The following is a 127593-nucleotide window of genomic DNA, read 5'->3' on the forward strand; positions in this document are numbered from 1 at the left end:
TCGCAATTCTTTGACCAACAGAACGACGGGCACCTGTCTGCACTCTCCGTGCACACCAAAGGTTATGTTAATGCAGAGAAAGGGGGAAAAGATATTTCCGGGAGTATGATTCACCATCTGACATTTCATATTAGGAAGAAAAGTTGTTTATTTAGTTTCGGCTTTGGTACGGGGAAAAATTTGCACTTTCATTTAAAAAAAAGCACTAAAAGCAAAAAATAAGCACAAAAAAAAAAAAAAAAAAAAAAAAAGGCTTTAAAGAAAAAGCACCTATAAAGGCCTTTATATTTTATTTTCAAATATAAGGACTTATAAGGACCGCTACGAACCCTGTTTGTGCTTCACGAGCTTGACATAATTATAGTTATCTTGGCGCAAATCTAAAATCACCAAATATGGTTCAGGGGCGGTATAACAAAGAAGTACTGTAAATCATTAATGATAATACATCCTATTAAAATCCAGCATAGAATGAACTCACTTAGAATATAAGGTTTTGATACAATAATATTGTTCATTTGGGAAATCTTGACACTGAGTTAATTTCATGCTCGAAAAAAGGAAGGTGCCTTGTTATTATTCGGAAAACAATTTCTTGATATATTGCAATTTCCCATTTCAATTCACTACATCATCTATGCCAGTAGACATATTTATTTACAAATACCACTATTCTGTACTTTAACTTTATCGTTTGGCAGATGGAGCATTTTCCTATCACATTTTTGTTATTGTGAATTTATTAAGTTAATCTAGCAATATGAAAATAATGTAACAGTTTAATGTTGGATAACTGGCAATAATTAAGCATAAGTAATTAAACGCATCTCTCAGTTCTTATTACATTATGTACACACAACCACATAAAAAAAAAAAAAAAAAGCTTGTGTTTCACATGATTTTAATCACATGCGGACAGCTGCGTTCATATGACAGACCATGCATATAAGAACGTGTCAACTTATTCGCTACTGAGCAGAAAATGTAAAATTTCCTACTTATCACAAACATAAGAAAAAGAAGCATCACATAAATATTTTATTATAATTTATTAATTTGCTTGTAATTATTTATAATTAATGCCATACGTATAATATACTTTGCTTTGAAAGATTAATAATTGTTAATAGGTAGGATAATAATAGTAGTTTATTAAAAGCACTTGTTGATAAAGTTAAAAATACATTTGAGGATTCTGTGAATGAATTCCCAATATTTCAAGGACTTTGGAACCTCCACAGGGTTTAATTTGGCACTGATCTAATCCAACAGGATGCCATGCTGAAAGAGAAAGTATATCACAATTAAGCATGAACTGTCATGCAACAGCAAAAAAGGATTTAGCTGAAAACTGAAGTTGACTCCTGATACACTGATGGATACAGTCCAGAACATGAACAGGAATGTACAAACATGGCAATACTGTGAATGATGATCCTTTTTAAAACTTAAAGAGAGAATCATAATACTTTTTATACCTTAGAGCAGTGGTCTCAAATTGGTGACCCCTGAAGCAATTTTATATGGCCCATGAATAAAATTGAATTATATACTTGTTACAGATACAGGGTAGCAAAGATTTTAATTGAAGTCCAAGTTTACTTTCATTATTCTTAAAAATGAATGTGAATAAGACACAAGAAAATATATAAACTGAGCACGACACTGTTTACAATGTGCTATAAACTGTATTCAAGGATTTGATGAATTTAGACTTGTACGTTCAAAAAACAAATACTATCAGTTACGAATTTTTGCACTTAGAATAATTGCTTTGTTTGGAAATACATTTATATGTGATCAGCCTTTTTTCACATTTGGAAATCCATACTGGAAATAAATTTTAGTAATTTTTTTCAGTGCATGGACATTAAACAAATTCTGTGCTTGCATAAAAAACAGTTTAATTATTTACAAACATATGTGTTTTAATTTAGGTGAAGAAAAATTTAATAAATAAGAGAAAGAAGCTTTACTGCTATTATTTAATCTCAAGTTTTGTTTCACTTGAAAAGTTTTCTCTGAAATCTTTAGTTTTCATAAGGTGATTATTTTTAATTTAAATCAAAGCAAGCTATTAATGATTAATTAAACATACAGTACAAAGTCCGTAATCCAAACGTCCATTATCCGGAATGATCTATAATCCGGACTTCAAGGCCACAAACTTATGCATGCACGTTTAATGCGCACGTCCGCGTTTACTCGTGCGCGCTTCTGACAGAAAGTGACAGAGTGGTTATTGAAAACGAAAAAATTTTGATTGACGAGTTAGTCGGCATTTTCGACACAGCAATTACAGGACTTGAACTGTGGAACTTTGTAACTGAACAAGAAATTATGTCTGTTTATAGAATTAAAGAGAAAGTATTAGCACAAAAAAACAAAGCAACTTAAACAACTTACATTGAAAGAAATGTTTAATAAGGTAAACAAATAAATATTAAGCTTTTTTTTTGTGTGTAAATTTTGATACCCTTTAGATCATAATTGCTCTTTATTTCATAAATTATGGTTTCATATTTTTAATTGTATAATTTCTGCATGCCATCTTACCAGATTTAAATCAATGATCTATAATCCGGAAAAAACCCTAATCCGGAATCGCCAAAGTCCTGATGAGTCCGGATTATGGACTTTGTACTGTATTAGAATGATATGCAATAAATGTTAGTCTGAAATATTAATATTTAGCTCAGTATGTTTGAATTACACAGTATAACCAAGAAAAATGTTCTGCAGCTACCAAACTTCAGATTTCAATTAGAAAATAAAAATAAATTTGAATTTTGTCTTTTGTGTTACTGTTATTATTTTTTATGCATGTTTTGATAAATATCTAGTAAGTAAAATTTATAATTTAGTTAAAATATTTTTTATTTTATAGATAAAAATTTTTCATTTTGTTAAAAATAAATATATAAAATCGGGCCCATCAACTATTTTCAGATCATGTATTCGGCCCATAGGCAATTGATATCACTGCCTTAGAGGATGTTTGCATCACAGTTTACAGATGTGCATTTGCTAGTATGAAAGTTAATCATCAAAAGTGAGCAGAACAATCTATATATGCACAGACATTGGACTCTTACCATATCTTTATGAAAATAAACTGATGAGATGAATAAAATGAAATGTCATGTTGTATGAGAGTCTCCTGAAAAAGATATACAAAAAAGAAATTTAGTCATGAAAATAAGATATTTAAACACAGTGCATACAATGAAACACAAGATTTTTTAATACTCTATGATTCATAAAATAATTGCAGAAGTTAATTATCAATGGAAAAATAGTGAACATTTTTTCTAATATACTCTAAAGAAAGATATAATACAACATTTTAATAAATAGCAAAATTCAACCTTTACTTTCAATAAAATACTAGCTTTTTTGAACCATATAATTATATCACAAGTAACATTTTTTAACTTCAAGTTAAATAACAACTAGAAATACTACAGTTATTTACGTCTTTGTGTATATCATTTACATATATTACAATAAAATATTTCGGACATGTTTTACAAGTAGTTTAAAGTCACACACAAGACAAGCCATTTAACTTACAAATGAAACATGTTAACTTATATGTTACGTTTGAGCTAAAATAACATGCCAAATAATAATTATTGCAGGAGTTAAGGCAACAAGAATGTGCATAACAGTCATAAATTCACATGCTCTATTTTCAAAGGTTTAAATATACAGAAAGGAGGGAGAAAATACCTTATATATTCCCCCTTTTAAAGGGCGACTGGGGATTAGAGGACCCAGTCCCAAATTCTGGTGGTGAAGAATCATCATCTACCACCTTTTTCGTTCGGGCAACACTGTAGAGTGAATAGGATTTTTTGAAGCAGGGGAAATGAAAAACGTGCAATGCCCTCACCCAGACCTCTCGAATATGCAACGAATGTGCTACCGTTACACTATAAGGGCATGCAGAAAGGAGGGGGAAAATACCTTATAAATCTACTTCTTCAACTGCAGAAGTGCAAAGAACAAAAGATAAGCCTGCACTCGGGTGGATAACAAACAGAAGAAGGAAATCAAGCTATGGGCACTATCTATTGATGAAAATGACGTATCTACTATTTTTCGTCTATAGACAGCATCTGTACCTTGACTTCTATCCTCTCATTGTTATCACCTAGGCAGAGGCTTCTCTTTTATTATTTGCACTTCTGCAGCTGTAAAGCAGGTTCTATAACCAAACTTTTGAAACTAGTCTTGCAAAATTATGAATATTAAGTTGGTTCTTTTTGCCCTAACTGTCCTAATTGTTATACATTACATATTGTTGCAAATATTTTTAAATCCTTTTTGATTTTTTTTTTTTTTTTTTTCCTGTGCTGTGGTGGTGCTGAACTGTTCTACTTATTTATTTATTTATTGCTTTTAGGACAATTTTAGGGTTTATTTGGCATTTCATCAAATTTTTGGCCACATTTTCTATTTAAGGTCTTGTTTCTTATTTAGAAATCTTCCAATTCTGATTGCAAGTACTTTTGAATAGCTCAGTTCTTAATCGGCTATGAAATTTAGTAGTTACCTGAAAAGCAACTTAAAGCGTGTTCTGCAAATGATTTTGAAAACTAACAATATTTTTCACGAGAGAAATTCAATAAGATTTGGAAGCTCTATAAGCTACTTATTGTTCTTGTGTGGTGAAGTTTAAAAATAAATTGTGAATTTCTTCCTGCTTCTTTGAAATGATTATTTAAAAAGATACCAATGAAACTGTAGCCCATATCCAATATGTAATATATGAAACTTTAAAAAAAAAACATATGTAGATACCAAACTAGTATGTTACCAGTTACTACTATAAAATTAACACTGTACAAAGTTAAAATTTGCCGATGTGTAAGTAGATACATCTGCAGACTTCATGAATACCACTGGCAGTATAGAAAAAGTTTTGGAAAAAAAAAAGAGGGGGTGCAGAGCTAAATCACATACATACAATTAATCAGACTATTAGAGTAACACTGAAAATTTTCAGATCTGGCAACATAGAATAAATCAGAGCAACACCATTCTGCTGCTTGTGGCAGCAAAATATGAGTGTTTATATACTTAACTTATGTCTAAAATAAGGTAAATTGTGTTGATATAGCAGCACAAAAGAGCTAAAGCCAGAGCATTTCTCAATAATGATTTCATAAAAATTTCTGAAAACTTTAAAATGACTCATGGTTTACATTTCAGACAGAAGCCCCATGCCGTACTATTGTTTTTAATTCATTCAGTGAGTTCCATAATGGAAGGCAAAATTAGGTAACGAACAATATTACAGATGTCCTGTTATTGCATCAGAGAAAAACACAGATAGAAGGCATTCTATGAATGAACAGGAAAAGAAAGTGATGTACACAACATCTTTAGGCATTGGTATATGTGTAATTCAAATGATCTTGCATAATGTCTTTGATATTTTGATAGTATCCAAACAGTTAAAAGAGTTAAACAAGCATATATCAATTGGTGCAAAAAATTTTTTTCAAAATTTTCATGAAGGTCAGTCCAATGCCAATTATGACACTAAGAGATAATGAAAGTTTTGTGTATTCCTATGAGCTCTACAGCAAATAGCACTTAGCACAATAAGTCCATCCAGATGAATCTGTTCCCCCAACAATAGTCAAAAAGAGAAGCAGAGCTAAAAAAAAAAGTTTGCCCCTCCCATTTGACAGGCAAGATAGTATCACTCCAGAGTGGTATATAACTGTTTATCAGCAGTCATACAAAACATTCCGTGAAAATGGCTACAAAATCATGTTCTTCACCATGACAATGCTTCACTTTACAAAGCAACAGATACAGTGGAGATTTTTTGCACTTCATCAAAGAAATGACAGTTTATAGTTCACACCTTGCCCCTTGAAACATTTTTTTCTCTAAAAGAAAAGGAAAATGATCCAGAACATTTTTCTCTCCTTTTGATGCAAAACATTGCTGCCTTTCTCGATTGTAATAAGAATTTGTTCTTTTAGATAATTATTTTCAAGAATGATTTGAGTAAATGCCAAAGAGTATCAAAACATCAGGTATTCCAGATTTCACTTTTATCTGCTTGAAAACTTACAATGTTACCAATATATAGATACCATGATAGTAATAATTTTTCAGACACCTTCTACTGATAATATTATATTGAGAATTGGTACTTTATCTGCTGAAAATTTTTACATAATGCTTGGTAATCTGAATTGAAAATTCATTAATCTAGTACACCTAATAATGTGAACCATGATTACATGAGTTTCTCAGTTTAGTTTTCATTGTATTTACTATAATACTGAAAATCTCAAATAAAGTAATATGCATCATGTAAAATACCAGCACTTCTGCTAGGACTGCTTTCAATAGCAGTCCTAGTAGAATTTCTGCTATGAATAAAGAGTTAAATTGTTTAAAATTTATTGCACTTTTTAACACAACAGGATTTTTCAGGATTGTTATCTTGAACAGATTTGCCATTAAAATTTTAACATAAACTATAACCACATATATTCATAGAGGTTAGATTACATGAAACATTAGTATTGATTAAATAATTAATTAGTAGATAAATCTTGCGACTATAATTATAACTATAGTGATACAATTCTTATTACTGCTATACTATTAATGTCTGCATTTTTGCCTCTGTAAATATAAGACAATACTGCATCCTATAAGACAATACTGACATACATAATGGCTGATAAATGATTAATCTTGCAAACAGACAAACTATTAAGAAATCACGGAAATATTTTTCATTCCTTGCTATTTTCTCTCTTCTGAAAAGTTCTTTCTCTGACTTACTCTGTTATAAAAATAAAATTTACAAAACATACAATCTGCAAAATTAGCCATATCCTTTTTGTTCTTATGTAAAGGTATACACATTAGATTTCTCTTTTTTTATTAGTTTTAAATAAATTTTAACCCAGTTTCCAATTATGAAATTAAAGATATGATTTCAGAATGCATTTTATACAGATGTACATACTTTTTGTTTAATTATAACACACCATATTAAACTGGCATTTCTGATTTTAATCACACAGTTTCTGCACTGATTCAAGTCAGAATATTAACTTAACATTAAAAAACAAAGAAACATCAAACTCACATTGCTATTTAAAACTAATGTAGGTAATTTACTTTTAGACAGGTGTAAATTATAAATCACTAAATGCTGTTCAATAGGTATCACTGACACTGCAACCATTTTCCACCATTCTCTGCAAGGATTTGACATTTATATTACAAGGATTTCAATACATTTAGATGGGGAGAAATTATAAAAGAACCAGAATGCCATGTTGTATGACAGCCAAGAGGGGGAGGGAACCTATTGTTGATAATACTCGCACCCAACTAAGGTAGCATTTCTTAATCCATGGGCCTTGAAATCTTTGTTGTCCTTCTAGATTCCCCCTCCTTCCACAAATAAATAAATAAATAAATAAAATAAAATGCAAATTAACTGCATATACCCACCTACAGCTAAAAAATCCAATTTGGAAATCACACACGGGAATTATTTATTATGCTTTCTCCCAGTCATATAATTATTTTTATGCAACCGTTCAAGGATAATTTTATAATAAAGGTTAAATTATCCAATGACTAAAATTTTAATTCAGTTCACATACTACATGTTTACAGTTAAGATGTCTGGGGAGGGAAATAAAAACAGTACATACCTGTCATTAATAAATATTTTGCATAAGAACCAGATTCATATAATGATTTCATGCGCATTAGGAATTTGTACAACTTGTAGTCTTTTACCTGAAACATTTAAGAAAATAATTATAATTTCAATACTTAAATAATTATTTCATATGATAACTTTAATCAGCATAATAAATAACAAGCATTATTTCATGCAATATTCTTAAAGATTGAGATTTTACAAAATTCCAATATTTGGCAAGAAATCCTTATTAACAGACTAACAAATAATGATGAATAAGATAATTTTACAAAAGAGTTCTCCGAGATTCTTTAAGAGGAAAATGGCTGTTCCTGAGATTCTTCAAAAGGAATGGAAATTCAGAAGAAAAATTACTAGGAAATGTTGATTTAATAATTCTGAATAAAAATGTACCTTAAAGATGTAAAGAACAGGTCAATATAGTACAATACAACATATGCAAAGTGAAAAGGTGGCTAAAAGCTTTGTTTCTTTAAATTTTGAAGTTAAACACTTACACTTAAAGATTCTCAACATAAGGAGGGAATTTATTAAAAATTATTTCAATATTTAGAGGGTAGATTTTTGAAAATACAATATTAACATAATATATAGATTCTCAGAGAGCAAAAATTTCTGTTAGCAAAATACTAAACATGTTTTTTAATAAGTTGAATATGAAATATTCCATATTTTTACATAACAAATTCATGCACAAATTGAGAATAAATCTTCAGACACTAACAGAACAAATTTAAAAACTTTTAAACAAATTTAGGGAGTAACTAAATTAAGAAGAAACAAAAGTTACTTAGATTATCATTTTTGGTTCCATATTGGGCAAAGCAGTAGATTATTTATTAAATGTAAAACTGTCCCACAAAAATATTAATTGTGTCTTTTTGTTCTAATTTTGCATGTAGAGATATGAACTTCAATATCTAACTACTTAAAGGATAACAGATATTTTATTATTGCACTTTTCTCTTAAGGGATAATCTTTTTCTCTCTCATTCCTCTTGTGCTTTTCAAATTACAGATACTATTCCATCGCCTTTATCGCTTCAATCATAATATGATAAAAAAAAAAAAAATGGATGTTGCTGTTGGAAACTTTTAAAGTTTCCTCATCATAGCTGTAGCTGTGAAAATTTGATTGTTATTTGCATTATTCTCAACTCTTTATTTTGCAATCATCTTGAGTTTCATTCCAATTTATTTAACTGTGTTGAAAGTAGGAGCTTGTACAGATACAAAGGGTGATCAAATGAAAAGCTATGAAACGACATAAAAACGCAACAGTTAAATATTTGCATATTCCGCCATGGGAGAACATAGTGCGACATCTCGGGATGCGATTGGAGTCTCAGACTGGGATTGGAGCATGCGCGGGTACCCGCATGCACAGGCTCTTATCAAAAGCGGCATCCAAATGATGCAGCAGTCCGTATGAGGACAGGACGGCGTTTGTGTTGCAAAATTCGACGACTGAGGAGCAGCGAGGTGTTATCCGATTTCTGACAGCGGAAGGTAAGAAACTGGAAGCTATTCATCATTGAATGGTGACAGTTTACGGGGAGAAATGTGTCTCTGACAAGTCTGTCAGAAAATGGAGTGCCGTTTTCATGCAGGTCGTGAGAGTTTGGGTGATAACCCAAGACCAGGCCAGGCAAACACTGTCATCACGAGCAACCTCATCGGCAAGGTGGACGACCTAGTGAGAAGTGATCAATGTGTCACATTGCGAATGTTGGCGTTGAAGGTGGATGTCAGCTATGGAACCATGTGGACAATTGTTCACGACAGGTTGCAATATCGAAAGGTGTGTGCCGCTTAGGTTCCGAAGCAGCTCACTGACCAGCAAAAGGAACTGCAACATCTGTTTTGGTATCAGGAAGACCCGACTTTCATGGAGCAGATCGTCACAGGTGATGAGACCTGGTGCCATCACTACGAGCCAGAGACAAAGCGGGACAGCATGCAGTAGAAGCATGCGTCGTCACCTCCCCCTACAAAATTCAAAGCCGTGTCATCAGCAGGCAAGGTGTTGCTCACCATCTTTTTTGACGTTTAAGGTCCACTACTTGTGGAATTCCTCGAGCACAGAAAAACCATTAACTCCGATGTGTGCTGTGAGACACTCCGACACCTACGCAGGTCCATCAAGAACAAAAGACCGGGGCTGCTCACGGAGGGTGTGGTTCTGCTCCATGATAACACATGTCCACACATCTCCAGAGTCACACAATGTTACTGGCCAAGTTCAAATGGGTGACGTTGGACCATCTGCCCTACAGTCCGGACATGTCGCCCTGCGATTTCCATGTGTTTGGTCCACTGAAGAAACACCTGAAAGGGAAGCGCTTCAACTCGGACGACGTACTCAAAGATGCTGTGAAGGACCGGGTCTCACAGCCACAGGAATTCTGAGAACAAGGAATCCTGTGGATTGTTCATCAGTGGGATCGTTGTGCTCAGGCCTATGACGTATATTTTAAATAAAGTCTACATTTGTACCCACTGTGTCATTTCGTACCTTTTCATTTAATCACCCCTTGCAATAAGTTATTTTATGGCCATTCTGAACCTATCAGTAAATATAAATATTTATACATATAATGCCTGTGCAAACTGCAGCCTCCAAAAATTACAATAGGAGGTATGATTATAAATACTGTTAAAGAAATGAAATATTTAGGACTCATTTTAGAGGAAAAACTTTCATGGTTTCCACATATTCATTATATAAAAACAGAAATTGGAAAAATAGTGAATAAGTTGAATTTAATGAAATGTCTATTAAAACTGGTAGTAAAGAATTATATAAAAGAGCTTTATTAAGAATTGCTACTTATGCCTTCCAAACATGGTGGAGTAAATCAACTGCGAGAATGAGGGATAAAATCCCCAAAATCCAGCGTCCAATTCTTCTGGCGCTAACAACTAAACCACCTTGACTCCCTACTTGCAAGTACTCTCAGGAATAATTCCAATTGATTTACAAATGGAAATGGAAGCTTCATACTTACAATTAAGACATGAAGCAAAAGATATCAACTTTTATAATGTATCTATATCACATCAAGAAACTGAAACATAATTCTCAAAATGGACAATTCATCTACCCCATATCCAACTTGTTAAGTGGATTCCAGATCCACCTTATGACAAAGGATATGAAATTTTTACATATGGATCGAAGACGAATTCTGGACTTTATTACTGTATAGTAAGTATTCCAAGCAGAAATAAATGCAATATACTTAGCATTAAAATGGGTTCAACAAAACCTTCATAAAAGACATTGTCACTTTTTATCAGATTGCCAAATAGCTTTAAAAGCTATTGCAAAATGCAAGTCAACATTAATAGTCGTACAAGATATTCGAAGAATAATGGCTCAAACTAAAGTTAATCTGCACTGGATAAAAGACCATGCAGGATATCAAGGCAATAAATTGGCGGATGAGAATGCTAAAATAGGCACAACTCAAGGCATACAACTATACATTAAGATGCCAATTAGCTATGTAAAAAGAAACTTAAAATAAGAAGTAATAATGGAATGGTAAAGATGATGGAATGACACAGATATATATATAAAGATGATGGAATGACAGAAGTAAGTCACCATACATACAACTTACTTCCTAAAATCAAGGTGACAAGATTATGTTCAGACTTCTTTCTGACACAGATCTACACAGGACACGGAGCATATCCTTCCTACTTAAACATGTACAAACAAATGAATGCATGCTCAATGCTTATGTGGTCTTAAAACAGCAGACACCATGCATGTCTTGGTGGAATGGAAAGCCTAATCTTCAATTTGACAGACGTTCCAAAAGAGAGATATATCCATGAATGCTTTTCATTCTCTATTACGGAACGACAAAGGACACTTACTCCTTATAGACCTTATGAAGCATATTTATGACAGCAAGTCTCAATTGTTTTCTTCTTATTAATATGTGAAAAACTAAAACTTATGACTTATTATACGTTAAATTGTTTTTCGATTCTTCCCTTATAATGGATGATAAAATACAACTGCAGCAAGGACTCTGTAATTTCTATATATCTAATGTTCGAAATTTGATTTCTTACTCTGCATTTTTCTGTATGTAAATACTCTTGTATACATATATAAATAAAGCGTTTGGCAAGGCCAATAAATCTGTCCAAACAGAGGTACAAGTTTTATTTTGATTCGGCCTTCTTTTCCTCAAAATTTAATGGAATTCAAAATTATTTTAGCCTATTGGCTACACGGTGATACCTCTCTAAAGAGGTGAGGACCGTTTCCCATTTCTTGTTGTATATACATATAATGTGGCTTTAAATTTGCTTTTTTTTTTTTTTTTTTTTTTTAAATTTTGGCTTTAAATTTACTTTTTTACTTTTACACATGTTTGTTAAAATTTAAATTTAAATTTGCTTATATATATATATATACTATGTCTACAAAAGTCCTCACTTTACCTTTATTTTTGCAACCGTTGATTGTAGACATATACTTCCAATTACAAAAATATTTTAAATGATGCAAGGATTCATTTTTTGGGATTTTTAAATTTGAAGAACTCAGTTTTGTAAAAATTATGAAATCTATCTTTTATACATTCCTCTAGTCCCAAAATTTATATTTAAGAAAACTGGAACGTAAAACACAAAAGATTTTATCCCTGGACAACCTAAACTGACTGAGATACTCATTTTGCTGACATCATTTTTAATTTGCATTAAGGGATCAATTAATCAAAAAATTAGGGTAATGCAAAGCTGATATCTGCCTATCCTTAAATGCCATGCAATGATCTTCTTTTGTGATTTACTAGCATCTTAATTCATAATTTTATAATGAATCCAATTTTGGCTAGTGATGAAACTTGCTCAGGCGAAAGGTTTATGCAGAATACAAGGCAAGCAGCAAAATAGAATGTAATCTTAAACCATTAGGCCTTTCTTAACTTGCTCCTTGAGTTGGCTACCTTACTGAAAGTCCTTAGCATATCTATGATAATTTTGCCAAGAAAGATGGTTGAGTTCAGTAAATACTAAGGATGCAAATTTTTCTATTTTAACCGCCAGTGTGATGTAGATTTGCACTGAGCTATTGTTTTAATTACATTGTAAACCTTAGCATAGGAAAATCAGTCCAGTGTTGTATACTTTGATTAGAAGATCTTAATTTTTGTTATTTTCATTTTAATTTGCAACATTTACAAGTTGAAGCTAATAACGTCCAAGTTTGCTTTTGCACCTGAGTTTTACCAGGAGTGATAAGTTGTCAAGAACTAGATTTAACTTCTGTGGATAGCCAAACAGTTTTAAGTACGTTAGAATATAGAAGTCATGATCTAATATTAGAGACAAAATGACATTTTCCAGTTTAAATAATTACTGATATTAAAACAATATTCTTTAAATCATAAAAATTAAGCTGATGAATTATATGTTACTGTACATAAATAAACCATACATGTTTCACGTGGAATTTATGTAATCTATGCTGATAATACCATCAGTTTAACATTAAACTGTTTGGAGATTTACATTTCAAAAACCAATATTCAAAACTGAGATGCCCTATTTTTAACATGCTTTTTACTTACTGTAAGTGTGTAGCTGGAAGTTGACTGCTTAGGATTATCAGAGACCAGTTCTCCAGGATCTACAGGAAATAATTTTTTATAAACTATAATAATATAGATCTGTTCTCCAAGGTCTAAAGAAAATATTTTTTTAAACTACTATTAAGTCTCATATAAAAAAAGGGGTCTATAAAAATATTTTAAAATTATGCTAATAAATGAACTTACTTTCATTACTTGAGCCTCCATGCAAATTACATATGTTAATGTTCTTTTTAGTCTCTAATCTTAAATCTCGAAGTGGAGATGCACAAACTCTGACATGTAAAGTCTGCCTTCCCAAAATAACATTACTTTAAAACAAATGGAAAAAAAAAAAAAAATTACACATCTACATATTTGAATTTTATTCTTTTCATATTTGCTTTTAAAACTAATGAAAATAAACTACACAACTACAAAATTTTAATTTCTTGAAAAATAGTTTAAAAAACACCATTTTATTCATTACACCTTTTAATAATTCATTTTACCACATTTTCATTTTTATACAAAGCTGGTAAAATAGAATAAAAGTGATTATATTCTTTAGCAAGAGATTCATCAAAGGACACAGATGTCAAAATTTAAAGAAAAATATTCGAACTTTGCAAAATTCTCAAAGATTTGCAATGTTTTGTTTGCATTAAATATATGACATAAATTTGACCATTATGTTTCGCTTCTAATTCCACAGTAGATTACAATTTAATTACACAAAAAAATTAAATAAACTACATTTTTAATACCTGGTGGGAAATCTTAGTGTAAATTTTGAAGAAACTGGAATATCTCAAAAACTAAATGTATAAACAAAATGAGCTTAGATCAAAAGAGGAAGGAAAATTCACAATGGCTATTAGAGTATTAAAAATAAAAATAAATCATAGAAAAAAAAAAAAGTACAGTCAAATACCAAAAATCCGCCGACCTTAAATCCACCAACTCCTGAAATCTGTGTTGCCTCTCAAAATTATAAACATTGAGTTTATAGGTTCCGGAAACCACAACATGGAGTATTAAATATCGAAGAAAAAATACCTATCGAATAATTACATCATAATTACCGAATAATAATGAGTCATAACAGAATTAGCAAATTATTGAAATCATGATAAAGTGTTTTTCCCTGCAATCTGCATCGAGGTAAAAAAAGCAGACGATTCACTCAACTCTTCTTTCAAGTTCACGATTCGCATTGTTGTACTTTCTGAACTTTGTTATTTCACGAGATTGTTTAGTGCTGTCTTTTTTTTTTTTTAATCTGGATATTTTGTGGATAAATTAAGAATATTTTAAATTTCAGCGCTTTTTAACCCGCTAGAACGCGTGTCGGGTCTGCGAGGCCCGGTCATTACAAAAACGTAATACAAAAATTTCTCCCTTTGGTAAAATTTTTTGACCTTCTCAGTAGCTGCGTTTAAGGTCATATACTTGTCATTCACAAGCATTTCCGGAATTTCACCCTTCATCTTCTCTCAGAAACTGAGCAACCGGCTTCCCAGGCCCGAGGCGTGCGCTCGCGTTGTCATTTAAAATTGTGAAAGAGATCAGGCAGTTGCAAAAAGGTCTTGCTATTTGAGTTATGACGATGAAATGAAAAGACTACAGAAACTATTAGCCAAAGTGTCAACTGATAAAGATATAATTAATGAAAAGGACGAAGAAATAGTTGGTGAAGAACAGTTTAGTGATCCCCAATCGAATTCTGAAGAGGCATTAGACTCAAGTGATGAATCTAGTAATGAATTAAGTAATTTTGTGTCCATCAGCGAATTGTTATCATAGCAAATATAATGTGACAAAATGGAATAAAAAAGAACTAAGACTTGCTGTGAGAACTCTTGCTCACAACATTGTGAAAAAATTGCTTAGAAATGTTTGTGAAGCAAAATTTGTGTCCTCCACTACGAATTCTTGGCAACTGCTTATGGATAAAATAATAGTAAAAATTCTAGTAGATTGTGCAAACATTTATATCGAAACCATCGCCGTCAAATTTGAAAGATAGAGAGATGCTCGATCCACAAATATTACAGAAATCAGAGCATTTATCTGTCTTTATTTTGGAGGACTCAACAAGGCTTCTCACGTAAATGTTATCTACCTTTGGGTGACTGACGGAACAGTGCTTGATATTTTTCATCGAACAATGTCTAACAAATGTTTTCTATTTCTAATGAGATGTTTGTTCGATAACATAAGAGATCACCATTCTAGAAGAGAAATAAATAAAATGGGTCCAATAATATATGCCTTGAAAAGTTCGTTAAAAATTGCAAAAAAGTTTACAGTCTTGGCGTAACAGAGCGAAAATCACAAATTTGCTGCGCTATGTGTAAAAAATTTTTGTGGTAAACACAGCACGATTATTCACAAAAAAAATGTGAAATGTAAGTTTTATTTTGAAATTATTGCTATAAAAATTTAATATTACAGAAATAAGTACTAAATTTCATTTGCGCTCGAAATCACTTTAATTTTTGTTGTTAATGATAAATAATTTCAGTCTTAAAATTCTTTCAAATACAATTTTATTAGACTTATTAGATGAAAAGTATATTTTTACATTTTATACACTCTGTTTTTATTATTTAAATTTTTTTCTTCAATTACACGAGCAATTTTATTTTTGTTTTGTTAAGAAATAATGCTTCGGGCCTACGGAGCCCGACACGCATCCTCGCATAGCTAAAAGTAGCGCACGTCTTCGCGAGTTAATATAATGACAGATAAGAAACATACTCATGGTTTTACTGCTTGCAATGTTTAAAAACGTTAACATGTTGCATTGAGGGTAATGCAAAAAGTGGAAATTCTGCAAAAGATGGAGGTAGGTGCTACTCCGCTTTATAGCACAATCATGTGGAATAGCGACATGGACTGTGTATGATATACGGAAAAATAAAGAAAAACTGTTGAAATTTTACAGCAACAGTGATTCTAACACAGAAATCTTTGCATGAGGCGAAATCGGCAAACCTCGATGCTGTCTTGTGCGAGTGGTTCCGGCAGCGACGGAATGATGGGGTACCAATTTCGGGACCGTTCCTGAGAGAAAAGGTGAAGCAGATTCATGCTGATTTAAAAATAGAGAAGCCGTGCAATTTCAGCAGTTGTGGGCTGAATAGATTTAAACAGAGACACAGTATACGTAATCTGAAAGCATGTGGGGAAAAACTTTCAGCAGATAAAGAAAGATGCTGCAGAGGAGTTTATTGATTAATTTTTCTGTGTTACTGGCAGAAGAAAATCTTAGACCAGAACAGGTTTTTAATATGGACAAGACTGGACGTTTTCGGTGATGTTTGCCAAGAAAGACATTTGTGACAATTAAAGAAAGTGCACCACCAGGGGTGAAAGATGCTAAAGAAAGAGTTACCATTTTACAAGTAGTATGCAGCTGGAACTTACAAATGTAAACCAGTGGTAGTAGGTAAGAGCACCAATCCCAGAGCTCTGAAAGGAGTAAAATCCTTACCTGTGATTTACAGGAGTAATAAAAATTCCTGGTTCACAAAACAACTTATGACTGAATGGTTCATGGAGCATTTCATTAAAGAGGCTAGAAGGCATTGTAACAGTGTGGGGTTACCATCAAATTGCAAGATTTTACTATTGTTAGACAACTGCTCTGCACATTCAGATGCAACTATTTTAACATGTTAAATGTCATGGCCATTTTTTTTGCCCCCAAAAATACTACGTCATTGATCTAACCAATGGACCAGGGCATAATACACAGTATTAAATGATACTATAAATCAGAGTTTCTGAAAAAAAAAAAAAAACTTTCAAGTGACCATTCTATTCCACTTTGTGATTATATATATATATATATATATATATATATATATATAAAATTCACAGTCAAAGACTGCATTTATTTGTGAGGAATTCTGTTTCCCAAACAACATTAGTAAATGCCTGGCATAATGTACGGCCATCTTTGTTTATTGAAACTGAGAGTGATGACCTGGATTTTTCTGGTTTTAGGGTCAGTGCAGCAAGGATTAAAGCAAGAGAATTGCTTTTATTTTCGAAAGAAAAAATAAATGAGGAGGCTTTGCAGGAAGAAGATATTGTTGAATGGATGATGTGTTCAGATGAGCCAAAGCTGGCATATCAGATGACTGATGATGAAATCATTGCTCTGTTTTGAACTCGCCACAGCAAGAAGACAATTCTGACAATGACACAGATAGTGAATTTGATAGAAGTGATAAAATATCTTTTATTGAAGGTCTGGAACTTTGTGAAAAATTCCTAAAATTTTTAGAACAACAAAGCTGTGTCACAGAGCAAGAGATTATGACTCTATATAATTTACCAAAAAAAAAAAAAAAAAAAAAAAAAAAACTTACTCTGGAGCACCCTAAAGTTTTAAACAAACCTCCATCAGAAAAATGTTTGAAACATGTAGAAAAAAATGAAATATTTTATGCTTTATTAATATCCCTTATTTTTATATCTATTGAATACATCCCTAATGCTTTTAAATATCCATGTAAGCACTAATGTAAATGAATACTAATATAATCAATTTCTATGTGTAATAATTAATATACATAATAAATTATTGTAATAGTGTATAATAATTTAATGAAATGCATCTAATACGCCTTATGTATTTTGCTTTTTTAGTCTGAATATTATGATTTATCTTTTCTGTCCTCAAATCCGCACAACCTTTGGGGAATTCTGGAATTCTACTGTACTACTTTCAAGGTCTTTCTCTTTAGCTGTAACTACAGAAATGAGACCACAGCGTCATATGTAGGATGCAAACACAGAATAACATTGTTCAGAATAATTTTGCTTAAATAACAAGAAATAGAATACCTGATGTTATTTAGTGACGGAAAAATTAATGAAAAATAACAGAAGAATCAAATTCTTTAAAGGGTAAACAGAATCTGGAACATTAATCATTAACAAGTGCAGAAACTATATGCAAAACTGCAAGCAAAAACCTATTGCCTGATGGAGACATTTTTTTTTTTTTTTTTTTTTTTAATATTTGTAAGAGAGGGTGAAATTAAAGTATGAATTTCCAATCAATCTGCCAACCTCATGAAAGTAAAAATCAGAAGATTCATAAGAATAATTCAGATGACTATGAAACAGAAAAAGTTTGAGAATAACATAAAAAATATCGGAAACATATAATTAGAAAAAGAAACTCTATTAAAGAAAATGGAAATTTTTATTATTATTACTAATTAAGTTATTTTAACATATTTAAAATATTACACATTTATTTTTAACATATTTAAAATAGCTTACTCTGCTTTTGGTAAAGAAATCAGAAAATTCAGCTTCATGACAGAAAGGAATAAAAACATGCAATTTCATAACATTTATTATCCTATTTGCATTTGACAGCTAAAATATTTTCAAGAATTTATTTTGTCATAGAGGAGTGGGAATAAGTCTCTCTCTCGTTTTTTAATGTTTGAAATGCCCTCACATCTCACATTGCTGTTTCAGAAAATTAGCAACCCTTCATGTTTAGGACTACCTAGGGTACACATCTTTCCTACAGAATTAATTTTATTTTTGGAGAAAAGATGTCAGTTATTAGAAAACATAACCCTACTATCTGTAGCTGTACTCCATGACTAGTAAAGTGAAATATCCATTAGAAAAAAAGTTGAAAATTAAAGGCTCTGATGGTTAAAACTAATGAGTACAGTTTTGAATGAAGAATAAAAATACAGTGAGGAGCATTTCAAGTGAAATCATTAGCAACAACAAAACAAAAACAACAATAACAACAAAACTGACAATAAAAATTGTAGTTATATTACTGTTTAGGGAAGGTGTGGAATTAGGAGAATCAAAAACGCTTGCTGAGAAAAGATTAGATTAAGCGTAGAATCAACTATAAAGCAATTCAAATATGAAATCCTTGTATAGAAATTTTATTAAAGAATTCAAACGGAAGAAAGTCAAGAAATTACAATATCAACCTGCAATTATCTTAGTCATCACTGAGTTTATCGTTCACAGAAAACGTCAAGTTTTGCGTTGTGTTTAATGCACAAGCAGCTACTTAAATACGAGGGTTGGAACTTTAATAGTGGCAACTATTTATTTACAAGGAATACAAAAGTGATTCATGTCACCATGTTTTACAGTCCTTCAATATAGTCGCAAGAATTGTGTACAACCCATTTCCAACAATGTGGAAGTCGCAAAATACCTGTAGCAGTGCCTGTTTTGTTGATAGTTTGAATGGACCGGTCTACTGTCGCAAGAATCTCAGGAACAGTTTGGAAGCCAGTGCCATGAAGTGGTTCCTTCATCTTAGAAATTAAGTCATAGTCACAAGGGCTTAGATCTGGAGAGTATGGTGGATGGTAAAGCACTTCCCAGCCCCATCGCTTGAACAAATCAGTCACAGCTTGCGCTGCATGCAGCCAAGCATTGTCATGCAAAATGAGAGGAGCGTTCTGCAGAAAGTGTCGCCGTTTTTTTCTCAAAGCTGGTCGGAGATTGTTCTCCAAAAATGAGCAGTAATACTGCGCAGTAACAGTCTACTGTGGGGGAACGGTATGCGTTAGGATGACACCATCACAGTCGAACACGAGAATCACCATAACTTTCACACTGCTGGGGTTCTGACGAAATTTTGAACGCCAGGTGACCCATGATGACGCCATTCGTTTGATTGGCGTTTCAGTTCTGGTTGGTACGATCGGGCCCAAGTCTCATCCAGCGTAATGATACAGCATAAAAAAGCATCTCCTTCGCCCTCATAGCGCTCCAGGTGGGTTCGGGCAGCATCGTATCGTAGCCATTTCTGCATTTCCGTCAACTGATGTGGAACCCATCGTGAAGCAATTTTTCTCATGGACAGGCATTCCTTCAGAATGTGCAGCACAGTCGTATGCGCTAATCCTGTTTGTCCGGCCAGCTGATGAATCGTTTGGCGGCAATCACTGTCCATTAGTGCGGTAACAGCTTGTACGTCTGCATCGCTGACACTCGGACGACCTGGCCGCAGCATGTCTGCCACGTTTTGGCGTCCTTCATTGAATGCTTTCACCCATCTTGCTATGGTTCTGTAAGGCAATGCAGATTCCCCTCAAGCCTCTTGAAGACCTTGATGACACTGTCGTGCTGTACGACCTCTGGCACATTCAATTTTTATCCAACATCGTTGTTCTTGCTTTGAAAATCCTGACAACACTTACTTTAGACCGCGAGCTAATACAAGGATCTGTTCTTCGCGTCACTCCGCATGCGCGTGACGTAGGCGGGATGAGTCCTTTTGCTGACAGGTAAGGTAGGTATGCAGTTTACATGTGGTATACGCGATATTCTTTGGTTTTGCTGTGTAGCGTTTTTTTAGCTGTGTTGCCACTATTAAAGTTCCAACCCTCATAGAAAATTACTTAATTCAGTGTTAATGAAAGGACGAATAGCAAAAGAAGATTTATTCTGTAATATTATTAGATTTTGAAAATATAACTATGCACTAGAAGCTGATGTTCAGAAGATGTATAGACAAATGTTTATTGAATCATCTCAATGAAACCTTCAGTTATGAAGTTTATCAATCAATTGATAGCCATGTGCAGACTTATCAAATGAAGATTCTAGCATATAAAAGAGCAAGTATACCATTTCTCGCCACAAGGGCCCTGAAGCAGTTAGCAACGGACGAAATGAGAGAATTTCCTTATGCCTCAAGAGCCATACTGAAGAACTATTACGTAGATGACATCACTTTAGGTAATAAGTTACAGGAAGCCAGGAACTTGCAGACACAGTTAATCTGAGTTCTAGAACGTGGTGGAATACACATACACAAATGGTATTTAAATAATACTGAATTATTGAAAAATAGAGAAAGTGCAACTCAGGATTATGGAAAGTGCCTCAGGTGAAAAAGATATTGGGAAAGTCATGGAGTACAGCTACAGATAGTTTTTAAGATACAAAGAACCTGACATTGAACTGAGAGTAACGAAAAGAAATGTCCTATCAACAATAGGTTCCATCTTTGATCTATAAGATTTAATTGGATGTCTTATGGCAGAGGTTAAAAAATTTTACACAAACTCAAAAGTAATTTGGAACATGCTCTCTTCCTAAAAATGACTCTGTAAAATGGAAGGCATTTCTGTCTAGTCAATGATTATCGCACTCCTAGCTTTGTTCAAATCAATGGAGTACAATTAAAAGAATAGGATTCTGTGATGCTCATCAGAAAGTCACGGTGCTGCAATTTATGTGAAATGTTTCTCACTTTCGAATGGTGTGGTGTATTTAATTATAGCAAAGTACACTAGGGCTATCTGCTTAAGGGAAGGGATGCCTTTGTGGGGGACTTTCTAAGGGAAACTGGCTCGTATACACGTTACACATGGGAAAATTTATGAAAACACCCATGCAGCCAGTCTATTCGCGGGATTCGAACCTTGGACCGAACTACCAGTGTTCAGTGACTTTACTGCTTGGCCGCTGGTGGGCTTCTCACCTTCAAATGAATGTTCATCAAGACTTCTTTGCGTCAAATCTCATGTTTCACTTTTTAAGTCAATTAGCATTCCTCATTTGGAACTTACAATTCTGTTGGTAAAACTAATGAAAATAGGCTGTTGAAATTATCCATAGACAAGGTTTATTATTTCACTGATTCTTTAACAGTGTTAGCACTTAGCATGGAATAAGAAGGCATCTTATAAACTAAAACTCAAGACATTTTTTGCTAATAGAGCACCTGTTATTCACAGCATGACTGTTATTCATCAGTGGTATCATGTTAGCACTCACAATAATCCAGCTGATCAGTTGGGTCTTAAATTTGGGACCTAAGGAACTTTTTCATAATGATTATGGTAGTAATCATTATGAAGATTACTACCATAATCATCTTCTTCATAATGATTATGGTAGAACTAAAAGTAAGTTAAAATTTTCATGTCCTTTTCTAGATAAAAATTCGCTTCTGAATGTAGGAGGCAGACTTAAAAATAGTTCTCTTAATTGCAATAAAAAATTTCCTTATGTAATGCTAAAAGATCATGTGCTTACTACATTAATTTTTGAATATTACCATGTTAAATATTTGTGTCTTGATGAGCAAGCTTTATTGCATCAAATTCACAGTAAATTTTGGGTTGTTAATGGTCGAGATATAGCTGGATGGTTGTACATGAACGTATAACATGTTTTAAGGTTAAACCAGTTGTATGAGAACACTTAAGGGAAATTTACCTGGAGAGAGTTAACAAAGGATTTGTATTAATACTTATGGACTTGATTTCTGATCCAAGTATAAAAATCAGAGAAAGTATAATTACACAAAAGTGTATGTTGCTCTATTCATATGATTAGCTACTAAAGTGAAAACATCAAATGTTTTATATATTCGATGTATTAATAAAATTTTTTAGTGCCTATCAAGGATAACAATGCTTACCTTAACATTACTGTGTTTTTATTGAATAGTATTGAAATGGAACTGTTTAAAAGGGCAAGTAAAATTGTAGCATAGTGAATTAATTATGTCCTTTATAATGTTTATATTATTTTATATGGTATTTCATGATTATTTTTTTATATTATTTCTGAACCGTTATCGGTAAAGTTTTGGGGTATATTAAGATCTTCTGTTAGTTTTAATAGCCGTAATAGTGGCTGCATAGCTTGCAAAAGTGCAATATATTCAGCTTCTGCTCAGGATAAAGAGACACATGTTTGTTTTCTTGAAAACCACGAAATACTAATGCTGCTTAATAAAGTTACACTTCCTGATGTGAATTTTATATCTTCAGTATCTTGTGCCCAATCATCATTTGAATAAACAGTACGATCAGATTCTTTACTTGACAAAATATGTAGAGATAGATGTTTTATTGAATTTAAATCTAATGATTCTTTGTACAGCATTCAATTACTTTAGATGAGGATTATTACATCTTCTGCTAAGTATGTGTGTTGAAGCTGCAATATGTGGTTTTGTGATAGATGATATATAAAAATGACTTCCAACAGCTTCACGAAATTTACCATTTGAAGGTACCGATTTTCTTTCTTTTGAAAGCTATAATAATTGTTTTCATTACTATACGAGTAGGTTTTGCTTCTACAAGTTTGCTACACAGTTGTTCCACTTTATTTTTCTGGGATAAAAGATAACTCCCGTCTTCCTTTCAATTAATTTTCATGTCTACAAAATATTTACTTTCACCAAGATGCATTATTTGATAGTGCTTCTTTAAATTCTTAATTACTTGGAGAATTAATCCTTCAACTTATTAGAATAACATCAGCATGCACAATTACATTAATTCTTTTATCAAGATCACCTTTCGTGAAACGCAATGGATCTGCTTTGTTTTGCTCAAACCCAATATTTTTAATGTATTTTTAATTTCTGCATTCTAGCACCTAGCTATTTGGGATGATAAATAGATCCTTCTGGTTGTCTCATGTACATATCTTCATTTAACTTGCCATGCAGAAATGCTGTTCTAACATCTAATTAATGAACATTTGCATTATTACATCTAATTGTAGTGTGTTCCACTACTGGTGAAAATGTTTTATCATAATTCACTGCCGTATTTTTGAGTAAATCCTTTGGCCTAATCTTGCTTTGTATTTCATCTTTTTAACAGCTTCACTGCATTTGGTTTTGAAGAACCATTTGCTGCCTACTGCATGTTTTCCTGGCAGTACATTTGTAAGTTTATAAATTTTGTCATGAAGAAATATTTTTACGTCATGAAGAAATTAGCAAATTACCAACCAAAATATTGCCAAGCTAAATCCATTAAACTAGCAATTAATCACCAAATATAACACTGAAAAAATAACAAAGTGATGAAATGCTCCAATATTTCTTCCCTCTCTCTGGGAAAAAATGGATTTTAAAAATCACATGGTGAAGAATGATAATCAAAAAGCTGACAACAGAGTAAACATTTGTCACTACACTACCTGACAGTAACCCCCAAATGTTATAAAAAAAAAGTGGCCCCATCCCCAAAATATCTGCAAGATTTCAGATTTTAACAATTGCCTAAAAGGTCTTTCTTAAAGTTTGATATGATTCATCAGTACATGATATCGATAAAGATGGCACAAATGGAATAGCAAAACATTTTATAGGATATGCATTTGGACTAATATGGGAGCACTATATATCTTCTGTAAATTTCAAAAGTTAAAAATATATTTGATTTTTTTATTAGATTATGCATTTAGACTAATATGGGAACACTAGATACCTTCTATAGATTTAAAAAGTGAAAAAAAGTATAGAGTGTAATTCTATAAAATTATTTGGTCTACCGGAAAGTTCTGTCCGTTTCTATAACAAACACTTTCGACATGTAAGCACATATTTAATTGGCGCATGTTCGACTCTCTATTTTTATCTCTTAATGTACACATACTGATGTAGCAAATTAACTAAAACAAAGTTGATTCACATTAGTGTGAAGCAATAGTGTACCCATGGCTACTGATAAAGTTCATTTATGCCACCGATTTTACATGAATTTCAACAAGAAATGCTAAAAAAGCATGTAGAAATATTTATTGAAAATGTTTGGTGAATGTACAGTTTCTGATAGGACATGCAGAAGATGGTTCGAAAAATTTGGAAGAGTTGATTTTGACCTTTCTGATAAGCCTCGTTCTGGCGACCAACTTTGATTGACGATGATGTTGTTAAGAGCATGTTGGAACACGATCCTTTTTCTAACAACATCAGAGATTGCAGAAAGGCTTAATTAAGCTCAGCAAACCATCTCCGACCACATTTGGAAGATAGAATTGGTGCGGAAATATTCAAGATGGGTACCACATTAAATCAGAAGAATTTGGATGATTGAGTCGTCATATGCACATCTTTGCTTGCTCGGAATAAAATCGAGCCCTTCTTGAACTGGATAATAATTGGGATGAAAAGTGGATTACCTATGTAAACATCGTAAGTAAAAGGGCATATTGTGAGCCCGAAAAACCTAGCCCTTCCACCACTAAACCAAATTTGACTCTGAATAAGAGAATGTTGTGTATATGGTGGGACATTCGAGGACCAATACATTATGAGCTTTGAAAACTGAACGAAAGACTTAATTGGGAGAAGTATTGTCAGCAACTGGATAATTTAAAGACAGCAGTCCAAGAAAAGAGGCCAACATTGCTCAATAGGAAGGACATTATACTGCATCATGATAATGCCAGGCCACATGCTGCTTTAGGGACTTGTCAAAAAATTGCAGAACAAGGCTGGGAAATTTTGTCGCATCCACCATATTCCCAACAGCACTCTCCAACTATCACTTGGTTTTGTCCTTACAAAATTTTTTGAAGGTAAAAAAATTCAATAATGAAGACGATATCAACAAGCACTCATTAAATTTTTTGCATCAAAAGATATAACATTTTTCAGAAATGGGATATGCAAATTGCCCTCACACTGGCAAGAAGTCATTAATAATAATGGCAATTATATTAGTAAACTGAATATTTAATGTTTTTAATTAGAGAATATCATGAACTAAATGCATTTTTATTAATTTAAATCAATCAGATTAAAAAGTAAAAAAGTAATATTCTTAAGAACTGCATCTACTGCTTTTAACCGTGGTTAAATAGTTTAGTTTGTTAATTTATAAAAGAAACAGCTTAGATAAGAAAGAATAATATTTTACATTTTCCCTTCTGTTTCAAGACTAATAGCCCTTTTGGGCTAAAAACAGATTTGGCAACAAATTGCCATGATAGAATGATTTTTAGCATCTTTATAAAAATAAAACAAAACTGGTTTAAACAAAAGAGAAAGAAAAGAATCTTAAAGCATAAAACTTTTATACCACAGAGGTATATATACAGAGGTTTATACACATAAAAAAGTATAAAACATTTGTAAAAGTTGGTACATATGCAGCTATAACCTAAAATGAATGATTTCTAAACTGCTTTTATTTTGAACAAAGTTTCATGGTCCTTGATATGAAATTTTAAGACTTGCTTTGTTTGTCTATATTAAACAACACTAGCAAAGAATACTTTATATACTCTACGAGTTCATATCTGGAATGGTCTGTCAGGACCTAATCAGGAGTATTATTAAGACAAGAAAAAAATGGTAGAAGTTAAAGTATGTAAAATATGCATAGTAACTAAATATATAAAAGTATAAAATAACTACTAAATTCTTGTAACTGCTTGGGAAAATGTAAATTTTCTTAATCATTCAGTCAAAAGTATAAAATGCAGTGGAACAAATACCAGGTGCAAAGAAAAAAGAATTAAGCCAAGTCATCTTTAGCTTGGCAGTATGGGATAAGAGAGAAAGTAAACCGAGGAAAATTTTATAATACAGATTACCATTAAAATTATATTCCTTGTGTGTGCATAGAAGGTACATCTCTTAACATATTAATTATAAAACTTTCACTTACTTATTTTCCAAAGTAAACTGTATCATAAATGGTCTCCTGTTGAGACCAGTAGAACATGAACTGAAACAAGTCAACTTGTACGTATAAGTATTAATATCCTCTTTCCCTGAAATAAAAATTAAATTTAGTACTAACATGATTTTAAAATTATGTAAAATTCAACTTTAGCTAAGTAATAGTAGACAAATTAGAATTAAAACAATGAACTAAAACTGAATAAGTTTAATGAATGCAGAAAACTTCAAGATGTCAGGATTTTTATTTTATAAGATAGCTATAAGATAGCTAGATAGCTATATTTTTAACCCCTTGACGAACCGTGGTCACGCCCTGAAACCACCAATTTCTGAATTCCCCCTCCCGCTTCTTTCCAAAATTTTTGAGTGAAAACCAATAGATTACTTATCTTTTACCTCTAATTAACAAAAAAAAAATGACTGCAGAAACATTCATTTTATTAGGTCTTAATACTTCAAAATGGATGCCTTTTAAAGTTCATATTTAATAAGACAATAAAAAGTATAGCAATAATTAAACTGCATATATAAACAACCTGTGTATATTTATGGCATTTACTTTGTGGTTCCAGGGCACGACCACTGAGTCACTAGAGCATTGTGTCCCTATGATCTAGAACTGTGGTTCTCAACCTTATAACTAAGGCATACCATCTAACGAAACACTGAAAAACTTTAGTATGACCACTACGTTTTACAACGATCATTTTTCAATTGAGATATTTAGAATATATATAGATTGCCATTTGCACAACTTATTGGCTGTTTGTATTAAATATGCACACATAAAAAACATTACTTTAAAAATCGGTTACCATTTTAATTATCAAAATTAAAGTTATAATATTTTAATTCTAAAATTTAGGATGAAATTTGGGCCTGTTTAAGAGAGATCAATTTCTGTATGTCTGGACTTATTTCACTTAGGATTTCACTGTAAATTAGCATCCACTTTTAATTTTGTTCTGCATTTAGTTTTCAAATATAACATGGTATAAAAAATCATTGTTTACAGAAAAAGGTTGTGCAAAAAGGCAATAAAAATTAATAGCTTTATTTGAAATGCCTTTAAACTGTTTTTTCGGTTCAGCCAAAAATTAATAAGTGTGTTTCTTTTTGAAATTTTCAGTTAGAGTTCGATCACAGGAAATTTTTACCACTTGTTCTTTTTCTTCACAAAAAAAAGATTTCAGATACATTTGAACAAAATAGATTTTTAATCTTATTTTCTCTTCATGATCATGAGAAAAATATATGCAGAAATTATTTATCAATGAAAAACAATGATTTTTAATGTTGGATGCTAATTCTTCATTTATTTTCACCTTATTTTCGGTTAGAAAACTTTCTAAAAATGGTAAAAAGCTTAAAATATTATTATCCAATTCTTTGATTATTAGCTCAGGTTTTTTAATATTGCATTTATTTCATCTCTACTGTTAAGCAAATTAACACTTTTCCCTTGCAATCCCAAATTTAATTCATTTAACTCCAAAAATATCAGCTAAATATGCTTAAATGCGCCAAACCATAATTCACTAAATAAACATTTTTGCAGTTCAAATTTTTGAATCACATAGGGAAATTTGACTTTCTGATCGAAGTTCTAAAAGATGATTTAAAACTTTTCCTCTGGATAACCACCTTACTTCAAAATATAACAAAAGCATTTTATGTTCACTGCCCATCTGATGTTTACCTGTTAAAATCTGAGCTCATCACTGCATACGGCAATGCACTTACTCTAAGGAACATCATTCTCAGATATAAAATTATCAATTACTTTGAAAATTTCATTTGCAGTTGCTCCATCATGAAAAGATTCACAATATAATGCTCTTCAGCAATTCGTTTATCTTCTTCAAAATGAACGCAATCAAATAATTGAACAAAGTACTTTCATCCAACTGCAATGCAAAATACTCACTATGTTTAATTTTTCGAATAAGTGTCTTGTGAAATTTGCCATTTCATGAATATGTCGACTTACAGTATCATTTGATAACGGAATTTTATTAAGTTCATTAGCCGCTTTTTCTTTGAATAATGTTAAAACAATATCTTTAACTGCTGGTAATATACGGTTTTCTGCAACAATGTCAGCCTGCCCAGTCTTGGCAATTCTTAGGCTTACTAGGAAACTAGCTTCCAAAGCTTTCTCACTTGAAGTAACAAAATCTTTTATTACTTGCTTACTATTTTTGAACTCTGATAATTTTGTCTTAAAATATACTTCAGGTTTATCCTTTAAACTGGCATGCTTAGATTCAAGATGTTTTTTATGAAATGACGGTTTCATACTTTGATTGGATAACTGTTCACCACAAAAAACACAATGAGGTTGAAGGTCCATTTCATCTCCATTCCAAGTAAACCATTTGATAAGTAATTTTATTATATTTTCTATAAACAATTTTTCTTTTCTTTTCAGAATTCTTAGTGCTAGTAGATTGTCCTCGATCCATTCATTATCTGTGAATCTTCACTTTTCTGCTTAGTCAATCCTAGCCATTTTTTCATTTTGAAAATTTAAGTTTGTTTTATTAATTTTTTCACAAATACTTAAATGCATACTACATTATAGCTTTAAAAAATGATAATATTCTCAAATTGCATAGAAAAGTAAGGAATACAAAGCAACGAGAAGACAAAATAACTTCTGTTAGAGACAGTAAATCGAAGTAAAAGAATGATTCTAATTGAAAATGGAGCAATATGAGCTCGGAGATGGTGGTATAACTGCTATAAAGAAAAGTATAAAGAAAACAAAGAGTAGTCCAACAATTTTTAAAATTTTTGTCAAAGCTAAGATAAAATTAAAAGGGTTCAAAACTACAAAATACAGATGCATGTACGTGTGTGTATAAAAAAACAATACATTGTGGAAGATTCTCAGCTTTGTTAAAGGAAATTACACTTGTTACCAATTAGTGAAAGATACAGTACTTGACTTCTGTAACTATAAGTTGAAAAAAAGGATTTCTTCACAAAAAGATTTTTTGTACTATTTATTTCAAACACCCTTACTATGATAAAATCAAAATTAATCAGATTAAAAAAAAAGTATCAATATCTTTTACCAACTCAGCACGTCCAGGGTCCCCCTTGCTTCAAATTCGTTAAAACACTCAGAAGTATGATTGCCAACCATGAAATTTTAGCTTAAAACAGCTGAGAATGTCAAATTTTCAATATCACCACTTTAACTGGATTATGAACAATGATGAGACGATTACAGAAGCAATGAATACTCTTAAAATTGATAACACTCACTGCTACGACTTTGAAAATCTTTACACCACTTTGCCTCAAGAGAAGAATGGAGACTTTTCCTAAGAAGTGTCTTATTTAACATTTATCTACAATTTGATAAAAATAATTCTTAAGCAAGTGCAAGGTATACCTATGGAGCCAACTGTTCTACAGCAGGCTGTACATGATTCCTTTTCACGCAAGAATATAAATTTCAGCAGTCACTAGATCTAAAACAGCGAAAATGACATAGTCTACCTTGATATTCATGTTTTAAATTACAAAATTTTGAAAATGTATGATAAGCACAGAAAGTTCACGTTTCACACTCTTAAACTCACAAACTAGACTTCTAACATTTGAAAAGAGTCATTATTAATACAATTAATTCCCAACTTCCTACAATAAAAAGAATCTGTAATTACACTGGCCTTCTCCAAGAAGAAATTGAGTACTTTATTAACATCTTGCAGGAAAATCACATTCCCAAGAAAGTAATTATGCATTCTTTAAACCCGCAAGAGAAGTAAATAGTAGATGACTAGAACAGGTGATCTAATGTAAAAATGTAATATAAATTCTTTTTACTCTTTGAATTTGGCTTTTAAGATCAGAGTATTTTTATTAAATAAAATTATGATTCACTGGTCAACTCATCCTGTTAATAATTTTATGGGCCTTTTTCAAATTTCCCTAAGATACTCTGGAGCCTGACTGCGTGAAATATGATGACTTTTACTAACAATTATTTCCATTTCACCTGACTTTTGGCCAGTTTAAGCTACTACTTTGAAATTTCTTCATTTTGTTCTGTTTAGTTCGCTAAAAGAACTAACAGCTTAAAAATGATGCCATCTTGAACTAGTTGTCTCTGACTACGACCCCCATCGCCCCCCCCCATTTTTCCAAAAGCCTCCATTAGATAGCGACAAGATCATGAAGACTTGCTTTTTGTTTTGGAAGTTCTGCAGTAAGGTGAAACTGACTCTTTCCAATTGCTGATAGTCCCTCTTTAAGATTCTTTTGAATTTTCGCACCTTTTCACGTGCAAATTTTGTACAGTTTAATTCTAGCAAGAGCCTGTGTTGACCACAAGGCATGTTTGTAGAGAAATTAGGTATTTTGGAAGCAGGTAAAAAGAAAAATGAGCAATGCTCTCACTGGGAATCGAACCAAGAAGGCAGGAGAAATACCCTATATACTCCCCCTTTTAAAGAGCGACTGGAGGGAACCCAATCGCAATATCCTGGGTGTAGAGAATTATCTTCCAGTTCCTTTTAAGTTTGGGCACCACTGTAGAGACATTAGGTATTTTTGGAAGCAGGCAAGATGAAAAATTAGCAATGCCCTCGCCAGGAATTGAACCACAGACCTCTGGAATACGCGGCCAGTGTGGAGACCACTACACCACGAAGGTGGGAGAAATACCTTATATGTTTTCTCCTTTAACTTTATTTCTACATCTTTTTACATTCTGAGCAAAAAGCTCCTCCTTTTTATATAAACAGGTCTTTACTTGGCAGGTTTTTTTCCTTAGAAAAAAGTTTTAATTCTATGCAACCAGGACACCCTTAATTTTATTTTTACAAAGGATTTTAAAGTTTAATTTTCATATCTGAGAAGTGATTGAATATTTTAATTCTTTACTTTTATTTGTTCATAAGTCTTACTAGGCCACAGAGTTTTTGGATTTACTTTTAATTATGTTTCATTTTTAGGTTTTATTGTAGTAATTTGTATATATTTTTTAACTTTGAATGCTTTAGGACAGGCAAGCATGTTGGAAAAAGGGGTAAATCTAGTGAGACTTTTGTTAGTTTAAATTTGTAAGGAAATTTGAATTTGATTAATACTGTTTGAAATCTGAATGGATTTGTCAGGCAAAATATGTTTGCATGATCTTAGTTAATCAACAAGGTTGGAGGTGTCAAGCACTTTTTCCTTGACGAGTTCTGTTTGAAGCTTTGAATAGAAAAGACTAACAAAATAATTTTTTGTGCACATTTTTCAATTTTTCTGTACTTTGGATAGGTTTTTAAAATATTTTAAAATTTACTTTATCACTCATATTAGAGAGTGTCTCAGGAATTTGATAGGAAATTACAAATGTTTTTAATAACTTTTACTAAGTTTCAAACTTCCTTTCTTCTTTAAATTCCTTTTTTTATTTTTTTTTTATTTTTTTTATATAACTATATACATGGAATGAAACTGTGGTCGAGGACACGACATGAATGATTTGATTGTGAATGCGGCACAAACTTGCATTAAAATTTTCGGTGAAACAGGACTTTTCCCATGACTCACTGTGAACATAGCCTAACAAACTTGTCTAGATTTCTTCATAATTAGAACTGGCCGAAGAATGTAATGACAGAACAAATTTGGAGGCATTGAAACATGAACACTGAGACATAGATGTGTAGAAATACTAATTGCATAGATATTTGATGTTTAGAACGTCCATTTATTTTCAAGAAGAAGCAGCCGAGCCGGATTAAATTCCTTTTTTATTTGAATTCTCATTTTGTGGCCACAATTCACTTGGCACTCTACTCGTGCCTATTAAAGAACATCTCCAATTTCGATATTATTGCCATAAAAGCGAATATAGCAGCACACACGATTGCAGAAAGGCTTCTGGCCAAGAGGAAAGCACAAGCAAAAGTGACACATCAGTTCATAGAAAGAAGGGAGGGAGTCAAAAGTTTTAGTTTTAGTTTACAATTTGGTGATTGGTCAAGAGGCATCTGCATTAAGGGTTACGTAAGATTGCATGATTAATTTGAATGAGGCAGTTTAGACTTACAACGCTATTTTTAGGACAGATAGATGAAGTTCCTGAATGAAAAATAAAAGAGGTTATAGGGAATTAAATTTAGAAGTTTGCTTTCATATTTCTTATCTTACACATATATATCATATAAAAAATTCTGATTACAGTGTATTATCCATATCATATTTTAGCATTAATTTTGAATTTAATTCAATATTAAATGTCCCAGATTTAGTACTGAGTAGGTAAACATGACATCAGTATGTTGAGTAGCTATAATAATATGATACTGGATGGTGCAAATAGGTATCTTCGTTTAGATTTGTTCCTGCATCCTAATTTAATAGAAAAAAATATTTTTTAAAAAAGTTTTTAATTTTTAAGTGATAATTATTATAATATATTTTCCTTCTTTGTATTAAACTTTTTTATAGAATGTTCCAACTTTTTATTAGACATTATTGAATTATTCAATTAACATATTTTATACCTAAACCATATCAGCCTCATTCATGGCAATAACATGGTACTTAAATTTTTTATTTGAAGCAATTTAACTATTTACATTTTTTTTATGTTAAAATTGATAAGTTCTAAAATACTGCATGCATAAAGCCCAACGATACTTTAATAATAACACTTTTTCAATCAATATATATTTTAATGCATTTTTGTTAAAAATTTATTTGCATATACAGCGCAATATGGGTAATCCACACACTGCCAGATCAAAGGCTGACTGAATTATGTTACACCTTTCCAAGTTTTATTTACATTTTCCTCTTTCTGTTTTTTTTTTTTTTTTTTTTTTTTTTTTTGTGCATAAAATTTGTACTGTTAGGACTGAGGATTATTCAGAAAGCAAGCTCCCAAATATTTTTTGGAAGCTTTTTGGGAGATATATTTAAATCAGAATTTTTTGTAAATTTCTCTACCCGAAGATGGAGCTAACTTACTTATGCAGTATTGTAACTTTAGTACCTAAAGAATGTGACATAACAGAAAAGTTTCTACGGATGAGTAAATCTTACACTCAAGATGTTTAAGGCTATAGAAGATCCCGTTGACTGAAATTTGTTCCACAATAGGCTTTTTGAATGCAAGGAATATACAACCATGTGAAATCCATAAGTGAGGTGCAATGAAGATACAAAATTCTTGCAAACAGGCTTTTCATGATCACCAATTTTTCATTAGTGTTTCCTGAATTCGCAAACCAATCTACATGAAACTCTTTATTGAATGCTTGGGTTACCGAAAAGTTCGAGCAAGGTGTAAGCAAAAATGCTTATACAGAGGGGCATGAAAGGTAAAAATTTTGCCACTGCTTTGACCTTCCTCAGCATTATCTCATGTCACGGCATCATCGAAGCAAGAATCAATTGAACGGAAATGCCTCGCCAACTTAGTAAACATTCAAATGTACCTGGTAGAAGTTCACATTTAAAAATCTGCACAGAAAAGGTGTGATACTGATGGATTTCACATCTGGAGACAAAACTGTCAATGCTTCTGCTTTCGATGTAACACTGAAAAATCTATGATGTGCCATTCAAAATAAGGGATGTGGTTTGCTTGGTGATGGTGTCATTTTATGGCACAACAATGCCAGGCCACATCCCGTTTATTTGACTGAAGATCTTATCAAGTCCTTCAGCTGGCAATAAATGAATCATCTGGAACATAGTCTCGACCAAGTGCCAAGTGACTTTCACCCATTCTTTCACTTGAAGCAGTTCTTGAGTGACCGGTGTTCCAAAGATGTTGAAGAGGTAAAAGATGCCTTAATATCCTAGCTAACCTCATAAGCGACCACTTTCTATGACGCTGACATACAAAATCTCATTTTTAATACAATACAATAAATGCCTTAAGTTGCTGGACGACAATTTAAAAAAGTAATGTTTCTAAATCGTTATTAAATATTAATATTGTCTATATCTGTCTCCTTTTATATAGAAACTAAGCTTTTTCAAACAACCTTGATAATTAATGAAATCACATTTTAGGAATGACTTAAGGAGACATACAAACATACATTCAAGTGCTTTCGTTTAAGAGGAAACATTTGTTGGTATTTGCATGTATTGGCATTTAAAGTATTTATTGAAGGGAAAATGTATCGGTATTTACATCAAAATCTGTATCTCTGTTTTCAGATCAATTTTGTTCATTTTGCTAAAAATATCAACCACACGTGTTAGTTAACCGCTTCCCTTTCAAAATTTTTTGAAAAAAATTGCAAAAAGTATAGATTCGAGATTTGCTTTCATTGTTGTTTTTCTTTACTTTGTTTTTGTTGGAAGGTGTTGCGAATACATCTAATTTGCTCTTCAGGTGCATGAGGCTTGGATGTGCTTTTCTGAATTTTGAATGAAATTAATGTGGAATAATAGTAACATTTTGTTTTGCTCATTTCTAAAACCCAAAATACCTTTGCACTGAAGATGCAGCTGTTTAGTTTGCTCCCAAACTTTTGAACATGGGGAGTTTTAGTCCTTTGCTTACTCTAAGGCATACAAAGTAATAGTGTTTAATACTAATCATATGAGGAAAGGTAAAGAGGAGATATATATATAGTAATGAAATGCAAAGTAAAGACATAACTAAACATCTGCACAATGACCATGCAAATTGAAATCAGAACAACTAACCATCTAATTCTTTGTATGGAACAATGACACTACATTGTCCTGTCACAGAATTCTTTTCATACGCAGCTTCCTTTTCCATACATTGAAGTACATGCTCATATGCTGGGTTGCCTAAAAAAAATAAATATAATTACTTTTTCTGTCATTTCTTTTATTACAATACAATATTTACTTGAATATTTCTCTCCCTCACACATTTTTCTTTCTAGTTTTTTAGCACATAATTTACAAACTTCTGATTTAGGGTAGCAGTAGTGAATGTATGATTAGGAATATTTCGTGCATTAGAAAGAATATTGTTGAAATCGATAAGTCCCTTGAAATACATAATATAATAATATTAGCGTTTTTTATGTTTGCTTTCTAATGTGCTGTGTTTATCATTTAAGCTGTCTCTTCAGAAACAACATGCACCCATATTTAAAATTTTATTAATTGAAAAGAACTTATTATTTAATACAAACATTTGATTAATTCTTCCAATAGACTAAATAAAGAGATAACAAAAATCAAAGCTAGCACAGTGTCAGATTACAGAAATATAAAAATTAGTCTACATTTTCAGTCAGGCTGTACTACAACAAAATATCCTTAATGCCTTCATATTATGTTAATAAGAAGTTTTTGCTCTCATTAAACATATGAATAATCAACAATTTTTTAAGTAGATCAAAATTCTTCTTCTACTTCAGAACTAAAGCAACAATGACCACAATAGCAACTCCACTACATCTTGCTAAATATGAATAACAGTTACATAGTCTTTGATACCATGGTAGTCTAGTAGCACTGGTTGACTGCCGAAAGCACCGAATTAGAATCCAAGGGTCAAAGAACTGAACACGAAGTACTTTGATTGTGGCCACTTTAGCTTAAAACACAGTTTTGTGATATCATTTTTCATCATCACAACAAATAAGAAATGAAGATTTCTCACACAGAGGGAGGGGAGGGGAAAAAAAAGAAAACGACAGAAATTTAATAGCCATTCAGGGTCTATTAAGACAATATAAAACTTGAATTTATGTGAGTAGGCCTCATTGTATTAAAATGCAAAGTTTTGTGATATCATTTTTCATCATCACAACAAATAAGAAATGAAAATTTCTTACACAAGGGGGGGGGGAAGAAATAGTCATTCAGGCCATGTAAAACTTAAACTTATGTGAGTAGGCCTCATTATGTTAACTAGATATTCTAATGCTGAATACATATTAGGAGTATATAAAACACTTATTATGTAAGTTGAAAAAAAAAAAAAAAAAAAAAGGAATTGCAGCTCCTCAGTATCACTTTACTTTCCTAACTTTGAAAAGAAGTATTATATGACACTGACAAATATAGAGGGTGTTCAGACATTTTTAGAAAGATTCCAAGTCCATTTAATAAATGATTAAAATGCATGAGTATTTCTTTAAATGTTTGATTCCACAGTTTTTTCCCCCCTCTCTGGCCATGTCTGTGTGGTTTTCACAATATTACACAACAATAAAATGAAAACATGAACATTTTAAAACTCATATTATTTCTAAAGCTTAAGTTTCTAAGATTTCAAAAACTAAAACCATTGCTTGATTGAACAGGTAGAATGGAATGAAGCTGCAGTGGCAGCGCCAAACAGGCGATACAAACTCAAAAACTCTAGAGAAAACCGCCAATTGGGCAAACAGAAAACAAAGACAGTAAACCTGTTTGCCAACCCTATGGACTGAAGGGGAGAGACAAGAGTTTTATCTATGTTACTTCTCTTTATTAAATCTCATTCTTAATGGTATATGCCTCTCTCAGTTATGACTGCTGCTTTTCTAAGTAATGTTATCTATACTTTTGTAGGCACGTGTTACTCATGCGAACCTCAAAGCCTAGCATGAAACGAAGCCCCCAAGCTTACTAACTCTGATTCTCAGCACTCATTACTCAGTGCTTGAAATGGTCTAATTGCTACTACTACTTAATAATAGCATCCTTTTTATCTTTGTTGCATTCACAGCTCATACTTGTGGCAAAAGAATCCTTCCTCCAGTGGTTAAAGACTTCAGGATAGAAAGAAAACCCATGTCTGATAAATTAAAAAACAGGGAGGGTAAGCAATGTTATAGAGGGTGTTTACACAATTTGGTACTTTTCCGTTTCATCGGCACAAATCTCGCCAAGCAGAATTTATTACCGACAACAAACAGTATGCACATAGCATATTTTATCAAATGTTAGTTTAAAGAATTTTTTACTTTTAAGGCATAAAATTTTAATATCGTTTAAGATTTTGTAAAAAGCCAATGAATAAAGACAATAAATTTGTAAAAAGGCATTAATTTAAGAATTCACGATTCTTTCATGTTTCAACATCCTGATTCGACGGTTCATATCACATGAACCCATCACGTAAACTACACTACAAAAATCTAATTCTCTCAGTAATTATCTACACTAATTTGAAGTTAAATCTCAATTTGGAATACAAGTTTAAATGTAAGAATTATTTCATTTCGTACGAATAGCTTACTCAGAAATTATGTAAAACCTCAGTGCTTTACTTTGCTAACGCATTCTTATTAGAATTGATAAATTTAAACCTTGACTTTGTTTTTTCTATATTTTTGCCTTTGGGTGAGAGGTGTAATTGCATCCTAATTGACTTAATTACCGCGAATGGCCCTTAGGGCATAAAATTGAACTATCTGATAAAAATTCTATGTAATTGTATGCCAGTATTGAAAGAAACAATCTGAGAAGAAATGGCTGCGACTTGTTTTGAAAATGAGGCGTTAAAGGCTACCAGCGAGGATATTCCGTTTGGCATCGGTTGTACCATTATTGGTGACTATTGCTTGCGCCGGCAAAACAATAAAGTAACCACAATTTTTAGAATGATTTTGAGCCTATTTAATTAATGTTTAAAATGTAAAACAATTTTTTTTTTAAATATTGAATCTGATAGCTTTTTTTCAGACCTATAAGTCTGCTTTATGATTTTTATGATAGATTAGCTTTTCATAGTTAAATCATTGTTAACAATGATTTCCAGGGGTATAGATTTCTATTTTTATTCCAAAAGTTTTCAAAGTCCATCAATCGGAGTGGGTTTGCACTTAAAAAGATCTCTTTTCAAGAGACCAAAGGCACAATAGTCCATAGACGAAACATCATGGGACTTCTTATGAATAGGTTGAAAAAGTAAATAAGCAATACCTATATCAGACTTCATTTTTTCAAGAAATGCAGTGATTCTTTTCAAGTTATGGCCTATTGCTCTGTGTTGATAAGTTTCATCTTTGAAATTCCTTTGGACAAATAAATGGCCTTTTTTTTCTGTAAACATCAACTTTCTTTTGATAGTATGATGAGTTGCTATTAACAATTTTTTGTCGCTCTTCTTACTTTTAATTTCTCACGGTTAGAGAATCCTGTGACAATAATAAACTCCTTGCTGAAACTTGCCTTGCATTTACAGAACCAAATTTTTTCTCTTCTTTTTCAATAATAAAAAGATTTTTTTTTTTTTTTTTTTTTTTGTTTTTTGTTGCAGCCATTTAGGTAAATCCATGCTTTATGAAGGTCACAATGCATTTCCATTACTTCCTACTAAGTAGTTTTCATACAAGGTTCTACTGACTGTTCTGCACCGAGCCACATGCTTCAGCAAAAGCAACTGAGCATTATGTTTTTTAGTTTCTTTAAGTTGTAAATCTTGGTTTATTATTTTGTTTATTGTAACTAGAGATGTATTTAAAGACTTAAGTGGTGATGGATTTTTCTCTTGTTACCAATGATTTAACTATAGAAGATAGATAGAAATAGATGCACCTTTTTCAGGTATTCGTTTCTGCAAAATTAAATAAACAAACTTAGTGATTATGACTTAAATTATTCTGTTAAAAGCTTGCTAAATATAAAACTGAATATTAAGATGATGATCTGACTATAACATTATAAGTTTTAATAACATTTCTAAATGGGAGCAAGAATTTTAGAATTAACTTTTTACACTAGAGAATAAAGAAAGACCAACAAACAATGTATATTTAGTACAGTTGAAACAGCAGTAAAAGTAAAATTCCAAAGATTCTTACAGCAAATTTTTTCATATGATTTCCTGAAAAACATATTAGGAAACAATTGGAGGTTTGGTTATTTAACTGTGGCAAAGCACTCAAGGGCTCTGCTTTGTTGGAAAAGAGTTTTAGTCAAATTATTTAACACTATAACAGTTTACAAATTGTCTTCAAAAAATACATTAAAGCATTGATTAAAAGACTTTTAAAAAGTAATATATATTTTTTAATTACTAATTCTAAAATATTCTTGCCCATTTGTACCTGACATTTTTCCTTATAACATTCTGTGTTAATGGTATGGACATATTTCAGATACCAACAAATACGTACTTCCTTAAAGATAACAATCAAATATTACTAAATGTATATATATAAGCATGTTTCATAATTAGTCAAATATGCTAGCTGAATGACCTCTTCTTGGTCGAAGTTTACTTTATTTTATGATTTTATGCTTTGATTTTAGACAATTTAATCTTATTTTGCAACAGACACATAACCTACTTAATTATTGTTATGTGCATAATGGATTGAATATATTGCTATTGTTAAATTGCATGATTGTTATTTCATAATGGGTTCATTATGGATTGAATGCACACAGAACAGATAAAAGCTTGATGACACTAATTTTCCCAAAAAAATTTGAACTGTTTCATATTTTAACAGTCACCTAAAAGGGTTTCTTAAGTTTTTTTTTTTTTTTTTTATGCTCCTGCTGAGCTCACAGTCTACCAGTCTGCTCTTGCAGTTATTTGCACTTTTTTTTGTTTTTTTAAGCTTTATTATTAAGCATCTTTTTTTTTTTCTCAACTTTCACTAGACAAACAGTTCCAACAACAAAATCACTAATTAAATTATTTTTATTAAAAAACTAGCTGCTCACATGGCCAGCCACCTAAAGTAGCTATTGTAAAAATGAAAAAATAATAATGATTTTTTTCATATTTAAAATAATAATGATTATTGATTATTTGTGAATAAAATAATAATGAGTCCAAGTGTAATTTCACAAAAATACTGAATATTTCTAATTACACATCTTATTTTAATGCATGTTTTTTTAATTTAAACATACTAAAAAGCAGAAAAAAAAAATATTCTTAAGAACTGTACTGCATTTAAATTGTTTAGTTTATTACTCAACTAGAAAGCCCTGCGGTCATACGAAATGACCGCTGTTCTAGATATTATAAATTGTAATTAAAATGATTTGTGCAAAGGTGTCTGCTAATTCAAACTGAAATACTCAGGGCAGGCGGCGAGGACGTCCCTTTGCTTACTGCCCTACGGGGTTCCCCCTTCACTTGCTTAATTGTTTAAAGTAGAGTGCAATGAAGGAAACCACTGGCAGTACATTTCTTAAGAGCCACTGCCAGCTCAATAAATAAAGGTGGTTTAAATAATAAAATGTTAATTTACATGTCAAAGATCTCTTTGTACACAACATTTTTTGTAAAGATCTTTCCATCATTTTTAAGCTTGCCTTGCAGAGGACCATCCATTATTTTTTATTTTACATCTGTTCTTCACGAACTCTTTAACAGGAAACATAAAGTTGACAGTGTCCAAATGCAAGCTCAAGTAAAAAAATGCCAACACGCTTAAGCGTTTGGCCCTGAGACTTACGGATGGTCATAGCAAAAGCAAGTTTTACAGGAAATTGTCTATGTCTCAATTGAAACGGCAACCCTGTTTGAGACTTCTTACTTAGAAACTCCAAGTATCCCATCATTTATATTAGAAATAGGAACAAATTATAACCCATAAACCCAATGAAAAGATAACCATTCATGTCAGTGAACTGCAAAAAATATTCCACCAAAATGCTAATTCACACTTAAAACAAAATTCACACTTAAACTTAAAATCGCATACAAACAGACAGAAATTTTCAGATGATTAAAATTAAGGAACTTTAATTTAAAAGGAAACAAAATTAAGAACTTTTAAGGACCAAAAATTGATTCCAAAAAACCTAAGGACTCGACTCTTAAATATGAACCCTGAGATACAGTAACAGTTACACAGGGATTGGACCAAAATGTTGCCAAATGGTCACAGGTAAAAATCAACACCTGCAACTCCAACACACAGGTAATGATTCTACCTTGGCTGTCACATTCGTCAGATCTTTCTTTAATTCAATTAGTTTGGTCTTGATGTCACATACACTGGCATGACAAAGACCAACACTTGAATTCTAACTTTGGAAATAAGTTACAACTGCTTACATTGGAGTATCCCGAAATGAGCATATCCTGTCAGTGCAGCATTCCTGAAATTTTAATTAGTTATTCTTTATATTATAAGGAATCTATAAAATAAATTTAAATGTGTTATATTTTCCTTGTTTGGTATATTATAATTTTAATGTTCTGCAGAGTTATTCTTGCCTTCGTAACTTCACTGTTTAATTTTTTCATATAACGAGCTACGACTTATGTTCGCTTATGTTAGCATTTAACAGATTGGAAATGACTCAGGAAAGCTATTCGTCATTGTTTTTGATGTAAAAGCAATGAAACTTATAAAATATGTTTTGCTGAGCAAACATAATGTATACAGGATGATCCAAGATTAACAGAAAAGAAAAAAATTAATTAAAAAAAAAAATCTAGATTAAAGGTCAAAATGAAGCGCTTGTACATTAAATTTCAAGATTCTGCCATTTCAAATGCCTAAATTCTAAATTTTAGATAACAAACTCTCATATTCATAATGAACAATTTTAGTAAAAATTTGTATTTTATCTTCACTTACTTCTTTGATTGTTCAATTTGTAATTGAACAATCAAATTTTTGATAGAAACTGAATCTTAGCGACATCTAGATGAATCCATTTTTGAGAGCTAGAAACAATTGATTCCATGTACAATGAATTATTTTCTGTCCTTATTACCCTTGTATACTTTATCCAAACATAGCATGATACACTTTACATCTGTAACTTTTGTTGATATGTAAATTTTTCATTTCATGAATCTGCTTATTGAGTTGTAAGCTAAGCATGCATTCTTCTCTTTAAACCAAAACATACCAAAAAAATACAAGTAACATTGCTTTTGCAATGCCTGGTACGATGAAAACAATTTCATTTCAGTTGATTGCTGTGTGTCAACAACTTATTCCACTTACAACAACAAATGTGACATGGTATTTCCATTACAAAATTATATTCTAAAATACTAAGCTATATCTCATATTCATAAAAGTAAAATAAGTTATGTTACCTGTGGTTAGTTTTGCTAATACAGCATGCATACATATTTCTTGTTGGCAATAAACTTTTTCAGAATTAGTAAAGCATAAAGCAATTCATACATATTAGATAATGTTAGAATTTAATTAACATGTTAATCATAAAACAGCTATTACTATAATCTTTGCAGAATGAACGGGAAAGTGTAATTTAAGCCCATCTATTGCTCTTATAATTTTTTAATAAATAAGTTCAGGTTCTTGCCTGTATTTCATTTACCTCATATGAAACATACCATATGAGATATTGTGACCTGAAACAGACGAAAAATGTCATTTGACACAATTAAAAATACAAACTTAATTTATACTATTTATCATTAATCTGAAGAAAAAAAAAAAAAAAAAAGATTATTTTTTTTATGCAGAATATTGACTATGTATAATGGTCTAAATTATCCAAAAATATTTCAAGACTCATTAAATTTCACACTACAAAATTGATTTTAAAAAAAAGACTAGAAAATTTACAGACTTTTTTCATGCAGCTTACACATGAAATAACTTACAATTTAACATAGCTTGTAAAATTTACCTTTTAATTTATCTTCATGAGCATGAATCTGACATCGCTTTACAATTTCAAAAGCATGTTCTGGTAAAGAAAACATTGCACTTGCTCGCACATCTGAACTTTCTGGTACATTGACAGCAGTGCAACAAATTTTGAATTCAAGATCTTTGCTAATATAAAGTTTATTTTTCTCCTGAACATACTGAAAAAAGTTTTACAGACATAAGTATGTCAGATTTGGTTGCAAAAAGAAAGTACTAAACACAGTTTGAAATAAAGATCAATAGAAAAATTATTAGCTGAAAAACCAATATCATCAATAGTAGCATGGAATAAAAAAAGTGTTTCTGAAACTGGATAAATAATATAATGTAAATAAAGTAAAAGTCAACTTCTAATAAATCATTAGATTACAAACCATGAGTGGAAATCTTAGTTTAAAATATTATTACTTAAATGAATTTTTAGAATCAGTAAACATTTTCATATTAAATTTTACATAACTTATTTTTAAATTTAATCATTTTCATACTTAATTTTAGATAACTTATTTTTAAATTTATAAATGGAAAAAAGAAAGAAAAGAAAAGAGAAATTCAAAGAGAATATAATATATCCCATGTACCAAAGCCAGAATTTTAAACAAAAATGGCACTTTAATTACTCATTATATTAATTTGAAATGCATCATTTAATTCTTTTTCCATAAATGATATATGTCATACTCTTGATTAGGAGTTCCTAAATTTATTTATTTCTGTGTACCCATTTGGGAAACCCATTTTCATAAAATACACTCATTATAAAGTAAACAAATGAAGAATTTCAATGTAAAAATAGTACAAACAGGGAAAAAAATTATTTCTGATTACAGTTTTATTGGAGCACAAGCCAATTTAACAAAAATGTTGGTGCTATAACGAACACAGTAGAAACTCTAGCAATGCACAGAGATGTTAAGAGCACTTGGTTGAATGAATAAAAATGTAGCTTAAAATTATTTTACCATGTCTTTGAAAATTGAAAGTTATGGCTTTAATCCCAACAATGAAATGCTAGGACTTTTTTCATTCTTTTTTACTTCCTTGTACGAAGTAAAAAGGAAGTATTGTAACCGCAAAAAGTTTCAGGCAGCATATTTCAACGAAAATATCAATTTTGATCGCTATCGAATGCAATTTAATGATGTTTTTGCATGATACCTGTACGGAAGAACAGAATAAAAGACTCGTTTCCTCAAAAAAAATTATAAAACTGCTTTGAAATTAATTCTGAAGAGAATTTTATGTGGTGTCTGTACGAACGTATGTAAGTATGTGCGTACGTACGTATTTCGCATAACTAAAAAATGAGTAGCCTCAGAACGTTGAAATTTTGTATATAGTACTGCTATAACATGTAGATGTGCACCTCGTATTTTGGTTGCAATGGGCCGCACTAAACATATATAAATATATTTATATATATATCCACTCTGTTATCCAACTCAGTGATCTCAGTTTCTTTACTCTTATATGTTTGTAAATTGTACATTTTTTGCGTAAAAATTATTGAATTATGTTGTTTTTATCTTCCAGTGAACATTTTTATGTCTTTAGTAAATCTGTGTGCAATATTTTTAGAATTATCAACAATTTTAAAGTTGTTTAAGCACCGCTAAGACTTTTTTTATGGCGGCCATTGATTGTTTACTTTTGAAACAGCAGACTAGTGGATTTGTTGCCAATCTAGAGAAACTTAGCTTTGCAACGCCAATTAAATCATGCTTAATCCTTTCTGGAATTTTTTCGAGGCAATAAGTGTTTAAGATTTACTTCATAATTTTTAATATAGATATATTTTGAGTTTTTATGTATTTTTGCCTTCTCGTGAAGTGAGAACTGAATTAATTGAATGAGAAATACTCAATCGTCTGTAAAAAACTGTTTCTTTTTTGTTTTGTTTGCTTAATTTCTTTTATACATCATTCTAGCTTTATTATAGTATTTGAATAGAACATGTGGCAATGATTAGATAATTCTATTCTTTAAATAATATAAATTTTGTGCATTATGAGTTATAATATGAAAGAAATAGAATACTGTTAAGTGAATCCAGCGCCAGAGTGTCGCTATGATAAACAAATACTAGAGTGAATTTTAAAGAATGCATTTATTCTATTGTGGTTTATGCGCTGTCGGCGAAGTAGATTCAATTCAATCCAATAAGTTTAAATGAAATGCAAGAAAAAATGCGTATAATTTAATATTCCGTACAAGGAAGTCTTGTGGTGTACACATCAGATTTTTTTAACATACTGAATACATTCACTGGCCCTAAATTTTAAGGATCAGCAGATTTGTCCTACATACATAAAACCACATTCAGAAAGTATTTGATAAATGCCCATGAATATCTGGTATTCGATCTTTCACAACTAAAAATTGGATTTTACACATATTTGTATGAAAAACAAATCATTGTCTTCAATATAAATATGGTTATTATTCCACCCTTCTTCACAGAATTTTTTTGCTCCTGAAGAAGAGGGACCCGTTTCTTCTGCTGTTGAAATCTGTAGTGTTTTAGGTAATGATGTAGTATGCGATCTACAGCTTTTAGTTAATATTTTTTTTTAAATAGAATCAATAAAATTGGTTAATGCTTTAACCATTTCTTTTTCCCATCATTTTATTACATGTTCGAATATGAAAAGTAATGAATTTTTATTTCATGAAGCTACTATTATTGAATTATAAAACTACTAAAATTTAAATTTAACGAAATTAAAAATTTAATGGGTTATTGAACTTATTATTGGAATTGTTTTTTTATTTTCATCATATAGTAACCCGCAACTTCTCATGCCACTCAATTAATTGTTATTTGTGATTGATACGTTATATGTGCAGCTGAGTTCTGGAAAGATGCAGGTGGAATTTATGCTCCATACAGGGAACATGAGACAATAAATTTTTAAAAAGTCATGCGAGAAAATGAGCAGCTAAGCGCAGCTTTCAGAATGGGAACAAAGCAAGCGCTAATATGTTTTATGAAAGCAAAATGAGATAAAACTTCTTTATGTGCTGTTGACAGGGAATATTAAGACATTTTAATATAAGATAAGCTCTGAAAGTTTGCACCAAACAGCATGAAATTTAAATTTGGTGTAGGGTGATTTAAGAAATTTCCAAGGTGATTTTTTTTTTTAAATTCATTTGTCATATTAGATTTCCGGGAGGTATTTTGCCTCTTTAATAACATCTTTCTTCTTGTTATTTATCTTAATTGTAACTCCTATTTATCCTTAACGTTTAAAAAAATTATTCTTAATTACTTTTTTTTAAATAGAATCAATAAAATTGGTTAATGCTTTAACCATTTCTTTTCCCCATCATTTTATTACATGTTCGAATATGAAAAGTAATGAATTTTTATTTCATGAAGCTACTATTATTGAATTATAAAACTACTAAAATTTAAATTTAACGAAATTAAAAATTTAATGGGTTATTGAACTTATTATTGGAATCGTTTTTTTATTTTCATCATATAGTAACCCGCAACTTCTCATGCCACTCAATTAATTGTTATTTGTGATTGATACGTTATATGTGCAGCTGAGTTCTTGAAAGATGCAGGTGGAATTTATGCTCCATACAGGGAACATGAGACAATAAATTTTTAAAAAGTCATGCAAGAAAATGAGCAGCTTTCAGAATGGGAACAAAGCAAGCGCTAATATGCTTTATGAAAGCAAAATGAGATAAAACTTCTTTATGTGCTGTTGACAGGGAATATTAAGACATTTTAATATAAGATAAGCTCTGAAAGTTTGCACCAAACAGCATGAAATTTAAATTTGGTGTAGGGTGATTTAAGAAATTTCCAAGGTGATTTTTTTTTAAAATTCATTTGTCATATTAGATTTTCGGGAGGTATTTTGCCTCTTTAATAACATCTTTCTTCTTGTTATTTATCTTAATTGTAACTCCTATTTATCCTTAACGTTTAAAAAAATTATTCTTAATTACTTTTCATTCACTTTCCTATATATAAAAAATTATTCTTAATTACTTTTCAATCTCTTTTCTATGAAAAAAAAAATTATTCTTAATTACTTTTCATTCCCATTTCCTATCACCAGATGGAATTATTTGAATTTTTGGTTCGAAAATGTTTTAGCTTTTTTGTCTGCTTTCTGAAATAGACACAAGTTTCTTTTTTATGATTTTTACCTCTGCTGCAGAAGGTTCTGCCTAATCTTCAAAACTATCATATAGGAAGTTTGCTCACATTAGGCCAATCCTTTATGTTTATTGATCACTTCTGCAGTTTCTAGTTTATATGCTACATTCTTAAAAAAAAAAAAAAAAAAAAATCACATTAATATATATGTATGTGATAATTAACACTAGATTTACTACTGATTATGTACAACTACAGTGGTACCTCGATATACAAGTGCCCTAATATACGAGTGTTTTGAGCAGCCGAGCGAGCAATATTTTGCTTTGAGTTGAGAGCAAGATTTGAAATACGAGAAATTGTACACTACACCGTTGTACGTAACTGCAACATGCGCACACATGTTGGTGTCGTGTGCAGCATCTAACAATTTCTCCCACCTCAGACTAGACCTCAGTCTGTGTGCTTGTTTCCTTCGTTTTCGAAGCATTTTTGATAAGTTGGATTCGCATTTTATGCTTTTTTTACATTTGCAAAACATTATCACATTTATTTTTATAACCATGGGTTCGAAGAAAAAGATGATGTCTATTGAATTAAAGCATGAAATCATAGAAAAAGATGAGCAAGCTGTGCAAGTAATTGACTTGGCAAGCATGTATGGGCGTAGCACATCGATGATATGTGTATCTAGCTACCTCTGCTAGTAAATCATTTGGAAAATCCCAGAGCCTTTAATCACATAAGATTTTAAAAGAAAAACTGCCAGTTATGTGGAGAGCAAATCTGAAGGCGTGGGTCACCAAGAAATTCTTTGTGGAGTGGATAAACCTGGTGTTTGGTCCTTCTGTGAAAAATATCTACAGGAAAAAAACCTACTGAAGCAAGCTGATCTCGTTCTCGACAATGCCCTTGCTCACCCACCAAATCTCGAAGATGATTTACTCGAAGAATTCAAGTTTATAAAGGTTCTCGACCTACCACCCAACACCACTCCTACCCTGCATCCCATTGATCAGCAGGTGATTTCAAATTTTAAGAAGTTGTTCACTTAGCACATTTTTCGGCGCTGTTTGGAGGTGTCAGAGAACACAAACCTTACCCTTCAAGAGTTCTGGAAGGACCAGTTTAACATCGTGATATGCCTAAGAATTATTGATCAGGCCTGGCTGGGCGTTACAACGAGGACCTTAACCTCTGCATGGAAGAAGCTGTGGCCTGAGACTGTAGCTGAAAGGGCCTTCGAAGGATTGGAACCCGAAGTGTTAGTGGTAGAGGAGATTGTTTTTCTGGGAAAATCCATGGGTCTGGAGGTGGATGAGAGAGATGTGAACGAACTTGTCGAAGATCAGTCTCAGGAGCTGACAACTGAAGAGTTACACGATCTACATTTGCAGCAGCATATGGTGGTTCAACGAAAAATTAGTTTTGAAGAGGAGTCAGAGATGAAGGAGGTTATCCCTACAAGAGATATAAAGCAGATCTTGGGAACGTGGGAGAAAGTTGTAGAGTTTGTGGATAAAAATCACCCCGAAAAAGTTGCAACTGGTCGTGCCTAACCCATTTCTGCAATATCCTGAAAGGGTGGAAGAAACAAACCTCCCTGGACAGTTTTTTTAAATGGTCTGCAGGTGAAAATGAGCAAAGCGTGACAAAAAAAGCAAAGACTAGTGACGAAAATTAAGCGCTTCCGTAAGCACTTTTTCTTTTAATTATGTTTTTATAAAATATGTATTTGTTATTTATAAATAAATGTTTCTTCTTGTAAACACATCTTTCTTATTCAAAAACACTTAACAAAAACAACTGAGGTGGTGTTTTGGGAGCTGGAACAGATTAATGGCATTTCAATTAATTTCAATGGGGAAAATTGCTTTGAGATGCGAGCAATTTGATATACGAGCGAGGTTACGGAACGAATTAAACTCATATGTCAAGGTACCACTGTATTCTTATGAGGAGAGGGAAAAAAAAAAAAGAAAAAAAAATTTTTTTTTTTTTTTTCATAATCCTAGTGTTAAAACTTGTATATTGAGTATTTAAAAAAAAAAGACTATTTGAACACGATACAACTCAAAGATCCTAGCAGATCCGTTAAGCCTTCCCCCCCCCTAGCTTTTATAGTTCCTCACAGCAGTGAAGAAAAGAGTGAAAAGTGGAAGGAAAGTCTATTTCCAACTTATAAGCACATTACTTTTCGAATTATGTCTAATGCCAACCACAATGAACAGAACCCATTATCTATTTTATGAGAAATTATAATAATGGACAATGATTTAAAAAAAAACTTACAATGGCAGTGTCATTGTTTTTTGGATTCACATTGCAGGTGAGTTGTATTTTAAATGAATGAGCACCACCCCAGTTGTCCCTATTAAAAAATGTAAAGAAAAAACATGTAAAACTTCAGAATTTTTATAATTATGAAATCTGAAATATTTAAAAAATTAAAATTAGGCATACATTATAAACATAAAAAAATATATGTAGATTGGTAAAATAGAAATTCAGAAATGTACGACTAACATGTATTAGTCAGATATATCAAGGAAAAAAAATCACAAATAATTTTTCATGAAGTTCAAGTCTCACAAAGTGGTCATACCAGCATGGCAGAATCTACACAAATTGGCAATTATTTGCAAAAATTCATAAAATAATTCAAATTTATTGTAATACAGTACATAATAGAAAGAAATGTGTTTTAAAATTAAAAAAGTTCAACCTCAGTATTTACAATATTAACTGAAAAGCTACATAGCAGTAGCTCAAACATTAAATTTTTGCCTCACTTTTCAGCAAAGTCATTTATAGCAGATGATCAACATATCTGCTGTTTAAAAGATCGAAGTTCTTATTTTATGGTTATGAGCTGGAGAATATTCTCCAAAATCTAGCAGCATGTACAGACAATCATTGTGCAAATAAGGTTTTGAAATCTTCAGTGCAGCAATCATTTGCATTAAATAAAATAAACATCTTCTGATACTTCTGAGCTCAGCAAGTGCCAAGATGGTCAATCAGTGTGTAACAATGTGAAATTACTAGACCACAGCATTGTTATATCTTGCAAAGTGGTTCCTAAACTGTGCTCCATTTGCCCTTTTCAGCAGCATCAGAGAAATAAACAAAATAAAAAAAATCAGTAAAATTAAAGAAGAAAAATCAAAATTGAAAATTCTAAAATTGCATTTTGAACATAGAAATTTGCTAAGTTGAATTTTACGTCTTCTAGCAAACAATGCTTGTTCATTCATTGGAACTACAAATATTTGAGAAGCTCTTCACTCATTCAAGAATTCCTACACCACTTGAAAGTTCTCAAAGCTTAGCCTCATTATAAATACAATTCGCTAATCAATTTAGAGTCACTTCACAGTGAATGTCCATAGTGATAATCTTGTGATTTCTTTGCGATTCTTTCATAAGTTTTCTGAGAGTTTTATTTTTTATGAGGTCTAATTGCATAGTTAATGAAGTTTAATGGCAATTCCATCCATAAAAGTGATAATTAAAATAATAAATTTATAAAATCATGACTTCTTAAGAGCAGACTTTATTTACTAAATTAAGAATATGGGAAACCACCAAAACATGTTGCCATATTTGATGTAATTGCATGTGCACTTAGTAGCATTTTTAATGAACTATAACACTTTATTGCTAACGTTTTAAAACGGTGATATATAGGGTGTATTCAATGGCATATTGGCCAAAATATTTAGAAATATGAATGAAATGAATCTATCAATAGTTAGGGAGAACTACCACAGTTCTTTATGCAAACATCAGAGTGAATCTTTTTAGCCCTTTGACAAACGCTAGTATATAAAGTTTGTTTGTCAATTTTTTAACCGGTTGTTTGTCAATTTTTTAACCTCCGAAAAAATGCTAATTTTTCTACACTAAAAGCTATAATCGTAAGTGTCTAGTGTTTCATTTCGATTCTAAATGGCAGCATCACTCTATGAATGCTCAATATTTTGCAGTTATGAAATTAATATACCTCGTTCCAAGGATCATGTTGGAAAATTGTACTCAGCTCGAGTTTCATTCGTCTGTGTTTAGATAAATTTTTTATTTCAGAACTTATTCCTTTCCCGGGAGAAAAACTAATCGATTTCAAAATTACTGTCTGGGGTTAAAATTTTACACAATTGTGGGGGTTAAATGTGGCATGTTAGCCCCCAAAAGATACCAGTTGCTTCGTGTTTCCAAAATCCTAGAATGCAAGGAAAACGAAAAAAGGTGACTGACAACTAATTTGCATTCGGGAGTCATGCCTTCTTCCCTTTGTGAGGTGTGATAAGATCACACAAAGGGAAAGCTCACTTAAAATGGTAATGTACTTAAGGTCCATCTCATAGTATAATCACAAAAACTGCTGGTTTGAAAGCATGCTTTTATTTTTTAGGGAAATTCTTTTTAATTCTTTGTTAATTTCAGATGAAAGACTAGAGAACACAAGAGAAATTTGCCCTCTGGTTGATACAAGTAGGTTGTTTCCGATATAAATTTTCACAGTTGGTGAAAGGAGGGAAAATACTTCTAAGGCCCGTTTTAAATGCAAACTAAAATTTATCCACAAGTTGAAAAGGAGCCCCTAGGAAGCTAAAGGGGTTGAAAATCAGAATAAGAGCTTTGAGGTGTATCAAATAATAAAATTGTTTAACGGCGTTTCTTCCTTAACCAAAAGATATATTACAACCTACATTTACAAAAAATTAAAAAGTGACCCTTTCTATCATAGTATTAAGCATAGTTTTTTTTCACATATTATCTAAAGCATGAAATACAACTTCAAAAATGCAACATACTTTCTCAGCTGAGTCGTAGTGTTTCATTTTTCAATTTTTTTAATTTTCAGCTGAGCTACATCTGCTTGTAATATTATACAAGTTCGGTTACAGCATGATACGATTTATGCATGGTGTTATAATTGCTAAATTCTTTTTATAAAATAATAATACTGAATTTAAATCACGTTGAAAAGCTTTTTACCCATATTTTACATAAGTATGTTAGCTGGGTTGCATCCTCAAAGTGCATAAAAACATAAATTTTATTTTTAAAATTTTAAGTTTCTACCAAAATTAAAAAATATTTTGTCTTCAGACTTACATAACTATATTCAAGCACTCATCACTACAGACGCACATCAAAAGTACGCAAAATTAATTAAAAAAACAAAAATTAACAGTTGTCAGCTACCTGGAAAAAAATGTCATAGAGGGGCACCTGTATAAAATATATACCGTCTCTCAGAATTCAGGATTTCACTCTAGATTTTTTCAAGTTTCAATTTTGTGTCCTTAGAGTCCATAAGTTATAGTTCATGCAAAATTTTACCAAAATTAAATTATTTTATATACCGCCCCTTAAAGAGTTAAGACAAAATTTAAATACTGACTAGACAATCCATTTTGGATGGAAATAAAATCAAGATTCAAGAAAAAATAAAATAAAATATTCGGCTGCACTTTTAAGCTATAAAATACCCATTTGAATTTACATGCTCGAAAGGCTTTAATGAAGTAATGAATAAGTCATGTGTGAACATAAAACTATCTAGCTTTAACTCCACAAATTACAAGATCCTGATAGATTTGGTATCTCACCAGCAAACTAAAAATCATGTTTCAAAATCCAGTCTGCCGGAGTTTTGGTTGCATATAAGTTGAATTCAAAATTTTGTTTGAAAAAGCAAATTTAATGCTACTGCCTTTCTCAACTACACATCTCCATAAAGCAGTTTTCTCTACCTATACAGGTACCAAACCAATTTATATAATCGTATTGATTATGGAACAAGGCATTCACCTGCAATTATTGACAGCTGAAACTAAAATAAAAAAATTGAACACACATACATAATTAAAAAAGAGAGGCAAGAGGAGTAATTACAGATGTCTTATTAAAAGTTTATATATATGTATTTAATATTATCCCTTAATTTAGGTTTACAGCAATCCATAGTACAGTAAACTTAAATTGTTATTCTCTTCTATAAACAGTAATAAAAATTTCAAATAATTAATAATGAACGACTATGTAGTTGAACTAAACTGCATGCAATGATTACCTTCCAGACACCAAATTTATTGTAACAACCTTAATGATGTTCTCAGCAAGAACATACAATATCTGTTGTAATACAATTGATTTCCTTGTCACAAATGCATTTTTGTATTCCTCTGACAGTATTCTTACACATTATTAACTTGTAAGACACAGGATAGGACAGGATAGGCTTAAAGGACTAAGGTAGAGCAATTAATTCCAAAAAGGGCTCCATGAATAAAAAAGTTTCGGATTATTGATCTAGCTTAAAAAGCACTGAATTTGAGGGAAAGCTGAGATCATTCCCTGAAGACTCATATGAATGAGATCACTGTAGTGAATAACTACTGTTAATAATTGAGCTGCAACTAAGGTGAAGAGGAAGAGCCAAGGTGTGATCAATGATGAGTCAGGAAAAAGGAGACTGGTTATAGGAAAAATTGACTTGCACTAAAGAATAATAATGATAATGCAGGCACTAAAGAACTGATGTGGAAACTGGATTCTCTTAGAACTATACTGTTTTGAAGGAGTAGCCAAATTGATTTGAGAACGGATTAGATCTAGGAAATAACAGAGGTAAGTTTAAATTTTGAATTTGGTTGGGAAAATGAGTAAAGGAAAGATCACAACAGGTTTTTTTTGCTTATTGTTAAGAGTAATATCATAGTTCATTTCAAAGATATAACTTTATTAATGTTGGAAAAAACTTTTTGGCTAATTTAGCCATGAATCCTTAATATTTAGTTCTTCATAAATGAAAATATTTCTGATATGCCATGAGCTTTATATAATTCGACTAAGCGTAATATTTTGTAGTTTGCAACCAAGTGAGCTGCATTTTACATGCGGTGCATGAATATGTTTCTGCAATGACTGAACAAATAAACTCAAAAATACACTAGGGGGGGGAGATCCAACATATTATGGCCCATATGGTGAGTTTGGTGTTGGGTTATATTGTTTTTATAAAGGAAAATAGGATACAGCCCAATAATGACCCTAGTGGTATGTTTGCAAAAGTTTGCTGATGTGGATTGTAGTTACTGTTGAAGAATAACAAATTAGTTATTCACCGAATGTAAAAACTGATGATGAACATGATGGCTCGATGGGGTCAGAGAAGGACAAGATGATTATTTTTCAAAAGCTGAAAAATGATGATGTGATTCATCAGCATGCAGGATGATTCAATATTATCACAGAGAATAATGTCTTCCAGCAAAAAAAAAAAAAAAAAAAGGGGGGGGGTGGCTATTTGGAACAAAAATTGGTTTATGGAACATTTGCAATTGCTTTAAGATAATATTATCTGTTTCTACACTGTGCGAGAAAGAGGAAAAATTTTCAAAAATAAATGCTATGGGTTGTTCAGATGATCATTTTGGTTAATGGACATTTAGATTTTAGACTTTGCCCTGAATAAACAAAAATATACACAGTTTTTGTGCATAAAATTATTTTATAAATTTGTCAGTACTTCTATTTAATATAACATTTTAAATACTTTTGTCAACCACTCCCAGTTGTTGCCATTTTTGCTGATTACAGCCAGTTTCTGCCATTAGCAGAGCAATAAATATTTCCTATCAACAGGAAGCAAGATTTTGGAAGTTACAGAAAAATTCACTAATAAACATCTAAAATTCACAAATCTAAGTTCATTACTGTTATTCAAACAAACCTTCCAGGAAGACAAGCTGACACTTTGTTTGTACTTCTAGTATTTTGCAGGTCAGTATTAGCATCTTTATTATTGATTAACACAGATACAAGATTTAAGTGCTGGAAAAAAAAAAAAAAAAAAAAAGAATAACACTTTAAACTTTTTGAAACAAATATAATAAAGTACAATAATATGATAACATACATGAAAATGATGTTACTCATTAACAGCAAAAATATAGCTAAAACTACATTGCACTCTAGTAAATATTCAAAACACATACAAGCCTGTAAAAAAAAAAAAAAAAAAAAGCATATACCATTATATAACTCAATTGCAATATATACTTTGGGTTCAGTCATTGCAACAGTAAATTGACATGTTGCAGTTACAACAGATAAAAAAATAAATTAGGTTACAGTAGTACATTTTGAAAATTGTTGCTCTTTCAAATAATTAAATTTTAAAACTCTACACCTTTGGAGTAAATTAAAAGAGGAGCAGTTTCGGCAAGCACGTATGAGTAAAATTTTATACAGTTTTTGATTTCTTTGCAAATCAAAAACTGATCATTTAAGACTAATATTTTAAAACTGAATTTTTTTATTATATATTTTAAGCTAAAATAAATTCAAATTTATTTTAGCTTTACTTTGAAATAGCATTTTCCATTTTATATTAAAGGAATTACAATCTAATACACATTTAAATAACTGTTGTATAGCATAGTTTGCAAAAGAGATAAAAGTATGCATTAAAATTAAAAAACAAGTTTCAGTCAAAATGCTGGATTTTTATAAATGAAATTATTCTTTTAGGTACTTTTAGATCTGAAAATAAATATATATGTGAGTGATGATTTCTTCATCCATGATAACTCTTATGTGAGTAACGCCACAAAATTTATATTTTCTGTTTTTAAGCTTTTCACATTCATACAAGAAGAGCCACTTTTTCGGAGGTAAAAATATTTAAGGTGTGAATGAAATAAAATTTAAATCTATATAATTATACATAATTTACAGATCTTCTATAAATTTTTTAACTCCTTTACATGATTAAACTGAAAACGCAATAACTTTAGCAGTTATCATATTTTTTCATGTTATTATTTTATATGGCATAACCCATTCATACTTGCTAACTCACCCTTGCAGAAATAACTTGAAAACTATCTTTAGTAAGAAAAGTCTATGGTGTGATCAAATCAATCATCTCCTGCCAACCTGTATACATAGATAAGGGAGGTAATGTTTTCAGTCCAAAAATTCAAGTGAAGAGTTTTCAGTGAATAAGCTAGGATTAGGGTCTTTGCAACACATTTTTACATTGATGGCTCTGTGTCTGTATGTGTGTGATGATTTTTTTCATCCATGACAATTCTTATATGGAAATCCCCCAAAATTTATATTTTCCATGTATAAACTTTCCACATTCATATAAAGTGTTGATAATTCATATAAGAATTCTGGGTAAAATTGATTAACAGCACATAACACTGTACAGGAAGCCTATAAATAGTCTTTAATGAACAACTTGCAAGTGGTACTTTATTTGAAGTCCATAACAGTTTTTAACGAAAAACTACATTAAAATGTAATTTTAGTATTTAAAACTTTTATATGAATGGGAACAGCATATTAGATTTTTGCCAAAACTGATAACTAAACCTCTTAAGTTATATTTGGAGTTCTGAACAGACTTTCATAAAAGATATATTATAAGATAATCCAAAAATTCTCATATTTAATATTTAAAATAGATGTGTGATTGAGAAAACATATTACATTTATAAGCATTAAATGTATTCTTGGAGTTATGCTAAATGCAACAAGAATGATATTATATATTAAAGAAATAATATAGCAAATATAGAAAGTAATGCATGGTAACACTATATCAAGAATTCTAAAGATATGCTGCTTTTAAAGTGCGATGTTTAAACCATTCATTTGTGAATCCCTATACGACTTTATGCGTGATTTTGTGATCATTATACGACCAGAAGATATACTAAGATTGATGCAATATTTTCAAACCAAAGCATGAGAATAGGTGTGAATACTTATTGCCCATTGTATGGGAGAATAGAATAATAAAAAATTAATACTGTTTATAATTAACACTAAGCCATAAGGTTTATAAATAAATTATATTTTATTTACAAATGAACACTGGGAAATTGATAGTTTACTAAAAGCTTGTTGCTATTCCACTAATTCCATGTCTTAACTTGTCTTGGTAGGAAATTGTGTGCTGGCCACATCAGATACATTTTGTGTGTGTGTGTGTGTTTTGTCATTTATTTAAAAACAAATTGTAGGCTGTTAGCCAAGTCAAGTGCAATATAATTTCATGTTGAAACCAGTACTGTTCTAAATTAGTATTGTTCCCCCTCATTTTCTTGGAAAAATTTATCAAAGTAAGCTCCTTTTTCTTCAAGTGACAGAACAGCTGGCCAACTAGGTAAAATGTTCACACAGCCAGATGAGTCTCATCGCATGGTAGATTTCATGAAAGTTCAAGAGCCACAACTGGGTTTTCCATCAGTTGCAAATTCATATTTATATTGTTTCAAAAATCATGAACATTTAAAATAAATTAATGATAATTTCGCATTTTTATGTAATTAATATGGTTGCATAAAAATATTAAATTTTATTTCTCTTACTTTGTGTTCATTAATATTTAAAATAAATTAATGATAATTTTGCATTTTTATGTCATTAATATGGTTGCATAAAATATTAAACTTTATTTCTCTTACTTTGTGTTCACAACAAATTATAAATTTAAAACTATTGTTAAGATGCATTTGAACATTCTTCTTTCAGGTAAAAAACAAGCATTTTCTTTTGGTTTCCTTTATTCTTTCTTCTTCATTCATAATCGTTGCTTGCTTTTATTAGAAGTGAACTGAAATCGAAAGAATGTGTATTGATCTTTAGAAATACATATTGCAAAAGGTTTTTCATTTGAATGAAGAATAAATGATTCATTTTAAAAAACAAATTAAATTATTTTTCTTAACAATTTTAACTAATAATACATTGTTTTAGAAAACACAAAATAAGTGATATGGGAAAGTGCACATGGCAGAGAAACTGTTATTTGAGAAATAAAAATTATTTCAGAATAAGCTATTAACATTTTAGGCTTTTGCATGAAGATCAATAACTTTATTTTCCCACTCAATTAACTTGAGGGCTAATATATTAAAATTAAATCTAGTTTTAAATAATTGAATTACTTCATTAGATGTAAACAGGATTATAAGTTACAGTTGTCAAAGATTCGAACTAGTTTTTCAACATTCGAATCTTTTGAGCCCTAACCTTATAAGGTATTTCTCCCGCCTTCTTAGCATGCCTTCATAGTGTATTGGTCAGCACACTGGGCGCTTATTCCAGAGGTCTATGGTTCGATTCCCGGTGAGGGCGTTGCTCATTTTTCACATCTCTTGCTTCCAAAAAATCTTAATGTCTCTACAACCTAAAAAATCATTAAATGTTTGAAATAAAAACTATGGAATGACTAGTTTTGTTGATGTCTAGTATAGATGAATTCATTAAAAAAAAGATGATGAAAGCAATTTCAGTGGTATCAGACTCATTATTTTTATTCACTATGGCCCTGAGTGCTGCACTGTTTCAGCATAATTCTAAGCGAAATTTACTAGAATGGTTAAGTAATCAGTACACTGCACACCATTGAAAATTTTCAAAATTACCTATTGAATTGTTTTGATAATTCTGAACATAGATAACCTACTACTAATAAATATAGTAACCTATGTCATTATATATAAATCGTTTTTGCTTCAGTCACATATTCCATCTATATACCAATTGAAGTCTTTACCAATGGCTGTTGAACTTTGAATTGGTTTTCAAACAGAGCCAAATCAAAATTAATAATACAGAGAGAAAAGATAATTATGACTACTGTAATGAATTTATTTTACAAATATTGATATAAAATGAAAGTTTAACTCTCCAAATTTCTATGGACATTCCCAGATGTTCGACGTGAAGATTTTTTTTTTTTTGTAATACAGCGCGTGTCCACATGATCATTTAGTTCTCGAGTTCTTGCCACAGAGTGTATGTATCCAGCCTATCCTAACTGTTAACTGCTGGGTCTATAAAGAGAGTCATATGACTTATTGTCTTAAAAAATCAAATTCAGTAGCTTAAAATAAAACTTCTTTTCTAATTGCCAAACTAATTATTACATATCTTGTGTATAAATCTATCCAACTTGTGGGAACATCAGCTTAAATAAAATTAAAATATTAAATTCTAAGAAAAGTAAGCCTTCAAACTTTGATTCACGCATAGAAAGTTTCACTAACAGTTACAGCTAACAAACTAAAGATGAAATCAGTAATAAATTGCTAAGTAATAGTGAGACATCAGCTATAGTAGCCAAAAGATTTGTTCTAAGGACTCCGTGCTTAATTCAAGAACTAACGTGGATAGTGGTAGGAACCAATGAAAAGTAGAAATTGAAATAAAGGCAAAATAATATGGTAACTTATTAATAAACATAAAACTCTCAACAAGTGATGATATAGCTTGATAAATTGAACCAACTACCATGCCTGACTGCTGCTTTATTTGCTTATGTCCTGTTGCGAAGGAAACCTAAGCATTTCCAAGGAATAAATTACAAAGTTGTGCGATGATGGGTATAAACACATCACATTTTGTTAAAGCACAGAAAACATTTATCTTCAAGAATTACATATATGTTTCCTATGTAATTAGAGAAAAAAATGAAGACCATTGATGAAAATTCAGCGCTTCCGTAAGCACTTCACTTTTTCTTTTAATTATGTTTTTATAAAATATGTATTTGTTATTTATAAATAAATGTTTCTTCTTGTAAATACTTTCTTCGTCTTATTCAAAAACACTTAACAAAAAAAAAAAAAAAAAAAAAAAAGAGGTGGTGCTTTGGGAGCTGGAATGGATTAATGGTATTTCAATTAATTTCAATAGGAAAAACTGTGAGATACGAGCAAGGTTACAGAACAAATTAAACTCGTATGTCGAGATACCACTGTATATGTTTGTTAAATTATGTTGATATCCAGATTCAAGTGTTTACTTATATTAAAGTTTACCTATGCTAAAATTTGTCAATATTCTAATAATAAGTACAAACTCAAACAAGGAGAAGGATATCGAGTATAATTAAGTACCTAGCAATTCCCTAATGCAACATATTAGTTGAAGAATGAAGAGTTCTGAAGTTTGCAGAGAATACATGCATTCCCCCCAATCTTCACATCATTTTCTCTTATGTTATGTAGCTTTCATAAATTAAGTTATATTTTTTAGTGTAGGTGTATTTGATGGTAGATCAGCTAGATTTGGGTTCCAGATATGATGGTTTCAGATTCCAAATTTGATGACAGCACCTTCAAATCTTAATTTCAGTTTTGATAAATGCTCTCTGCATTTCCCATAAGTTCTATATCAATCTCTTAAAAGCGAGAATGTTGCATAAATTTGCATTATTTGAAATTAAAGGTCTGATGCAAAAGATGGTCTGATGATCTACTTAAGTTCTCTAGAAAACAGCAGCTTAGAGTCAAAATTTTTTTAAATGGAGTCTGTATGTGTATGAAGATACTTTTACTTCAGAAAACGAAAGATTATAGTTCAAAACAAAACATGTATGGGACTAAAATACAGCAGAATTTCACAGCACATTAAGTGAAATTTTAGTGATCAGGGAGTGGAGAATAGTACAATATTTCTCTGGGCTACTAAGCTTTTGTGAAGGACATGCCAGGCATACAAGGTGATTGAAGAAAATAAAAAATATCAGCTGATTAAAGAATTGTATTAGAGGTACTAGAACCAGGACAACCAATTCAGTTACAGTAGAGGCAAAATAAAAAGGAGAAAAATTTCAGAAGCACTGGATGGCAGAGTGCCTAATGCTGACCCTACCTAATGTGATATTTGTGGAGGGCTTGAAAGAAGAAAAAGTTCGTCAAGCAATATGCGAGGAAAACATCACAAACTAAAGCGATTTTACAACTACCAGAATTTTGACAGAAGCTGCGTATTAAAAAAAAGAAGTTTATGTTCAGTTGGTCATTTATTGCTTGATGCAACATTACTGAAATGAAGACTTGATGTTAAAGGTAAAGGATTTCTATCACGAATAACAGCAACTGATAAAACTTGAATTAAAAATTTTGATCATAATTGAAATCATTGTTAATCCTGGAGTCCCTTCTCTCCCCAACACGAAAAATTTTGACATGCTTAACCACTGATTATGTAAATGATGATTTTTTCCTGGGATTATCAAGGCATTATTGCAAAACACTAGAAAAACATGTGCAAAATGTGCTGCATGTGCAAAACGTTCGATTGCAGCATTAAGTATGAGCGGTAGCTTGCAAAATATGTGAAAAATATTGCATACAAATGACCTAGCATGCTTAAGGATTAGGAATTAACTTAGAAAGGACACATGTAAAAGGACTAACTATAGAAACCCCAGATTTTCATGTGAACTGCAATTTTCCTCCATGAAAAAGATTTCTTCAATAGTCACCAAGCTGTTAAAAGTTTGAGTAAAACTAGTATTCTGAGATGAACAGCAAATCTTCCACAACAATGGATCACGATTGTTGTGAAACAAGGGATATACACAGAAAGAAATTGCCTGAAATGAAATTAATATGAGGGAAAAACATTAGAGAGCATTAATTTTAAACTGCCATCGTACTACAGTCAAAAGTCGTTAATCCAGACTCGTCGGGACTTTAAGTCCCGTTAATCCAGACTCGGCGATTCCGGATTATCGATTTCTCCGGATTATAGATCATCAGTTTAAATCTGGTAAGATGGCATGCAGAAATTATAAAATTAAAAATATGAAACTGTAATTTATGAAATAAAGAACAATTATGATCTAAAGGGTATCAAAATTTACAAAAAAAAAAAAAAAAAAAAAAAAAAAAAGCTTAATGTTTATTTGTTTACTTTACTTTCTTCGCTATCGGAATCAAATTATAATGACGAGGAATTTGATTTAAATCATATCAAAGACGGAGTACATCGAGATGAAATACTACATTTAGTAAGGAATTATAAGCCAAATAAAATAAAAAACATCTGCCCTGAAGATAAGGATAGTGCTGACAGATCAACTTCCAATTCATTGCGTGCCACGGCATCTCCACGCCGCAGAGCAGCGTCAAATTGATAAACAGACTTCGGAATGGTTAGATAAACAAAGGATATGCCTTTATCCATTTTTTGCAGCAATTCCACTTTTTGTTTAATGGACTTTGAAACATACTTTCGCTTTGTAGATCCTTTACATATTAGTAAATATATATTGGAAATTCTATTTGACATAATCGAGAGTTCACGCTTACTTTTATAAAATTGCTCTAACAGTCTGCAAAAAATAATAAGCCGGATCCAATTCGAAGATTAAGGAACAACGCAATCTGCAACATTAACTGAGATAATTTTAGCTTAGCTTATACCGTCCGTTGTATGTTAAACGCACATGCGTAACCGCATTTTGGGCATGTGCACACGCATATTCGCAGCCGTAAAGGTCTTACGCTCATGCGTCAGCGCGACGCATGCGCAGAAAGTTTGTGGCTTTGAGGTCCGGAGTATGGGTGTCCGAATTAATGACTTTTGACTGTATATATTTTGTGCTATCTGATGGCCATTATCTGCTCTAATAGCAATATGTCCGTGATTGGTAGAAATGGAGCTATTTGCAATTTTGTTTTTTTTTTTCTGACGACAAACTTGCAGAGGAGAGTTTGAAATCAATTAAATTGATGCATACATAATATAATTTAAGAAATCAAATGAGCAATAAATAGAGAAACACATCACCTAATGCTTTCTACTTCAAAATGTGATTATATAAGCAGAAATTAAGCTCCCCTTAAATCGCATTTAAGAGGCCAAAAAGGCACAAGATTGTGAGCTGCAGTTTTGGCTATGCCTGCTATATAGTCATGACTATGAATTTTATGAAAATTCAAAACAAACAACACAGCATTTTCCCTGATAATCAGAGATGCCGCAAAACAGCTGAAGCACTTTTACACTGGTCATCAAAACTAAAGGATAATGACAGAAATAAAACGCAGATAAAGATAACTCAAGATATTTGATGAAAAATTATTAATAGAAATTTATACAAAAGCATTAGTTAACAAAATTTACAATGCTTTGTTGTTGATAATGTGAAAAATAACGAAACTGAAACTAAATTAATGGAAAAATTAAGTCACCTCTTGTGAAAAGAATTTTTCTTTAAATGATCACCTCAACCAGTACGCATACATCACATCTTGATTTCATAGATTTTACCAAAGTGTTGATCAAGCCTTGTGTAACTGCATGCAACTCTTCTAAAAGTGTACTTTTCAGCTCCTGCAGGGTCCGGGGTGAAATTCGGTAACCTAAAGCATCCCACACATGCTCAATCAAGTTTAAATCAGGTAAGTTGACCAGGCTATTCAAGTGACATCTTACGTTTGCAAGTATTGCAACAAAACATATGCTAGATGAGGCTGAGCATTGTCATCCATTAAAAAAACTTGGACAACAGCAAAATTGACATATTTAATTAAGAGCAGAAAATTTAGGCACAGTTTAGCATGGGTAGTTTTTATTGCTTAGATGATTTTATAGATGCAGTTAAAAAATCGTGTGCAATAGGAATAGTAATTTATTAGTTTATTTCAATCAAAATGCACAATTGTGAGTCATAAAAAGGCAATACACAAGGGGGAAAAATAAAAGTTCTTTTTCCATCCTCCAAACAGAATATATATTGAAAAATGTGAAATCAGTTACCTGCATTGTGAGATGGTAGTATGTTCAAGAAAATAAGAAAAAAGCTTGGTTCTAATAAGTTCAAATTTATAAGCCGCATTCGAATTACAATTTTCTATGAAATTTTATTAAATATATTAAACACTAGTCTTGCATATTTTTTTGAATTGTATGTTTATGATTTTTTTCTCAAGATTGAAAATAAAGTTGTACATAAATTTATACCATGCATAAATACCAGTAGTATTCATAACATGATAAGTGAAACTTCAAAAACTGAGTCACTGATTTCACCAATATCAGCATTAACTGTTCCTTTGTTCAATTTTTATCTAGCACGAAGCTTAATTACTAATTAGAACTAGAAATATACTATCAAGCAATCTGTACAAATCAGCCAAAATTGAATTACGAATTCAGAATATGAACTATTTGCAAATGTTACCTGAAAAATTTTCCACTTCAAACTTTAAATCTGATGAACTTAAGTTCAGCAACATGTTCTTTATGAAAATTAAGGATATGGCTCTGGATAAACATTATAGCTATCAAAGTTAGACAATTCTAGCATTTAACAAAAAAATGCAGTGCCATTCTTGGTACTTTCTGATTATCCACAGCCCCACCAAAACGTGATGAAATTGTTGATTTTGAGGAGCATTTACAAACTTGTTCGAGACTCTTTTTTTTGCCAAGCTAATGCATGATCCGCTAGAAATTCTATACAAGAGCAATCAATCAATAAAATTTAAAAAGCAAGAAATATTGGTAATAAAACATTAAACTCTTTTGAGAAATCCTTCCTTTTTTATGCTGTTGTTCTCCCTAAGTAAACAATGAGACATATTCACCTAAAAAACATGAGAATTACACAAATTTGGCATTCAGACAACTTTCGCATCACACATCAGCCAAAACAGACAAGTACTATGTACATAACTGGGCTGCCACCAAAATATTTTTAGACGACATCATGGGCTGCCATATAATTATTTTATTACTGCATATTACTGTTTTGTCTTATGAATAAATACTTTTTCACAACTTTACAGTGCAGATGAAGATAATCAGAAAGTACCCTTTTCTTTTAGTAACAGGGTTCGTACACATTTCTGCACATGGAAATTAAGTACTTTTAAGGGCCATTAATGAAAAAAATTAAGGACATATGAGCAAACGGGAACTGAATAAATTCAATTGAAGATATTATCTATGCCTGAATTTCACTTTTGTAATACCATCCTAACAATAAAATAGATCCCTAAGTAGTACGCATTATTACTAAACATGAATTAATTAACATAATTATTAATGAGTTTGAGAATAAAATAAACTATGAAATTTATCAAGTAGCATTAAATATTTTACACTTATGATAGTTGGTCATATTTGCACGTTTATATCGATTTCCTTCTCCCAAAATTAAGAAATTCATTGCAAATTTTCTGTAAAATACATCCACTACGTGTGTTGATACCATGGAGACATTTTTCATTTTGTCACATATTTCTCGAATCTTCTAGAATCGTGGGTCTATAAATCTTGCCTTCAAAACCTTCTAAACTTTCTAAGCTGCAATGCCTAAAATCCTAAAAAAAAAATTATCCTACCATTTCTGTAAAAGAAAAAAGCCAGAAATATTTTAGAAAAAAGAAGGAGGGAAAAAGTATAAAATTAATTTATAGAGAAAACTGATGCACATTCTGAGAATTTTGAATATTCTGAGACAATTACATGGGAAAAACTCTTACTATGAAAAAATTAAAAACAAGACATTTTTAATTAACTACATAGCTAATTTTGCTTTTGCTAAGAGCTGTTTAGTAAATTATGCTTTAAAGCATTATACCTTGTTCATTTTTCAGATTTAAAATATTGTAAAAGTTCCCAAAATGAAACTTTATAATATGACAGCGAAAAATAAAAATGTTTTATTTTAATGTTATTTTTTAAATATAATTTCAATATATTACCATTATTTTAATAGAATTTATCAATGTTACGATGTTTTAAAAAAATCGTCGAAAAAATTCTCAGATTTTGGAATTAAAAGTTTCTATAGAAACTAACCTTAAAATCGCTAAAATGTTGAAAAGTCGCCAAATTTAGAACCGTTTAATAAAAGAATTCACATTCCCAAAAGCAAAAAGTTGTTTAAGAGCTCTTTACTAGAAAAAATGAATTTCGAAATGCTTATGTTTCATTTCTTACTAAGAAACTTGAGTATATCATCATTTATATTAGAAATAGCAACAAATTACAACTCATGAACCCATTCAAAAGATTACCATATATACAGCAGTGAATCGGCAAAAATATTCTTCAAAATGCTGATTCACACTCAAAATGGCCGTCGTAAAAACAGACAGAAATTTCAGATGATTAAAATTAAGGACCTTCTGTTGATTTTGGCCAAAATTAAGGACTTTTAAGGACCAAAAATCGATTCCAAAAAATCTAAGGACTTTTAAGGACTCTTAAGGACCATACGAACCCTGAATAAGTAATATATACCAGTATCACATGTACACAGTGCTATTATTAATTCTAATTATAGAATAATTCAAATAGTTTTTTTTATTACTTCTTTTATTTTTCCATCACAGTCATTTTCTTGAACATAAGGCACAGAATCTTCAGAAATGTTTTCAACTGATTTATCTTTGACATAACTATCATTACTATCTTCATTCTGAAGAAAATTATAATTAAATCATTAGTACAAGATAAAAATATTTATACATTTGATAATATACAAAGTATTTCATAAAATATAGTTTTTGGAAGATACAGAAAGAAAATGAACAAGAGAAGCAAAAGCAGGAAATCAGCAGAATTATCAACACAGCATATAGATTTATGCAATTATTTTTAACATTTACATAAACTAAATTAACACATTCTATGAAAAGGCATTTAATATTCACAAAAATCAAAGAATAAATTTAGTACAAACCGAAGTGGGGGGGGCGGGAAATTAACAATAAATTTAAAATTAATTGAGTTACAGCTCACATCAACTAAAAATCAATTTGTTCTTCCATTAAATGCAACAAAATGACACTTCTACGTGACTGGAATAGGACACATGTTGAAGCAACTTATAATTTTTTTTCTAATTAAGGCAAAAAAATCTGCATCACCAAAAGTTATAAAAGAGTTCTACTTGCATCTACCAATGTATGCTCCCCCAATAGATCAAAAGTTTCCAACTAACTACTCCAACAGAAAATAGGATGCAAAAAACAGCTAGATATGTCATACTACACCGATCATTAGAGAACCATTACAAAATAATAATGGTCTAAATTTGATCATTAAAGGGAAAAAAGTTTATTTACTAAATGTAAAAACTAAACTAGTGATCTTTCCTTGCAATAAATTGAATATCTATAATAGTGTTCTTCCTTTTTTTTTCCCCCCAGGGGGAAACATTTCGTATCATATTAGGAAGGATCCATATATGAAAGAATTTTATTTTTCCTATCCTATTAATTTCCTACACTATTATATTTTTATTTTTTGCATAGTGATAGTATTTTACATTTTTGTATTTTTAATTCTTTATATTCTGTTATTGTATTGGTATTTCTCACAACTTACAAATGCAGTTTAATTGCCAGGATTTTTTAAAACTTATTATATTTTTGCAAAGTTCAATTAATTTTTGGATTGAAAGGTGGGAGGATGATAAATATTAATATATTAGGCTAGCAACTATAGCTCCAATGTGCACTACTTATTTTCCATGTTAAAGTTTTTTTGTGGCAACAAAGAGTTATTTATTCTGTTTAGAATTTGAAAAAAGAGAGAATAAAACATGTTACCTTTGTTTTATATACATTAGCATTTTATTTGAGAGTTTTTTTATTTTTAAGTTCCCTTAAAGTTTATTTTGATACGTGAGTTGACTCGACAAAAGAAAAAGTCCTTTTTGGAACACTATACCTTACAATAACACATCATTACTCTCTTTATGAAATAAACATTCTATGTAAAAAATAAAATAAAATAAAAAATAATTAAAAATGAAAAAAAACCCTTTTATTAGTTTATTTACCTACACATATTAAAAAATTAACAGCTGATTAGATACAAAAGTTACTATAATACACACTAAATAAGGATTCTCAAACTTTTTAATATTTCTCAAACAACATTAATTTATAAAGGTATTTTTACTCACTGTCTCAACTTTAATTTCATCTAGCATTAAGTCTGCAATGTAATCAATTTCACTATCATTGTCACTATCATACAAATAGGACTCATCATCTTCAGACGACAAATCATTTTCAAAATTTTCCTAGAAAATAATGTTTATACATGCTGTATTCTATATATATCACAAAATTAATATGAAACTCTATAAAATACAATTTATATATAATACAATATACATGTAAAACTATCATAATATATTTTAATATATTTCCTTCTCTCTCTTCCTTTCAGCTCAAAGGGCATCAGCGCAGAAGATATATTAATTTCATTTTAGCATTTTGTGTCGAAAACTTAAAAGTCTGAATCACTTTTCAGATTGTTGCCACTATATATTATCGCCACGTATCACATTTAAAGAAATTAAATAATGAAAAGTCTGCAAAGAGGCATGAAAGTTTCTCGCATTTGTGATAAGACAACGGTACCTAGAGCCATTAAATTTTGAATAAAGCACACTTCCACCCAAAGATGTGCATCTGGAAGTCCGAATCTGGAATTTGTTTTTATTAACAATTTCATATTTTGTAAAGCATTTATGAGTTTTTGATTAAGAAACTCAATGATTTCAAAGCGAGCAATGGCAACACTGTACGAAAAAAAAAAAAAACACTTTTATCTCCAGCACGCGAGACTGTGTATATCGAAAATTCTACAGATATGCTCAATTTAAAATTATTTTGCGATATTCCTCTTTAACCCAATTTTATGGTTTAACTGGGAAAAACATGATATTTAATTAATAAAGGCAACACACAAAATGTTTAAAAAATGCCCTTTTGGATGATTTTAAAATCTGAAACCTTTCAGAATTTCTTTATTATTATTATTTTTTTTAATAAGGTATCCCCAGCCACCCTTTAAGAGAGGGAGTGTATAAAACATTTTCTCCCTCCTTACAGCACACTTAACGTGTAGTCGAGAGGTCCAGGTTCAAGTCGCAGTGAGAGCATTGCTCATTTCTTACGTATCCAGCATCAAAATATCCCAATGACTACAGTGGAAAAAACGTGGTGGCTGACGATTTTTCACCACCAGGATTTGGTGACTGGGTCCCCTAATTCCCAGTCATCACTTAAAAGGGGACGTATATAAGGTATTTTCTTTCTGCATGCCTTCGTGGTGTAACGGTAGCACACTCGCCACATATTTGAGAGGCTCAGGTTCGAATCCTGGCAAGGGCACTGCTCATTGCCTACTTAAAAAATCTTAATGATGCTACAGTTTGATTCAACATAACTTGACAGAAAATATATTTTTCCCCCCTTGAGAATTTTATAATTAACATTATCTAGTAAGCTTCAGTATATATTGGTCAAATCAAACTAGTTTTGAAATTTTTCATAAAAGAAAAATTATCTTGTATATAAAAAAAAGATGTTAATAATTTTTTTTATAATTCATCCTTGCTATTTCTTCAAAAAACTTCAACATCTTTTCTTAAAACATTCTAATAATTCCCAAAGTTTATCAGTTTCAACTAAAAATTTTGATTTTGCACCTCACATTTGAATAATTCTGGTACATAAAGTTTATGAATTTCTTTATCTTTTCCTTCCCATATACGAGATCAAATGTATGCAGCGCTATGCTATGGAGTTTAAAATAGTGTATTTGTATGGTACAAATTTTGGTTTCAAGTCATTATCCCATAAATTGCTGTGAGTTACACATTTAAAAATTATTTATGAAAACAGCCTTAACAGCTGCATATAATTTAAAATAAAAAAATTTAGGAAAAAAAAAAAAAAAAACCTCTCTCAGACAGCACAATAATTTGCATACAAGTTTTCCATTCATCTAATATAAAAAGCCAAGCAAAAAAATAAATTTCAAAACTTCATTTTGATAAATTCGCATGGAGGGAGGGGGAACATATATCAAAATGATCAAAATTATGGGAAAACTACAATTAAGAAAAAGTTGTGAAAGTTTTCTGTTATGTAAGCAATCTTCAACTATAAAAAGAAACTGTTAATTAGAAACTAATCACTCTATTTTAGGTTCTTCAGTAATCTAAAATGAAATACCCTAATACAACTTTTATAACTAAATATACAACACTATTATTAAAAGAAGTGTTTTTTTTTTTTTTTTTTTTAAAATCAAGAAAGTATAGTGGTATTTTGCTTAACAAATGCAATCTGTTCCAGAATGACATTTTTACTGTGGAACTGTGTGTAAATATGTGTAGTAAAAATATGTTTATTATGCTGGACTTTCTGTCCTATACATACTGACAGAAATAATTTTACGTTCATGACCCTGATCCAAAGTTCGAAAACATGACAAATTTTTTAATGAACATGAAAAACCCCAACTATATTAGAAATGCTAAGGATTTACTTATTTATTATTTGTCCCAACTTCAAGAAGTCTAAAGTTAACTTGCTTTTCCTTCTTCTTTAAATATTAAAATAGTGCATGATATTGTCACTGAAAAGATATCCCTATCCTCCCCAGACAAAACATCTCAACAAGCTCCTCAGTTCCCTATTCAACGACAGCTTGCAATTGTTTGGTAGTGTAGTAACATCTTTGGGTATTTTCTGATGACCACCCTGAAATTATTCAGGAAAGTTGAATGTAACCAGCAATCAATTACTATTCCTATTTTCATTTCCATTCATGTAATCCGAAGAAAAACATTATTTCATTCCTGAGAAAAATTAGAACATGGAAGTCCTTCATCAAAATTCCCACACATCTGTTTATAGCTGCTTAGTAATGCATCCGCTGCTTGCCACCAAACACCCAGGTTTGAGTCACAGCCAGAAAATTTTCCAATGCCTATCAACATTATAGCCATAAATAATCAGGGTGTTCTCGCCAATCGAGAAACACTGTGAAATTTTGGTCAAATGTGAATTCAGAAAGTCATCATAACATGCTCAGGAAAACTTGAACAAAAATACTGGATGCAGCTCAGAGAGAATTATTTTTTAGTGGACAGAGAGAAATCTCCTCTCTTGTATTTTCAACTCTGTCAAAAGCAATTTTTTGTTTGCTCTGCCAAGAGCATTAGCCAGTAGTCAGATTTTCTGCTATCTCGCTTAAAGCAACCTACTTGGAACAGCCACTTGCAGCCAGACGATGCAACAAGGCTGTTTGCCTTATGCAATAACTTTACTCTGCCCCCAAAAGAGAAACTCCTTAAGAATATTAACGTTCGACTAGTAGACAGAAACTTAGCAGAATTTGAACATCTGTTTGTTCATCTTCCCCCCCCTTTTTCGATGAGAACCTTATTTTATAAATTATTTCCACATAGTCTAGAACTAGAATCCAGAGTCGTAGCTAGGGTTTACAACGAACTGAAGATTTCGTGCCCCCTACTGCTTACCAAGGATGGAAAACAATTAATTCTAAAATGTCGTAACATCAGTTTGGCGCCCCTTGGATTCTGCGCCCGAGGACAGATGCCCCCCCTTGCCCCCCTCTAGCTACGCCCCTGCCAGAATCTTAAATATGTTACCTCCTTGCTTGTGTCAACTTGCTACACCTATTTAGGCTACCCGTAAAATGGTGGCAGATAAATGGGATCATGGATGAAGAAGTGAATGAGATGTCCTTGCTCTTCGTGTAACATCAACAAAGACCGTATGCAGAAATGCCCGCAGAAACATGTGAAGAAAAAATTTTCCTTTGTGTTGACAATAGTGAGATTTGTGTCAACTAAGTCATCTGTTCTGAGAATATGCAGTTGAAGAAGAAGCTTACTATCTACTGTGCAGTGATTTGTGTCCAACGAACTGCGATGATCGAAAAATAAAGTGAAAAAAAGAGTAGTATTCCTTGGTGATATGGGGGAGGGGAGAAAATAAAAGAAATTGAGTGACAATTGTGATTAAGAGCTTCCTGCAATAATAACAAAAAAAAGTGCCTGCTTGTCTGGAAAATGGTGTAAGTCAACTTGGGCATAGTATATAATTAGAATTGTTATGTGAAACTGCTATGCCAGATTTATGTTTAATTTGATAGGCTACTCCTAACCATAAATGGTTTTGAGGAAGCAAAATTTTTCAACTTTAAAGTGAGCATGCATTTTGTGTTATTCTTATTTTTTCTGAATTGTAAAAATTGTACTTTTATAAAACTGTATTATTTTGTATTTTATTGTATGATCCTAAAATTTTTAGAATTTACAAAATGTCAAATCTTTTGGAAGGGTAGGAAACATGATCTCATAAATTTGTCTAAGGAATTAGGTTTAGAGGGTCCCCCCCCCCTCCTCAAAAATACAAGACCTTTAAACCTCACTGTAAAGAGTAATGAAAAGATTGTCGAGGCAACTCTAGAAATGATTACTGAAACTAGGATCGAACAGCATAGGCTTGGAGACGGCGAAAGAAAAAGTTTGAATTAGAACAATTGTGGTGAACAAACCCTAATAATGGCAGAGAAAATTTTCCCAATAATATTCCGAGATCTATAAGAGAACAGAAAAACTTAATGCAGAGATATAATCCTGAATCATCAGATAGTTTGCTTTATTTAGCAATGTTTCAGCATCAAATTAACAAAGAGAATGTAGGCAAAGGAGACTGTGTGTCACATTTGATAGCTCTACTGCTAATGGGAATTGCTTCTATTATTCTATGGGAGACCAAAAGGAGCTTGACAATTACACCTACGCAAAGAAAATTCTTTTGTTAGTTGAGACCAGAGGCTTTTCATATGAAATTTGTTCAGCACCAGCAACATGCAGGTGCGCTATATAAGGATTTTGCTTCGCATAACTTCTTTGAGAGCATGAGAGAAAAGCTCATACTCGACGATTCAAAGCATTACTGATTATGACCCCACCATTGACCACATTGTCAAAAGACCTAAAACGATACACCATAATCCTAAATGGTAATCTTGTATATATTTTCTTGTATATATTTTGCTATTATTTAATCAAGAATTATTTTATTTATCCAGGTTTAATGTATCTGAACTTTAAGAACTTTGCATATGCACGTGCCCTCTGCGGAGTTTCTTACTGCAGTACTCTATGATACGTCGAGAAAGACCACGTGACCACCTCTCAGAGTAGCCAAATCGAGAGCTCCTCCCTCAGTCAGAGGAATGCCGCTGAAGGAGAAGGACGCATTCAAGACCGCAGCTCTTTGCTTATCATCTTAACTGCCGTACCACTCCCACTTCTAGCCTTGATTATGGACTGCTTCAACTGTTTTTGGAACTGATTGCTATCTCTGACAACTATTTTCTAGATTATTACCGTTTGCCTAATTGCTTCAAACTTTTGACTACTATAATTGCATGTCGTTCACTTCCTGATTATGACCATTTGCTCTGTCAAAAATTGCCATTTAACTGCCATTGAAGAAAATCGCATGTGTCTCAGATGCAAGGCGTGTATTCACTGCTTATCTTACTTATTTTAATTGGCCACTGGCACTATTAAAACTGACAAGATTAAGACTCTTATGCAGTCAAGGCCTGCTTGTGATAGAAAAAGATCCGATCCAAGCTTAGAAATTACCCGGACATGTGGTTGAATGGGGTGGAAGTACGAGATTTTGATTTAGTGAAAGACTTTATTTTGACGAACCAAATTAAACGTCCTATAAACAATGAAATTCATCATGGTGATTGCCCGAACATATCTTCTGCTAAATTAGCCAAGATATTAGACAAATACAAAGCAGCACGAAGGTCCAAAAACAGACAGGTTTCGTTAAAAGCACTGAACAGGTCTCTAATTTTAAAGAAAAAACGAAAGGAGAATTTTCAGATCAAATACATTACAATGACGAGATTTAAAAAAAGAAGGCTGCTGAGAAATCTTCAAAAACCAGACAGCACCTACATGCTATGAATGCGATCTGGAGAATAATCTTTTAAAACAATACCTGCGATTAAAAGCTACAGCAGAAACTACTGAAGTCATACACAATTTGGATATATTAGGCACTCTGAACAGGTGACTTGATCCATATGTTAGTATTGTGAAAGTTAAAGATCAAAAGATAAAAATGTTTGCAGATATTGGATCCACTATTGACTACTAGAAATTTAACTTCCGGGTCATTTATTCTCCAATCAATAAAATTCTGAGTTCCATACTCAACGACCCCATTCCGGATATGAATTCCTGGGGTATTTACAGGATTCCTTGCCAGTATGGTTTAATTTACATTGGCAACTAAAAGAGCCTTAAGGCGCATTTCCACTACTGTGTACAAACGCGTTGCGTCAATTGAAGACACGCCTACGCCATCCGTACAAGCACTTCCACTGCCGCATATTCGTAGATTATTTTCATTTTCTACCGCTAGGTGTCACTGTAATATTTTGGCACCAAACAACCAGTTCGCGAGTTACGACGGTGAACATTTGAATTTTTCCCGCTTAAGCAAGTATTGTTTGTTTTGGATTTGATATGGATCCTGACTTAAAACACAGAAAAGTTTCGTTTACTAAATTCCATGTTATTGGAAATTTTTATTTCTGCTTATGAACTGCAAAAGGAAAGTACGCTAGCAATTTTTAGGTAAGTAAGGTTATAAAGCATATTATAAACATCACTAACTGCATAGAAGCTGAAGTAAATTTTAAAAATTTCTTTGCATTTCTAGAAGCCTTAAATATTAATGAAATAATATATATATTATTAAAACTAAAATGTGCTGTTAATGAAAAAATAAACAAATAAATAAGATAAAAAAGTTAAACAAATTGAAAAATAATTGGTACTTGCAGAGCAACTGTAAAGAAAGGTTCACAATATTTACACAAAATTTGCTATGCTCATATACCGCTGACTTCAGGGTCATAGCTGAATAATTTATTAGAAATCTCATTTGTTTTAAAATGCACCATGGGCAGTTATATTTTATGCATAATCCATAAAATATTATTTTTAAGTTAAAAATTTTTTATTCATATCTCTTTTTATAGAAGAAGTTATAAAAATAAGATTTTTCTTTTTATATATGCACACATTAGGTAAAGAAAATGGAAATCTCTAATTAATTCCTGCGCTTCTGCTGGAGAGGAATGAATTTAAAAGCAATTATTATAGTAATTTTTTGTTAAAAAATGTTCAAGGCAATAATACTGTCTCACGTTAATTGAAAGTTTAGAGCCATAAACATCCCAAAGTCTGAGCATATGTATGTACATTCCCATAAAAGTGAAAATCACATATATGTACACATATATGTACAGGGTTTCAAAAGAATAAATAGTAAAGTTAAATTAAATTTAAATAATTCTCTTGTGCTATTGCTGCACCGAATGAAATTCGAATTAAACAAACATTCTCTATTCGTAAAAAGCAAATTACAAATTAATTAAATTTTTATGAAATTTAATGCAAACAAATAAATGATTAATTATTGCTGTGAACTAATCTACAATATCATTTAAATTCTGAGAGCATATGCAAATCAAATGCAAGTGTCAAAACCCATGAATAAATATATAATTCCAAAAATCTATTTATCCTATTATTTACTTATGCATTTTTATAAATTTTTTGGATTAATAAATTTTTGGAATTATATATTTATTCATGGATTCTGATACTTGATACTTGATTCTGATAATACATATGCTCTCAGAATTTAACCCTTTCACTGCGCATCCCGCGATTTCCATGGGCAACATAAAAGTAGCAAAATTTGCGCAACCTGCGATTTCCACGAGGATGAATTTTTGTCAACTATTTAACTGTGCAACTCGCTCTTTCCCCGTTCAAGGTTTCCTTTCGGCTTTTCTGTGATGTTTAACGGTTTATTTATATATAGGCTAACAGATGGTGTTAGTTGTCCACATTTCCGCCAAATATATACAAGAATATGTAATGTAGCATTTTGCGCGCGCTTTTCAGAGTTCAAAGATGTCTGGTAGGAAGCGTTTCGCGAGTGATATAACCTATATTCCTGACAATATTTCCGACACTGATAGTAGTTCTGACTCTGATTTCAAGTATATTGAAGATAGGTATAGCAAAACTAATGAGAATTTCTCGGATCCTCTGCAGATGGTGATGAATCTCAAAATTCAGTTTCTATTGAAAACGTTCGACAGTGGCACAAAGTTTATATGCAAAATATTACATTATGCAAATATTTTTATTAGCATATATGTTTTACCTTTGTATTTTATAAAATAAATCATAATTTAACCAATACTAATTTTCAAAATTTTCCTTTTATATCATTATTCTTCATTTTCACTATTCTGACAACCTTTTTCTATGATCTAATTCTATATTGAAAAAAAATTCTTTTACAAAAATTTTTTGTATATTTTAACTCTAAAATTTTTTTTATATATATTTTAACTCTAAAATATATGTAGATTTGAAATATGTAATAAAAAAATATACGAAATTTTTTAACCTAATTTGATCAAAAAAGTATGCAGCGAGAGGGTTAAATGATATTGTATATTAGTAGCAATAATTAATTATTTCTTTGTTTGCATTAAATTTCATTTAAATTTAATTAACTTTAAATTTGCTTTTTACAAATAGAGAATGTTTGTTAAATTCAAATATATATGTTAAGTGTATGCTTTAAATTCGTATTATATAATTTTCAAAATTTTTGCGGGGAAAATTTAAATAAATAAGAGCATTTATAAAACATTATGTTTAATGCATATAATAATAGAAATAAATTATAAAACACAAATATAGAGCAAATTGGAACAAAAAGCTAACAAAGTTGCAGACAGGGTGGAAAAACCATATGGGATTCGAACTCACGACCCCGAAAGTTAAACCTTGTTAATGTCAGCTTTACCACTAAGCTAACATCATATGGGAATGATATGCATATTTTGGCTTATATACATCAAGTAAATCAATTCTTAAAAACTAAAATTTTTTGTCCTATTTCAGTGTGCTATTGTCTAAAAAATTCACCAGAGTTTGTTCTTCAGCTTCTAGTACATTTTTTACAAAAAACATTATCTTTTAATATGGCGTTCCGATTGAAGTTAAATGGGCTGCTAAAAATATATTTCATGTGCTTACAAATATATGTTAGACAAAAAGATATATTTATAACTAGAGAAATACAAATTTAACATACGCTTTAATGCAATGGAATATTTAAAAGGCTATCAAATTTAATTTATAATTAAAGTTTTTAGTTTTTACCTGTTTCAAAAGGAAAAAATAACAAATCTTTTAATGCTATATCTGATTTGCTATGGCAGTTTGATATAGTCAGGCATTCATTTTCATTAAAAGTAAATGTGTATGCAGAACTAGGAAATAATTGTCAGGACAAATTTTGCTATTTCATGGACTTGAAATTATAATTTTTGCTGCTGATTTTCTCGAACTGAATTTCTTGAATGCCTGGCTTTATCTGCGAACAAGTAGTGTAGTTGCAGTTATCTTATTTTTCTTATAATTTTTAACTAAATTCAGCTGATTGCTGACTTTTTCAGCACACAGATTTCTCACTATAATGTTAATTCAGAAATAAGTATTTTTTTGCAAAACATTCTTTTCCTAAGCAAGCGTTCATCACTACTTCTGCTGCCATTAATTTTTTTGTGACTACACCTGACTGCTCCTGTTTTACCACGTGATACAATGCATCCGCAAACATACGGATAGAAGTTGAACATTGTTGAACTCCATCTGTACGTCATCCGTCACCACACATCGACCACATTGCAGATGTCAATCAAAGTGAATTTGGTCGCTGATTGGAGAAATGCATACGCAGAAGTGGAAACGAGCCTTTAAAATTTCGCGTTGCCCAGCATGGTTAGAAAATCACACTTTCATTTTTTCTGCAGCGAAAATTATTCAAAAAATATTTTCCATTGTTAAACCGGATTTTCTAGAGGCATTCCACATTCAAAGAAAATCTTTTTGTTCTAGTTAACGACCCTAATTCCAATGCATCTTTGCCTTTAAAGAAATTATGTTTTAGTTCTGGTTTCATCAACAGATGACGCCAGTAGGTTGATTCTGGTTCAATCTTTTTATCTTATTTAATCACTATACCTTATCTTGTTTATTTGCCCTTTTGCAGCTGAGGATGATGGCTCGGTAAAACTATCGAAACTAGTCCTGTGAAAATTTTAAAATATTATGCTGATTTTTGTTGTTTGACTTCTAAATTAATACTTGTTCGGCGTGTAATTGTATCTTAATTAGACCGCCATATTCGAAACTTCAATACTGGGGCACAATCGCTGTTACATAGTGTTAGACAAAATTTTTGGCTAATAAGTGGATGCAATCTTGCTAAAAAGATCGTAAGAGAATGTGTAATGTGTGCCAAAGTAAAACCAATATTTCAAGATCAAAAGATGGGTAATTTACCATTAGAGAGACTAAATCCATCCTTTCCCTTTAACCACACTGATGTTGAATTTGTGGCCCTTTTGGTATAAAATATACAACTCAGAGGAAGAGCATAGTGCACAAGATTTATGTTGTAATTTTTGTTTGCCTCTTGACTTGTGCAGTCCATCTAGAAACCGTTTCAAATTTCTATACAGAATTATTCATTGCAGCCTTAAAATGATTTATTTCTAGAAGAGGGAAATATGCATCCATATTTAGCAACAATGCTCGAAATTTTGTTGGGGCTACAATGAACTGAAGCAACTATATCATTTGGTGAAATACCCTGATGAATTCTTAACCAAATATCTGACATCTGAAAAGATTCGTTGGAGTTTTATCTCTCCTAGGGCTTCTCAATTCGGAAGTATTTGGGAGACAGGTGTTAGGTCGTTTAAATGTTATATTAAACATGCAGCTGGGAGGTTGATTTTTACACTTGAAGAGTTTCTTACCATTTTGAACCAGACTGAAGAAATTTTAAATTCACATCCAATATCCCCTCTGTCGAATGACACCAATGATTTAGAAGCACTGACAACCACACACATTTTAGTCGAGCGACCTTTAACATATATAACAAAGCCTGATCTTACTGATTTTTTGGATAATTTTTTTTTTTTAATCATCAGAAAAGCGCTGGCAGCGCACTACTAAAGTAATCCAATATTTGTGGAAAAGGTGGCAAAATGATTACATCAGTCATTTACAGCAATGTTTAAGTGGTATTTTTCTAAGGGTAATGTTAAAAAGGGCACATTAGTTTTAGTAAAGGAAGACAATATGCCCATTTTGACTTGGTTACTGGAGAAAGTAGAACTAATTTATGGTAAGGATAAAAATGTTAGAGTTTATGTTGTAAAAACCAAGACAGGTCTTTTAAAAAAGGCCAATATAACTAAATTAGCTGTACTACCAGTAGCTGTTACATAAGTTTAATGCATATTTGCAAAGTTAAAAAAAAAATTTATATATACTCTGTTTTTGAATTTATATTTTGTACATTTCAAGTTCTGTGTTTTATTGTTTATTGCTTTTTTCATGTGTATCAATTTAAATTTTTTGTTATGTATGATTTGGACAATATGGTAATTTAGAACTGTTAATTTTGGTCATTGTTAACTGTGTAACAAATGCCCAACCAGGGCAGCAAATTAACACAGAAGCGAAGTGCCGCCAGGATCTAATGAGAGTATTGTTTAACTGGAGTGATCTGGCAACCACGAGTGAAAATGAACACTGTGGAAAGCTAGCCGCAATTGAGGGTGAGCTAGTAATTCAAGTTTCTGATATATGTTAAGGTGTGGATGGGAAGAATGTCTATCCAAATAGAATACCTAAGTTCTCATGTATGTGTGTATAATTCTGTTAACAGATGTAATAGTAAAAATTCTACAATCCATTAAATTTATTTGTGAATTCCGTGAATATTTGTGTGATTAAGTTCTACTCTCGAACAGACTAACTGTCTGATGTGTTTTTCACACAAAATTATTGACTATTACTTATAGTCCTCTCATCCTGAATACTTAAGACAGGTTGCTATTGAAGTGATTAATAGAATACAGTCAAAAGTCTTTAATCCGGACGTCCATAATCCGGACCTCAAAGCTACAAACTTTCTGCGCATGTGTCAACGCATAATGCGTTAATGCATGCTCATAATACGTTTACGCATGCGCGTTTAATGTATAATGGACGGTATAAGCTAAGCTAAAATTATCTACTTCAGTTAATGTTGGAGATCGCGTTGTTCCTTAATCTTCTAACTGAATCTGGCTTATTATTTTTTGCAGACTGTTATTATGTTTTGTAGACTGTTATGTTTTGCAGACTGTTATTATTTTTTGCAGACAATTTTATAAAAGTAAGCTTGAACTTTCGATTATGTCAAAAAAATTTCCGATTCTAGAGCAGGGTTCATAGCCACATATTAGTTAAAAAAATAAGCACCTATAAGCACTTTTCAAGCACATTTTAAGAAAAAAAATAAGCACCTGTCTCATTACATTATACACAACTGCATAACCTTAAAAATTAGACTATATGATTAAAATATGAGAAATGTAGTATTTATTAAGAGAGAATAAAAGCATTACCTCAACCATGGAAAATAATTACTTTCTTTTTTTTCAAATTTTAAATAACAGTTCAATTTACAGAACTAGTTTACAGTGAGAGGGAAAAAAAAACTATGCAGAACTAAACTATATTAGAAGATTTAATGCTGAAATTTCAGTTCAAAATAGAGAAAATAAATAATAATAAGGCATATTTATTGTATTCACTTGGAACCTAATAATAAATACAAGTTATTTTTCCACTCATATTGATATTTAAATAATTTAAATCTAAATTCTGAACATTTTTTAAATTTTCATTGTATATCAGTTTTCCCTTAACAGATATTGCAAGCAAAGTAATTTAAGTAAAAAAGAGGAACATTTCTGAAATCAGAAGACAGAAATTTGCTTCATGCAGTCATCCTTTAACAGTAAAAGCTTAACTAACCTGCATACTTGGAAATTGGCGAATATTCGGATAATCGAGCGTAATTTGAAAAAGAGGAGCGGAGGAGGGGGAGACTATAGCCGCTCTTTAGATTTTTCCGCTAAATAAATGTTTTGACATTTCGATATGTGCATCATATAAAAATAAACCAATGGAACTGAAAAATATTCTGCTTAGCAAGCACAGTAAAACTCTTTTAAGTGTTCATAAACAAATCTCGGACAGAACATCAAAATTAATTATCTCTGCAAAATATCGAAACGTTATTGTGCAATACGTGTGTCGTAATTCTTCCCTACGTGATATTATGCAATCGGAATCAACAGCTGCCGGTATTGGGAGAATAAAAAACTAAATAACTGGGGTGTTTTTCATTCTAATTTTCAACAGACGGCGTTAAATTTCCGGAATAGAATCATTCTTCGCTTTGGTTGGTAGACCGCAGAACTTTTAGGCCTATTCAATCCAGATTGGAAAGTGGAGGGGGAAAAAAAAAAGTCTGTTGCTTGTTTTGCAGCGAACTGTATCAGTTTCAATATTCGAAATTTTGCAGAGAAAGGGAAGAAACTCCCAATCTTCGTACTGTATAATGTATTGGCCAAAAAAATGAAATTATTTTGACTTTTCGATTACTTTTCCTTTATTTAAGCATTTCCGAATCTTATTCCTTAGAATTTCCGAATCTTATTCCTTAGAAAGCTATTCTGTGTTAAAACACAACCATTTTGGAAGTTTACTATACTTCAGCAGTTTCTGCAACTATGTTATTATAAACATTCATACATATGCTCATAATATAAGCATAATAATCATAATAAACACGAATATGAACTGACCAAGCAGAACGAGAATGCAAATTATTAAGATCTTGATAGAAATTCAAACGTGTGTAGTACTTGGGTGGGAGGAAAAAAAATGCTGAATATACTGGAATTTTCTACTTCTTTCGCAATTCTTTGACCAATAGAACGACGGGCACCTGCCTCTACTCTTCGTGCACACCAAAGGTTATGTTAATACAGAGAAAAGGAGAAAAGCTATTTCCGGGAGTATGATTCACCATCTGACATTCCATTCCATATTAGGAAAAGTTGTTTATTTAGTTTCGGCTTTGGTATGGGGAAAAATAGCATGTCCAAAGGCACTAAATCAAAAGCAAAAAACAAGTACTAAAAAAAAAAAAAAAAAAAAAAAAGAGGGGGTGGGGGGCTTTACAGAAGAAGTAAGCACCTATAAGGGCCTTTATATTTTATTTTCAAATATAAGGACTTATAAGCACTTATAAGGACCGCTACGAACCCTGTGGAGCTACCAAAGGATGTACAAAGTGAAAGCATGTTTCGATGTCCATCAAACAAAAAGTGGAATTGCTGCAAAAAATGGATAAAGGCATATCCTTTGATTCTCTAACCATTCCAAAATATGTTTATCAATTGCACGCTGCTCTGCTGGGGGGGGGCGATGCAGCACGCAATGAACTGGAGGTTGATGTGTCAGCATATCTTCAGGGCAGATTTTTTTATTTTTATTCGGCTTATAAATAATTCCTTACTAAATGTAGTATTTCATCTTGATGTACTCCATCTTTGATATGATTAAAAATAAAATTCCTCGTCATTATAAATATCACGAATAAACATCAAATAGTTTTCTGGTTGCATTCTTCTAATTTCGACTATGCGTAATGTATGCTTTACGCATGCGCGCGTTGAAAGAAATGTTTAATAAAGTAAACAAATAAATATTAAGCTTTTTTTTTTGTAAATTTTGATACCCTTTAGATCATAATAGATCTTTATTTCATAAATTACGGTTTCATATTTTTAATTTTATAATTTCTGCATGCCATCTTACCAGATTTAAACTGATGATCTATAATCCGGAATCGCCGAAGTCCCGACGAGTCCGGATTAAAGACTTTTGACTGTACTTGTTGAGACAGTTCTGATATATACAAACGGCAGTAAGAATGAACATATACAGAATTTGGTAGCAGGGCTTTTATTAAATCTGGAATTGAATAAATAACTCTCAAGCACAGAAATACCAATTTTTGTTTCATTTTCAGCTTTGACTTGATTGCTATTGATTTGGCTTTGGACTTTTTATTTGGATTTGGTTTTAGAGTGATGTTTATCAAGGGAAACCTGGATCCTTATGAAGAGCCGAAGTGTAATCCAATACCTAGATAACTACAGAAATATTAGAGACCTGAGAGGTATTAAAATTATTGAAAAACTCAAGACCTTGTCCCATTCTTCTATCCTCCATCTACAATGGATCTCATGTAAATCTGAAATATAACGATGTAGTTGATAGACTAGCAAAGTAGGCTACTTCTGTGGCTCCGGTTTATGCTGAACTTTAGACATACATTGAACTATACTCAAGAAGAAAGGCTTAACCCTCTCAGCAGCACAGGATTTTAGATCCATCATGAAGACCGGCATTTAAAGAGATCGTCATGAAGACCGGCATTTAAAGAGATCGTCATGAAGACCGGTATTTAAACAGCATTTATTAATTGAGTTTGTATTACTTATTTTAGTCTGTATTTTCAAAAACTTACATTCATTAAGATGATATTTACATTATTAAAGAAACTAAGAAAGCAAAATATCTTAAATTATAATCTAATGTATGCCAAGTAGCAAAACTTCTGATGACCGGATAAAACCGGTCATAATGCTCAAAGGGTTAATTAACAATTCTTGGAGGTAGCTATCGACATACTCATGATATTATAGTATAGGTCCTGGTACTGCCGTTGGTTTCAAGGGTTTCAGGAAGGCTTAAATGGCTCTGGCTTGCTTGATTTTGGGACATTTAAGAATCCTCAGATATTTCCATGGTACTAAAACTTTTCCCACTTGTGCCAAATGTAAAAAACCATGAAGCTACTGTGCAACATTTACTAAGTTGTGTTGCCTTGGTGCATGAAGATCTGCGAAGAGACCTAATTTAGTGTTGGAAGTTATGAAGGCAAATGAACTTATGGATCTGATCTAATTCAGATCAGAGGGATTAGTAAGAAGGAGGAGCCATCAATAATAGCAAGCATCACTGTACATGCTAATAAATCATGAGCCTTACCTTTTTTCAACTAAAATGAATCTTATGTATATATCAAAAACTGAAATAAATTTAAAATATACAAAAAGCAAATTCTTTCATTCCTTACAAAAGTTCACCAATAGGTGAACAGCAAAGTCAACAATCAACAGTTATGCCTTATTCAGTAACCGAAAAATAGAAACAGTAACAGTACACAGGAATTTATGTGGTTCTTCCATATGTGAAAATGCAATTTTCACATTCTTAAAAGCTGTTTCTCGTAAAGTAGCCAATCTTAAAACATAATAATAAAACTCAAATAATTTTTGCCATTTCTCACTTTGAAATATGACAGCAAATAAAAAATATATCCTTCTGAAAGGTTAAGTTATGTGAATATGGTAAAGCAAACGAAGGTTATCTGCCTAGAAAGGGATATGCCTTCATGGAAGAATTTCTAAGATAAACTGGCTTGTATTCATGTTACATATAATTGCTCTGAAAGAAAATTTTACTTACAACTTCATGAATATTCCCGTATCCTAACATGTCCAATATATGATCAACTTCATTCTCACTTCCTGAGGATTCCGATTCGTTACCTTCTAGAGCTATACCCACTTCTGCTATTTCCTGTTGAAAGTATTATTATACAAAACAAGCAGTATTAATATAAAATTGAAACAATTTCAATACAGATCCAAAAACCTAAGTACAATTAATTTTTATTTTATTGTAAATATATGCGCTTAATATCATTAACATCTAAAAATATTTAGCAATTTATTTTAACAAATACATTTTCTTGAAGACGGTCAGTAAGGGGGGAAAAAAATCAATCTTCATTTCAGGTTATGGTTAGTGATTTTAGGTAAACATTCAAGTTGATAGTAGTTAAATGAGTGATAAGTTCAAAACTATTAAATGGTTGACTTGATGGAATATAGTAATTTTTTTTAATACCTTTGAGAAGTGGTTCTTTGGGAGAGAATTTCAGAGCTTTAGGGGGAAATTCAGTCAGCCTTTTTATTTAGCTGTTAGTATTTAGTTTTTTGCCAGTATTAGTACTTAGTCAAGTTCTAGTACTTATCAACATTTTTTATAAAACACATTAAAAATAATCTACTAAATAAATGTATATTTTTAGTTTTGGAAAGGAATGATGATCTTTCTCTAGCAATGGTGAAAGCGGTACATAGGGCAAAACAGGTTGAAAACCACTTCTTCAGAGCTTAAATCTGCTGCATGATGGAATATAGCAGTTATTTTTAAAACCTTTGAGAAGGGGTTCTTAGGGGGAGAATTTAAGAGCTTTAAGGGGAAGTTCACTCAGGCTTTTATTTAGCTGTTTTTTTTTTTTTTTTTTTTTTTTTCAGTATTAGTACTTAATTCTGGTATTTATCAACACTTTTCATATTTTTGTTTACAAAACACATTAAAAACAATCTAAATCTACATAAATGTATATATGTATTTTTCGAGTATTGGAAAAGAATGGAAGGAATGATCTTCTAGTAGTGGCGAAAACGGTGCATAGGGCAAAACAGATTGAGAACTACTGCTTCAGAGCTTAAATCTGCATATAGGGTTGTTTATTACAGCATAATTTAATGTTTAATCACTTTTAAACTTATAATGTACACTGCTGGCCATTAAAATTGCAACATCAGGAAGGAATGATCTGACGAACATCAAAATTACATGAAAGAAAGAAGAGGTTGCGCTATGCAAATAATTAGTATTTCAGCGCATTGGATAACGCAGAAGAGAGAAACGACTTCTGAAATACCGAATAGAAGAAACGTTGCATAATGGTTTCTCATTCAGAAAGCATTGTAAGGTTGGAGTTTGCTCAGAATATTGTGTTATGCCTCAAATAAGAAGAAAGGCTTACCAGCAACTGTCTGAATTTGATAGAGGCAAGGCCGTTGCCTATCAAAAGTGTGGATTATCTTTCTGTGATATCGGCCATTGCTCTGGTTGACATCCAATCATTCTCATGTGAATATGGAATCAATGGGTTGCTAAGGGTCATACTGAATGGCATGCAGGATTTCAATGCCCTCCTGTAAATATTGTCCTAGAGGAAAGAGACATTGTGAGGTCAGCCCTGCAAAACCGTATAACCATATCACATACCATTTATCAGGAAATGGGCATGCTTGCAGCATGTCCAGTATCCGCTCGTTTAGTACGTCACCATTTGGAGCAGCATGGACCATCAGCACTGCGACCATTACTTCAGCTTCCCTTGACAATGCAGCATAGAGAGAGACAGTGACTCTGGTGCGCTGGACCACAAAGCTGGATACAGAAGTGGCAAAATATTTTCTTTTCAGAAGAGTCCTGGCTCTGCATGTTGTATTTTTATGGCCGTATACGTGTCTGGAGGATCCGAGGAGACCACACATTGCCTGCTTGCACTCGATATCAGCATAGAGGCCCTGCACCTGGTGTGATGGTTTGGATAGATATTGGGTACATGACACGCACATCTCTAGTTAGGATTGATCACAATATTAATGCAGATCGGTACATTTCGGATATCTTGTATCCAGTTGTGCCCCATCTTCAAGGCCTGCCAAACGCAATCTTCGAATAAGATAATGCAAGACCACATGTTGCACGCCGTGTTCTGACCTTCAATACACAGGGTATCCAACTGCTACCCTCTACTGCACGGTCTCAAGATCTGTCACTCTATGAAAATGTCCGGTCATGGGTTTCTGAGAGACCAGCCTGCCTTCCCTATCCAGCTAATACGATTGATAAAGTGTGGAATAAAGTTGAAGCAGCATGGAATGAGTTGCCTGTTTCTGTCATCCAAGCCCAGTTCAACTTCATGCCTAAATGGGTAGGGCCATTTTAGCTGCCAGGTGTGACAGCTGTTTCTACTAATTTTGCACCACTGGTAAAGCCCAAACTGCTACAAATTTAATCAGTTTGTCTTTATGTCCCACTGTTTACATACAATTAATATCTTTTTTGCATTTGCTTCCCTTCATGGTGTTGCACATTTAATAGCCAGCAGTGTATTATAAAATAAAGAAATGCGATATTCTCTTTCACTGCAGATCAAAATAAAAGGATATACGAGGGCTATCCAGAAAGTAGATTACGTTTTGGAATAAAAAAATAAACAAAGTATAGGAAACAAATTTTATTATATACAGATGAAAGCCACACTCAAATACTACTTTTCTACATAGTCACCATACAAATTAAGGCATTTATCGTAGCGATGTACGAGCTTGGAAATTCCTTCGTCGAAAAATTCGGCCGCCTGCGCCTTCAACCACTTCGTTACCTCTTCTTGCCTTCCATCTTGCACAAAACTTGTGGTAACCAAGCTTTTTGCTGATGATTTCGTGCAACAAACTTCGCGAAATTTGTGGAAAACTCAAAGAAAGTTCCGTTATTGTGAAATTTCGATTTTCACGGACTTTAGCATCGACTTTTTCGAGAAGTTCGGCGGTCACTATGCTGGGTCTCCCACTTCGATCTTCGTCGTGAACATTGGTTCGGCCATTTTGAAATCTTATGACCCACTGACGCACTCCACCTTCAGTGATAATGTTGTCCCCATACACTTCACGAAGCTGCCGATAGATTTCTATCGGTTTACAGTTTTTTGCAGTCAGAAACCTTATTACTGAGCGCACCTCGCAGGATTTTCAATTAACGCAGACATTTCAAACCGTCACAGTATCTGAACGGAGCACAGCACGAACCTCTCACTAGCACGGCTAGATGCAGACTGAGCTGCGCAACGCTCTGACCCCAAGATGGCCGCGCTAGCCCCGCCCCTAGCGGACACAGACGGAAACGTAATCTACTTCCTGGATGGCCCTCGTAGATACAGTGAAATGTAATTTATTGAAAAATGATAAAAAATAATTTGTCCTTTTTTGTTATCAAAACAGGATCCAGAAATGTATGTAAGTACGTGTATACACATAGATACATATGTACCGTAATTTCCGGAAGAAAGGCCGCATCAGCGTAAACGCCGCACTCGAGAAAAATGGCGGGAAAAAAATTAAAATTACTCAGAAACGCTGCATCAGTGTAAACGCCACAATAGATTAAATTGCGCATGACATCGTCGTGGGCCGTATACATGCAAAAACTCAACCTAAGTCCTGATATATGACATACCAGTTAAGAAAAATGCATGAAATGAAACCATAACTCAAAAATAAATTAAAGGTAAGAAATGTATAGCTTCTGTGTTGTTTAGAGACATTTTCAAAAATTTTCCGCTCCCTAATTAAAAACTATCCAACAAGTACTTGTACCCAAACTGATGGGATCTGTATTTGGCAGAATGCCAAGAAAAATTCATTCATGCTGAAGGGGAAATACATCAGAGTTCGTTATTTCGAGGCAGGTGGAGTCGTGTCTGCCTTTGAAAAAAATTGCAGAAAAGGCAGGGGTGGGGAGAGGATGGGTCCTGGAAGATTCATTGAATGGCAGAGAAGAGTGACTATTCAAACTGATGAGAATGTTGATTTGAAAGTGGGAAGAATGTTATTGTTCTGAGATCTCGTTTAGGGTGAATACGGCATGTAGGTCTGTTCAAGGGAAAGAATGTAAACAAAATAATGTTCGCAAAAAGCAACTGAGTGGTCTTTTGTGTGGGAACAGCACCAGTCTATGCACAATGACAAGGCCATCCAAACTATGTACAATGACCATCAAAGGAAATATTTTATTTTTAGTCCACCTAAACGCCGCACCCGCTGAAAATTTAAGTTTTAAACACGTAAACGCCGCGGCGTTTCTTCCGGAAATTACGGTACATACAAGCACATACATGCATATCTGCATCTGGTCCTGATAATATAAAAATACCAAAATATTTGTTCAAATGAATTATTTAGCATAACTTAACGATGTGTGCCAGTTAATTAATCTCATTATATTGAATTCAAAGTTAAATTTATAGAAATTTTAAAATGATGGAGAAGTGAACTCATTTGTTTTGAAATTTGGTATTTCTTTGTTATAGTGACCTCCAACCATATTTGGTGATTACAGATTTGCGGCAAGATATCAGCTATAATTTCGCCAAGTTTGTAAAGCATAAATGGAAAAAGAAACAGCATAATATAATAATTAACAATACTCACATATCATTTCGTAAGAATTTTTTTAAGAATCATTCTTATTGTTATTTTATCACACGTAAGTGTTTCATTCAACTGCAGCACTTTCACATGTTTGTTACACCATTTCATGGACATAAATCTTCTGCCCAAGAATACATAAATTTAATAGCAGTGACAAATGATATTCAGAAACTTCTGAACCAATTTCTAACATGGAGGCCCTTCTTTTTGCAATTTTTAACATTGCACCACCATTTGGTTTCATCGTATATTTCATGCTGTCGTCATTTCCGCACACTCGTTTGTCAGGTAAAAGACCTCTCTCTTAAAAAAATTGTATGGCATCCACCTCATTACTTGGTAAATTAAAGATTGTTAACCTTAAATTAATGGGGGGGATGAAAAATAAACAATGTGAATTTGAAAATCGCATCAAAAATGAATAATATCAAAACAGACTCCCAGACCAAAAACGCAACACAGTGCTAATATACAATTAAATGGTGAGGCATAAAAACATGCAGTTGATGCTAACATACAACCACATGGTGAGGTATAAGATAAAGTAGTCAGATTTTGGAGAAACATCTCAGCTGATTGGGGATTCAATCTCAGGGAGAAGATAACAAAGAAGTACCCAAAATTTCCTTTAATATGTTAGATGTCACCTAAGATAGAAATAAAATCTCACATATTGTTTTCAAAAAATTTACCAAACTACTAATCAAGTCGACGATTTGCATGCCATTTTTTCAAAAGTCTATTTTTCGGATTCTGGAGGATTTGAGAAAGTATTTGGCAGCCTAAGGCACCTTCCCCCTTACACATACCGAAAAAAAAAAAAAAAAGAGATAGGAAAAAATTTTCCTTTTTTTTTTTGCCAGCTTTAAAAGCAGTCCTAATCTTTAGCATGACAGTTTACATTACATTCAGGTTCTGAAGAACCTCCAATAGTATTTGGCCCTCCCCTACTATCTACCAATCAACGACTACTTTCGTTTCTCACTTTGATGATGTCTGAGTCATAATTAATGAATACTGATTGCTCTTACAAATTAACTTTAAATAAAGTTTACACCCCCCCCCAAATTCTAACATCTATCCGTTGGACAATATATAGTTGCCATATTTGCATATCTCTTGCATTAATCTATGTAAACCAATTAGCTTTGTATGTAATCCAATTACCATAAATATTTGGTCTACCAGAAAGTTCTTTCTGCTTTTGGAAGAAAACAAAATACAAATTTTTCTTACCATCAATAAATTTTATTAAATAATTTAATTGCCATTATTATTAATAACTTCTCGCCAGCGTGAGGGCAATTTGAATATCCCATTTCTGAAAAATGTTGTATCTTTTGATGCGAAAAATTGAACCAGTCCTTGTTTGATATCTTCTTCATTTCTGAATTTTTTGCCTTTCATGAAATTTTGTAAGGACAAAAACAAGAGATAGTCGGAGGGTGCTAAGTACGGGGAATATGGTGGATGCAACAGAATTTCCCAGCCTAGTTCTGCAATTTTTTTGACGAGTTCCCAAAGCAGCATGTGGCATGGCCTGATCATGATGCAGTATGATGTCCTTCCTAATGAACAACGCCATACTCTTTTCTTGAGCTGCTGTCTTTAAATTATCCAGTTGCTGACAATACTTCTCCGAATCGAGTGTTTCATTCAGTTTTCAAAGCTCATAATGTATTGGTCCTCAAATGTCCCATTATATACACAACATTCTCTTATTCAGAGTCAAATTCAGTTTAGAGATGGAAGGGCTAGGTTTTCCGGATTCACAATATGCCCTTTTACTAATGATGTTTTCGCAGGTAATCCACTTTTCATCCCCAGTTATCTGGTTCAAGAAGGGTTCGATTTTGTGCATATGATGACTCGATAATCCAAATTCTTCTAACTTAATGTGGCACCCATCTTGAATATTTCCACATCAATACTATCTTCCAAATATGGTCCGAAATGGCTTGTTGAGCTGAATTTAACCTCCCTGCGATCTCCGATGTTGTCAGAAAAAGATCTAGCTTCAACACTGTCTTAACGACATCATCAATCACAGATAGTCACCCAGAACGTGGCTTATCAGAAAAGTCCAATCACCAGTTTCAAATTTTTCTAACCATCATGTGCATGTCCTATTAAAAACTGTACCTTCACCAAACATTTTCAATAAATATTTCTACATGCTTCTTTAGCATTTCTTCCTTGTTGAAATTCATATAAAATACAGTGGCGTAAAATAAACTTCATCAGTAGCCATGAGTACACTATCACTTCACAGTTAAAACTAATATGAATCAACTTTGTTAGAGTAAATTTGCTGTCAGTATGTATAGATTAAGTGATAAAAATAGAGAGCCGAACATGCGCCAAATAAATATGTGCTTACGTGTCAAAAACTGTTGTTGTAGAAACAAACAGAACTTTCCAGTAAACCGAATAATTAGATCCTCCAATGTGGGCTAAAACTTTTCATACCAGAAAGAATACTTTTTTTCATTATCCTTTAATTCTGATAAGCAGTATGAAACAATCACATTACAGTTCAGATAACTTAAAACACGTGAAGTGCTTTATACAACATTGTAATGTGTAGGTAATAATTTATATTGACTAAAATCTAAGGCACTAGATGTAGTAGACTTGCACATGTGCTGAAATTAAACATGATAAATATCAGGGACAGTAAAATTTAGAGGAATAAATTTCATTGAATTTAAATAATTAAATTAATTATAAAGAAGAATATGCTTTTAAAAGGTTTATATTTTTTTAAACACACATGACAATATTTTGTCACTGTATTGATCTTAGCAATGTCTATAGTAATTTCTTAGGATTAGTAACAAATTCGATCTTCTGGGAATCTTTTTTGAATAGAATTATTATGATACGTTAAAAAATATAATACAATGGCATGAACGTTTATACAATAATAAAATTATAAAAAATTACTCACAATGATTAATCAATCAAAATTACAAGAGTAGTTCTAGTAATTTTAAGCTTAATCACAATGATTAAGCTTAAAATGGTCGAAAACAATCACAAAGAGTGTGAAAGAAAAATGAACATTTGGTTAAATTAAAGTTGCATAAGGAAGTAAACAGTATTATAATAAAATGATATCAATGTGAAGAAATAGTAAATCTGTACGAATAAACAAAAATTTCTATTGGGTTAATGGAAAAGTTTGTCTTGTTTCTTTTTTTCTTTTTAGAAGAAAAGCATATAAAAGGAAACGCAAAGAACATATAATGTAATTACTATCATTTACTCTGACTTGCAGTACATTATTTCCTCCTCAATAAAAAGGTTCCGATTTAGAATTTTAAAAAAAATCGTGGCTAAAGTGCAGAATCGCCTACTTTTTTTTATTGGCGTTACGGTCAAATACAGTCTTTCTTGGGAAGAATATCTCTTGAAGAAACATAACCACTTTTTCATCTCTTAGTAAATCACAGGATCCTAAAATTCATTGCCATGAAGAAAAAATTAAGTATTTACCCTGAAAATCAATTGATAAATCTACTTATAACAGACGGGTATAAACGGGTGTTTCTTTTATTGTTTAAATTTCATAGGAATCTCTTTAAAGATAGATTCAAAGCACTTTTTCCTTTTAGTAATTTTGCTCAAAATACTGTGTTACTGCAGAAGTTTTACCCCAGTTTCCCACCATTATAGCTAAAACTGACAAACTCATATTTTAAAATTAAATGCAAAGCAAAAGATAAGACATTTTGCCTATAACAGTCATTGGATCTTGCAATACAGTGAAAAAGAATGCATATAAAAATACTTGTTAAAACTGAAGAATCATTATGCACATGGTTGCCATAATTTGGTGGTTTGTGTTTATGATGCTTACAGTAATACATTAAGTGGCTAAAGTACAGAATCGCCCCTTATTTGTTTGGCGCTTTTTACAAGAGTAAGAAAAATTGGATTTTTGTCAATTTTCTTTGACTTTTTAAGTGAAAATAGGTCTACCGAGTATGTGCACTTAAACACACACCAAGCGGTGGGGAATTCTGCACATTCCCCAAAATTGTATTGCTGTTTTCGCATCTTGTGCATCATCTCAGTTTTAAAGGACCACAGAATTTTGGAATTAATTAAAAATGATAGTAACATGAAGGAGCACAATATAGATGAGATAAAAACTTACCACCAAAGACGAGCAATTTTTTTTTTAATAATTAAAGACACATGAGGTTTGGCCTTATGGCTGAAAGCCAATGCTCTTGCAATTGAAAAGTACTGGTTGTTTCTGTGAATTTTAAAATTCACATGCTTAAAAAAAATGCTGCATTGTATATTTTACTATGCTGGTTACTGTTTGAGTGTGATGGTGTACAAAATCTGGAGAAAGTGCAGAATTGCACACTGCTTGGTGCATTTTTAAGAATTGCACATACTCAGTATCCATGTACACGTCGACCTATTTTCATTTAAAAAAACATTCCAGAATTGCACAAAAATGGCATTCCGCACTCCCTTGAATTTATCCATGTACATATCCACTTATTTTCACTTAAAGTCAACGTCAAAGACTTTGACTTTAAAGTCGATGTTTATCTTTATTTAAAATCGAAAATAAGTCGATGTTTATCTTTGACTTTTAATTAAGACATCACTTAATTAAAAGTCAAAGATAATTGACAAAAATCCAATTCTTCTTACTCTTGTAAAAAGTGCCAAACAAATAAGTGGGTGAATTCTGCACTTTAGCCCAAAATCTATTACATAAGTGCCTAACTTTGTTATTTTTAAACTCTAGCAATTTGGAGTAATCAATTCTAAGATAGTCTGAAGCTTTTGTAGAAAATACAATTTTATGCTGCAGGCAGCCCACACGTCCAATTCGCAGGGTCGAGAAGTTATCTAAAGTAACCCTACGGAATAAACAGATGAATCCTAACACTGAAATGTGATTCACAGTCATTTAAGGGTGGCACATTTATAACTTACTTTACAACCAAGCTTCTTAGAAGTAAATGTCAGACATCGAGCCATGATTTTAAACTACTCGAAAATTTTTAAAACTATAATATGACCATCGGAAATAGCAAATACTTTCGAAAACGTCTCGCCCTGTTTCTTCTTTTCATTGCATAAGTAAACCTATACAAAATATGCAGCTCCACATCTTCAGAGTTAAATTACAGAAATATATTTAACGAAAATATACTTTCACTTTCAAATTTAACTTTTCTATAGTTATCTAAAACATTCACAAAACGCGCTTCCAAATGTTATATTCTTCTTGCTGTTGTTTTCTTTAGTTTTGAACATTGCTATGCCGCAGACGCAGAAAGGAAGAAGTAGACAGAGATGTCTCGTTTTGCACCCTCTAAGTCTTTCTGCCCCGGTGAGCGAACGCGAATTTTCCAACGGGGGCACCTTGTAGCACCAGGTTACCTGGGCCGAAGGTCCTAACCAAGGAGGTTAGAATATTCTAACCTCCTTGGTCCTAACCGTTATCGAACAATTTGGGTATTTATTAATTTTGCAAGCCATAAAGTGAAAAGTATAATGTAAACAATGATAAAAATTTTGCGGTTGGGAGTGCTGCTAGAAATTTAGTATAAACATTAAGTATGCATGAAACCAGTGGAGAGGTGAAAATGCCAAAGCATCTGGGAAATTGTTGGAGCTGGTGACTTGCAATGCTGTAAGAGAGAATCTTGATTCATGAGAGATAAAGCAGTACAGAAGCATTCGATGAGATATAAATTGGGAATTAATTAAATACTGTGGATTAAGGCACTGGTAATATAACTGTTCTTTTAAGATGGGAAATACGTTTACTGAAATAAATGGGGTGAGAATCATAAGCTATGGCAATATACAAGAGTGAAAACCAGTAACCAGCCGAGAACATGATAGGTTATTTGTCAAGATACATACATAATAATGACAACAAGATACAGAACATATATGTTTTTAAAAAGACATATTATACGCTGGCATTACTTTGCATAAATATTTTTTCAAATAGGCTAAATAATAGGAAAGGTTTGTCGATTTGGTTTTCCGTTGATTGAATCTCTGGTATTTTGGCAGAAATTTTCATAATTATATTAGTTAGTGAGAGTCCTTTGAACAGATTACTTTGAAGTTTGAGAGCTTCAACCAGGGAGCTGAGGTTAAAATTATTGCTATTATTTTTGTTTACGTCAGAATTACTTGGTTTTAAAGTCTATTAACCTTGCTGCCTCTTTGGGTAATATTTGCATAAGATATGCTATTAGTGACCTGAGAATATTTAGTTTCTATGGGCTTCGTAATTGCATTTTTGTCATTATTGGAGTGAAGATTTAACATAGGTATAGGGAACTTGGAACATCCCCTGAAATTGGCGGTATATCCCTCTTCAAAACAGTTGCAGCACTTTGTTACATCAAGTCTCTTAGCTATGCATTCAGAAGTCTTATGATCGCCAGCGCACTTTACGCAACGCGGTCTGAGTTTGCAAGTATCCGAATTGTGATGGAAGTGCTGGCAGTTATAACACCGCACAACACTTCCATTCACTTTATATTCGACAAATTCTACACAGAAAAGTAACAAGTATTTGATTTCATAAACTTTTTATACCCCTGGAACATTTTCAAGTTGGATTTGGAATATTGGCATGGGCGCGTTAGTCTTTAGCCTGTGCATTTGGGTTATTTTCCTCACTTTACATCCTAAATTAAACAGTTCATCGTGAATGTCAGCAATAGGACAATCTATCGGAATCTTACGACTACCTCTACTGATCGTTCATAATTCTTTGTAATAAGGTAGTTCTATTTCCATAACATTTTCGTTAGTATCTGAAACATCTTTGGGTAAATTGTCAAATTTATTGCTTAAAGGGATTTCAAAGTTACTTTTGATCAACTTAGATAGTGGGGCGGTTCTTTTGGGCGAAGTGAAGTCATCAGCATTTAAATATTGTATTATGGGGCGTTTGCTTGACTTTTTGGACCGCCGTTTAGGCATAGGGGATTGGGTAGTCACAGTATTTACACCAGTATCAGAAATTGGTGGGTTGAGGATACATTTTTCATTCGTAATCATAATACAATCATCATTCATAACCTTAGTATAATTAGAATTAGCATTATTAATTGTGTTTCCATCAGTCGGAGATACATTATTAGGATTAGCATGCAATATACTATTATCAATTTTAACATAATACTTTGCACTTACCTTCGAATAACATGAGTAATCGTTCGCAGATTGCCCTTTCTTCGCATTTCTTGGAATGATGTGCTCCTTCTGTTGGGTATAAGGATCTGTCTTATGATATCACGTACCATGGATACTGCATAAGGTGAGATGAGAAACACAATAGTTGTATTTCGTTATAGAAACCATATCGAAAGCAGCTTTACGTGTGAGAAAGCACAAAGCAAGTTCAGCATTAATGAAGACTGGAATTTTTACTGGTGATGTCTCCGCTACTGAGAGCGATGCAATAGTAGGTTTAACACAAAATGAAACGGAACTTAAAATTCCACAGAATAGGAAATAAAGGTAGGCTGGCGTACAATTCTAGCCATCAAGTTGTGATCTTAGATGCAGCTATGAAATGAACATTAATCCATTTCTATAAAAAGTATTTTATTTACAGCAAAAAGCGCTTACAGGTGCGACGGCGGATTGTCCACTGACGTAACGGGGGGGGGAAGAGAGAGTTGAAGAGTTACTGCAGCGCTACTTCTCCTGAACTAAAATGCGTTCACTACAGGGGCGTTAGCCCTGGTCCATTTTGGGTCGAATCGCTATAAATCTCCATTTAGCTTTTCAGATTGTCGCCACCAAATATTATCCCCCTGTATTCTATTTAAAGAAATTGAATAATGAAGAATCTGCATGAACGTATGCACGTTTCTCACATTGTGAAAAAACAACGGCACCTAGAGACATCAAGTTTTAAACACCGTAGTCCTCCACCCGAATATGGAGCCAGTAAAATTCAACTCAAAACGTGAATCTTGGCGGCCAAGTCACTACTCCTGTGTTAAGAATTCAGCCATTCCAACATTTTTTTAAATTTCGAAGCATGGGATCTTGTGTTGCATATGGATGCACATAATAAAATAGATGCTGCAGAATCTGTTGAACAGATATACACAAAAGCTATTTTATTCAAAGGGCAGTAGGGAAAAAAAAACATACTTTAATACAATACTTGCCAATTTTTTATGTCCTCGACTTTTTACAATTTTATGAACAAGAAAGTGTTATAAATGTTTCTAAATCAATGGAAATGAGTTTGCTTGAGAATGTTATAAAGTTAATGATTTTTGTTTTTTTCTGAAGGCTTATTTTGTATGTAAAATTATTAGGAAATTTACTCCCTTTTTATATTTTTGTTCTGAATTGTCTTTAAAACATCATTTTTTTTCACTTAAATGGCCAAGGGTATATTTGAACAATTGAATAAAATTTATTTTTTATAAACAAACATCTTTAGAATCTATTAGGAATTTATGTGGTAATTTTAAGAATGGACATGCTGTTGCATGCTTTTTTGCTGTTTTATTTTTAATTCAATATCAGACAGACATTTTCCCATTATATATAGAAATTTTGTAATCAGGAAAGCATTAGAAATAAGTTAGAATAGAATTAAAATAAGCTTTTAATTTTTTTAATGGAACTTGGAGATGCACTGAGCCGAGCAACCTTCTAAATCCACCATCCCTTAATTAGCTGTCGCTTTTGACATGATCATGTAAATCTATTTACTGTTTCTTTTTATCTCTATTTGTCTAACATTTTAGATTTTCTGATTCCATGCAGTTATTTCATTTAATGTAGCTGAATGAAATTTAACCCTTTCCTCAAGTTTTCACAAAAAAAACTTCTAAAAATTGATGAATGGATAAAAGTTAAAATCAGTGTTTTTAATTGAAATTAAGAATTATTTAAATTTTTAAAGTATGCCAATAAATGCTTTAAAAAAATAAAATACTATTTGCATCAAGTACCAGTGTTTTTGAAATTAGATATTTCGATAACTGCCAATAAAAAATATGTGATTTTCCGTTTCAGTGTATTACAACTTAGAGCTGGAGTATTAAGCATACTAAAATAAAATAACTTTCTTTTGTAGCTCTTAAACATTTGTATATGAAATGAATCTTTAATAAATAATAATATTATGAATAAATCAGAAATATAACTTCTTAAGGTAAAAACTAGAAAGTACACCAAACAGGTTGCTAATAAAACCTAAACAAATCCTTGAAATATGCAGAAACATACTTTTTAAAGGCTTTAGTGTTAAACACATGCATTTATACTTCAAACTATTTCTTAATAATTTTGCATACATAGTAAATTATGGATATGATCTTTATTACTTTAAACTGGAAAATGCATGTATGGAACAGCTTAGAATACGTACGTTTTGCTGCAATAATGCAAATGTTTTGATATTACAAACATAGATGCCGCTTGTTAGGTAGGGTTTCAATCCCCGATAGTGGAGGAAATTGAGAACCCACCCTCCTTCTATTATATTTCATATTTTGTAAAACTTTAACAAGTTTTTGATTAATCAACTATTTCAAAGCTAACAGTGGCAAAATTGTATGGGGGGTACATTTTTATCTCCAGCACATGAGACTGACTATTGGAAATTCTACACATATGCTGTTTTTAAATGCTTTTAGCCCAAATGTTCTAGAAGCGAGTGCATGTGAACGGAAAAAAAAGCCCCCTTTAGGCACAATATAAAATTGTTCAGACTTTTTCATATATTTACTCATTTTTAGAATATTATAAAAGAAAGGTGAAAATGTGCAATGTTTCATACTGCAACGAACTGCCTGCTTTACTTTTTTATTTTTTTTTTAATTTGAGAGTCGACTGAATGAATGAAATTCAAATACAGTCTTGCAACAGCAACCATTCGATACAAAAATTACAATGACGGCATTTTTATTTAGTTAATTTTAAAACCATTATTTTTTAATAGCCATAAATTTAAATTATTGTTTAAAAATTACTGTTGGATGAAAATATTAATATTTAAATACTTTTAGAATTTTCAATACGTTTATACTACATTACTCCCCAACAGTAACTTAAGTGGGGTTAAAAAATAACAGGTAAGAGTTTATTTCAGTCTCTGAATTTTACTAGAATTCTTATTGCTCTGCCATACCAAGGCCATTTAGGGCCTGCATTGCATTTGTTTTTTAACATATCCTCCTTAATATGGGGAATAATAATGTAAAAGTCCCTGGTATCCCCCCAGTTATGGTGAAACTGGGCTCATATTTGTTTGAAAATTTAATAAGTGAACTTGCTCAAAATACAACTACCCAAATCCTTCAGAAAATTAATGGGGAGTTCCTAAAAATACTGTCCTCTATGAAGGAGGACTACAGAGCAATCAGTAAATTATTCCAAGAATGTAGTGAGCATTATGTCATTTATGCTAAGTACCTTGATGAATTGCTGATTTCGGCCGACTAGGATAAAATTAAAGCAGTAAACTTCTTGAAAGAGGATTTGGAGTTGAAAAACTTTATCCCATGTGCCTTTTTTTTTTATACATCTGATTCAGAATGAAAATATAGAAAACAATGTTTGGTATCAACGATCTGATGTTATTCCCTACATCCGTAGGGAAAAATACATAAAAAAAAATCAGATCTCCCAATGTCATAACTGACAGAAATGGTACCATTCCTTACTAAATTGTTTCTTTGAACCAAACTGTGAAAAATATGCTTCAACATGTAGAACAACAGATAGCCCCAATGAGAGTAGAATGGATGAACCAAAATACATAAACTGGCAGTCTGTAGGACACCCAAGATCCTTAATTCCCCAAACGTAGAAATAAACCTAAAAATGAAAGCACCGTGAAAAAACGAATTAGTATGCACACGATCTGAAAAATAAGACTTCAGCACCCAATACAGACATTAACAGCCAGCAAAATGATAGCTTGGAACAAGCCACTGTAACACAATTTAATGATGATAAAACGGTGAATAACAACTGTGTAAATTCAAAAACAAGTGGAAAATATATTCACTCTGGCAAAATGTCACAAATCATGGAATTTCTCAATTATATTAATAAAATTAACCTTCTGAGCAGTGGAGGTTTTTTCCCAATCAATAATGTCCACAAACCATATGTTCAACTTATTCCTCAAATTTTACTCGACTGCAAAGTTTCACTATTTATTCACCACTGATTAGCGCAATTTAACTCATTTAACATGGTATTTTTGTTAAGTATGAACTATAATTCAACACATTATTTGTAAATTTATTGTATCTATTTCATTATCACTCCTAGTTAATTACCTGCATCCCTTTGTATTTAGTGCTACCCTTTAAAAGTTATGGCTCTGAATTTCAGTCTTCCAGCTCTTCCCTACACCAGGTTATTTGGCTTATTCACTTAACTCTTTTTTCCATTTAGCAATCATGGATAAACTGACAGCCAATCACAGTTACTCAAGTTTTTCAGCTGCTCACATCATGTCTCCACCATAGTAGCAGCAGTTCGCCATATACCGGGTGGCCATAATTAAACTGACAGTGCTCACAGTGTTCTGTAGCGCGATCTATTTGCGAGAATGATGCCACATTTTGTAGGAAGATTAAACAAGACGGGGGATGAAAGATTCCACGAAAAAACAAATTAGTTCCAAAAGTCACCGCTAGGGGAATATTTGGCGCTGTGTAATAGAAAATAGAGTGTTAACAAATGCAAATCAATACAGAAATTACCTTTTATTTTGCATTCAAATGAGGTTTAATGTGGCTGCCGTTGTTGTGGACCACATATTGCATTTTGTGCACAGTATGCACAACAGCAGAAAGTAACATGTCTGCAGGAATATCCCGTACAGTCCGTGATATGTTATCCTTCAACGTAGCCAAGTCCTGGACCACTCCTTGACAGACCTTGGACTTCTGGCTTGGTTACCCCATAGCCAGAAGTCGCATGGGGTAAGATCAGGAGACAAATGGCCATGCAGTTGGAAAACAGCGGCTAATGACTCTGTTGTGAATTTCTGTCGTAGCATTTGTTGCACCCGTACAGCAAAGTGTGGAGAGGGTCCATCTTGCATGAAAATGATTTCCCCCAGGCATTGTCATTGCTGATATCCTGGAATGACAAAGCTGTTCAGCATGTGGTGATATTTCTCTCCGGTAACAGAACAGGTTTCCGATCCTGTCGGGTAATGTTCTCATAGAAGAATGGAGCTACGATAAATTCCACTGTGAACCCACACAAAACAGTTACCTTTGGCGAATGTAAGGGAATTGCTGTGACTGCATGTGGTTTTTTGTCATCCCAAATTCGGCAGTTCTGGGTATTCACAGTTCTATTCAGGAAAAGTGGGCCTCGTCTCCCCATAGTATTTTCCATGGCCAAGCATCATCCACCTCCATTCTGGCAAGAAAGGTGAGAGCAAAAGTCAATCGCTTATCATGGTCGGGGTACTGTAACTCCTGTACACGGCTGATCTTGTACGGATAGAAGTTGATAATCTTTTGTAAGATTTTCCATACCGTACTGTACGGCATATCCATATTCCAAGCTACTCCACGAATGCAACAATATTGTCTGGTCCTCTGTCGACAATCACCATGGCAACTGCTCCGAATGTATCCTGTGGTACAGGTTTATGTCCTCTGCCTGACTGAACCTTCAGAGAATCTGTTTTCTAAAATGGCACAACCATTGCTTTTAGCCCATTAACTGACACAGGACCGTTACCTTGACGCATTTTTTTGTGCGTTCTAAAAGCACAAAGAAGCGGCTGACGCGTTGCACTGGTTCAGGTAAAAGAATTTGACCAGTAACGCACGCTCGAATAAAGAAGGAGACATTGGACAGAAACTTTCAATCCGATTGATTCGAAACGTACCACATTGCCTTTTAAAACCCAAGCAACTGGCACTGTGCAAATGGATGAACGTGAAATTTGAATAAAGAACTTCTTCTTTTGCTCAGCGTACGTGATATTGCAGATCACGAGACTTTACCGGTGTTTATGTAGATTTTATGCTTTTTTAAGTGTTGCCATATTGCACTTGAACTAAATCAGAAAATGTGAATAATAAAAGGTAATTTTATTCCATATTAATTTGCATTTGTTAACTCTATTTTATATTACACAGCGCCAAATATTCCCCTAGCGGTGACTTTTGGAACTAATTTGTTTTTTCCCGGAATCCTTTGTCCCATGTCTTTTAATCTTCCTACAAAATGTGGCGTCATTCTCGCAAATAGATCGCGCTACAGAACAATGTGAGCACTGTCAGTTTATGGCCACCCGGTACATATTTGGCAAAGTTAGCCACATGCTCAACAAAAATGATAAATCATATTTACAGCACTTATGTGAATTCTTCATGTATTTTCTAAACATCTATGCTGACTAAAGAATGTCATGTATTACTTATCAATCACACACAGTATAGGGATATGTCCAGGTGCCTGCTTATATGCGACTGCATTGACCCTTTATACCATTTTAAAGCTGCATGATAAAATTTAGAAATATTCAAGTCACAAGTGTGGTGAATACACCTACAACTACTTTTAAATGTTTTTAAAGCATAGAAAAAATTTTGAATATTAAAAAAAAAAAAAAAAATACATGGCTTAATTAGGCAGTTTCTAACTACCATTATTTAATACCAGAAATCTCAATCTTTATTTTTATTCAAAAATGTATATTCCTATGCTTAAAAACTTAAAATTTTTTTTGTAATATAGTAAGCAATCTTTTCTTCTCCTCAGACAGAAAGCTTTTAATTAGATTTTCAAATTCTGCCCTCATCACTCTGATTATAGCTGACAACTTATATAAACAGGAATAAACTGAAAGCGGAAGAAAATATACAGGTTTCCCCACTACTTATTGAACCTTTACATCCCCTTCTTTCTGCATTCCTTTGTCTTGTGCCACACTACCACTCCTCCACTACGTGACTGGCGCTGGCACTCGTTCAGCTGTTCAGTCTACCAGCAACGTTTGCCAAGGTTAGTAGATTTCTTAGCCTTGTTGCGCAATTCGATGTAAGTGAGTGTATTAAAAAATTAACCTATTAGATGTAGTTGTGTGACGGATGCCTGGAATGAGTTATTAACATTGGTTTGTTCCTAGCGAAAACTACTTGATCACGAGGGAAATGAGTTCATTGAACATGATTATGCAGAAAATATAAATTTACTAGATCTCCTAAAAACATTTCCTGGACATGCAGAAGCCGATGAAAATGACTTCAGTGGTTTCAGAATGATACCGAGCGCAAGATGTTGTGTGTGATGCAGAAATTATTGCTATTATCACAGTTAATGAAGAAAGGCTGGAAAATAATGAAGACATTGACTTTGAGGATTCCACTGTACAAGTCCCTAAAATATCACACAGTGAGGGACTAAGGCTGTCGATAACCCCCTACAGTATTTTGGACAATAAGGTATGTCGGTGATAGACTTACTGTTTTTTCGTCCTCTTCGTGATGAAGCAACAAAACACAGAGATCAGTGCAGAAAACAATAAACACATTTGTTTAAAAAAAGTATTAAACTGTTGTATTCTCAAGCAACCAATACAAAAAAGTACTGCATTTTCTGAAGAAACACTCATACTTACACATTTCCCAAACTCGGCCGCCCTTTGGTCCACATTAGGCAGAGTTTTCGGGACTCTACTGTACTAGCAGTTTTCTTTGGATAGAATAACAGGAATGAATACAGCTGAGAAGAAAATGCGATTTATAATCCAAATTTATTTTAAAATCAATTGTCAGCTTATTAGTTTGTGTAAAAATATAATTCAAATTTTCTTCACAATAAACGTGAAGAGATGCGGTCATCAAATTTAAGAAAAATCATTCAGTGACATAATTTGTTTGAGGAGAACTGGTCATCGGATGTAGTACTGCCAATAATTTTCGGGATAAAGTAGCAAAAGAACTGAAAAATCGCAAAAAGCATGTGACATCAGAGACTACATGATCTTATGACGTCATATGTTCGTAAGCTCACGATACCAATTTCAGTCTTTTCGGTTTTAAATTTTGAAATTATTTACATAATTACTTTATGAGAATATATAAGCGAACACGCAACCTCCAATTAATTTTCCGCAATTTACAATCCCCCCCAGAACAGTACCTTTGAGAATATTCTAGATTATTACATAACCACCACTATAAATAGTGAGTGCGTGCCATTTTGCGGACTGAAGCTTCCCTCTCCCTGTGTTGTTAAAACCTACACTGCTGCTCCCATCTTCTTTTCCTCTATGACACGGTAAATTTAAAATAATCTTATTTAGTAATGAATAGCGATCTGCTTCTGAAATTGAATTAAAAATTATCGAATAAAGATGTGGAATCAAAAACTAAATCATCTTGTGTCTTCTTTTCGGATTTTGCCTTACCACTCTGCAAAAGAAATGCCTGAACTTTGATGCCAAGCTTTACCACGACTGCTAAAATATTGTATATGATGATTTTTTTTTGGAGGTGGAAGATGAGAACCCAATAATTCCTCTTTTTAATTTGGGCACTTCACCTCTACTCTAAAAATAGTAATAGCTTTTTCAAAACTGCATTATGTGAAACTTAATTCACATGATGCTATCTTATGCAAGCGTAGCATTGCAGATAGTTTTTTCACCAATAAAATTAAAGAACTTTTTAACCACTTTCTTGAATGTACACTTATTCAACTTCTCCCCCCCTTTTGCTTTGCTCTTGCTAAGACGTGTTGCTTATCTTTTCGCTATGTCGTCCATTGCCTAAATATGTAATAAGCTATATAAAAGTGTAGAGTGTGAAACTAACTCGAAAAGTGAAAAAGATTTCCCTATAAGTGTGATTATATGCCTTGGTTTACAAATAATGAATTTTTTTTTTTTTGGTTTCTCCACCGAGCAGAGCTTTAAAATCCTTTTTACGCATTACGATTTCAATATAAGAATGAGAAATGAACATTCATTTTTCTGTTCATAAACAACAATAAGGGGAGTAAACATTTTACCATTTGAATTTTCTTTGATAGGTTTTTTGCTAATAATGCATACTTAATCTCTTTCTTCACATTATCGATTTTAACGTTTTAAGTACAAAAAGATAATGAATAAAAATGTCCCTGTCCAAAAATGTTTCTGTGGAAAAATGAAATTCACATATCCAGTTTTTGATGTAACAAAACACTAATCCACTAATCAGTATTTAAAACACTTTGAAAAATGGACGAGTCTGCCCAAACTTTCTGAAACATAAAAAATTAGCCTTAGGAGAAACACTGATTTTATATTTGAGAGTGTCTCGAAATAAATAGTATTTAATCTATTAAAAGATAAATTTCTCACATATCTTACTAGTTCTGAACATGTTAACTTCGATGATTTTGTCTCAGTCACTTACAACAAACTTAAGAACACAGATAAGTATTTTAGACAAAAATTAAAATTAGGGTCTACTTTAAAATTAAGTGAGGAAATTCTAATAGAGCCCTTCACTAAAGGCTTACCGCATCCTACATTATTATCTGCCCAAAACATAACTTCCCTTTAAAAATTGATTATGCTAGCCCGAAAAGATAAGCTTGATGGTAAGTATCAGGTAAGCTTGATGTTCGGAATACCGAACATCAAGCTTACCTGAAGAACCACAAAGCACCAGTAAAGTGCGCAGATTTTCTGTTCCTAAGCAAAATCCTCAATTGTATAGTGATTACCAAGATATCCCAAAACACTGCAGCCCATGTGTTGATCCACATTTTAAAAATGGATTTTGAATAAGTTGAGATTCGTGCACTAACCTAGTGCTTCACATTAGAGAGCAAAGAACAAAAAATTTGCTACAAAAATATACTTTATTCCACAGCAACAACGAAAATTCGTTCTCTCTTAAAAAAACATTGGCAGGCACTGCCATCTTCTGGATAAACTATTTGCTACATATTCCTCCAACCTGAATTTACTGGGAGGTAAATTCACACATCTGTTAAACATAATATATGCATTACAGTATATAACATTTCAAACAAATACTTGAGATTACAATATTGAAATGCAAAATTATGCCTACCAAGATGTTCTAACTAAATTAAAATACAAGTTACCTGAAAATGCCGCATTCCATAATTTTCTAGGCATGCTAACAGATATTACTAAACCTAGAAAAATAAAAAATAAATCAAATTATTACAAAGTATTCAAACAAATACAAAACATTTCACAGACGTATTGCTGGTTTCACAGTTCTACCCTTGCTGGTAGTCATCGGAATAGTTTCAGTCATATCCTTTTGGACTGGATTATCCAGCTCAAGTCTGTACAGTCTTTGTACTGGTCTTGGAAACTTAGAAGTCTCTGTTTTTATGAGAGCATGTCTTGACCAGGTATCAGCTTTATCATACGTGCCAGGTTCCAAAATGCACATTTCTTGTTCCTGTCTTCCAGTAGAACAATTTCACCTACCTGGAGAAGTTTAGCTGTAGTTTTTAATGGATTGCTGACGTAAGTGTCCTAGATATTTCTGAACGGAATCTTGCTCTGAGTTGTTCTCTCACCTTTTGTAGTTACTTAGGTCGTTTGCTCAGTTTTTCTTTATCCACTATACATCGATATCCGATACTCCTGATCTGGAAATCTCCCCGGAGTTAATGGGGATGAATCTTCAACGTAATCAGTCATGTAGGTAAGTGGCCTAGTATTGATTACTCTCTCACAGTCGCACAGTACTGTAAGCAGCTCCTCGTAATGTAGGGCAGCACGACCTAAAACTTTTCTCAGAATCTGTTTCACCATTTGAACTAAACGTTTCCACTAACCGCCCCACCAGAGTGCAGAGGAAGGAATAGATTTCCAATGAATTCTTTGCTCAGCGGCCTTTGAACACAGACTGTCCCAATCAAGTATATGGAGAAGGCTCTCCGCTCCTTTAAAATTACTGCCATTATCCGAGTATATTGTAGACGGTCTTCTGCGACGAGAAATGAAACGCTTCAACGACTGGAAAAAAGCTTCAGTTGTCAAGGATGTTATAAACTCCAGGTGAATGGCCCTGTAGACCTCACACATGTAAAGAATAATACACACTTTTTGACCATCTTTAACACCTTCACATCCAATCCGCCCGAAAATGACTGAGATAGTAATCTTGTTTTCTTCCCTCCCCCTAAGGTATGCAATAGCAGATGCAGTTTCCCCAAATGCATTGTATCAGTTTACTGCAGACAGCTTGTCCTAAGAGGTTTCTTATCTTTTGGTTGATCGTGACATTTCGTTGTTGATTCTTTTGTGGTACAGTGTGCTTTTAAGCTTTAAACAGCAATAAAAGAGCAGTTTAAGAATTTAAGGATTATATTTATTTTTAAAAAAATTATTCCTTTCTATAAAAACAAAGGAAATAAACAAAATCTCAGTCATGATCATAACAAAGCCGGAAAAGCTTGTTGGTCTGACCTTCAGAATAGTTTTATAAAGAACGGGGTCAAAGGCTAATGGAATCTTTGTTAGAAAGTACATCCTTGAAAGGATGTCATTGGAAATCTTCACACCTATTTTCTGCGTTAATGGACGGGGAGGGGAGGAAATTTCTGTGAAACTGGAAAACTATTTCGGGCGGTCCAGTATTTTGAGGATACAGGTTAGTGAAGGGTCTGGATTTCAATGAGTTAAGGTAAAAGGGTCCTGCCATTGACACCCATTATCTCAAAAATATTTGCATCATGTACTCTATCTTTCGGCAAAATTCCTGGAGTTACGTCACAATTTTTGGATTTAAATGTTTGACATTTCACACATTTTCTAATGTGGTTTTGTACTATCTCACAAGGCTTGAGGATCCAATACTTTTTTCGCAAATGAGACATCATCACAGAAGTAACATCATGCAGCAGCTCATTATGTGCATTTACTGCCAGTAATTTTACTGCTGCACGATCAGATGGCTAACTGACGGGAAACTTAAAGTCATCAGTATCGTCACGATAAGAAATGTTGACTTTAGCTCTGATCAAACTATCACAATCAACTATAGGTCTGCAGTCTTCTATTTCATCATCGTTCACACCCTTAAATGATTCTTTTTAAATCAATAACGTAAGATCTATCTCAGCTCTCTCAATTTCCGAAACTGACAAAATTTTGGAGGTTTCCTTTGTAATTCCTCATAATTTAAAATAAAACATAAGAATCCAACCTAACATGCACACAATTTTCTTTATACATGAAAAGTACCTATAATACCAATTGTCAGGTTTACAATAGAGGAAGATCGGCTGCATTCAACTCCGAAGGGATGTGATGCCAATTTTCTATTTTTGAAAGTGTTACAATTTCTTCGACGGTATTCCAAAAGAAAGTTCCCCATCATACGTCTTGCTAGATCCAGTACAAAGCAATTGTTGAGTCAGTCCAGAAGAATGTTCTTAAATTTAGCATGTTTAAATCTGAAAAGACCACACGTCCCAAGCGTGCCCTGATTAAACAGGACAATAATTCCAACCGAGGGATGGATGTATTTTTTAAAGAGGCATCTCTAGCATGTGCTTGCACAAAATTTAGGTAAACCTTATTTTCGGTAGCATAGGCATGCTTGCTGGCATCGCTGAAAATATGAAGATTCACATCCTCGCTAACCGATTTATCAATATTAAGCCATCTAGGAATTTTGACATGAGACAGCAGATCCAGTTCTTTTATCCATGCCATGGATTTCTCTTCTAAATGTCCACACAATTTTTGATCCCAGTTCTAGCACTCTTGCAATATCACCTTGGGAACAGGGTAACGGGAGAAATGAAGAATACTAAATCAAATAACTCATGTGTGCAAGAAAGGACTGTTTGTTTACTTGCAATAATATCCACTTTCTTTAAAAACTCAACTTTACAGTAAAGAGTATCATCCTTCAAATGCCAGTTTAACCTTAAAATGCAAACGGATGTATCTAATTTAAAGTTGGAAGAAATTCTTTCAGTTTCACAATTCGACTGCCATCCTCTAGGATTAAAATTTGCCACTGACAATAACATTCTCGATTCTAGTACAAATCTATTCAATTCTTCAACATTTTAAAAACTAGTCAGGCAATTATCAACATAGAAGGACTTTTTCAAAATATTGGCTGTAGCTGCAAACTGATCTGGAGTACGATTTAAATTATATTGGGTTGGCAACTAAGTAATTGCGGATTTCTTTTAGAAAATCAAAGACAATTTCTTCATGGAACTAAATAACTTTATTCTGTAATGTATTACCCATTTTGATCAATGACCTTTTGCCATCTTTCAGGCAGCATCATAATCCCACGTTCATGAAACTTCTGGTTTTTATTAGCAAAAAACTGAATCAGGTACGATTTGACATCATCATCATTATTGAAATTTTTACCATTCAAAGAGTTTTGTAAAGATCGAAACAAAAAGTAATCAGATGGTGCAAGGTCAGGACTATATGGTGGATGTGGCACAACATGCCAACCAAGCTCCAATAATTTTTGCCGAGTGACCAAAGATGTCTGTGAACTTGCATTGTCATGATGGAATACAACACCTTTTCGATTTGTCAATTCGGGCTGCTTTTCTTCAACTGCATTGTTTAATTTCGTTAGTTGTTCAATGTAGACATCAGAATTGATCGTTCGGTTGGATCGAAAGAGTTCAAAGTAGACAATTCCTTTATAATCCCACCAAACTGATAACAAAACCTTCTTTTGATGAATATCAGCTTTTGATGTTTGAGTTGGTTCACCTGGCCTGCTCCACGATCTTTTCCGCTTGATATTGTTGTAAACAAACCCTTTTTCATCACCAGTTATCAGTTGTTTTAAAAACGGATCATTTTCATTACGTTTCTTTAGCAAATCGCAGCTGTTAATGTGTTGCATTAAATGCGTTTCTTTCAGTTCGTGAGGAACCCATGTATCGAGTTTTTGAACATAGCCAAGTTGTTTTAAGTGATTTTCAATGCATGTATGTGATACATGAAGCTTCTCTCCAATCTCACGTGTTGTACTGTGACGATCCGAATCGATTATTGCTTTAATTAGGTCGTCATCAACTTCAACTGGACGACCAGAGCGATTTTCATCTTTGAGTGAAAAATCACCAGAACGAAATTTGGCAAACCAATTTTGACACTGCTGTTCTTTTAAGGCTACGTCACCATAAACAGCACATAACTTTTTATGAGCTTGCGATGCGGTTTTCCCTTTGCGGAAATAAAGAAGCAAAATATGCCGAAAATGTTCCTTTTGATTTTCCATCTTTCAACGAACGCCAAACGAAAACTACGCAACCAATCAAAAAACGTTTTTTACTGATTGACAGCTGAATTGCCAACTATCAAATAACAAAATGTGTTTTATATTTGTACTACGTCTGAAACTCTAAAAATTCAACTGCAGCCATCTACGAGTGAAATCCGCAATTACTTAGTTGCCAACCCAATAGTTCAACATTGTGGCTAACAAAACGGACTACAGTTAAGCCCAAAAACCACACGACAATGCCTATAAATTGTTGTATTCTCTCCTTCTGCACCTTTCTATAAGAAACTTAAATAATATCTATCCTTCTCTCTTATACTAATCTGCAAGAAGGCTTTCTCAATGTCTGAAATTACTGCAATAGGATATTTCTGAAAACGATTCAACAACGTTGGAATCATTTCTATTAGGTTGGGACCTTTCTCAAGACAGTCATTTAAGGAATGTTCGCTTTTCGCGTGTGCTGAAGCATCAAAAACGGGCTTTACTCACATAGTTTCGCTATATTCTTTAAAAACAGGCCTATGAGGCAAATGGAGCTCTCTCCGTACTTCTCCTTCTGTTACCTCTTCAATAATTCGTTCCTTCAACCAAGTATCAAATACTTTCTGATAAACTTTAATTTGGTTCGAATCTAATAATTTCCTTCGTGTATTAGTCAGGCGTTTTTCTGCAAACTCTTTATTACCAGACAATCGAGAGGGGTCCTGTATGTACCCAAAGTAATGTAGTTTCATATTTCCCATCTGAATCCAAATTCAAATTTTCCTCGGAATACTGTATGGTCTCCTCATGAATTTCAGCTTTCTTTTTAGACTCAACTGGATCATTTATACCAATAACATTTAACTTCCACAAGTTTCCTGCAGATCTTTCATTTAGCAATATAGAAACATATGCAAGTGAATCATTTATAGCCGAAGATTCCTTTGCTGCAATTTTACCCATTAAAATCCATCCCAAATGTGTTCCCATCGTGACCGGACCACTTAGTAAACATTTAATATTTTTGACGAATAATTTTCCAGCAATATACAACAATTTAATGGCACTTTCGTGTTCAGGAGTATGACCCTCTATGTCTGACAATTGAATATTTAATTTACGATGTTCTTTAAACCACGTTTCTTTACATCATAAGAGATAAAAATTTCATTTAAACAATGCACACTACATACATATTTATTATCAAGACTACTTAAGTGAACTACATATTTAGAATGCAATTTTTCTTTTGTTTGTACACCTCCGAAAAATTTATGAGCTAATTTCACTTCACCAACACTTACATTTCAAAGAGTCTATAATATCTTTCCTTAAATAACTCCTCTTGCAACCCGTGTCAAAAATACCTCTCCCTAGTGCCATTTTTTACCCTTAACATTAATCAGGGTTCGTACACATTTCCTTACATGAAAATTAAGGACTTTTAAGGACCATCAAAGAAAAAATTAAGGACCTATCAGCAAACAAAAAAACGAATAGAATAAAGCCACACAACCGACTTCATGCTTGTATATGAGTTGTATGGAGATATCCATACAACCGACTTCATGCTTGAAATTTCACTTTAAGAAACTAACAGAACTTTGTATTATGCACTATTATTAAATTCAATTTAATACTTACCATAAAACAATTTTGAAAATTAAACTAACTCTCTACAAGTTAAGAAGTAGATAACATTAAATTAGGAACATAATTTCTTGAAAAACATTTATAAGTGTATTTTACACTAATAACAGTCACTATTTTAGAGATTTAATGATTATTATTTAACTTATTTGATATTTATTTAAACACAGTCAACTACTATTATAATCACAATGTAAGAATATTTTGCAGACTAAAATAACTGATTTAAAAACATACAATTTATTTCCTTGGTATTTTAAAAGATACTAGTATAATAAACTGTACAATAAAAGATACAAAACATTTGTGCTTTTTTTAAATCTGAAATCTTTTCAGCTATTTTAACATCTAATTCATTTATGTCTATTTCCTTTTCTTTAACTATTCTTCTATGTCTTTAACTATTCAGTTGCTTTGATAAACAAATCAATGTTCCTGCTGGTCTCACCTTCATCTGCTAAAGCATCTACTTTTTCATTAATATCTTTAATGTCCCTTTGAAGAAATTTTTTCTTCTGCTTCATATAATCAATTTCTTCCTCAATATTTCTTTTTCTCTTCGAATTTTCAGATTTAGTTAAAGATTTTTGTTCTTCTAAATACTGCATATATTTAGACCTTGCAGAAGCTGCTGCTGATCTCATTTCTTTATTAATTTCGATATTAAGAACACCTCCAGAAAATTTTATGTAATCAAATACTGTGCGTTGAAAAATGTATGATGAGTCACTTAAATTTTCAATTTCAATTGTTTTATGCTTTATTTACAAAGAAGCCCCTGTCCACAGAGGCCTATCCATGTGACAAGATAAGAATCATTTTCACTATTTTCCATACTTTTGAATAGTGAAAATCATGAAAATAAGAAGTGAGAAAATGTGTCAAGAGAAGGATTTTGAGGATCAAAAGTAGAAAATTCATGTAAATTTGTCTTAACTACTTTGTCTAGAAACTCTCCAAACTGCAGCAGAATCTCATCACAATCATCTTGTAAAACACGTTTATTCCGCATTAATACCGTTAGAACTATTTTCATTTTGTTCTGGGCTTTTAACCATCAATCGCGGGTCTATACAAGATGCATTTCGAATAAGAGAATAATTTATTGGACATTTAGATATTAAGCGTTGTACCATTGTTAAGACACACTGTTGACCTTCTTGTCTCAATGCAAAACTTTCAGCTTGTGAAATGTCCTTCCTGCGGCATTTATCATTCATTAACTGCTCAGCAATGAATCCCAAATAAACTTTACTTTTATCATTATAACAATTTGGATCATTAAAATTAAATTTATAAAGATTTTCTGCTTTAGTTATTTTTGAATATTCTAGTTTCAAAATTTTAAAGTGCTGAAGGCAATTATTTACAACTTTTAAGATATCTTCAACAAAAAAGGGAATAAGTGGTTTACTACTTTGATATTATTCAAGGAAAGGCAATAATATTTTCGACAGAGAGAGAAAAAATTTAATTCTATAAGAAATGTTTTATGTTTAGTTGCCTCCAAAATATTTGAGAAGGATTTCGATGAATTTTTTTTTAAACTTCCCCATTTCAACTTTTTAATGTACAGTAGCAAGTCGTCCCATCCCATATTTCAATGGCTCTTTCAACTGCTGGGACATTTTGCAACCATCGGTAAAAGCAGAATTTAACAGGAAGCTTTTTTAAGCCAGATATACTTAAAAAATCTTCACATCTTGCAGGAGAATCTTTAAAAATCCAATATAAGGAGGATAAGAATGATGGAATGTCCCAGCCAGTGGATGACATTCCATGCTTGAAAGTATTGTTAAGAATGTGTAAACCACATGTCCCTAATGTCAAGCATTGAATGTTATATTCCTTTGTCAAGTCCTGTTGCAATAAATCATAAAATTTCAGGTTTACTGCAGGACCATCCATCGATATTTGTAAGAGTTATGGCAAGTCTAATTTTTCAACATATTCATAATATTTGGATAATTTCACTTGTTGCATGCCCTATAAATGCAAAAGTAAGGTACTGAGTTCTGACCTTATTTTCATGATGCCAGTACCTCACATGAATATCTAGTTGCTTCTTTTGATTTGTCAGATTGAGAGTCTCATCAAATAGTAATGTAAAAAACTCAGCATTTTTACAATAATAAAGCTTTAGTAATAAAGTTTTAAAATAAGGGCCAAGACCAAAATAACAGATATAAGCACATTTCTTTTCACTACATGAAAACTGTTTTGCAATGGAATTATGCGGGAACATTTTAGTGAATAACGGCCCATTATCATCGCACGATTTAAAAGAATAGTGGCTTTTGATCCACTTAAAAGCCCACAATATTTCTGCATCTGTAACTTCAGATTTGAAAAGAAAAGAATTGATTTTATTATTTTCTACACTTATTGATGTTGAATTAGCAGTTACATCTTTTCCTGAAGTAGATGGTTCTTCTAATTTGACAAAATTCATGATACTGTTAGAAGAAACTCTGCAGTTGAGAAGGGAGAGATGTTTTGCACCTAAAAGGGGCATTACATGCAAGGCATTAGTAAAATTAAGTATCGCATATACAGAAAAAACTCGTTAATTCGGACACCCATAATCCGGACCTCAAAGCTACAAACTTTCTGCGCATGCGTCGCGTTCACGCATGCGCACAGGCGTTTACGAGAGCGCGTAAGACCCTTACGGCTGCGAATATGTTTGTGCGCATGCGCGTTTAATGTGTAACGGAGTTATACGCTAAGCTAAAGTTATCTAATTCAGTTAATGTTGCTGATTGCGTTGTTCCTTAATCTTCGAATTGGATCCGGCTTATTATTTTTTGCAGACTGTTAGAGCAATTTTATAAAAGTAAGCTTGAACTTTCGATTATGTCAAATAGAATTTCCGATATATATTTACTACAAAGCGAAAGTATGTTTCGAAATCTGAAATCTGTTTATCAATTTCACGCTGCTCTGCGGCAGAGGGGGGGGGCAGAAACATCATTATTAGATTATGATAGATTAGAAAGATTATGTCAAATAGAATTTCCGATATATATTTACTAATATGTAATTTGTATCTACAAAGCGAAAGTATGTTTTGAAATTCGAAATCTGTTTATCAATTTCACCCTGCGGATTGGAAGTTGATCTGTCAGCACTATCCTTATCTTCAGGGCAGATGTTTTTATTTTATTTGGTTTATAATTCCGTACTAAGTGTAGTATTTCATCTCGATATACTCTTGTCTTTGATATGATTTAAATCAAGTTCCTCGTCATTATAATTCGCTTCCGATAGTGAAGAAAGTGACCCAGAGGTTATTGAAAACGAAAACATTTCGAACACAGCAATTATAGGACTTGAACAGCGGAACTTTGTAACTAAACAAGAAATTATGTCTGTTTAATAGAATTAAAGAGAAAGTATTATCACATGAAACAAAGCAACTTACATTGAAGGAAATGTTTAATAAAGTAAACAAATAAATATTAAGCTTTTTCTTTTTGTAAATTTTGATACCCTTTAAATCATAATTGTTCTTTATTTCATAAATTACGGTTTCATATTTTTAATTTTGTAATTTCTGCATGCCATCTTACAAGATTTAAACTGATGATCTATAATCCGGAATCGCCGAAGTCCGGATTAACAACTTTTGACTGTATATGTATATAATGTATGCATATATATATATATATACATATATATATAATAAGAAATGTATACTGAAAATATACATTTTTTACTATATATATATATATATATACAGTACAAAGTCCGAGATCCGGACATCCAATATCTGAAATGATCTAAAATCCGGACCTCAAAGCCACCACCAACCAATTTTTTAGGGCTTTTTTTGGAGGGAAGGGGTATGCTTTACACATGCGCATTAGATTTTTTTCCTTATCATAAAAAATATGCCGGAAATCCCGATTCTTAATCTCAGTTTGGCGCTAAATAAAATATCTCATTATTGAAGAAATAATTATTTTAGCGTAAATTTGTGTGATTAGTAACTTGACTCCATAGCTGTGTATCTGCTTGGCATAATCTCAAACCGAAACATTTTTTAATTTTACACCAACTAATATTTTATATCCTCGATGCCGAAATCGCGAATCATTATTTATTGTATTTTGCTTTCATCACCGCATGTTTGAGTGATGACTCATGCAGCGACGCCAAATAAGAGTATTATCCGATTACAGATTTAAGTTTAATGCGCTAAAATGTTGACAAGGGGAGATTTAACAGAAATTTCTTTCCTTATGCTAAAAATAGATTTTGTTAATGATACTCATAGGACAAACGATTATATTTAGTGCTATTTGAATTAAGAATAACTGATTTGTTATTCACATAAAGCCAGAACCAGCACCAGAGCTCGCATGGCCGCACCAGGCGGCAGAATTTAGGGAAGTTAAACAGAAGTTTTTCATTGCGATGACAATGCGCCAATCATCAATCAATGGAGGGCAAAATCTGTAATATGGTTCTAAATCCAGAAAATACAGCTACCGATAGTGAAGAAAGTAACAGAGAGGTTACTGAACGAGAAAAAATTTTGATTGACAAGCTATTCGGAATTCTCGACACAGCAATTACAGGACTTGAACAATGGAACTTAATAACTGAACAAGAAATTATATGTCTAAAGTATTAGCAGAGAAAACAAATCAAACAACTCACATTGAAAGAAATGTTTAATAAAGTAAACATATAAATATTAAGCTCTTTTCTTTTGTAAATTCTGATACCCTTTAAATCATAAATCACGATTTCATATTTTCAATTTTATAATTTCTACGTGCCATCTTAGCAGATTTAAAATGATCTAATATCCGGAAAAATCTCAAATCTGGGATTGCCAAAGTCCCGACGAGTCCAGACCTCGGACTTTGTACTGTGTGTGTGTATATATATATAAATATATATAATGTGTTTATTCCGTATTTTATATATATATATATATATATATAATACGGAATGTATATTTTCAGTTAAACTTCTACCCAATAACTTTATCATAATTCATGAAAGTTAATTTTGTGTCTAGTTAATTCAGGAAAATTAGTTTCAATTAGTTGTTTTCAACTTTAAAAATATTTAAAAAATTTTAATTAGTTAGTTGTTTTCAACTAATAATTGTATCGCCATTAGCAAAAATAATGCATTACTATTAACAGCATACTTAATTGTCTATTGAAGCTTCAAAACATACTTCCAAACTTCACTTTTTCTCGGCTAGCGTTACCGAATTTGCCCTTGGCGACCTAAAATCGAAATGGAGCCAACAGATTTCCCGCAAAATCGATAACAGACCATCTGCAGAAATAAACTCATAATCCCTATATCCCATACATATAGTATGTGCAAAAGAGAATAAACTCCGTAGAAGGTGATAAAAAATTAATTTATGGCTTAATTGAAACAAACACAGAAATTAAGCTAAGCAAAACCGTGTAAAAACAAATTGAAATGATAAAACGAAACTTAATTTTCAGCGCTGACTCTCCCATTCTAGAAATTTCAATTTTTTTCAGACAAAGACCACATTTAGCTTTATAAGGATTGTCATCCATCAATATCCAGTCTTTATAGTCAGCTTGATGAGGCCACAGTTTATTGAAAATGCAACTTCCAGGCATCTCTTTCCTATTGGCGTCGGAAGGGTTGTGGCTGCTCTAATTTTGGCAAATATTTTCAGAATCCCCCCCTTTTTTTTCTCGAGCACCTTCATCATCACTTTCGCCTTTTAAAAAACTTCCGGCTTCACGCTTTCGTCACAATCTGCCTAAATTTATGGATAACACTTGTTTCGAAAGATTGGGTGAATAGCCAATCGGACACCGATACTTTCGTTCGGGTAGCTAAATTTATTTATTTATTTATTTATTATTATTATTATTATTATTATTTTTTTTTTTTTTTTTTTTATCGTTTGCAACGCAAATCCGCCAACAGATTGGTTAAGAGCCGTGTAATTTTAATTCCATATTCATGAGAAATCGCAATTCACTCTGAGAATGGCAATCATTAGAAATGATAAGAGATGTCAAATGAGCAAAATTAAGGACTGTTTATTCATTTTGGCCAAAATTAAGGACTTTTAAGGACCAAAAATCATTTTTGAAAAAATTAAGGACTGTACGAACCCTGATTAATGTTTGTAATAACACATCGGAGGAGGCTCTCGGATCTGCTAGCCAAAACATTGATCTCATTTTTTTGCATGTACGGGCTCTCTTTGCTTATTCTCTTTTAATTGAGAAGGAAGTTTTTGACACATTACTTGCAAATGCCTTTTCTGGCAGATTAAACACTTAACCTTAGTCACGAGAAATATGTTTTTGCCTTAAACATAACAAACATGCCCCCTTCTTAAATATTAAATCTTTTTTATCCAGATATGTATTATTTTCAGAAGCTTAAAATTCGTTGTTATGCTCTTGAATCAAGAGTTCTGATTTCGTTTACAGATACGAGTCATAAAATGTTTCTCCATTTTCAGTGACTTTCACTTTTATCCTGGCCGCTATCAATTTCTCCTTGTAAGTCTAACATGACTCAAATTCTTTAATATATTCTTCTTGCGAGACTTCTTTCAATTTCAACAGGAGATCCAATATTTCTTCATCCAATTGTTGTATTCGAATTCTTTTACCTTCCAGAATTTCTAGGGACAATAAAACATAACTGTTCAATTCTCATTCAAATGTTCATGTAAGCTATTATATGCTTTCATGAAGGCTGCACGCAGTGATATTATTTTTACTTTCAAAGCTTCCATTTCTGCTGTTAAACCATCAAAAATGTCCTTTACCTAACTAATGCGTCCTGTCAGATAGACGGCACATTTTATTGTGGTGATTTACGTTTTAAAAATGGATTTTGAACCAGTTGAGATTCATGCACTAACCTAGTGCTTCATATTACAGAGTAAAGAACACCTGTGCTACAAAAATATACTTTATTCCACAGCAAAAGTGCGCAGCAACATGCTTAACGAAAACTCGTTCTCTCTTAAAAAACATACTTTCTTCTACACATATGTAGCGCATGTGCATTGACAATTACCAAAGGAGCTTGGCTGCCACTGCCATCTGTTGGATAAACTATTTGATACAGCCCAGTTTGCTTCATGTATAATTTACAGATATATTTTGTACCTCACACACATATATACAGATGGAGGACAAAATAATATGAATACCTGTGAAATAATGGAAAATCTTTATTAATAAGGAGTTGGACTATCCTTTGACTGAAGTACAGATTGAATGCGAAGTGGGATAGATGCACAAAGGTCATGGACAATATTTAAAGGAATATTACGCCATTCCTCCTGCAGAGCGGTCTCTAATTCCGAAAGTCCAGATGGAGGTGGAAGTCGGGAACGAAGTATCTACAGATCCCCAATATATTGTTAAGTGCAAATGGGTTCATAGTGGACTGAATGCACACAGAACCAATAATAGCTTAATAAAATTTATTTGACCATAAGGAACACTTTACAGTTTTGGAACTTTCCACAAAAATAATCGTAAAGTTCTTTTCGGTATAACAAAGCACAGTTAGTAGTTACATTTGAAAACTAATAATGTTAAACACAATGCAATGCAAAGCGTACACAAAGATCACACAGATCTCTGACTTCTCCGAGGTCATAATAATGTAAAACAGAATGCAATGCAAAGCATACCCAAAGATCACACAGATCTCTCACTTCTCCGAAGTCAGCTCTGAACTAAAACCAAGAATTGATACTATCTAAGGGCTTATATAGATTTACACTGGCAACTGAGAAACCCCTACTACCTTCCATTTCTTGAAATTACAGGAAGTTAAAGTTACACACAACTGGATACGGCTACAGTTACTCAATTATAATACCAATTACAATCATGCAAGGACATCTGAAGACAAAAATTAAGTCGCCAAAATCATAGCCATCTTGGGAATATCACGCCAATCTGGCAAGGTAACCATTTACCTTAAATGGACTTGCCAGTGTATCCTTATTTTTTTGGCAGAGCTTCTATGTCTCAATCATTCATGTTACATTATACAAAAGATTCTACAATTTCACATACACAAAATTCATAACACTGCCCTTTTTCCAAGGACTACACGTCGCGGGCAGTACAATCCCTGGACAAGAAGCATACTTCATAAATAACATACATACAGAAAATTAATGTAATACCAAGACAATAAACTCAATAACATGCAACAAGTCAAATACTAGATCAATAATTAAATGCACAAATTTACAAACAGGACTATGGTCTTAGTTTATTATTTACATATATACTATGGCCATAGTAAGGGGCTAATAACACTGCCCTTTTCTCAAGGACTACACTCCCGGGCAGTACAGTCCCTGGACTAGAAGCCATACTTCATAAATAACATACATACAGAAAATTAATGCAATATCAAGACAATAAACTCAATAAATAACATGCAACAAGTCAAATACTAGATCAATAATTAAATGCACGAATTTACAAACAGGACTATAGTTTATTATTTACATATATACTATGGCCATAGTGAGGGGCTTGCCTGTCGTAAACGATTTTATTCAAAGAATTTGATGGCTCATGAATGCAAACTATGACATCATTCAGCCTGTTTAACACTGTGTAAGGATTTTAGAAGAAAATTCTTTCTGCCAAATCACATTCCATAACTACAACTTCTCACCTACGCTGAACCGACGTCTTGTAGATCTCGTGTCATATCAGGTCTTCTGTGTCGTCAAATTAACTGCCCCTCATGCAAATCTGCACATCACTTCAAATTGTACCTGGAGATCTTGAATGCACTCCTCAGATGATGAATGTGCATCTGGAGGGAGACCAAACAAGAGATTACAGGGCAGACGAATGGAATCTGGGATGGGGAATGGAAGTCTCATGCACAGCATTGCGATTAGGTCAGTAAGAACAGAAATAATTTCTGGTCCCAGTAATGATGGTTTCAGGAAACCATCAGCAAGAGGTTAATAAGGATAGTTCCATTAAACCTTTCTACCACGCCATCTGACTGGAGATGCAAAGGTGTTGTTCGAGTTTTGTCGATGCCAATTAGCCTGCAGAATTCTTTAATTACAGCCGAGATAAAATTTCTTCGTTGATCAGAATGTAACTGGAGAGGCACTCTGAACCTGGAAATCTAATGCTGTATCATTCATGATCTCTGCTACTGTGACAGCCTCTTGATCAGGATCTCTTCAGGCCACTTGGTGATGAATGAAAACGAGGATGTATTTGTTGCACTCAGCAGTTCATGGCAGAGGTCCCAAGATGTCAAAAGGTGATTCTACATTGTAACATTGCAGCTTTCCTCAGTTGTTTCTTCTGACCCACACAGGCATCGCAAGTTTGGCACCACTTTTGTGAACCTACAGTAACATGGCATATGCGGCAGATATCTTGACACTTGCATATTTGGATTAGACTTTTACTATCTGGATCCATAGATATAAAAAGTTTCTGACATGGCATAAAAGGATAGACTAAGAATTGTAAAAGTCCAAATGGAGTAACTAGCAGGCTTGGCACTTGCTGACCTACTGAGGTGCGTGCCATCTAAGAATTTCAAGATGATAGCCAAAGAAAAAAATATACTGATCCAAATTTTCATGGCTACTGAACTATAGTTTGGTTTGTATATTACTATAATGTTCTATGCTGCTTTTATTTGTCATATTTTAAGCAAAATTTTTGTGAAATTGAATTTGTGGCCACAAATGTGGCAGAGTTGTGGAACTTGTGATCTTGAATTATGAACTGGAAGGTGAGTTAGGCTGCTATCACACGGCGGTTTGTTTCGGAAGAACAACTGTTTGGAACAATTTTTCTGCTTTGTCACAACAGCCAATCACGATATATCGCTTTGGGGTCAACACAGGGGAAACTGGTTCTCCATTACAAACAAGCTGATTGGTTGAAAATGAATAACTTGCAATTTTTTCAGAAAGGAAGGAAAAAGTCGCATGTCTTTCTTTCAATAGTAAACTAGTGAAAAAAATTGTCCAAAACAGTTGTTAGAGTGAAACAAACATCGTGTGATATGGGCCTTACAAGTAGAAACTCTCCTGGTTGGCATTGGTTACCATCTTCATGACCAAGGTATAAAAACACTGGCAAACTCTTAACTAACTTAGTGACTTTCTGCAAGTTTCCAGAAAATGCATTTTTAAGGCTGCAAAATTAATTTTTCTTATAGCTTCCAAAAGGCCAGGCAACTCTATGGCTCCAAGAGCCAGTGAATATGACTCAGATAGTTTGTTTCAAAGAGTACCTCGTGAATTCAATTTCAAGAGTTTACTTTGAGAGTGATAACAGTATCTGTAATGCTTTTCATATGTTAAGAATTTGCCTTATCCTTAACACAAGATACACTGCATTTTCCCTTCACCTACTTACAGCTTTTAGTTTTTAATGCACTACTAATTATTGCATTAAATCTTAAATATCTTCCCTCCGATCTAGTGTAGTTATTGACGAGATCTCCATAATCCTATACGTCACAACAATATTATGACTCGCTAATAGTTTGAGAATCTGATGAAGAATTTATATGTATATTTTACGCAGATGACTGGAAGGACAACTATACAGCTCTCATGTCTCACGTCCTGCAGAAAAAAAAAGATGTAACAAATGTTCATCATAGTAAAATTAGACCTAAGTACAGTTTGTTTAATCAACAGGCATTATAATATATGTTGACTGCATTATTGAATTTTTAACATATTTGCTGCCAAGAATACATGTAGCTGGCAAACCAACTTTACTTGATAGCTATAAAATAACTCGTTACTGATAGCCTTACCTAAATCACCGAGAATAAGTATTGCCGCAGCATATGCATGCAGCGTTTTAAGTGTTTGCCATAAAGAAAAATGCTAAATAATACACCTGGTGCACCGAAATGAATCCTTTATTTCTCAAAATGTGCACAGAATAACTGAATGTTTAGATTGCAAAACAGAAAATAACGCATTGAACATGCAGGAGTTTAACACGTGTGAGTAATTGTATACGTAGTTCTAAGTTATTTTGTAGGTCGTACAAAGTGTAAAAATATTCTTTATTTACTGCTTAAAGTAATGTTAAAGTTATATTTAAATAATAAAACAATAAAAAATAATTTAAGAAACACAGGATCTTGGTGAGTGCGAACGGAGGCATCAAATCAGCTTTGGCAGTGAACATGTTAAACTTCTACAGCTGTAAAAATGTTTTTTTTTTTTTTTTTTTTTTTTTTTTTTATTAAACAGAACTATTATTTCAATTGTATGTGCTATGAAACTTTTAGAAATACTTCTTTATGATGAAGTGTCATTTGTTACCAGCAGACAGAATTCTTAGTATTTACACATTTTCACACACTTGCTTATTCCTGAAGTATTTTTTAAAACTTTTTTTAAATATTTATACTAGTAAATTTGTCTTTAATTAATTGAATGAGATGGTTATATCATCTAACAGATTAAAAAAAATTCAATTATCCCTAAAGTATCTGATACATATAATTTTTTTCTTAGTTAGTCACTGACCAAAGTCTAGTGTTAAATGATCAGTAGAAATATTGAATGCTTTTTTTGGGGGAAGAATGCAGAGGAATAGTTTTCATTTATATGATTTCACATGGAGTGTAGGCAAATAATGTTTTGATTTAAATGTAACTACTTTGTGTATATGCTTCCCCTTTTTATTGCGAAAACAGGTGCATGTACGGAGGCAAGAATAAGGTATAAACATAAGGATAGAACAAGAATCAGGTTAAACAGCCATAGGATCATAAATGCTGTACACGGTTAGCACAAATGGCACCATAATACTGACTTTTGTTGGATAATGTCAAAGAGCACAACATTATGTCTTACTGTGAAATAAGAGGGGTAATGAATGTTCTTGGTAAAATATTTTGACCACTACTTGCTTTTATTGTTCTTTATTTAAATTATAAAACAATAATATTGAGGCACCCCCTGAGAACCTAAACTTCTATATCCTTTCAAACATAAGTTTTATATATATGTTCTAAATATAGAATGAACTGAAATTCATTGAAATCGGGGAAAAATTTTCTAATACTTGCGCAACAGCTGCAAAATAAGATAATAATTTATTTAATAAAGAAATGTTAATTATATTATCTCCTAATATAAATTTGGTATGAAATTAGAAATAAAATTAGAATGCATCAAAATTAAAAAAACCAGAAGTATGAAATTAAATTCCGAAAAAAATTTTTAAAGGGACTTTAATGTGAATCATGAAAAATAATTCCGAAATTTTTTTTAAAGGTACTTGAATTTAAATCATGAAAAATAGAAACTTTGAAAAAGAAAATTAATAAACCAAGTAATTATCGTCATTGATCGGAAATTACTTGACTTTTCAAGGGGAACAAATCAACTCCCATTCAATGAACAATAATTAATAAACGCAAAGGTGTTTTGTCTTCCACTCAAGTAAGATTGATGATTTTGACTCAAGTAAGACTGATGTTAGGCAAATTCAGTTGAGGCCAAAATTGTAGTTCCAGTAAGTAATTGGATTTTTATACTTTATGAATTCAATAAAATACTCATGCAGATTCTTTGTAAGATCCATAAAGAACCAGCAAATTATGGTTATTTTGAATTTTGATCAACACATATTAATCTGTATTTTATAAATGTGATAGTTTGGAATGTTTTTTGAAAAAAAAGTTATGAAAATTGCCAGCTTCCACACGATACATAATTTAATTCACCAAACAGTGCCAGGTTGTATAAATATGTTAAGTAACAATCTGTTTAGTGAATTCTTATTAATGCAAATTTAAAATAATAAAATGAATACTTTTCTATATATTAAATCTCAGGAATTTAAAGCTTAGAATATGTAACATTATATTAATCTGGCATAAGTATTTTATAAAAAAAAAAAAAAAAAAAAATTCAACATACAGTATATGTCAGTCAAAGCATAAAAGTTATCAGAGCTTAAATGATGGAAAAAGGAGCACATTTTAGACACAAGAGCCCACAAAAAGAGAACGAGGGACCAAACAACAATACTTTGATTTGTTAGGGGACAGGGACAGAAATTATTTATAAGCATCAAGGACAAAGGCCTGTTTGTGACACTGAAAATTTTTAAATTCATCAGCTAAACACAATGGTTTTTGAATGAAAATGTAAATACTATTAACTATAACGTAACAGAGGTTAAATTCCCACCCACGACATCCACGACTAGATGAATTTTATGTTTAACCATTAATGAGTGTAAATTTTTTATCCTTACTATCAATGGGAAAGAGGATATATTGTTTAAAAGAAAACTGCTGTGAATTAACAATGAGCTTGGTTAAATTGCCCGTATTTTCATGACGCATTTCACACTGCTATGTTTTTGTGTCAATATATTCTGAACAGCTAAATTAAATCCTGTCTTAAAAGAGATAATTCACATATTAGAACATTAAACTCTAGTGAGAAGGGAAAACTGAACTACTTTCGCTAAAAAGGGTATTCAATACAATTGTTATAAAATGCAGGTGTGAGAGATTAACAACAGGGTTGCCACTCAAACAGGAAAATGAAATTCCCTGACTTTTCCAGGTGTGATTTATGAAAATTTCAGTCTATTAGTGTAATACACATTTGCTGTGCTAAGAGGAAAATTAATTAAGGTACCACTTGAAAACACAAAAATTTGCCAATTATATATGACTTTTACGTATAATTTATAATCCCCAAAGCATTACTATTATATAGTTATAATGTTTTCTCCACTAAAGATTAAGATTAGAATCTGTCCAATCTGGATTAAAAAAAAATGTCTTTTTTTTTTTTTCCCCCCAGACATTTTGCAGCTAAAGAAAAGAAAATCTATTTAATGATATTTTTTTAAAAAATTCAGGTATTTTATATTTAACAACATACATAAGCAAATATATGCATTAAATTTCATGTATGGCATTATATTGCTAGAATTAGTTCTAGGATTATGCCAGAGAAAATTTCCTGAAATTGGAAAGTGATTTTTACTAATAATAAATAAATTTAGAGGAAAGAAATAACATTAAAATAAATATAATTATTTAAAAATTGAATTAGAATAATCAACGATATTTTGGTGAATATAGTTACATTAAATGGTTAGCCTAGGTGACTGATTACTATTTTTTTATTTTACTGCAAATGACAAATAAAGCATTTATTTAAAAAAAGGCTTAAAAAGATTTTGTGGTAAAATCATAGTATACGCTACGGCCTTGGCACGATTTTGGAAACTGTTGCCAACACCAAAATGATACGTTTACTGCTCATCATAACGTTCCCAAAACTCGTGTACACGGTTCACGGAGGTTAGAATAGAATACATAGAGGCTATTCTAACCTCCATGGTACCCTATACTAGAATTAAGCCAATTTTATTTTATACGAGAATACGTACTTTCCTTAGTTCAACATGCACTGGATATGCAAATGCCAGTCTCTTGATACTCGCTTTGCCTTTCTAAAAGACAATTTGTGTGATTGGAGCTGCGAAATTTGGCTCTATGCCAGCTGGCCGAATGATGCTCACGTGATATATAATTTGCCAAGAAAGTGATCACTTCCAACGGCGGCGCAAAACTCGACTTTTTTTTTAGGGAAATTGTCGTATGAAATTCCCTGACTTTTTTCGGTCAATTTTGGAATTCCCCGACTTTTTCCGCTTTTCCATGTAGCGTGGCAACCCTGTAACAAGCTGAAAAATGTTTTGAAATTCTCTTTTGAAAATTTTTATATAATTATATATATTTCCTTAGAATTATCAATTTTTAATATTTATATGCATGTATATTATTACTACATCATCATCTAAGAGTCTTCTTTCTCTTCCCCCTTTACAAAGAAACTAATAATTATGAGTCACGATAAATTCCAGCTACATAGACATGAAATGTGATGCTAAAAAGTTTGGTTAGAATGGCCTTGAAGAATATATATTGCTATTTTAATAAAATATGATCCACTATCAACATAAAATTTGTTTGAATTAAGAAGACCGTGAAAAATAATCTACATTTAAATATGAAAATACTTTACAATCTAACTTTTCTACAAATGCTTTTGATATTTACTCACAGTTTAAGATCAAAATTTCATTAAAAATTTGTAAACAAATTATTTTTAAAGCTTTTGGGAATAATTTTTCAGCACATTTTAAAATTAGTATTTTTTCTAGTTTACAACAGATAAAAATTTGAAATCAAATGCAATAATAACCTGAAAAGTAAATCCCTTCCTACTCAAAAGAATCAAAATTTATATATAGATAACACCCTGAAATAGTTTATGGTTATTAAGAGAATACACATGGAATTAAACTGTTTCTTTTGCTTGAGAAATAAATGTACTAAAAACTACAT

The 127593-nt window shown here is 32.2% G+C and overlaps 2 protein-coding genes across 2 annotated transcripts in view; both read right to left on the minus strand.

Annotated features, from left to right (window-relative positions):
* Positions 1-1030: 1030 nt before the first annotated feature.
* Positions 1031-94628, minus strand: LOC118184104 (cellular tumor antigen p53-like). The gene is made up of 14 exons (XM_035353752.2): positions 94244-94628; positions 84666-84779; positions 68217-68336; positions 66615-66722; positions 55209-55309; positions 49757-49835; positions 43319-43499; positions 35468-35578; positions 26769-26874; positions 13525-13649; positions 13318-13376; positions 7707-7794; positions 3096-3160; positions 1031-1281 (listed from the first exon to the last, which is right to left on the minus strand). Exons 1-13 carry the CDS (start codon positions 94286-94288, stop codon positions 3141-3143), a joined length of 1257 nt encoding a protein of 418 aa, XP_035209643.1. The 5' UTR covers positions 94289-94628; the 3' UTR covers positions 1031-1281; positions 3096-3140.
* A 28790-nt stretch (positions 94629-123418) lies between these two features.
* Positions 123419-127593, minus strand: part of LOC118184103 (heterogeneous nuclear ribonucleoprotein A1, A2/B1 homolog) — a 24350-nt gene continuing 20175 nt past the window's right edge. The window contains exon 8 of the mRNA XM_035353750.2: positions 123419-127593. This exon is cut by the window's right edge and continues 463 nt beyond it. The gene's annotated coding sequence lies outside the window, so the exon portion shown is untranslated.

This window comes from Stegodyphus dumicola, chromosome 4 (genome assembly GCF_044657685.1).
Source record: "Stegodyphus dumicola isolate Sdum_Otavi_A_Nest chromosome 4, ASM4465768v1".
NCBI classification, from domain to species: domain Eukaryota; kingdom Metazoa; phylum Arthropoda; class Arachnida; order Araneae; family Eresidae; genus Stegodyphus; species Stegodyphus dumicola.

Coding starts and splice junctions, on each gene's coding strand:
- LOC118184104 (XM_035353752.2), bottom strand. CDS start 94,288: ATGGCTCGATGTCTGACATTTACTTCTAAGAAGCTTGGTTGTAAA. Junction 35,579..43,318: donor TCATGAAGATAAATTAAAAG/GTAAATTTTACA, acceptor TATTTTTTTTAG/GCAACCCAGCATATGAGCAT. Junction 13,377..13,524: donor TGGAGGCTCAAGTAATGAAA/GTAAGTTCATTT, acceptor TATTTCCTGTAG/ATCCTGGAGAACTGGTCTCT.